Source organism: Vigna unguiculata, chromosome 1, assembly GCF_004118075.2.
Source record: "Vigna unguiculata cultivar IT97K-499-35 chromosome 1, ASM411807v1, whole genome shotgun sequence".
Lineage (NCBI taxonomy): Eukaryota > Viridiplantae > Streptophyta > Magnoliopsida > Fabales > Fabaceae > Vigna > Vigna unguiculata.
This window is the reverse complement of record NC_040279.1, coordinates 34614429-34728797: the sequence shown is the minus strand read 5'-3', so window position 1 is coordinate 34728797 and position 114369 is coordinate 34614429. Positions and strand designations below refer to the sequence as shown.

Here is a 114369-nt window from a genome sequence, read left to right as displayed (position 1 = left end):
TTTATTGTGGTTGCAGTGCATGGATACGGAAGATGCAAGAGTTTTGGCGTGAGAGAATCCTCTGTCGAAATGCAAACAAAGAAGTTGATAACAAAAATGTGTGTGGTGAGGAGCTCAGGGCTTCTTTCAACCTCTACTTATCTCTCCCCACCACCTCTTCAGCTGCAAAGATAAGCTTGCTTAATGTGCAGCCATAAAAAATAAATCCATGAAATAGATATTATATTACACAAAACATAAATTATTAAACAAATTTAATTTAATTATTTTTGTTCGATGTGCTTAATCTAAATTTAAATAAATTAATTGCACAAAATATGATACAAATTTAATTAAATTATTATTTTTATCTGTTTAATCCACGTTCTAAATTAAGCTAACCCGAATCCATAATCAACTGCCCGATTCTATAAATACTAATTCTATTTTTATTTTGTTATTAAGTTTTAAATAATAAATTAAATCACAAACAATTTTAATAACAAAATATTTTTTAGATAATACAAACTAAAATTATTAAACATTTATGTAATTTAAAAAGTATATGAAATTATATTAATAAAAATAATAATAATAATATATTATTACTAGGAGAAATAAGATATAAATAATTGCATATGATTAAAATAAAAATATGTTTAAAAAGTGAATAGAAGTATTCAACTAGGACTGATTAATATTATTTTATACTATTAACTATTAGTATAAATTAAAAGATATTACAATTCTCAATATTTTTATCAAAATTAAAATATCACTATATAATATTATGCTATAATAGTATACTCTTAGTAAATAATATATAACTTAGTCTTGAACAAACCTTTATGTATTTGGCCTTTCAAAGATTGAAAGAGATTAGAAAGATTACATTTTTTTTTTCTGCGTTGATATCAAATACTAACATTTTAACTCTAATAATGCGTGTTTTTAGCATAGGAAGTTTAGTGTATAACATATTTTATTGTTATTTTCGTAAGAATAATTGAGGTCTAATATATTAACTGTTTAATATATTAATTTGTCTTCTTGAGCGTCTTAATTTCGTTTCATTGTTTTTAAAACTTTTAGATCATTAAAAAGAAAATGCAGTATTGCATTATTTTTTCATAAAATTTTTCCGAGCATAATTAACTGACAACCGAAATGAGCCATTTAGTATCATATACAAGAAGGATGACACATTACACATAAATAATTTATATTAAGAAAATGAAAAATATTTTTTGAGACCCACTCTTTTAATTAAGAACCAGTTGACAATCCTTTTAATAATAAAATATAATATAACAAAAATAAATATAAATAAAAATTTGAAATAAAATAATAATATATACGATTATTGGGTAGTTATACATATTATAAAAATATTCAAACTATTATCATAAAAAAATAGGAATTATAAATTAATAATGCGTCATAAATAATAGTCCTATAATATGTCTAGGAGAAAAAAATATAGCCTTATAAGTAAGGATGAAAAATAATATTCATCCTACTAATATTTTTGGATGAGATTAGTAATGAATAGTTGGTATTTGTGGATAGTAGATATTTTAATATATGTATCTGTTTATAAATGAGTTGAGTGTTGATATCATATTATTTATAAGGAGTATTTATATATGCAAAATATTACAATTAAAATTTAATTTATATTTATTAAGTTAAATTTAATTAAAATAAGAATATATTTTATATTTTATTAAATTAAATTAAATTTACATCTTTTTATAATTTTATTTTAAATTTTAGTTTAAAAATTTATATAATATTTCTTTTAAAACAGATACAGAATGAGTAGTGACTAAATATTTTTTGTTGTGGATAGGGTAGTGCCGTGTTATCATCTACTTAAAAGGAACATTTTAAACTTCATTTTAATAATACTACAAAGGCGTTATCGCGTATGTGTTTATGCATTTCTTAAATTTGCATGATATTATATTAATATGTGATGATAATGTAATATTATTAAACTAATATATAAATAAAATTATATTTATTAAAAGTAAAGTGAAATATATCAGAAAAGATGAGAGAATAATTGTTGATAAATAGAAGAAAATAAAAAGAGAAGAAGCAAAGATAGACGGTATTATAAAAAGTTTATAAAAGTAACTGTCAATTTTCAAAAATTTAATAAATCGTTATATTTTAAAAGGTAAAATTGATATTTTGAAATGTAAATTCAAAGAAAAAATTTCTTTATATGTTATTATAAATAAGAGTATATATTAATATTTTACATTAAAAATAAAAGAAAACAGTGGATATAGTATTACTAGAGGCTGAGAGTTCCTATCTAATGTTGGGCATATTAAACCGAACAAATCAAGAAGAAGACGTAAGTTGTGAATCCTCCAGGCTAAGGCTAGTTGATTGCTGCATAATTTCCTTGATTAGTGAAGTGATGGCAACGTGAGAAGAACCTCCGTTTTCCATCGCTCTCTTTCCCATCTCACACAATTTTTTTACCCTTTCTCTTCTCTCTTTGGCTTCTTCTCCATCTTCATCCATCACCATGAATATTGCCCTCTTAATATCATCCTTCTTCACCATCACACCCATCTTCTCCTCCTCTCCCCACATCACTGGAGCCTCTGCACCCACGCTCACCCCAATCTTCAATACATCTCTAACAAGCTTTTCGTTCAAAAATTGATCGCCAAATAAAGGCCAGGTAACAAGTGGCACTCCACCACTTATCCCTTCAAGTGTTGAATTCCAACCACAGTGTGTTAAGAATCCTCCAATGGAATAGTGTGATAATATCATTACTTGTGGAGCCCAACCTCGAATTATTAGGCCTCTCCCTTTGGTTCTTTCCTCAAACCCTTCTTCAGAGATCCACTCTTCCAGTTCTTGGAAATGACTTCCCTCCCTAATAACCCATACAAATGGCCTTTTTGTATCCTCCAAGGCCAAGGCCAACTCCACAAGTTGTGAAGGAATTAAGTTGCATAAGCTTCCAAAACAAACATACACCACACACTTGTGTTGCTGCAAATCTAGCCACTTCAAGCATTGGTGCCCATTCATTGAGGCCTGCTTGCCTCTTTCAGCCTTATCCAAACCATCTCTGTTACATAATGAAACAGGACCAATGCACCACACCTTATCATTTCTCACCTTCTTGTAATCCCTCACATACGTCTTCTCCAACTCTTCAAAACTATTTATGATAACCCCATATGACTTCTTATCAGCAGCACGCACCTGCTCTCCAAACTCCTTCGAATCATAGGAGAGTGCTCCTGGTAACTGCTCTTTGGTAACTTGAATTTTGTCAGGTATGCCAGGAATAGTGAAATACTCTGTTTTTGAAGTGATGCTTTCACGAACCCCTGAAGTGTGTACCTGGTGGAGACAATGGAGGCAGAAGCAAGAAAATCCGTGGAACGAAATCCTTGGAATACGATACTTTTCAGCTAGCTGAGCAGTCCAGGGAATGCAAAAGTCAGAGATTATGCAACTTGGTTTTGGTGTTAGTGCTTCAAACAATTCCTCGGCTGACTTCTGAAGCATGTTGACGGTGCGGAACATTTTGTTTATCATATCCATTGAGGTTACCATGTCGAAGTTCTCACACCCTTCGGGTAATCCTGCCTCTTTGGCTGGAAAAGGGAGTTGTAGAAGTCGGATTTGGAGGCCAGATGAAACAGCACGAGAAAGGACTGAATTGAAACGTAATGCATTTTTTGGAGTGGTGAATATGGTGACAACCACACCACGTTGTGCCAATAGTCTTGCAATATCCATCATGGGGATCATGTGGCCCTGAGCCATTAGGGGGAACAAGACGAAGTGAAGATCGGTTATTTGAGAAACCATGACTACTATAAAAGAGGCAAATGAATTGTGCAGTAGTAGTATGTGGCTGAGTTTCTTTCTTTGCAATGGTTTCTACTGTAGCTTATGCAGAGAGACATATTTGAGGAGATGACGTAAGTGCATATGCTATTATTTTGCACACTTTACATTTCATGCGTTATTTTTCACTCCTCCATTATAAAAAAAAAAAATCATGTCAAAAAATGAGTATAGGTTGTCTCAACCTCCCATTTCCTATCTTGATTTCTTTTTTAGAGTAATGATAAACAAACACGTTCACATGTCTCGCTTATTTTACACCTCCAGCTTTAACCTTTTTTCTTTTAGTATTAAGAAAATTATATTTGAAATTTGTTTCATATTACCATCAATTAATAGTTGAAGACCATTAATAACTTATGAAAAAGCCTAATTTCTAGTGGCGGCAGTCGTCATATTTATCCTTCCTACACAAGACAATTTTTTAATGGCAAGCCAAGAACTTACTAGATAACACATTATAGATAATATTTACTAAAGCAACACAATTAACTGTAATATGATAAAGTTTTATTACTGAGAAATCAAATTCTCGATATGATTTTATTTACCAAGTGCTGACCAAATTTTTCCTCTAAAAAAACGAATTTAATACTTATATTATTTAAAATTATTAAATAAAAAAAATTAATATGCAAGAAATTAATACAAGATTAAGCTAATTTTCTAAATTATTTATATAATTTATGGAATAATATATTCATGTTCTCTTCTATAAATAATCAATTATAAAATTAACTTCTATTTATAATCATAGTTTTGAATAATAAAATTATATCATGAATAGAAATTTATACATACAGTTCATAATAAAATAAAATAATATTTTAAATGAATAAAAATTATTTAATTTATTTTAATAAAGTCAACTCCATTAATAAACTGATTAAACAAAAATGAAGAGAAACTCTCTCGATCTCCAATCTTCAAATAAATAGATACAAGATGAAAAACTCTAAAAAGAAAGGAAATTTTAGACAATTCACGTATCCAAATCTTTCGTCTACTTATAACCTTAAATAGTTCAAATTATACATTTATAACACTATTAAAATTATAAATACAATCATCTTTATCTTTTATCTTTAATTTTTGATAAAAGTATCTCATAGATCAGAGAACATAAATCTAAATCACATATTAAAGGTCATGAAGTAGGGATGATAACGGAGCGAGACGGAGACGAGTTTTGCTATTCCATATCTATTCTCGTAAAAAAAATTCATCCCCATCTTCACACAATAATAATAGTCGTACATATGCATATGTCTCAATACCAGCCACTACTTATTATTATTAGTTGTATTACATTAGTATTATTATTATTATTAACATTATTATTAAAAATTATTATATTATTATTAATATAATTAAAAATAATAATAATAGTCGTGCATATGTCTCAATACCAGCCACTACTTATTATTATTAGTTGTTTTACATTAGTATTATTATTAACATTATTATTAAAAATTATTATTATTATTATTATTATTCTGAAATAAATATTATTTATTATTAAGAATACTTGTGATGGGTTATTTAATTATTTTCATACTATTATTTTTTTTACGGGATCCGTAATATTATTATTATTATTATTATTTTTTGAATTATTATTATTTGTATTAGTAGTATTAGTGTAAATATTAGTATTAATAAACATTCAGTATTATTATTACTTTTATTAGTAATATTAATGTTATTAATAATAGTATAATTATTTTATATTAGTATTATAATAATTATCATTATCATTGTGATTATTATTTTGTTTGGATTCCTAAAATATCTTATGTCTACATTTTATATGGAAAAGTGTAAACTCCACCTCAACCTTTTATATGGTTTAATTACACATCATTAATCAATTTTATAATTTAAAGCAAATATATTTACATCTAAATATTATCAAATTATTTATTTAGATATTATATATAATTATACATAATTATAACACTTAATATAAATTTTCTATTTAAATATAATAATAATAATTATACAAATATTGAACTAACAGTCGTCTTCCAATCCAATGCATTTTTATATTATATACAAACAAACTCACGGTAAAAAATTTTGAAAATAAACTTATTTGTCCAGATGAAATCAGGTTAACGAATCTTGAAAATCTTTAGTGCACAATCTTCTTGATACAGTCATGAAGTTGTTTTTTCCTTTACCACCCATGTTAAACTTTTTCTTTGAATGCAGACAAATCCACCAATTTTTTTCCCTCTTAAAACATCATTTTTCCATATATTACTTTCAATGTTTGTAATTTTATATTTCAAAATATTAAAAGAAAAACAATTCCTCACTTTTGCAACTATATTTAAACTTTTAATTAATATACCCTCCAAAGATTATAGTAACCATTAACCATGTGACATTTTAATACATAAATATCACAATAATCATAACCATAATATTATTTATAATCAATGTATTTATTAGTAAGCAATTTAAAACATAATATTTTGTTATTCCATCTAACAAAATATCTATGATTATTTGTAAGCAATTTTAAAATAATCTATTAAAAAATATAATATATTTTTATTCCAAGTAACAAAATATCTAAAGTTATTTGTAACCAATTTTAGATTACTCCATTAAAAACCATGACAACAAAGATTAAAGTTACATTGATCCATCATAATTCTAATAATATCTAACTCTAATATTTATTATTATTAATGGTATGAACAATAATATTGTATAATGATATATATGAAAAGATGATTAATTACAAAAGATAATTAATATTCTTTTTATTTTACAAATACAAAATTAAAAGAAAAAAAAAACACACCACCTGTGCGTACGCACGGATATAGATTAGAGAACATAAATCTAAATCACTTATTAAAGGCCTAGGTAGGGATGGCAACGGGGCAGCGCAGGAACGAGTTTCCTATCCCATATCTATTCCCATCCTCATACAAAAACTCAACGGGTATCAAACTTTTGTCTCATCCTCGTCCCTACCGACTAACGGGTATAATCTCGTATCCATACTCATACCCGTTTTCTAACTACTTCAATATTAATCTTTATAAAAGAAAAAAAAATACAGTAAAGAAAACATAATATTTCAAATATTCAATATTAGGAGGATGATTGTTTCTTTCATATCAAATATTTTGAAATTAATTATAATTGTTTACATTTTACATTAGAATACCAAATAAAATTTCATGAGAATCAAAACATTTATTAAATTTGCAAACTACAAACATTAATGAAACTTAGTTGATAAAATTAAAAATATTTTAAAAAAATATAAAAGGAAAACAAATATTCAAATTAAAATATATTTTAAATGTTTGTTTACTTTAATTTTTTAAATTCTAATGAATTTCTTCTTTATACACTACTAAAAGTTATAATACATCACTTGATCAAAACAACACAAAGAACAAATAATAAACATAATAATAAAATTTTGACATAGATTTTGTATCTTTTGAACTCCAATATACGTGGGATAATGACAACAAAATATTCATGGCAATTACATTAAATTTTTATATTGTAGTAAATAAAAGTTATTTATACAATTAAAGTGAAAAAGTTACAATATGAGTTAGAAAATAAAAAATAATTAGATAGAATATATCGAAATATTATTCTACATGATGAAAATAAACAATAAATAAAAATATTAAAAAGTTAACAAATGTGTGTCCTAGAAATAATTTGAGAAACTATTGAATGAGATTGCACAAAAGAAATCAAATGTATAATTAAGGGTATAATAAGATGAAAAATATCTGAGAGATATAAGAGAATTTTTTAAATATCAACATATGTACCCAATGGTTGAAAAAAAACAAAAATTATTTTAACGAAACAAAAGAATTCTTTAAATTAAACAAAAATTAATAATAATAATTAAATAATTTTTTTTATATCCTTAAATTGAGAGTATTAAACATTCTCATATTAAAGGAAAATATATAATAAATAAAAATAGTAAAAAATAATAGAAATATTCAAATGTAAAACATAAAATTTTTTTAATTGACATACATAATTTTAACATAATTACATAAAGTTTATGATAAGATGAAAAATATATTGGAGATACGAATGAGTTTCATGACAAACCAAATAATTAGAAAAAATAAAAAATAGAATATATATATATATATGATTACTTAATTAATTGTGAATATTTTAAAAATTTAAACGGGGATGGAGATATGGCGGAGACGAGTATTATGGCGGGGATATGTACATCCCCATACCCATCCTCATACCCAATTGAAAAAGTCAGAGATTCTCCATACTCATACCCAATCAATATGAAAATTCCCCGTCAAAACAGGAACGGGTTGGAACAATACCCACGAATTTATTTGGCATGTGCTTAGGCCATTCAACTTCCAAACTCAAATTTACTTCACGAGTTATTTCTCAATTTCTTGAATCAGATGGATCCAAAGTCTCACACCTGTATTGACCTTAGAACGGTAAAGCAATACAATTTTCCAACTTTAGCCCGATTTCCAAACCTCAAGAAAATTTATACTTTTTTAATTTTTAATTTTTATTTTCTAATATAATTTAGTATAAATCACTGATTTTTTTAAAAAAAACAAAAAAAATAATACATTAATTAACGACCCATGTTAAATAAAAAATGAGAATAAAGAAAAAATAAAAATTATAATACCATTGTCCTAAATTTAACACATGTTTAAACTAATTTATTTTTATAAATTTTTTGAAATACTATATTATAAAATATATTATTTTAATAGAAAGTTTTAAAAGGAATAAAACATATATTTCACAATTCAAATAAAATAATCCCAAAATATAAAGCAAAGACATAATAGCAAAAAAGAAAACAGCCAAGGATATGACTAAAGTTAAAAAACTACAGTCAAATTTTTATCCTGATTGTTGCATGATGTCTTGGATAAGAGAAGTGACATCAAGATGAGAAGAGCCTCCTTCTTCAACAGCTATGTTTCCCATTTCACTCAATTTGCTTACTCTTTCTCTTCTCTCTTTGCCTTCTTCTTCATCTTCATCCATCACCATGCATATCGCCCTCTTAATATTGTCCTTCTTCACCATCACACCCATCTTCTCTTCCTCTCCCCACTTCAATGGAACCTCTGCCCCAACGCTCACACCAATCTTCAACACATCAGTTACAAGCTTCTCGTTTAAAAATTGATCACCAAACATGGGCCAGGTAACAAGTGGAACTCCAGCACTTATCCCTTCAAGTGTTGAATTCCAACCACAGTGCGTTAAGAATCCTCCAATGGAAGAGTGTGATAATATCATTACCTGTGGAGCCCAACCTCGAATTATTAGGCCTCTCCCTTTCGTCCTTTCCTCAAACCCTTCTTCAGAGATCCATTTTTCCAGTTCATGGAAATGACTTCCCTCCCTAATAACCCATACAAATGGCCTTTTTGTATCCTCCAAGGCCAAGGCTAACTCAACAAGTTGTGAAGGAATCAAGTTGCATAAGCTTCCAAAACAGACATACACCACAGACTTGGGTTGATGCAAGTCTAGCCACTTCAAGCAATGGTGCTCGTTAATTGAGGCCTGGTTGCCTCTTTGAGCCTTGTCCAAACCATCTTTGTTGCATAATGAAACAGGACCAATGAACCACGCCTTATCATTTCTCACCTTCTTGTAATCCCTCACATACGACTTCTCCAATTCTTCAAAACTATTTATGATAACTCCATATGACTTCCTCTCAGCAGCAATCACCTGGTCTCCGAAGTCCTTCGAATCATATGATGAGAGTGATCCTGGTAACTGCTCTTTGGTAACTTTAATTTCGTCAGGTATGCCAGGAATAGTGAAATACTCAGATTTTGAAGGGATGCTTTCACGAATTTTTGAAGTCTGTAGCTGGTGCATACAGTGTAAGCAGAAGCTGGAAATTCCCTGGAACGAAATCCTTGGAATACGATACTTTTCAGCTATTTGAGCAGTCCAGGGAATGCAAAAGTCAGAGATTATGCAACTTGGTTTTGGTGTTAGTGCTTCAAATAATTCCTCTGCTGACTTCTGAAGCATGGTGATGGTGCAGAACATTTTGTTTATCATATCCATTGATGTCACCATGTCGAGATTCTCACACCCTTCAGGTAGTCCTGCCTCTTTGGCTGGAAAATGGAGTTGTAGAAGTCGGATTTGGAGACCAGATGAAACAGCACGAGAAAGAACTGAATCGAAACGTGATGCATTTTTTGGAGTGGTGAATATGGTGACAACCACACCGCGTTGTGCTAATAGTCTTGCAATATCCATCATGGGGATCATGTGGCCTTGAGCCATTAGGGGAAACAAGACGAAGTGAAGATCGGTTATTTGAGAAACCATGACTACTGTAGAAGTGGCAAATGAATTGTGCAGTAGTTTGTCACTGCGTTTCTTGCTTTGCAATGGGTTTTAGTGTAGCTCGTTTTATGGAGAGTGGCATATTTGAGGAGATGAGGAAGTGTATATAAGCTATCATATCTTGATAGAAAAATTTACTTTTCATACTTTACATTCACACTTATTTCTCACTCCTCCATTATTCTTTCTCACTCCTCCATTATTGTCTCAGTCTTCCATTGTCCTATCTTATCTTGATTTCCTTTTCAATAGAAACGATAAACAAACACGATCTCACGTCTCACATGTACAATTTTCTCTTATATTTTTAGCTGTGTGATTTTTCAATTTTTTCTTTTCTTATTTTTAATATTCAAAAGTCATTTAGAACATAATACCTCATGTTATATAAGAAAATTATCAAAATTTAATAATTAAATATAATTGTTCCTCACTTATTTTACACCTCGAGCTTTAACCTTTTTTTTTTCTTTCAAGTATTGAGAAAAATATATTTGACAGTTGTTTCATATGACCATCAATTAATAGTTGAAGATATTTATGAGAAAAGCTAGATTACACATTGCCAAGAATTTTCCAGACATTATAGAGAATATTCATTAAGGTAGCACAATTCACTATAATATGAGATAAAATTTTATTACTGAGAAGTCAAATTCTAGCTTTTGTTTTGTCAAAATTAAATTTCCAGAAAATTAGTGCTGACCTAATTTTTCCTTTAGAAAAAAACGAACTTGAAAAAACACTTACATTATTTAAAATGATTGAATAAAAAAAAGAAATATGCAAGAAATTAATACAAAATTAAGATAATTTACTAAATTATATATATATATATATATATATATATATATATATATATATATATATATATATATATATATATATATATATATATATATATGGAATAATATGTTCATGTTCTCTTCTATAAATCATCGATTACAAAATTAACTTCCATTTATAATAATAGTTTTGAATAATAAAATTATATCATGAAAAAAATGTACGCATACAGTATATAATAAAATAAAGTTAACATTAATATTTTAGATGAATAATAATTATTTAATATCAATCATCGGGATCATGTGGTCTTGAACCATTAGGGAAACAAGAGAAAGTGAAGATTGTTTGTTAAGAAAACCATGACTGCCAGAGGCAAATGAAATGAGACTTTGGAGTGTAGGTTTGGTTTTGCACATAATATTTGTATAAGGATAAAGATCTGTTTGTTTTTTAAGGGATGTACTTTTTGTTATGATGAATTTTAGAGTAACTTAAATGTTTGTTTCAAGAGTTCTGAGATGGATTTCAGAGTTTTAAGATTTTCATCCTCTTATTTTAAAGAGATTATAAAAAGAAAAAATATGTTATCACATATAAATTTTGATGTTTTTTCCCTAACCTTTATACAATTTTTTTTTGTTGTTAATTTTGAAGTTTTATGTTAATAAAAATTTGATTTAAATATGTGATGTTATTTCTTCAATTTTACTGTTTACTAATGTAAAACCCAGAAAATTTAGAATAAAGAGAAACGAAAAAAAAAATTAATATCTTAATTAAGATTTGTTATTTTATTTAATTGAATTATTTCATGTCACGTGCATTCACATTTGCTCCATAAGTATGAAATTTTGGTTACTTAATTTCTTTTAATTTATGTGATGATTTGACATATGTTTTTAGCAAGTTGGTGTGCAGCTTTTGGGTTGGATGAAAGAAAAATTGATGGTGGAAAAAAAAAATGCTTTTATGTTGTGGTGGCGGAGATATAGGACTTATCTCTAGCTATTTGCTTTATTAGCATTTAAGCAACCTTGGCTTGGATGAAAGAATGGGAATGTGGTTGTTCCTTTCAAAGTTTACACTAGGATTGCATGCTTTTGGGTTTCTTCATTGATTCACTTTACATTTGATGTGGTTAATCAAGGGGTCAATGGTGCATATAACTTAGTTGTTTGTCTTGGTTTTGTAAGATAATTATTTTCCTTAGTTTTAGTGTTATGTTTTTCTCCTTCTATCACATGTTTTTTTAAGGCAAAACTATACAAACCTATTTTTCCTAATGTGGACCCGTAACCTAGCCGTTTTGCATGGTTTCATACTTTGCATCATGTGACCACTCCTTGAAAGCCATGGATTGTAAGAAAAAAAAAAAGAAATTGTTTCACTTTTAGATTTGAGACGCAAGTTGGTTTACGTGAGTGTGCATGGATCCACGAATTTGTTTAACTTTCTCAATTTATGATTCTCGGGTGCAGACGTGGGATATTTTTGGATCATTCTTTCATTAGCATTTAAGATAATTTTACTTGGATGTGACATTCATGGATGGCCATGTTGACTTAGTAGTCTTCTTTATTTTGCTTATTTTAAATTTGCGGGGCCACGTATGGTTGAGTGGTCTATCTGTGACCGTGGTCTTGATATTTAAATCATTTGTAGTGAATTTAATTGCGGGTTTTATTTTGAACTCACTAATACCAGTTAAAGTGGCATTTTCAAAATTTAAAGATTTTGGTTATCATGTTAGGTTTTGGATTTATTTAATAATTAAGTTTGTGATATTGTTGAGTATATGTTCGGAGGAATTTTCTTTCTGGAATTTTATTTTTCATACATGATGTGTGATTGTAATTATAATGTTTAAGTATATTACTGGGATATCATGTTTAATATTATTCACAATATCTTCTTTGGCTAAATTTCAGTTATATATCATCGTTATAGTTAACTTATCCTTATTTATTTGTTTGTTGTGTGTGTGGTGATCGAATGACATGTATGTTATATGGGAGCAAATGATCATATAAATGTATCTGAGGAGGAGTAAATTGATGAGAAGATGAGTGAACTCGGAATTTTATTATTATAATTTTAGTTGTTTTAAATTAAACATTAAAGGCAATCTAATTTTTTTTTATTTGTTGTTGACATTTTAGAATTTTTTAAATAGTCACGTTTGAATTACGATTTTATTATGAATTTGAGAAATAATCGTTCCGCTACAAGTATACGTTTTTATAACTCACTGTGACATTCCATCAAATTGTGGTGTTTCAACTTACTTCTTTTAATAAATTAAGATACCTGTTATACAATCTAAATTATTGAAAAGTTGAATATATTTTTCTTTTATTGTTTTTTATGTATAACATATAATAAAATATTTACTTTGTTTTATTAAATTCAAACACCAATTATGAAATGTAAATTATTGAAGATATAATGTGTATTTTTTTTCTAATAATAAAAGATATATTAATTATTATGATAAAAAACCAAGTTAAAAAAATAATAAAAAATGTTATAATATGTGAAATACCAACTAACAAGTAATATTGAAATAAAAATATAATACAAACAAATACTTCAACTTAAACTAAAATTTTATAATTTATTAAATACACAAGAAAAAATAAATTAAATAAGTGTTTCGTTACCCACACCCTTAAAACAGAGAAATAATAAAATAATAATAATAATAAATTACTAATTTTAATTGTAAAATTAAAACTATTAATTTTTTTAATAATAATAATGATTATTAAATCTTGTGGATAATTAATAATAAAAATAACATTTATAATAGTAATAATAATAGAAAAACTAATAAAATTATAACAATATTATTAATACTACTAATAATAATTAACATAATAATAATATTTTATTTTATATTAATTTTAAATAAAGAAAATTATAATATAAAAATTAAAATATTTTTGTTATCCAGAATGCATTCCTTAAAACAAATAATTTCATTTTTCGTTCTCTATCCTCTTAAATTTATCCACTCATTCTTCCTTTTATTCATCTTTAAAAACAAAAATAACCTTAACTATCTCCGTTTGTAGAATGAGTGACTTAAATTTGTGAGGATGATGTAAGAGCATATGCATTGATTTTGAAGGATTTAATAATGGGTTACATTACTTTGACATTTTATAATTTTTTACACCCGCTTCATATTCACTTTTTTATCCTTTTATCTTTTCTTTACTAATACTAACTTTACTTTTTTCAATAAATACATTACCTTTAAAGTTGAATGTCACTGGGTGAAAAAAAAAACATTTCTCTTTAATAATTTTTGGCGGTTGCAGTGCATAAGCAAAGGAAGATGTAAGAGTAAATTGTCTGCCAAAAGAGATGCAAAGAAAGAAGTTGATAAGGTTGGTTTCTGTGGAGCCATAAAAATCCATGAAATAGATATTACATTACACAAAACAGAAATTATTAAACAAATTTAATCTAATAATTTAAGATGATACTCAAATACTCAAACAAAATTTCTTTAAACATAAATGATGAGATTCCAAAGAAAATTACCAAAAAATTGATAATATTTAACAAATATTTAAATAATTCGGAGCCACTTAAGTATAATTTATTTTTTAATTTGAATTAGTGTTTGCACATTATCTTCGGGCGGTAATATCTCTTTATTTTTTCTAGGCACACAATTCTTGCTCATTAAAACTTTGGCCACGTGATATAGCGAGAATTTATTCCCTCTGTCATCGTTAATACAAGCACAGGGAGGCAGGGAGAGAGAGACACTTGTACACCATTAATTCTTTAATATGGAAAAAAATAATGAAAATACTAAAACAAGTCCTCCATGGTGAAGTTCAAGTGTAATTAATATACAACAATTTACACGATCATGACACTAACATAAATGTACATTTAAAAGCATTTCAAACTTTACAACAAAATACAATACTTGAGGGGGAAAATGGATAGAATAGAATACAGAAGAGGCGATTGCTAAAACAAAACCCTGTGCAAGAACGTCACCAACAGCCAGGTTGCCTTCACATGACAAATATGCAAAGCAGCACGCTGATCCACTCAACCTTCCTAAAATAGCCCATGGCGTTGCTAGTTTTTCATGGACTCTGCATCATTGTTCCGTGATGTTGAGTCCACCCATGAACATAAATTGGAGGATTTCAGCAACAAGCCGAGAGCGGAAGAACACGTTGCTCTAACGACAGCATCAGGTGATCGACTCATTTTCCCAACCAGCATACCAAAGACCTAAAAGAAGACAGACAAATCGTGTGAAAACCAAGTTTTAGCCAAAATGCCTGAAAATTGCAACCGTGTCCTGCAAATACCTGTGAATGATAAACAGATAAAATATGCTGATTATCCGATAGAGAGAGCATGCTGCTGCAGAAGTATATAGCATTTGCCTGAATTATGGGCCATGGTGCGTCAAAAGCCTGCCTCATCAAAGAAAGCAAATAACTAAATTCTCAAGGCCTTAGATTTAAAAAGAAGGAAAAATAATTCACAACACACCACCAAGTGTTGGGTTGAGGTTTCTAATGCCTTCTTGTACAATTATTACAGCTTACTTACATTGGGGAAATTATAAAGTAGAAAGTCCATGAAAAGAAAATTCAGCTAAAATGCATGAATCAAATAATGTTCCAATACATATTGGCCCTTTATCCAATCTTACTATGCTCTACAGATTCGACTAAAGTTGACAGATCATGCTTGAACAATGCAAAGATGAGGAATATTTTGTACAACTTAATAACTGCATATACTTGAGAAGAGGATGTTTAGAGAGATTTATTTTTTAATTACTTGAATGGAAAAGCACCCAGCAAACACGGATATATATATGCACGCACACCCTGAAATAATTCCATTTTATGATTACAAGGAAAATGAATAAGAATGTTTTCTACTAGGTTTATGAATGGTGTTTTCTATGTACATGAACCTATATCCATAAACCTTAATATGAATCTGAATAAATTCCAACTTGTTATTCCAATACAGATAATTCTCAAAAAAGAAAAGATGAAACTTATACATACATATATAAAAGAGATACAGTATCTACATTAGATTCTTTCAACTAAAATGGAAAAAGAAAAGAGATTACAACTCATTCATCCCAAAAGAGAGATTGTTTAGGAATGGGGTAACAAAAGAAGTGCATGTTCAATTTTGATTAATTTCGAGAGAAAATTAATTAGAGTGCACAAACAGGGTAAATCTTGCTTGGTCAATGATTTCTAAATAGTATAAAAAAAATTATTCTGATAGTACATGAATATTAAACTCCAAGAGAAAAAAATATTTGTTTTAAAAAAATTCAAATGCTGCTCATACATTAAGAATAAAGCTTTGGCTATAAAATCATCATGAAACAAAAAAGTAAGTTGATCCAAGCACACATAATCTTAGTTTCAGTCAGTAAAAAAATATGACTAATTGTGTTATAACAAAAATTGTGAACAGGAACCTGCACTGATGAAGCCATATAACTATCAACTCTGATGGGAAGATGTTGAGTAAATTGCTTTGCAATGTCTCGGAGAAAGTCCTCATAGTCACTTCTATATACACAAAAGACGTCATTGTCATAATTATATGGCATAATTATACGTCATTGTAAATTATTCAAAATAATAACAAACTAAGCAATTTTACAATCTGTTAAAGCATACCGATGATCAGAAAGGAAACTGTGTGTGTTTAGTACAGCATGCAATCGTTCAATTTCCATCAATGGGCAAACTTGTTTCAGGGTATTCTGTCAAAAAGGAAGTATTTATCATGTCAGACATTTCTTTACAAATCTCCGATTCAAGAAATTCAAGATGATGGTCAATTACCCGACAGGCTGATCGGACACTAACATCTTCATCATGAAGATGCAAGACCAGGCGAGGAACAGCAGCATGTACCTTTTAAGAAAATCATTGACATAAAATGAGCTTGCTGAAATATTAAGAGAAGCTAATACATGACGATCACCAGTTCAGTTGGTCTACTATGCAATAAAAAGGTTCACCAAAATAATGGAAGACATATCACCTTGGAATACTTGGATGATAAACTTGTCAACTTGGTTGATAATATTTCAAAGAATATATGATTTTTTTGGATACTGGTTATATAACAAGATAGACGTATGATGTACCTACTAAGAGGCTATACATTATGGTCTAGATTAACCTTTTGTTTTCCTTTATTTTGATTCACGTGTTCACTGATAGTTAAAGAAGTGTTTTACTAGGTTTTGAAATTGCAAAGTTGAAAATTCCAAATTTGGTTATTGGGTAAAAAAAACTACCTTTAAATTGGAATATGTGAAGTCTAAGATTATCAGATAAACATATCAGTGCATAATTTTATAGTAGCACTAGATAAGAGTGAAATTTTGTATTTGGAGATTAGTTAAGGATGGAGGGAACTGGGCTGTACCCAGCTCAGGGCTTTGTCTTGTAGAGACTCAGGTATACAAAGACACGAAATGAGGCAATGAGAGAATGTTTTATTCAATAAGCAGTGGTTGCTTATATAAGCCTTTACAATAACTGTAAAACTGAAAGTGCCATACTGCAAGGCAGTAAAGTAGGCACGTAAATAAAACAACAACGTAACAACCTAATATCAGTTCAACCCTATAAAGCGGGAAACTCTATGAGCACGTGATTAACGAATCTTAGCAACTTAACATTCCCTCCCGTAAGCTAAATGGCTGCTTTTTTAGTTTATTTCAGTGACTGTTGTAACTCCAAGCATGTGTCGGATTTTTTCAAACTGATCAAGCTTTAATGCTTTAGTCATTATGTCAGTTACTTGCTCTTTGGAACAGCAGTTCGTCAATCGAGCTACTTGACCATTAACCAAGTCTTTTAGAAAATGAAATCTTACTGCTATATGCTTGCTCCTTCCATGAAAGACAGGGTATTTTGATAATGGAATGGTAGAGCTGTTGTCACATAAAATTTCAGTTGCTTCCTTTTCTATTGATTCAAGATGCTCTAAAATTTTTTGGATCCAAATACACCAGGTACAAGATGCTGCTACAATGTATTCAGCCTCGGTGGTAGATAAGCTTACCAAAGGCTGTTTTTTGATATCCATAAAACCGCTCCATTTCCAATCAAAAAAACTGCACCGGAGGTGCTTCTTCTATCATCTAAGTCACCTACATAGTTGCTGTCACTATAAGCTATGAGACTCGTCTTTGCTTCCTTTTGATAGAATAGACCATATTCGAGGGTTCCTTTGAGGTATCTTAGTAGTCGTTTTGCTGAAGCCCAATGGGACTCTTTATTGTAATTAGTATGATTGATTCCTAATTATTAGGTGTTTTTATTGTAATTGATTCTATTCAATAGTATAAATACATATTGTGTAGTCAATATTAGACACACAATACATTCAAAACATATACAATTCTATATGGTATCAGTAGTTTAAGGTTTCGATCTTGAATTATTATTATTTTTTTTAGATGAAAAGTACGCACGACAACTGTGTGCCCCTTTGCTTTATCACCGAGCTTCTTCCGATGACATCTACACTTCATTCATCGTTCCGATCAACCGCTGCATGCACGATCTCTTCTCGACGCATACGTCTCACGCACGGTCTCCGCTTGCGTTTTGCTCGTTGGCATGACCAACCTGCTGGTGCACTCTATGTCTCCTTCCTCACACACAGGCTTTTTAGTCAATTTCAGGTACTTTTCCCATGACTTTTGAAAGCTCACACTCAAGTCGTGGTGGATATCGTGGTAAACGTCCTCGTTGCAATTTTTGTCGACGATATGGTCATACTGAGGCAGAATGTTGTACAAAGGCACGACAACAACATAAGACAACTAATATTGCTGAGGTCTATTATCCAAAACCATTAGATGAGGTTTCAACTTCAGTAGATGCCTATAATGAGTTTCTCCAATACAAGGCATGTAGCCTATAGAACCTGTCGTTGTCATTGCTCAGTCTAGTAACCCTGTAGGTTGTATTTCTAAGTCCTTCTCCCTTGGACCTTGGATTTTTGACTCTGATGCCTCTGATCATATGTCTGGTAACAAGTTCTTTTTCTCTCAAGTGACTTATTAGGATTCTTTACCTTCCGTTACCATGGGAAATGACTCACAAATAAAAACTAGTGGCATTGGTCAAACACACCATTTTTGCTAATCTTACCCTAGATTTTGTGCTTTATATTCCTGTTTGTCCTTTTAATTTAATCTCTATAAGTAAGCTCACTCGCACCCAAAATTACTCTGTTCGTTTTGCTAATAATTATGTTCTTGTCAGGATCGACATACCGGACAGACGATTGGAGTAGGACGAGTCTTGAGGATTATACTATCTATCACAATCAGTTGCTTGTATCTCCACTGCGTCTCAAGCTCTTGAACATCAATGCTTAGATCATCCTAGTCCTAACCAAAATGTGTCTCATCCTGTAGCAATCAGACGTATTCACCAAGTCCCTTAGAGACCCTCAGATTGAGTATATTTGTAACAAGCTTGGTGCATATGACATATATACTCCAACATGAGGGGGAGTATTAGAATATAATCGGCTATTACAGATTTCTAGGAAATCTACCGTTATATAATCTCGAGAACTAGTATGATTGAGTCCTAATTATTAGGTGTCTTTATTGTAATTGATTCTATTTAATAGTATAAATACATGTAGTGTAGTCTACATTAGACACACAATACATTGAGAACATATACAATTCTATAGATTATATCCATCATAAATTAGGGATTTTAGTTATTATGTGTTTGTATTTTATTTAAGAGCAATTGCTCCTCTATGAATATATTAGTGTTGTTGTATTTTGTTTATTTATCATAGTTTCATAATGTTAGATATTGTTTAAATATTGTTTGATATTATTAAGATATTGTTAGATATTATTAATCACAATATCAAACAATATCTTCTATTTACTTTATTTATTTTTAGTTACTCTTTTTAATTGTACCTCTCTCTATTATAAATAAATTACCCTATGTGTGGTTTATACACAAGGGAGATTAATCTCAAATCCTATTCTCTTTTTTCTCAACATGGTATCTAGAGCTTAAGGTATTTTTTTGGCATTTTTTTCATTGCCCATGTCGCTGTCACCACCATCACTGCCGACCCCTCTGGAGTGTCAGTTCTGACCAGCGACCATACGCTTTTGATCATCCCAGCCAGGCAACCTCAACACCGCCAGAATCGCCGCCATCAGAGCAGCAACGCTCTCTCTCGCGCTATTCAAAGCCGCGCCTCTTCCCATTCCTCCATGTCGTCTTCCGCTGCCTCTTCCAATTCTGAAATCTCTTATGGTGTGTCTGACCCGTCCATCTACACTAACTATGTTAATGTACACTTATCCATTGACAAGTTAACTGGCCCTAATTATGCCACATGCAGCAGACGTCCGATTATCCAAAGGTATCTTGATCATCTTGTCTCGAAAGCACCTTCTCTAACTCCTGCTGAGGACAACCGTTGGGAAACCATTGATGCTCAATTATGTGTGGTTCTCAAGGGTACTCTTGATCCTTCGTTAAAGCAACTTTTTCTTTCCTACGAAACATGTGCTCAAATCTAGGAGCATGCCAAGTTATTATACACCAATGATACTCAGCGTCTCTATGGTGCCTGTTCTAAATTGGCAGATCTTATTTCCTCCAAACATCAAGACTCTATGACTGATTATATGGGCAAAATTCATGCTCTTTTTCATGAGTTCAATGAGTTATTGCCTCCTTCCCCCAACTCTGCCACGAAGATCGAGCAACGCTAAAAGTTCTTCATGCTCAGAGCATTACACAAGCTTGCTGATAAATATTCACATATTCGTGATCAAATTTTGGGTTCCCCGATTGTCCCCACCTTAACTTCAACCTCCTCTACTCTTTTTCGTGTACTAGAACAACCCAACACTTATACACCTGCTTCTGTTGATGATTCTTCTACGTTGGCATCTCATCGTGATGATTGGACTCGACCTCGCAAACAGGGAAAAGGGAGTCCTAAGTGTGAACATTGTTGCAAGCTCGGTCACAAGATTTACAAGTTTTATGCATTACATGAGTGTGAACATTGTGGCAAGTCAGGTCACAAGATTGATAGGTGTTACGCATTGTATGATCGTCTTCCTCACTCTGCTGCAACTGTTCAGACCAACCTTTCACCACCTTCGTCTACTGGGGATCCTCCTTCTATTTCATCCGATACACCTGCTATATTCAAAATTTTCTCAAATGGTATAAGGATCAACAATCTTCCAGTTCCAATGCATCTGTTGCTCACACAGGTACATCTTTTGTTGGTCTAACTCGATCTTCTTCTCCTGGTCCTAGGGTTTTTGATTCAGAAGCCACTGATCATATTACTGGTAACAAATGTTTGTTTTCTTCTTTATCCTCTACTAATCCTTTACCTTCTGTTACACTGGCTGATGGTTCTAGAGTCTCATCTCATGGTGTTGGCACTGTTAAACTTTTCCCTTCTTTAACCATTGATAATGTTCTTTATGTTCCTGGGTCTCCTTTTAACCTGTTGTCCATCCGTCGTCTAACTTGTTCTCTTGATTGTGTTGTTTCTTTTACCAACAATTCTGTGTGTTTACAGGACCGGAGTTCGAAACAGGTGATTGACACAAAATGTGAGTCTCATGGTCTTTATCATCTCCGTCCCTCTACACACGTTAGTGCAGTTATGGAGTCTCCCTCTCTTCTTCATGCTTAGTTAGGTCATCCAAGCCTTGCCAAGTAACATCAGCTTGTCCCTGCCTTGTCCAAGTTATCTCGTGATGTCACACGCGATGCTTCGTCCCCTTTTGCCTTGGTTCACTCTAACATTTGCCGTGTTAAGTCTACCTTAGGTTTTCAATACTTTGTTATTTTCATTGATGATTATTCCATATGTACTTGTTTATTTTTAATGAAACATCGTTCGGAATTATTTCATATATTTCAATCTTTTTTTAATGAAATTAAAATTCAGTTCGGTGTTTCTATTAGAGTTGCACAATGATAATGACTGTGAATATCTTTCTCATTCTTTTAAACAACTTATGGCTTCTCACGGTATTCTGCATCAAACTTCTTGTGCTTATACCCCTCAACAAAATGGTGTAGCTGAACGTGAAAATAGACATCTTATTGAAACAACTCGCAATCTTTTAATTCATGGAGAGGTTCATGAACATTTTTGGGGTGATGTCATTCTTACTGCCTATTATCTCATTACTCGTATGCCTTCTTCGGTTTTAAAGAATAACATACCTCATTCCATTTTATTCTCTCATGAACCTCTTCATCCCTTACCTCTAAGAGTTTTCGGGTCTACATGTTTTGTTCATAATTTCAGTCCTGGTCTTGACAAGCTTTCTTCTAGATCACATAAGTGTATTTTCTTAGGGTCTCCAAGACCACAAAAAGGATACAAATGTTTTTCTCCTTTTCTTAACCGTTATTTTGTGTCTGCAAATGTCACCTTTGATGAGTTCTCCCATTATGTTAAGAGTCAATCTTCACCTCTCACTCCATCCAATCCTAACAACTTTCCTAGCACCTTTAATGTTCCTATTGTTTGTGACCCTCTTACTGTGTCTTCTTCACCCTTGGTCCGAGCTCCACAGTCAGCTTCTCCTCCACCACCTCTTCAGGTTTATAGTTGCCGAAACCGATCATAACAACCACCATGTGACTCCACTCAAGTGCCAACTACTCTGTCTCCTCCGCCTCTAACACCTAAGTCTGACCTTCCCATTACCCTCTGAAAAGGTATGCGTTCTACCCGTAATCCCTCTCCCCATTATATTGCTTTGAGTTATTATTGATTGTCATTACCTTTTTATACATGTCGTACCTCTCTAGGCAAGAGTTGTCCGAGACAAAAACAAGTGGTACTAACTACACGGATGCCACTCGAACTGATGACCCATATAGGGGGAGCACGTCGCATGGGAAGAATCGGCGTTTAATGCGGGCATTGCTGCAAGTAGGCATTCTAGTGGTAAATGGACATGACAAGTAGTAGAAAGTACAAAGTACTACTCCAAGCGAGACTCGTCTAAGGGTTCAAAACTTGTGATAGCGGATGCGGATGGTATTGAATGACGGGTGGGTTGGTGAACCAATAGGAAGGCCAGGGGGCATACGAATCTTTTTAACTGAAAGAGATGAGTTTGTTAACTCAAGTGATCCGTTAGCAAATATTTTTACTAAAGTCTTTACAGGGGCCTAGAATTGATTATATTTGTAACAAGCTTGGCACATACGATTTGTATGCTCCAGTTTGAGGGGGAGTGTTAGATATTGTTTGATATTATAAGATATTGTTAGATATTGTTAATCACAATATCAAACAATATCTTCTATTTACTCTATTTATTTTCAATTACTCTTTTTAATTGTATCTCTCTATTATAAATACCCTATGTGTGGTTTATACACAAGGGAGATTAATCTCAAATCCTATTCTCTTTTTTCTCAACACATACATTAGTTTGTCTTGTAATTTTTGTGTTTTAGTTTATTTTCTTTTCAGTGTATTAGTGTATTTTAATTACATGAAGTTACTGTAGTATGCAAACTGTCTTTAACTTTCTCAAAAGGAAGTTATTACGTGTATTTGCACCGCACATACAAAAATGTTGATGTTGTATTTTTTCAATAGAGTTTTTAATGTAATTCCAATTCACTGATTCAGTCACAACTCTCTGTTTCAACACTGTCACACGACGGTCTATGTTTATTTCCTTTTCTATTAGAATAATATCAGAAATAATTCTCCTAACACAGTTTCAGAGCTTTAAAATCATTGGGAGCCTGTGTGATCTCTTGCACAGCTTGCATTGCTGCAAAACCACATCTGTTTCTTTCTTCTCTGTATTCACTTGCGCAACTTACATTGCAGAAACATCACAAACCTTTCTTTATTCTATCATATTCCTTCTCAACGTACATTGCCACCGTTCACACCTAAAAAATGTCTGATACTTACAAAACTCGACTCACCACAAGAGATTCTAAAATTAACATGGTTGTTCGACACATTAACAAAAACAGTAGACTCAAGTAATTGCTCCTTAGCATTCACAGGTAATTACTCCTATGCACTCAATGTTGTAAGTTCCTCTAAACCTCTGGAGCCACAGACCACCTGACTCAATCAACTACTATAACTAAAAAATTTCACTTGCAGATGGATTTTTCATCACAGTTGCTGGAAAAGAAGGTAATATAGTAAATCATAATCTAATTCTGAAGGGTGTTCTGAATGTTCCAAAGTTATCTGCGAATTTGATTTCTCCTCACAAGTTTACAATAGATTTACATTGTTTGGTGTAAATCAGGATCGAGGAAAAGGGAAGGTTTTTTTTTTTTCTATCGACAAATGTTAGTTGTTAGTATTTTGTTTGTTGGAGGAGTTGAACCAACAAACTCTCTCACCCTTTCTTCCAAGCTCATCAAACCAACCTTATAACTCCCAAGTATTAGTAGGGGAAGTTGAACCCACAACCTCTCTCAACATGCTAAGGGAGACAATGGGGCTTTACCTCCTAGACGACGCCAACATGATGCATAGTACTAAGTCAAATTCCTTTGTATTTGATGTTAGAAACAACTCTTCAATATAAAATAAAAAAGATCTGGTTATACCACCTTCGCTTAGGTCATCCATCATTCAGTACCCTAGAAATTATATTTCCTAGTTTATTTCAAATTTGACAAAGAAATGTTTCACTATTATACTTGTGAATTTGCAAAACACAAGCGTGTTGATTTTCCATCTAGTAATAATAGAATAATTGTTCCGTCTGCATTAATACATAGTTTTGTGTGGGAAACCTCTAGTATTCCTAATTTCCTTGGGGTTCATTGGTTTATCATATTTATTGATAATTGCACTCGTGTTTCATGGAAATTACTCTTGAAACGAAAAAGTAAGCCAAGTTTTTAGAACCTTTATCCAAATGATTAAAAATCAATTTGAAACAACCATTAAAAGAATTTGTTAAGGTAATGCCAATGATTTTTTCAACCATTGTCCTCTTTCAGATGAACAAGGGGTAATTCATTAACCTTTTTGTGTGAACACAACACTACAAATGGAGACATAATGAAATATTAGGAATCTCATAATCTAACTCGAGCCTCTCTTCTCCATAAAAATGTATTAGGGAGAAGATGTCCTTACTGCTACCTATTTGGTCAATTGTCTAGGTTCCGAAACACTAAACAATAATAGTCTCATTCAACTATTCTCCAAATTTTTCCGAGACTTTTGGAACAAATCATCTTGAACTTCAAGTCTTTGGTTGTGTATCCTTTGTCCATGTTTATCCTAATAATAGGGAAAAACTTGATCCTTAAGCTATTAAGTGCATATTTAATGGTTACTCACCTAACCAAAAGGGATACAAATGTTACCACCCTCAAATGAAATGATTCCTTGTGTCATTTGATGAAAATACACAATATTTTCAACCTTGTCTTTTGGGTGGAAAGGTCCTGCATTTAAGATAGAAGATAAGGATAATTCATTTTGGACAAAAAAACCCCATCTTTCTAATAGTAAGTCCCATTAATTCTCCACCATTTGCTGAGTCAAATACCACACCATCTAATGAGCCTAGTCCTATTCCTTCTCCCATTCATTCTCCTTTTGTGCCAAGCCAAACGAAGAATGGAGGACAAACTAAGAGTAATATCCATCCATTGCAAGTACACTCACGAAGGAGAAGGTCTATTATTCAATCAACAAAACTCCATGAATCTAAACCTATACCTAAAATACCTGACATTAATGAAGAACAAATGATAGCATTGAAGTTCAAATGATCTTCCAATTGCAATAAGGAAAGGTGTTACATCATGTACTTAGAAACCAAGGTATCCATTGTCACACTTTGTGTCTTATGACAAATATCTAGTAACCACAAAGGCTTTTTGGTCATTTAAATGCTATCACTATTCCAAAAACTGTGGATAAGGTATTGAATAGTGAGGATAGGGAAAACGCTATGAAGGTTGAAATGGTTGCTCTAGAAAAGAACAAATCTTTGGAGTTGGTGGATCTGCCTAAAGGAAAAAATCTTGCCAATGTAGGTTGGTATGCGCTGTTAGATACAAGGTAGATGAGACGGTAGAAATGTATAAGGCAAGATTAGTAAATAAGGGATATACTTAAAAATTCAGGATTGATTATCTTGAAATTTTTTCACTTGTTGCAAAAGTTAATACTGTCAAAATTTAGGATGAATGAAGCTTGCAACAATTTGATGCTTCAAATGCGTTTCTGCATGACAATCTTAGGAAGAAATTTACATGGAGGTCCCACCTAGATTTAAAGTAGAGGGAAAGGTTTGTAAACTAAGGAAGGCACTCTATATATTGACACTGTCTCCTAGAAATTGGTTTGGTAGGTTTATTATTGGAATGAAGACCATGGGGTACAAGCAAATCCAAGGTGACCATACACGATTTATTAAGCATTCAGCTTCAAGGGGGTTACTGAACTAATTGTTTATGTTGATGATATAGTTGTAACAAGAAATGATAAAGCAGGAATGGAATTCTTAAAATATGATTGACAACAAAATTCGAAATTACAAAGTTAGGCATATTGAAATATATCTTGGACATTAAAGTGGCTCGTTCCCATAATGGTATTTTCATCTCTCAGTAGCTTTGGATAAGCAATCTTATCAAAGGTTGCTTAGGAAATGATCTTCACACTAGGCTAAACATTGCCTTTGTTGTAGAGGTTGTAAAAAAAATCATGCATAATCCAAAGGAGACTCATCTCCAAGTTATTTATCACATTCTACATTACTTGAAAGGAACTCCTATAAAAGGAATTCTATTTACAAAGGGGAGTGAAATGATCTTAGAAACCTGCACAGACAATGATTATGCAGTTTCTATAGATGACAAAAGATCTACCTTGGATATTGCACTTTTCTTGGAGGAAATTTAGTCCCTTGGAAGAGAAAAAAACAAAATGTTGTGGTGAGATCAAGTGTAGGGGCAGAGTTTAGAGCCATGGCCTTAGGGATTTGTGAAATGCCATGGTTAAAGATACTTTTAGAAGACAGCCATGGCCTTAGGGATTTGTGAAATGCCATGGTTAATAATACTTTTAGAAGACCTGAAGATTGATTGAAAGAAGCCTATGAGATTGTATTGTGGTAACAGGTCAACAATAAATATTGCACATAAACCTGTGCAACATGATAGAACTAAGCATGTTGAAGACACAAATACTTCATAAAGGAGAAATTGGATAATGGGACAATATGTAATACACCTTTTGTATCTTCTGGAAATCAACTTGCAAATGTATTGACAAAAGGGCTACATTCAGTCTATTGTTGGCAAGTCAGGAATAGGTGACATCCACTCACCACCTTGAGGGAGGGTGTCAAAATCCCTTGATTTATGCTGTGGTTAATATTTCCTGTACAGTTTTAATCACATAATTAGGAGATTTAATTACATTTCATGATTAGAAGGATTAATAGGCTGACAGTATATTTTATGTCTATGTATTCTATTTGAAAGCAATTGTTCCTCTGTAAATAATACCAGAAACAATTTTTCTGACATCACCTAATATCAATCAAACAAAAATGGATACTAACAAAAATAATTGCAAATAGTAACGCCCCAGAAGCAATTTTCCTTATTAAAAAATAAATGCCCTTTGCTATTCCCATCTACATATATACTGACAACCACCAACATAATAGAATTAGAGTCCAGAATTTAACAAAAAAAAAAGTGAGAGAAAGAGGGAAGAATAAAAGGTACTACTACAATCAGAATTAGCTATAAAACCTGCTCAACAAATGCCTCACTTAGTGCCCCAGTTCCATATTTGCTGAGGGCCCCAAATACTGCAAAAGAAGTGGCTCGCATCTTTGCATTCATGCTTGCCTGTTTCATAACAGTGGTAAGAATTTCCGAAGAGTAGTTAATGGAAAGTTCTTTATTCTTTCTTTAACAGAAACAGAGTATATTAGAAATATGAAGGGAGAATAAAATATCCAAAGAAAATTATAAAACAAGAAAATACCTACTAATATACAAATACATATATAATTGCAAATACAAAAAATACAGAAATATCAAATTACTAGAAATTAGGGATTTAATTGATTTTTTGTACCCTTTACTGTTAGCGTACTTCAGCATAAATAGAGAAGTGTACGGTATTACACACACATTCAGTCAATAATTGCACACAAACCACTGTGCCTCTGCCTGATTATGTCCATGTGACTACACAACTAGCAAGAGCTCCCTCTAGTGACCCCCTCTGGCCCATCCTTGCCACATGTGGCTTCACGTGTTCCTGGGTGAGTGTAGTTCTTGAGCCTACCATTTTGTGTTGAATTGCAAGTCGCAACCTACTAGCTTGCACCCCTATCCCTTCCTATGACATGATGGCTAGTCAACAACAGTTTCATTTCTACATTCCAGATGCTTTTATAGAGGAACCTGCTTGAGAGGTTTTTAAACCATCCTTAGAAGCAAACTTCTTTGTTCCTCCAATTCTCGAATAGGTTTGGAGTGGTCGTGAATCTTTATCCTCTTGCTCACTGCTAGATTCCTCAAATTCTCCCGCCAAACCCTCCAAATTGGTAAAAAGATTTTTCTCAACCAAAAAGTTCCTATCCGTTTCAGCCTCAGGAAGTGTGTTGTCATGAGATTCGTATTGAAGTGAATCAGGAACCATCTCAACACTGTTTTCGTCTTTATCATTTGTGTCCTCATGAAGATCCTGAAAGTTGTTAGAAAGACCAATTTCAGGGTGGACCCCAAAATTATCCTCATTAACCTGACCATCTAAAGATGCCCCCAAAGAAGGCATGCCAGTAAAGTGTTTTGAACCAGAAGTTGGAATCTCAGAACTTTTAGCATGCAACTCTGGAATTTCCAAATCATGTCCCATACGTTCGGCTTACACCTCAGGGGGCTGAGTTAGAGCATCTTTTCCCGCCACATGAGCCTTATTTAAAGAAACAGCCTTGCTGCATCCTGCTCCCGACTCAAAGTTTTCCTTAGACATGAGAGCTTGCCTATTTTAAGACCCCACATACTGTGATTTTCCCACCTCCCTTTTCTCTTTGGTTTCGAAGACGTTTTTCTTCGACAATTAAAAATGGAGTGCCTTATCAACTTACAAACTGAACAAAAAGACGAGAGCTTTTCACATTGAATGTACGCAACAAAAGAAAACCTAGGTCTTTCCACCAAAATTTGGTTCGGTAAATCAAAAGCCATATCAACATCCACCAAGACTCTAGCATAAAACCCTTTTGTTTTATTTGTCGTGCAATCATCTAGAGATCAAGGAGATCTGACGACCCTAGCAATAGAGAAAATGGCTTTCGGCTGCATATACTCAAAAGGTAGCCCATGAATCCGAATCCAACATTGAGGTTTTGTTAATTTCATCGAAGCCAAAGCGAAGTCATTAGTCCATGCAAACACCCTTAGAATTCCTGGTGAAAGATTCCAAGAATCAACTGCCAAAGTCCACCTGATGTCCTCAAACGATGAGAATGTGAATTCATAGAAACCCTTACCCAGAGGCATAACTTTCCAATCCCCTAGATTTTTCCAAGCTATATCAAGCTTCTTACAAAGATGAAGGTGATTCATAGACTTATCTCCTTTGAATAACAACATCTTACCATGAAGGCGATTCTTACACTCCTCTAAACCAGCCAGGTACACCTCTGCAATTTGCACCGAAACAAGACCACTCTTAATGCAAGGAGAAAGGAAGATGTGAAAGCGGAATATCAGAAGCATTATGCAAAACTTGAGCAAAAGTTCTCTTTTAAGTCCAAACATTGTTTGAGGGTTTTATAGGAGTTGTTGCTCAAAGATTCTAAAGACACCCCCAAGGGAATAGAGAACCCCAAGGATGCCCCCATTCCGAACCCCACCCAAGACAGCACACACAAGTTCTGTAACAGAGAAGCACACAAGGAGCACCAGCTCATCCCCCACCTTCATACAAAGGCAAAAGCGAAGCCCAAAACAGAACACAATTATCTCCAAAACCTCTACAACAAGCTACACTCGCGAACAGCCAAGATACCCCACTAACACAAAAGAAACCCTAAGCCACCACAAACAGAGATCTCAGAGGCGTGTTGATCTGGTGAGCCAAAACCCAAAGTCGCACTCGACACCACAACGAAACTTGGAATCGTGATCCACTAGAGACGAACTCGCAAAGCAAAAGAAGATTTACAATGACGTATTCACCAAGTCCCTTAGAAGCTCTCAAATTGAGTACATTTGTAACAAGTTTGGTGCATATGACATATATGCTCCAGCTTTGGGGGAGTGTTAGAATATAATCAGTAGTCTTCCATGAAAGAACCAAACACATTGAAATTGATAGTCACTTTGTTAGAGAAAAGGTGTTCCCTAGAGAAATCACTATTGGTTTTGTCAACTCTAGCAATCAGTTGGCTGATGTATTCACCAAGTCCCTTAGAGGCTCTCAGATTAAGTACATTTGTAACAAGTTTGGTGCATATGACATATATGCTCCAGCTTGGGGGGGGGGGGTGTTAGAATATAATCAGCGGTTACAGATCTCTAGGAAATCAACCGTTACATAATCTCGTAAATTAGGGTCATTGATTCTATTCAATAGTATAAATACATATTGTGTGGGCTGCATTATACACACAATACATTCAGAACATATACAATTCTATAGTTTTCTACAAGGTAACTTCACTTAATGTTACTTAGTTTTAAGATGAAATCTTATATGGTATCATAGCCTACAGCTCATCTTGGTATACACTCTATTTTGATAAGATCAACTGGTTGGTTTACAAAGCATCTATGGAAAAGGATGTAGGGGATTTCATATCGACTAAAGATATGATCAAATTATAATATATAAGTGAGAACAAATATCACTTTATAGGATGGTTTTGTGAGACTGAATTAGGCCTAAAGTTTTCTTTCTAAGATGGTATTAGATCTCATCCTAGCAAGGTCTTTTGGGTTATTGTGCCACATGTTATTCAGTTGTTATTGGACCACCTAAAAATATTTATTTCACACTCGAGATGTCTAGTCTTCAACACGAGATGTATTGGAATGCCACATCATCTAGAGACGTGGTTAAATTATAATATATAAGTGGGTGCAAACCTCACCTTATAAGCTGGTCTTTTGAGATGGAGTTTCACCTATCTAAATTTTGATTGCCTTGATGTCAATTGGTTTTAAGATGAAATATGACACTTGGAACATACTAGCTTTAATAAACATTTAGAACCAAAATAAATAAATCAGCAAAATAAAAATGATCCATAAAAAAAGTAAATTTACGTACTTGAAGATTTCGAAGCCTTATTGAAAGACTAAGCAAAATGGGCTCAACTGCATCATCAGGTGAAGAATCAAGAATCTACAAGCAACTCAAAAGAAAAATAAATAATTGAACTTCAAATGGGTGAAATAAGTAAGCACAATCAAAAATAGGAAACATAGAACCTCACCATCAGTAAGCATGATACAGCAGTTAATTGCACAGATTCATCAGAATCATCTAGTAGAGCTAATATAACCCCCAAGACTTGAGTTGTATACTTCAAAATATGAATCAGTGGGATCTGCAATTTCAAATTTGGTAATGTTGATATATAATAGATCTACTCCTTGGAATTGAAAATCTAACTCATAACATATGCCACAATTCAATGATCATATTGGATCAATGTTAATATATTAAAAAACCTTAAAGCTGAAAAATAAACTAAAAACAACACAATTAAAATTCATAACATTCACTAAAGTCTCAATCTCATGATTGTCATTACAAATAAACAAACACATTTCTCATATAGGAAAACTAATTATTTGAAAAAAAGAGAAGATAATTGGCAAGAAATCAAGCATATAAATTGGCTAAGTTCTTGTTAAAATAAATACAATTGAAAACAAAGAAACCACGGTGGCATAAATCATGACAAAGTACCTGCACTAATCCTCGCAAACATAATCGTCGAACAGTTGAAGACTCATCTGATACATGCCGACATAAAACCTCAACCATTTGCTCCAAAAGCGAACCAAGTCCACCACTATAGAAATGAAGATGAAATCAAAATGAACTTCAATTGAAGAGTCAGAAAATATGTCAACAAATGCATAGAGGAAAGCCGGTGATTAAGTAATATGGTGCCAAGACAATAAACTGCAATATTCCAAATATTGAAAGTTTAAAAGATAAACATTGTCAATGAATGATTTCATTCATAAAAATATTATAAAAGTTCTACTGAATCAAGAAAATATACATTGCATACAAACAATTATACTGACTAGAGTTTATTCTCATATAGTTAATGCTAACTACAGTTCGCAATTTCAAAATATTCTTATTTATCTACAAAATTATTTTAGAAATTAAATCAATTTTATAACATGTCTACTCAACTTTAAAGAAATGATTATTTGTTTCATTGACTTTTACGATTTTTGGTTGTTGATAAAAAATCCCTATAATTGTGATCACCAGTGACCCAACTTAGTTGCAACCTCTTTTGGGAATTAGATATTGACTAATAAGACCAATATCTACAACCTTTAAAAACAATTTTTTACTATCGAAATTTTAAAATATTTTATATAACCAATATAAGCATGTTAGGATCCAACAAGTTATATGACTAGAGTCTCATGTTTGAAGCATAGGATTCCTTTTCTAGGAGATCCTTTCAAGTTCTGTAGAATGTGATAAACAATTCCGAGATGAGTCTCCCTTAGATTATGCATGAACTGACTTATAACCCCTACAACATATGCAATCTTAGGCCTAGGGTGAGATAAGTAGATCAATTTCCCAACCAGTCTTCGATAAGAACGCCTATAAACAACCACATCATCAAGTGATTCACCAAGCTTGTGATTATGCTGAATAGGTGTCACTACTTATCTGCATCCTAATTTACTAGTTTCAGCCAATAAATCCAACACACTTTTGTTGAGAAATGAAAATAGCACTATGGGAATGGGTAACTCAATAACGAAAAATATAGGAGACCCCAAAAACCCTTTATAAAATTATAACGAAAATCATAACGGGTTATAACAGAAACATTAGGTTAGAAGAAATACAATATATACATTATAAAAAATACAGAAATATAATTGTTAAGCAAAAGTGATAAATTATGTCCAGAAACTCAAATATGGAAGTGAAGAAAAAAAAATGACTAACGTAAGTGACACTTGTCAAAAAAGAAAAAAGACATGCAACTGGCTAACAACGACAACCACTAGCGACGGTGCACGGTGGTGAACAGTGCAAGGGGCAGTGGTTGAAGGAGAAGAAGTTTAAGCATTATTTGAATATTAGGTTAAATATAAAGATTTTATTGGGCCATAAACGGCCCAATTTCTAAGCTGTTATTTGGGCTTGAAACCCAATAGAAGACACTAAACTAAACAAAACAAATCTCTCATGCCTAAACTAGGGTTTCTTTAACCAGCGTTGCTACCCTAGCTGAAGAGTCTTCTTCTGCAAGCCATTGCTGCTTCAATAGGGTTTCCTTCTCCAACTTTTCCGCCATAGCTGTTCCGCATCCGCTACCCGTTATCAAAAAATCTTGAAAACAGAAGGGAATAATTGCTTTATTCCTTATTGATGATTATTAGGTCAATTGACCTATTTAAACATATACATATGTAACAGACCATATACTTAGAAAGAATAAATCCCTATAACTACGGGATTTTATTCTTATTACAATCTTCCTAATATTAAAACAAAATCTCAACTAATTAAAACGCAATAAATAAAAAATTTACAATTAATGTAGGCTATCGTAACAGCTTGCTCTTGACACTCCCCCTCAAGCTGGTGAATAAATATTTTCCATTCCCAACTTGGATACAATATCTTCAAACATAATATTGTGTAGACCTTTAGTAAGGATATCTGCAAGTTGATCTTGTGTAGATACAAAAGGAGTACAAATCAACCCACTTTCCAATTTTTCCTTAATAAAGTGCCTATCCACTTCAACATGTTTAGTCCTATCATGTTGTACTGGATTATGAGCTATACTAATCGCAGATTTATTGTCACAGTATAATTTCATAGGTTTCTCCCATCTTATCTTCAGATCATCTAGGATGATCTTTAGCCATAGAAGTTCACATATTCCTTGAGCCATGGCTCTAAATTCTGCTTCGGCACTTGATCTTGCCACGACATTCTGCTTCTTACTTCTCCAAGTCACCAAATTTCCACCAAGAAATGTGCAATATCCAGTGGTTGATCTCCGGTCCACAATTGACCCAGCATAGTCTGCATCAGTGTATGATTCAATACTTAGGCTTTGGTTTTTTCTGAACAAAATCCCTCTGCCTGGAGTGCCTTTTAGATACTGAATAATTCTGAATACAGCATGCAAATGTGCCTCTTTTGGTTGGTGCATAAATTGACTTACTAGGCTGACAGCAAAAGCAATGTCTGGCCTGGTATGGGATAAGTAGATGAGCCTGCCTACAAGTCTTTGATACATTCCTTTATCCACAGCCACATCCTCTTCCATACTTCCTAATTTCATATTCGGATCGATCGGAGTGTTTGCTGGTTTACACGCCGTTCTGCCGGTTTCCTTAAGCAAATCCGTAACATATTTTTGTTGAGAAATGAAGATTCCTTTCTTAGAGTAGGCTACTTCAATTCCCAAAAAATACTTGAGTTTTCCTAGTATCTTTATTTCAAATTCTGCTGCAAGACATTCACTCAACTTCTGCTGCTCTCTCTTGTCATCTCCGGTTACAATAATATCATCTACATAAACCAGCAAGATAGTTACTTCCCCTGAAACTGAGTGTTTGAAAAAAAGAGTATGGTCTCCCTGACTCTGTTTATAACCCAAACTTGTCATCACATTAGAAAATCTACCGAACCATGCTCTAGGAGATTGCTTTAATCCATATAAGGCCTTTTCTAGCTTGCATACAGTTCCTGAGACTGCCATTTCATCATAACCTGGGGGTAACTCCATATAAATTTCCTCTTCAAGATCTCCGTGTAGGAATGCATTCTTTACATCAAATTGTTGTAAGTCCCAACCATTATTCACTGCTAATGATAATATGACTCTGACCGTATTCATTTTTGCAACCGGAGCAAAAGTTTCCAAGTAATCCACTCCATACGTCTGTGTGAATCCTTTAGCCACTAACCTCGCCTTGTATCGTTCAACTGTTCCATCTGCTTTATACTTCACAGTAAATACCCATTTGCACCCTATTGCCTTTTTCCCTCTAGGTAAGATAACAAGCTTCCAGGTCTTATTTTTGTTCAGCGCTTCCATTTCAACATCCATGGCTTGTTTCCATTTTCTATTAGATAATGCTTCAGATACAGAAGATGGTGTGGATATGTTATTCAGATTTGTAAGGAAAGTTTTATGGGTAGGAGAGAACTGTGTGAAGGATAGAAAATTTGATAAAGGATAAACAGGTTTTTTAGTGCATGTTCTGGTTTCCTTTCTAAGAGCAATAGGTAGGTCAAGCTCATTGGGTAGGCTAAGGTTTTCTTGCTGTACTTTTGAGGTTTCCAAAATTCCAGCATCACATTCATTAAACAAATTTACAGGACTAGTAGATGTTACCTCATATAGTGGTACCGGATTGGATTCTTGAACATGACTAGAAGCTGGAATGGACCTCGTTTTTCTCCTTGAATACACCAAATTTTTCCCAATTTTTCTACCATTAGTAATCTCAGTTTCAGATTGGCTTTCAATTTGTTGAGGTTCAATCTCAGGTTGAGTTTTGGTGATAGTAGTTTCGGTCTCTGGTTGTATTTCAATTTCAGGTTGAGTTGGACTATTTTCAGGTCTGTCCATGTTCACCACACCAGGATTAATTTCAGGTCTTGAGAATATTAGAAGCTCATCTTCCCTTAATGGTTCATCTTCCTTTGTTATACTCTCCCCTGAAGATGAGATTCCTCAAAATAACTTTTATGTTCATGAAAGGTAACATCTCTAGACACATAAAATTTTCTAGATATAGGGTGGTAACATCTATAACCCTTTTGTGTGTTTGAGTAACCTACAAAAACACACTTGACAGCTCTAGGATCAAGTTTTCCCCTTTCATTATTGTGAACATGGACAAAAGCTATACACCCAAATATTCTAGGTTGAAGTTTGTTTGAGGACTCTATGTGGGGATAGAATGAGGACAGGACCTGCATAGGACTTTGTAAATTTAGAAGTTTTGAGGGTAAACGATTGATTAGGTATGTGGCAGTGAGAATAGCTTCCCCCAAAAATTTTTCGGGACATGATTTTGAAAAAGAAGGGCTCTGGTATGATTTAGAAGATGCCCATTTTTCCTCTCAGCCACCCCATTTTGTTGAGGTGTGTGAACGCACGAAGACTCATGAATAATACCTTCTTTTTGACAAAAAGAATTTAAAGTTATGTTAAAATAGTCCTTGGCGTTATCAGATCTGATTTTCTTAATGGTGACACCAAATTGAGTTTTGATCATTGAGACAAAATTTATACACATGGAACTGACTTCAGATTTGTGTTTTAATAAAAAAATCCAAGTAACTCTAGTACAATCATCAATAAAAGTTAAAAACCATTTAGCACCTGAAAAAGTTGGAATATTCGCAGGACCCCAGACATCAGTATGAACAAGAGAAAAAGGTTGATCACTCAATTTATTATTAATAGGAAAAGGGAGACGTCTATGTTTGGCTAACTCGCAAACTTCACAACACATACTCCCTATATCTATGTTTTTAAATAAAGAGGGAAAGATAGTTTTTACAATTTGAAATGAAGGATGCCCCATCCGACAATGGTGAAGATGAATTTTTTCTTTATCGGTCATGGCAGATTCTGTAACAAGAGAGTGACTTTTGGTAGACAAATTGGGATTTTCTATGTAATAGAGACCATTCCATTCTTTAGCACGTCCAATCGTCCTCCCCGAGTTCCTGTCCTGTAAAATACACATATTGCTGTCAAATATAGCAGTACAACAGAGATCCTTTGTAAGTTTTTGAATAGAAATGAGGTTAGTGGATAATTTAGGAACATGAAGGACATTTTTTAACGTGAGGGATGGGTTTATGTGGATCTCTCCCTGTCCAGCTGCAGTTATAAGCGTTCCATCAGCTGTAGAAATTTTTTTATTGCTAGGACAGGGTGAGTAGGTGGAAAAATATATAGGTAGAGGTGTCATATGGTCTGTGGCTCCTGAATCTAATATCCACGAGTGTGAAAAGTTTGTATCTGAAACATTAAAGCCAAGAGAATATGGAATCTTACCAGAATGTATCAAGGTACACATACCTGTAGACTTGTCCATCTTACTTAGAAAGGATCTTACTCTTTCTATTTCTTCGTGATTCAGTTGCCCCATCTCTTCATTCTGTCCGATTACAGAATTTACTTGTCCTTGGCCTCCCCTCTTTTGGGTATGAAATCTTTGGCTGCCCCATTCTCGGTTTGGTGGTTTCCCATGTAGTTTCCAACACTTCTCCTTTGTGTGACGTGGTTTCTTGCAATAAGAACACCACACTTCTTCTTGTTTCTTTTCCCCTGCTGGAAAAATATTCTTCTTTTGGTTAACCACCATTGCCGCTCCATCTTCTACCTTCATTGCGGTACTCTCAGCAGTAGGAATTTCCAACATCAGATTTCTTCTACTTTCCTCACTTCGGATAATGGCTATGACTTCATTCAGACTTGGAACTCTTTCTTTGCCTAGAATTTGAATCCGAACCTGATCATATTCAGGATTTAGGCCCACCAGGAAATCATATACACGGTCTTGCTCAATATACTCATTGAGTAGAACTGAATCCTCTGAACACTTTGCTTTTATCACACGATAATGATCCAATTCCATCCACAAGGACTTGAGCTGATTAGCATATTCTGTGACAGATTTATTGCCTTGTTTAGCTCCCACAGTTTTTACCTTCACTTCATATATTTGGGCAGCATCCTTAGCCTTTGAGTAGGTTTGTTCGACTGCCTCCCAAATCTCTTTGGCTGAGTTTAGAAACATACACGTGTCACTAATCTCAGGTATCATAGAATTCCAAAGCCACGCCATAATCATTGAATCTTCTTCTTCCCATGATCTGAATCTAGTTTCTGTTTCACTAGGAGGATTTTCTGTAAGATGACTGCCCTTGCCTTTGCCTTTTAATATGGTTCGTGTAAGTTGGGACCACTTAAGATAGTTCTTTCCGTTGAATCTGTATGCAGAGTGAATATTCTGCAATTCTCCATTATTAGGGACGAATTTGTCACCTGAATCAGGGATAGAATTCATTGCCTCAGCCATAGCAGCAAGAATAAAGGAATGGGAAAAATAAAGTGCAGCAATGAAGGCTGCAGGAAGACAATCGCAGAGTGATGAAGACTGCTTGAAGATGCAGCAATGGGCTGCAGTAATAAATAAAAACAGCGTTGAAGGCTGCAGTGGGAAAAAAAAGAAAAAACAGAGGCAGCGGTGAAACAGAATGGGTAAAGACTGCGCAACAGTGACAACTGCGATTCACTGTTTTGGGATACGGTCAGAGACTCCTAGGATCAGGAGCTCTGATACCATCTTGAAAACAGAAGGGAATAATTGCTTTATTCCTTATTGATGATTATTAGGTCAATTGACCTATTTAAACATATACATATGTAACAGACCATATACTTAGAAAGAATAAATCCCTATAACTACGGGATTTTATTCTTATTACAATCTTCCTAATATTAAAACAAAATCTCAACTAATTAAAACGCAATAAATAAAAAATTTACAATTAATGTAGGCTATCGTAACAGCTTGCTCTTGACAAAAAAGAACCAAAAAACATGCATCACCACTGTCATGTTGTGGCGGGAAGTACCAAAACCACTACTGATTTCTGCCATGGCGGCGTTATCGCTAATTTCAGTAACACTCATGCAAAGGCTGAATTTCAAAGATAGATCAATACTATTAAACAGAAATTGGATAATGGCATTATCCCTACTTCTTATGTCCCATCTGGACTTGAGTTAGTAGATCTATTTACCAAAGGTCTTCCTACATGATTTCACGATCTCACATACAAACCAAGAATGGTAGATATTTATTCACTAGCTTGAGGAAAATGTTATTAGTAAGATATTAAGTGTACTAGAAACTGTTAGAAGATTTTAGAGATCTCTGGAAACTTTATTACTATAGGGTTACGGTTCTCTGTATATAGATAGAGGTTGATTTTAAACTAATCAATTGACTAAGAGTCTTCTTTCTTTCAAATTAATCTTTTCAAGTGGCAATTATTCAAAGTGTCATTATATACCAACTCACCTATACCGAACAAATTCTGATAGTGCAGCTGCTGCAGCTTCCCTCTGGTATTTCTGGGGTCGATACAATGAGTTTTTCAAAAATAGACAAATATTTTGTACCTATATATCAAACAAGGAAAGAAAGTTGGTCAATCAGGTTCACACTTCACAGGGCATACAATGTTTTACTAAATAGCTCTGAAGGAAAGAAAATGATCCCCAACAATACAACTTTTCTTTCGTATTATTTGTAGAAAATGAAGAGCAGAAGGTCAAATGCAAGACATAAAGCGGAAAAAAAAATGCAGTCACTTCTGCAGGTTAGTCAGGTTCTTTCATAGATGTAGTCTATTCCATAGTCCAAATATCAGTCAAATCAGTATTCGTGTAGGAAAAAGAGTAGGAAGGTGACTGGGTGGAGCTAGAATAAGTAACCTATAAATAAAGAAAAGATGAGACACCTCCTATTGAAAAGAGAAGGGAAACCGAAATTAACACCAAATCACATACCACTATGACAATAGTGTTTTAAACAAAACAAACAGCTAAAGTAATCTTTGTATTCCAGTGATACAATCATAACCTATCCAACCCAATGTATGCAAACACTGGATTTTGAAAATTATTGATTTCATTTCGTTACGATAATGCTCCATTAAACTGCAAATTTTCCAAATACAAAGACCTGGTCCATTCTTCATGACTAGTGGGCAGGCTAGTACTCAACAGCATCAAATAGCCCATTACACACATTCCGTATTAAATTATTGAGACTTGTCCAATAAAAAAAAATAACAATCAATTGATATAATTGTCATAACCACTAATACAGAGAGAATTGAACTCCAAACAGTTTATCAAAGAGATTACCATTTAAGATACCATGTCAACAACTTAATTGTCAAAAATTGAAAAGCCTTGACCTATAAAAGAATTTCCAGAATTGGGTTTACTTGAAAAGGTGACTCAAGGTTGGATTTACATCTCCAACACCAACAACTAAAATTTCATCAATATATACTGAGGCTACACCAAATATCCTATAAGCATTTTCCTTTTGGACATATAATCATTAACTGATCGGGAATTCTGGATATGTAAGGTAATGCTTATAACTAGTTAAGTATATTTGAAATCACATTACCTCTTTTGGGCGCTTTATAGATATGCAGCATGCAATGTCTCCAATGAGACTAATCCACCTTTCATTTCCTGATAGTTCACCATCTCTAGCTAAAATCTAGATAAATCAACACTTTCTGTATTAATTTGAAGACCATATCTTATACCCTAACAAGAAGCAATTTTAAGTTTGTCTACCTTGCCCATCTCAAGGTCACCAACACATTCACAGAACGCCTGAAATGCAGTAAGAAGATTCCTGCACAAGAATACAAGTGGAATTAAACATAGAATTCAAAAGTGCAATTGTGCCCATAACTGATTTCTCAGAGTAATTTTTCACAAATTTTATTTTACTTGTATGTTCGGTTCCCTTAAAAGCTGCCAACAAAACCATATGATGTAATATCATTTTCATTGTTAGAATATAATCAACTCTTACAAATCTTTAGGAGATCAACCGTTACATAATCTCAGAAATTAATATGATTGATTCTTAATTATTAGGTGTTTTTATTGTAATTGATTATATTTAATAGTATAAATACATATTGTGTAGTCTGCATTAAACACACAATACATTCAGAACATATACAATTCTATATTCAGAAAGAAAAAAAAAAATGGTAGGTCAGACGTTAAAACTCACTTTGGGGTTTACCTACAGAATTTAAATATCTCCCTAATTCCCATTGAAAACCATCCCCCAATAATATGAAATGTAGATTTCAAAAACATACCCTTTTAAAATTATCCCTAACATTTAAATTTGAAAGTGTTATTTATATGTAAAACAATAAAATACAGACATACTTGATAGGCAACGCAAATGTGGATGCTATCATGCAAGTGAAATTCCAGTGTAAACTCAGTAAGAACAGAAATAGGCAAAAGAGAAGCACAGTTTCAAAGTGGTTACCTCAATGGTTCATGCTGACCAGAATATGTCAAACCGTGACAGCTTCCAAGTTGCAGTGTAAGCTCAGAAAGAACAGAAGCATAGTTTTGTTCAACGGCTCTTTTTCCAACTTTTCCCCCACCTCTGCATCAAATAATGGTTTGTAAAATTGTTGGATCATTTATGTATCTTAAAGGTAAAAGACATTGCTGATAATGCAGACCTGAAGAAAGCAGTAAGAGCAAAAATTGCAGCTTGTAGTTTGCCATCTTCTGTATGACTGTCAACGGGGCTATCCTCAACTCTGTCCACGTCAGCTTTTAAAATCGGAATCTGGCTAAGGACAGATATCACATGTTCTAGAAACAAAACTGACAGTTCCATGTGCTGAGAAAATGCCTGGAAAAAGTTGTAATCGAAAAATCAATTAATTTATCAAAAAAAAATTTCAAATGGGAGTAAAGATGACAACATGAAACTCGTCTTCTAATAATATTTGAACATAAATATTGCTCGATCTATGCAAAATTAAAATCAATAGTGTCATCACCTAATAGCTTAAGCTTTTTAGGATAGTTTGTTCATAACATAGTTTTAATTAAAGCATATACGACCAATTGATGTTGCAACCATTGCTCTAATAGAAGGTTAAATTTAAATGAAGTGCACCCAAAGCTTCTCTTGAGATATCACTAATATCTTATTTTCTGTTTCTATTGTTATTAGTTTTTATATGTATTTTGGGCTTAGCCCATATTTTTTTTTATTATAAATACAGCCCCTATGTGTATTTTCTACATAAGGGAGATTAATCTAAAAAAATCATATTTTCTTTATTCTCAACATGGTATCAGAGCTTAAGGTATTTTTTGGCATTTTTTTCGTCGGCCCTGCCACCGTAATCGCTGCCACCGCCTCCACTGCCGGAGTGTCAATTCCGACTGGTGACCCTACGGTTCTGATCGCCCTGGCCAGGCGACCTCAACGTCGCCAGAATTGCCACCATTGTAGCAATGACGCTCTCTCACGTGTCGTTCGAAGCCGCGCCTTCTCCCCTTTCGCTGCCACATTTTGGCTTCATGTTTCCATTGGAGCACTTTCAATTTTTAGGGTTTCTCTCTCTCCTCCATGGCGTCTTTCGCTACAACTTCGTCCACTTTCGCTTTCGTCGCCTCCATGTTTGATTCGTCCGTTTTTCCTCCAAATGTCAATGTGCACTTGCCCATAGATAAGTTAGATGGCAAGAATTAACAATCATATGCAACACCTTAATCCATAAAATAAACGAGAGAAAAAAAAGTGGAGGACTAGACCATAACCCACTAAGAATTTACAAAAGTTATACTATCCTATCATGTAAACAAGGGTAAAGTATACAAAAATTGGTTAACTTATCCGGAAGCCCCTGCATTACTTCCGAGAAGCTAGACGGACAAAATTACCTCTCTTGGTTCGCTGTCGTCGAGATGTGGTTCCTTGGTTAGGGACATCATGACCATCTTGAGAAAGACGGAAGCCATGTGCTTGAAGAAAAAGCAGAACAGTGGAAGCAAGCAGATTTTCAGTTGTGTGCTCTGTTGTGGCAATCCGTGGAGCCAAGACTTTTAATGTCTCTTAGGGCCTTCAAGACATGTCATTGGTTTTGGAAGAGGACTCAGAATATATATGCCAACGATATCCAACGCCTATATGATTCGGCAGACAAGTTAGCATCTCTGCAAAATGACCAACCATGACATGATCTCGTTCATGAATGAAGCACAATCAGTCGTGGAAGACCTGCGGATATTTCTGGAAATCGACGCTTCAGATGAATTGAAGAAGCTGGACAAATACTATATGGTGATGATTCTTCGTGCCATTCATCCAAACTTCAATCACATCAAAGATCAAATTCTGACCTCTCATGAGGTCCCTTCCATGGACACCCTGATTCAACGCATGATTCGTGTCCCAAAAGTCCCAACACATGAAACTCTAGAATCTCCTGCTCGAGTAGCACCATCTGTTATGGCCGCAACTCGAGGAAGAGGAGGACGTGGACCTAGAGGAGGTGGACGTGGAGGCCGCGGGCGTCCTCAATGCACGTATTGCAAAAGGATGGGTCATACTCAGGAAAACTGTTACTCCAAACATGGTTTTCCTTCCAAAACTGTCAATGTCTCTCAAGCTAAAACTACTGAGTCCAAGTTCACTGAGGACGAGTATCAAGAGTACTTACGCCTCAAGTCCAACAACTTGACACAGTCATCTCAAGTTCCAAGTACATCAATAGTTTGCATCTTTGAATCCATTGAAAGTCACAATTCATGGGTAATTGATTCTGGTGCTTCTGACCACATCTCTGGTAATACCTCCTTGTTCTAAACCATTTCATTTCAAGACAAACCTCATTTAATAACCCTTGCAAATGGCTTTAAAACTTCCTCAAAGGGAGTTGGTCGAGTCATCCTGTGTCCCTCCTTAAATCTAAAATCTGTCTTTTTTGTCCCTAATTTAATTTCCTTAAGCCAGTTAACCAAAATGTTAAATTGTTTTGTAACCTTCGATAACAAATATTTTGTTATACAGGAGTGTGGTTCGGGGAGACAGATTGGAGAAGGATATGAAGTAGGAGGATTATATCATTTTGGATCTCGTCCACGAGTGTCATGTGTTGCAGCCCCTAGTCCTAAAATGTTACATGATCAACTTGGTCACCATCACCTGTCCAAGTTAAAAAAAATGTGTCCTGTACTTAGTGGTCTTTAGACCTTAGAATGTGAGTCTTGTCAACTAGGTAAACATGTTAGATCTGCCTTTCCTAAAAGGTCTCAATCACAATGTAAATCTAGTTTTTCTATCATCCATTCCGATATTTGGAGACCTAGTCGTGTTTTGTCTTTTAGTTTTAGGTATTTTGTTACTTTCACTAATGAATTTTCAAGATATACTTGGGTTTATCTTATGAAAGATCGTTCTGAATTGTTATCCATCTTCACATCCTTTTTACACGAAATCAAGAATCAATTCGGTCAAAGTACTTCTCATTTGCTTATGAAGTGACAATGCCAAATAGTACTTCTCATTTGCTTTGTCTGTTGTTTTAAGTTCACATGGTATCTTGCATCAGTCCAATTGTCCACATATGCCACTGCAAAACGGTATAGCAGAAAGAAAAAATTGACACTTGGTTGAAATTGCTCGTACACTTTTGCTTGGTGCCCACATTCTTGTCCATCATTGGGGAGATGCCATCTTAACTGCATGTTTTCTTATTAACCGGATGCCATCCTCCTCTGTCAATCATAAAGTCCCTTTCTCCATCTCCTTTCATGATAACCTCTCTTTCACATTTCTCCTCGGGTTTTTGGTTGTGTATGTTTTGTTCACGACATGTCTCCAAGTCTAGATAAGCTTTTTGCTCGTGCTCTCAAATGTGTCTTCTTGGGCTATTCCCGACTCCAAAAAGGGTATCGGTGTTACTCTCCTGAAACCAAGAAATACTATATGTCTGCCAATGTTACATTCTTTGAACAAACCCCTAATTTCTCTTCCTCTATTCAAGACGCTCATGTCATACAGAAGATCCTCCCTATTCCAGTGGTTGAGTCCCCTATCTCGGATGTCTCTGTCAACCTGAGTCCTCATCAAAGTCCTCTCCCAAGCCCCATCCCACTTACTGATACCCTCTCAAGTCCCGACCACCACCACAGGACTAACAAATAGTCCAATTATCCATGAATTTGGTGAATCCCCGACTTCAAATCCTTCTCCCTCGTCTCTTGCTCCCATGCCTCCTGATGTAGGTGATTCCGGTTGGCCCATTGCTCTCAGAAAAGGTATTCGTTCCACTCGGAACCCCCATCCCATTTATAATTTTCTTAGTTATCACAGATTGTCGCCTTCCTATTATTCTCTTTAACCTTCAGTGTCTTTTGTTACTATTCCCAAAAATGTGAAGGAAGCACTTGATCATCCTGGATGGTGACAAGCCATGATTGCAGAAATGCAAGCTCTTGAACACAACAATACTTGGGAAGCTATGACAGTCAGGTTGATGGTTGTTGGTTGTCGATGGGTATATGCAATTAAGGTTGGCTCTGACAATCAGGTTGATAGGCTCAAAGCCCAATTAGTTGCCAAAGGGTACACTCAGATTTATGGCCTTGATTATTGTGACACTTTCTCTCTCGTGACGAAAATGACTACTATTCGCATCTTCTTTGCAACGGTCGCCATTCATCATTGGCCACTTCTTCAATTGGAAATCAAGAATGCTTTCCTTCATGGTGATCTTGAGGAGGAAGTTACATGGAGCAACCTCTTGGGTTTGTTGCTCAGGGGGAGTCTGGTATGGTGTGCAAATTGCATCGCTCTTTATACGGTCTCAAACAATCACCACGTGCCTAGTTTGGAATATTCAGCTCCATTGTTCAAAGTTTTGGGTTAAGACACAGTGAGGCAAATCACTTGGTCTTTTACTCAAGTACTTCTCCTGAAAAATGTATCTACCTAATAGTATATGTTGATGATATAGTCATTATAGAAAATGATATTGTTGGCATATCTCAATTAAAGGAGCACCTGTGTAGGCATTTTCAAACCAAGGATTTGGGAAGCCTCAAATACTTCTTGGGCATTGAAGTGGCTCAGTCTAAACATGGTGTTGTAATCTCTCAAAGGAAGTACGCTCTTGATATACTACAACAAACTGGTATGATTGATTGTAAACCAGTAGACTCCTATGGACCCAAATCAAAAGTTAACAACTGAAGGTGAATTATTTTCAGACCCTGAAAGATACAGGAGGCAGGTCGGAAAACTAACTTATCTCACTATTACAAGCCAGATCTATCCTTTGCAGTTAGAGTGGTTAGTCAGTTTATGCAGCCTCCATGTGTTGGCCATTGAAATTCTATCATCCGCATTCTAAGGTACCTAAAAAAGGCTCTCGGGCAAGGGTCTCCCATGGACAGACGATTTACTACTGGATACTTGTATTCCTTGGAGGTAATATTTTTTCATGGAAAAGTAAGAAGCAGAGTGTAGTGGCTAGATCGACAGCTGAAGCTGAATATAGAGCCATGGCATCACTAACATGTGAACTTATATGGGAGAAACAATTTCTTCAAGAACTTAATTTTTGTGACATCTAGACTATGAAGATGTATTGCGATGATCAAGCTGCTCTCCACATTGCATCAAATCCAATGTTTCACGAGAGAACAAAACATATAGAAATAGACTGCCATTTTGTTCGTGAAAATTTGTTGGCAAAGGAAATATGTACTGAGTTTGTGGTATCGAATGACCAACTCGCAGATATGTTGACCAAGGCATTAAGGGGACCTCGGATTGAGTTTATTTGTTCCAAGCTTGGTACATACAATTTGTATGCTCCAGCTTGAGGGGGAGTGTAGAAATAGTTAGTATATCTAGGCAATCATTATGTGTAAGTTAGGAGGTTGAGTGTGGATAACCTCTGCACCTAGCACCTAGTTGTAGCCTTTCATGTTTTAACTTCCCTTGTATCTCCTTTATCATCTATATAAATATTAGGAACAGTAGAGGGGTCTGATTAAGCCCTCAAAATATTTTTCATTGTTTAATCTCAAGTATATTAGTGACATGAATCCTCATGTTTTATACTTTTCCAAGCAATTAAGCCATCTATTATGCAATCTGCAAGGAACAGTGCTAGAATTGTTAAAAGCTCAGAAAAAAAACTAAGAATAACATTCCAACCAAAGCTTGATTCTTGTTTGTTGCTTTGTTAGTAGGGAAATTCGTAAAAGGTTAAGAAACTCTTAATTCTTGTATCTAACTTTAATAATTTATTATACAAAATGACATCCCAGTATCCACTGGGGGTTGTAAAGCTTAAGAGATAGCTACCAAAGTGCAATGAAAATAAAATGGAAAACTGAAATAACAATTTATCTGTTATTGAAGGGAGAATAAACCAGGATTCAGGAGACTAATTGTTCACAAGGGTTTCCATACTCAATAAAGTTTGCAGACTCAGTTTGGCTGCGAAACTTATTTTTCAATCCCTCTCTCTAAAACTTACTCCAATTTAACCACCTAACTGACTACCTAGTAGAACCCTAACAATCCTGCCTACCATAACCTCTGACTATATTTATTTCTATAAGCATAGATCTTCTAAGTCCTCTCTTTATATACCTGATACCTAACCCCATATCTGCGTAGCACAACAGCAACAACTTCTAGAGCCCTGTTTTCTTCATATCCAATCATTGCTATGTGTAAATCAATTCTTGGATAAAAATGACCAGTGGACAATCTGTACAACAGTGGATAAGAAGTTCATACTGAAAAAAATGAGACTTACATAGAATGCGTCCTGCATCGGCCATCCTCCACGTAACCTAGATATATCCTTTGTGATCGTATCCCTTCCAGCAGTAGCCAGGACTTCATCAAAAACAGTTTTTGGGCTAGTGTTTTCAGCCAAAGAAGAAATCTTTTCAGCAAGTAAAGGATAAATTTGCCGGTAGAAAATGACAGACACCAGAAACATTGAAGTAAAATCAGAAACAGGTATGCATTATCAGTGAAACCCTAGCCTGTATAAGGATGATACCAAGACTACCTATGAGAAATACATGAGTGATGCAGAAGAACGAAAATTTGATAATATGGGCAAATTGAAGAGTGACCAATTTTCTCCTAGATCAAAGCAAATTCCTTCCCATCTGACCTCTCAACCTCTCCCAATTTATACCCCACTCTCCTAATTTTGATCAGGTGCGTTGCACATTTTCCTACTCCTTACACACTGTCATTCTGTTATAGGGGATTTATTAGTAAACATCTTGAAAACAACATATATGGGAGAGAAGAACAAACAACACCTTCCCAATAATATAAACAACTCCGTTGATTCCAAAAAATTAAAATTATGACAAGATATTCAACGAAATATGTCAACTTTAAAAATATTGAAAGGATACAGCTCCAAGAGTTTCCACACGCAAATGTTTGTCAGTTGCATGCACAACAGCAGAGATCAATGATTGGGTTGTCCTGTAGGCAAAAACATTATGTCATGTCACGGTAACCTATGCTGAAATTACAAGCTCAAAAGACAGTATGATATCAACAAAGTTGAAGTAACATTGTGTTGGTGTATACACTATGCTTAAACCTTGAGATATCAATTTCAGTCAATTCCCCCCCTCTCTTTGTAACAAATTCAACAACAGCTTGAATAGCCCCTTCAGCTGACTGTTTGATCTTATCACATATAGCAACTGAGCAACCATGCAGTGTAGCCACCATCTGTACACCAGTGCCAACACAGTTATTAAATGTAATTTAGACATGATCCACACACACACAAAATCAAAGACACTTACCTCCTCTTTTGTCAACAGAATGCAGAGGGAGGAAACAATCCTGTTGAAAACTTCCGATGGATCAATAGAAGTATCCTGCATACATATACAAATATACATGAAAACCAAGATCTGTGGTCTCATTTCTTCTGCAACTATAAAATACAAGAAAGATGGAAAAATCAGAACATGAAGCAAGGTAATAAAACAAAGTGGTCAGTGAACTTACATTCCTCAATATGGCTATGACATCCTCAAGAGAAGATAATGCACTGTATGACAATTCTATAACCTCAGCAGATATAGATGAACCCGCAGGTCTTGGAAGTGAAAGAGAGATGCTAAAGAGTAAATCAAGAATCTGCACAAAAAACAATTAATTAGACTATTTAAGAAAAAGTCCACAATATCCTCCCTAAAGAAGTTAACCACAGAGCATGCACACTTTAGAATATAGATCATACTATATTCCTGAAACTATACAAATACTGAAGAGAGATTGTGCCTTTTTCTGTAAAGGAGCACAACTTCTCATATACTACTTACCTGTGCCGATACTTTTCGGACTTCAGAATTTGGGTCTGCACAACGTGGAAGGTACATTATAACCCTATCTCCCAAGCACAGAGCTTCTCGACTTGGCAGTACAAATGCAGCTGGTCGTTTATAAGAAAAACTATACTTCAGAATATATGAAAGAAGAGAAATTCAATGGTATCTAATCGAACAACATATTTACATGGCAGCTTTGAAAAATTCCTAAACAGAGTCCGGTCGATTTGCTTGTTATGTGCACAACTCCCATGGCAGCCCAGTGCACAATACCCACTAACACAAATCATCCGAAACTTTAGAAGCATCTCATGTACAGCAAGGCAGCCTCGTTTCCTCTGATACTCAATGGGCGAACATACAAATTGATCAATTTGCCTCAAGATAAGCATTAGCAGCTCTGCTCGACTTCTTCCATCTTCTCCACTATATAATAAATTTTTACTTATTAGCACTAGTAAGAAAAAGAAACTCTATATGCACAGGGTGACCAAATAAAAATGACAAAAAACTTTAATGACAAAAGCTGACTGGCAGGTGTGTTTAGAAGGAGCACAAAGAGAGACGAAAAATGATGTTATTTTTTGTAGTGCACAAGATGTGGAACCAACCCAACAAAATAGAATTGAGCCCAGGATGGAATTAAAAACAGGTCTAACAAAAGAGAAACAATTTTTTTTATAAATCAAGTTTTTTGAAATGAACAATAAAAATACAATGATGCACAGTTGACACACAGTTCTAAAGAAAACAACAAAGTTGAACAATGTTCAAAAGAACAGGTAACATAACAAACTAGAAACTTAGCAGAATAAATAATAAGATTTTAACTTAAATTACCCGGAGAGAAGAATTGCACATAAAAGGGTAATCAAGTTGTCTATAAGGGGATTGACAACATCAACCGGATCATTTGGTATAGCAAAGAACCCCAATGTGGCCTGTCAAATTCATCAGGAAACTTGGATGATTAAAAGGTACAATTAAAAATAAATCAAATGCAACCCACATACCTTCATTACATGGTTCCTAGTTTCAACTGTTAGCTTTGGTTCCACAGAGACCAACGTGGTGCAGGCACTTATAGCAAGGGCCTAAATATAAAAAATCATATTAGTAAACTAAAATAGTTTCAGCTTTAAATGACTGTCTTCATCTTAGGCATAACTCAATTTTATATACCTGAGTACGCAATAGGTCATTGTAATCAGCAAAACCATCTTCATCATCCCGACCCATTAATGTTAAAATATAATCAAGCAGTTGGTCCCTTCTTTTCAGTGGAAATGGTGAGCCACTTTCAGCAGCATTAATAACAGCATTACCTGCAATAAATCAAGTTCACAATTAATCAAACAAAGTCTGTCGTAAAAATTATTCATTAAACATAAACAAATCATGAATAGCATGATTTCTACAACTATTGTATATGGGGCAAAATAACCACAACTTTCACAGATGTTCACTTTCTAAAGTAGGTTTTGTAGCGATCCCTTTTTTTGCATAAATTTCCAGTCAAGTGAGAAGAAAAAAATAGAAGATAAGTGTTGATGACAACAATATCAGCAGTTAAAAAATGAAAGCGATAATAATAAGAATGAAAAATAATAAAACTCTGAAAAGATAACTATAAACCTAGTAAATCAATTGCTGTGATGACCGCTTGCTTTGCTTTGGGATGACGCACATGAAGAAGTCGTGAGAGCACATTGGTGCCCTGCCCACAAATAAATGAAACAATCTAATCAACTTTCCCTGATTACAAACATATGCAAATAAGCAAAAGAACACACTTGAAGGAAAGGAGACACTCAACCTACACTTCTTTTACTATTTTTTTCTTTCATGCATAATTTGAACAGAAGAGTAAACCAGGACACAATCTTTTTTTCAAAAAAACTAGGTTCTGATACAGACTTATTAGTGTTATTGTATTTTATTTATTTCTCTAAGTTTAGTACACTAGTTTATCTTGTAATTCTGTGTTTTATTGTCTTTTCTTTTCAGTATTTTTTAATTTCAGGAAGTTACTGTGGTCTGGAACTGTCTCTAACTTCCTCAAACTGCTGTTATAGGAAGTTATTCTATGTATTTGCACAGCACAAATATAAATGCTGATGCTGTACTTTTTCTGTTGTTTTTTTATGTAATTTTGATTCACTGATTCAGTCACATAACTCTCTCCGTTTCAACAGTCACACCACGACAGTCCCCCTATATTTATTCAACAATTTTATGATCCTATGGCCACTCCTAATTCCAATTCCCTCCCTTCTCCAACTCTCTGTTTCAACACTGTCACACGACAGTCCCCTTATGTTTATTTCCTTTTCTATTGAGACTGGCTCAATAACTTTCAATGGTTTTCGAAAGGAAAATTGATGAAACTGTTTAGAAAAATGTTTTCATTATGTAAATATTAAAAATGGTTGCATTTATTTGTTAAAACAATAGAAAACACAGCTTTTATATGTTTGGCTCCAGTTTCTGTGCCCTCTGAAAATTAAAAAATTAAAAGCAACGAAAACAACTGAAGAATTTCTTTTATAATATATTGCAAAACTGTAGCAGATGATTCTGAGAAAAAAATTATCATCTCAGATCCATCTCTACATGGTGTCCCTCTGTTGGAATGGAAAGGTATCTTAAGTCACCCAAACCCACATTAATTGCCACCCATCCAAAATTGATTGCTAATGCCTCAAAAAGGGCAACCAACAGAGATGTGGCAATAAAAGCTTAGTGAAGCATCTAGTGTGCAGTTCTTATAAAGCTTTGGTAGCCATATAGATTTGTCGTTTGTTTTGAAAGAATGAAACCAATTTGATGACAAGATACAAATGCTAAATGCAAAAGAACAGATCGAAGATTGATCTACAATCATTACAACCATTCAGAATCTGGATGAAAGCTCTCTACAAACGAGTTCCATAAGCTAAATCTGAAAAGAATACTCCATATCCAGTTCAAAAGATGAATTCAGATAGAAGGAAACATTTACACTGAGATGAAACTGTTACAATTATAGAAATAAGGAACTTGTCATATATAATAGGGGAGATGCCAACTTTTTCACACAAACGCTTAATTGACTTTCCAAATTGTGTTTTTATGATACCGAAGAATCTAACATTCAGATTTTTCTTTCATGAGGGAAATCTATGTTACTCAGGTACAATCACCAATAAAAGTGACAAACCATTTAGCACCAGATATACTAGAGTATGACACAGACCCACAAATATCAGAATGAACCAAATCAAAAGGATGAACACTCTTTATTACTAGAAGGATATGTGGCCTGATGACGCTTTACAATTTGACATACATCACAATTAAATGACTCAACAGACTCTTTGATAAACAAGGAAAGGAACATAGACATTAAAATAAAAAAGGATGGATGCCCTAGACTAAAGGTTGAGCTTAATGGAGGCAAGGCCACCCTAAAGGTCCATAAATTTGTATACATCCATATAAAGATTTTGGCACCCTAAAAATGTTTGTTGAGGATCTGCTACTACCCTAGACAACAGTGGAAAAGCCAAATTTGAGAGGACTCAAAAGTAGTTCAAGACTAAAGACAAAAGGTAGTTGTTTGCCTACCGATACTATTCTTAGTGTAAAAGTTGTCTCATTGTTCCTTAACAACCCCAATTGTCCCCGAGGTAAGATCCTGAAAAGCACAATGAGTGGGAAAGGTTACAGAACAGTTTAGGTCATGAGTTTGCTTTTGAACGGAAATAACGTTATTAAATAGTTTTGGAACATAAACGACATCTTTAAGACTAAGGGATGACAAAAGAGAAACATTTCCAGGTCCATTTATTGGGATACTGGTCCCATCAGCAACAATAATGTGGTTATCAAACAGAGAAACACATGATGTTGAAAGAGATGAATGAAGGGTCATATGGTCTGTTGCACCAAAGTCTAGAACCTAAGAGTTCTCACAAAAAGTATTAGAGACATTAGACGTTCAATCTCAACATGTAGCGCAAGCCTTCCTTTCTAAGTTGAAGAGGAAGAAGGTGTCTAGCCAGGCAAAATCTGAAGATGCCTGATAAGTTTTCCTTGAGGTTTGTCCTTTTAGTTTTGCTAAACAATTGAGAGCTTACTTCTTTCCATGTAACTTGAAGCAAGTGTCCTTGGTGTGACCAAATTTCTTATAATGAGAGCACCAATGCTCTTCCTTACCTTTGAATCTAAGTTTAATATTTGCAAGATTTGAAATCCCAAGTTTGGAAGTCTTTCAAGAGAACATGGCAACTCCTTTAATGGAGAGTGGAGGGCTCATTCATCATGACCATTCGACGAACCTCCTTACCTTAGACAATGAAGAAGACTTGAGAAAGAGAAGGAAATATTTCCCTCCCAAGAATTTGTCCCTAATAGGATCATATTCAGGATTCAATCCTGATAAGAACTTAAATATCTGAGATCATTTGGGTAGTGAAATTTTTTCTGCTTGAATCATATTAACAGTGAATTTCTTTTTAACCGACATTCACTATGCTGATAACTCTAATGATTGGCAGCTTTCAAACGTACACCTTTGAGATGGATGAACTTTGCCTTGCTTGCCATGAATCTTCGCTCAAACTAATGGTCATTTTAGCTATTGGGCTAAGCTATAATTCTAGCTATTCTATCTAGATTCACCAATATCTCTGGATTGCTTTTCCAACTACTTAAAGCTACCACACTTCAACTTGAGGGTGCTAGAAATAAGAGTTATTTATAATGGTACCATTTTAACATATTTGGGAATATCCTACATTCTCTCAGGATTTATTCTTTTATATTTGTGATGTGTTTCCTTATTTAATTAGGGTATTTGTAATTGTAGGGATATCGACCAAATTTCATTAGAATCTCATCAATAGGCTTATCATATCATGTATATAGGAAAAAAATCTATATAGTTATTTGTATTTATTGTAATCAACTTATATAAAATGGACTTGGTCGAATACTTTAGGCACACAGTTCCACATCTCTAACATCATTTTTCTCTTTCAACAATACCTAATTAAAACTGCATTTAAACAGAACTCATAATGGTTCCAATTGAAACATTGATTATTCCTTAAGTATCTCATCAGAAATCGAGCAAGACAACAAAGATATATGCAGAGAAAAAAGATGACCTACAACAAGGGCATTTATTCTGGCTTCAATAACTGTTGATGGAGCATACTTTGCAGCATATCCATACATTAGTGCCAAAGCAGCATGAATGTCATCAGACTCTTCCGTTCTGAAACTATCTGAAAATAATGACAGGATCCTGCAACAAATAAAAGCTACAAATACATAAGACAAAGTCTGAAATTAAATGAATATTGAGAACAGAATAAGGAAAAAAAGAGTATTCAGAGGGTAAGTTAAGGAACACTTGCAAGGATGAAAATGTTAATGTTCAATGACAGGAGATAAAGATCTATCTCTCTCCAAACTGATATCATGTTCTTATGCAAAACTTACTGTTCAATAAACAAAGTATAAATAATGTTTAATACTCTATGCAAAAGCAAGGTTTCATGATCAATCAATCCACAAAAAAAAAAATCCTACAAATCTGGCATGAACCTCTGAAATATGCCTTGCCCAACATTGTCTAAAATGTCCTTCAGCTTGTCCAACACTGTATCCAAGTGTGATGCAGCAACCTTAATAAATAGAAAGTATGTTTAAGAAGCAATAGAAAAGGAAAATGAATCCAACAAGATCAAAATAAATAACAAGATTATATTACCAATCCCATTGCTTTTGCCAATCCAAGTCTGTTTGTTGGAATTGCAATGTTTGCCTGCTTGTACATCCAATCTATTTTATGACGGACATAAGCTCTTTCGTTAACCTTTTGAAGCAGAATACCTAGGCACCTGTGTTCAAGTACAAGATCTTTTTCACAGCTTTCCAATCTTAAATAATGGTAACTTGAATTTTCAGAAGGCACGTGCAAATAGAGAACCAAATTGGAGAATCCATGGTTATGCCAAAAGTTGGAAATAAATACTGTTGGGTGTTCTCAGATTGGGAACAATAAAAAGATAAGAAAAAAAAACATGAAACATTATAGATCTTTTGCTCATCTGTTTCAATCACGTCTCACCACATGCTTTAGAATTCTTACGAAAGCAGATTTAGGCCTAGGCCCAACTCATGACTAACTTGGGGTTTTCCCAATACACCCACTCAGATCCAGCACTATTAGGCTCCGCACATGGATAATACAACAAGTGACTCTTTTAATTGATCCAGAATAGATTCTCATAGCATCTCACAAACTAGATTTAGGATTAACTCAATCAGCTTAATAGGTGAGGATTTCCCCCACGTAATCGATGTGGGACTTGGTTTTTTTCCCAACAAGAACATTTCTGAAATCAACATGAGAATATTTTTTTATTATTAGAAGGGAACTACTAATGTAATATATGACAGTGCAAAATCGAATTGATTCCACATTTGTTCTCATCTTGTTCTCCAATTGTTTCTTTAATTAGACATTTGGTCATTTAGGGTAAGTATTGAGTTTTCCTTAAGGCATGCGGACTAGTTTCTGTTAACTGGATTTATTGGTTTTGACAGAAAGAAAGAAACCAATGTGCACAGCAATGTGTAATATTTATGCTACTCTTTTGTGCATCAAGTTTGATAACAATTCTTACATTTTTATGAAAAATTCTTTTGTTGAACATTTCATTTAGAGAAAATAATTAGCCATCTTTTGGCTTGTACCAGTAAAGTTCAGGGTCATTGTTTATATGAATATGTCTTATTGCCCTTTAGGAATAGTTCCCCTATTTTTCATTATCTTTAAGGATTTTTATCACATTTGCTTATTTCACAATTTGTTTTCCTAATTAGGTGGGGTTATGATAGGAATGGGAATAATGAGAAGGCATGTAAAGATTATTATACAAGGAAAACTAAAGGGTGCACTGGAATAATAAATGAAGAGGTGGAAGTGGTGCAGTGGAACAATAAAGAAATGAAGAGATGGAAGTGGTGCAGTGGAACAATAAATGCAGAGGTGGAAGCGGTGCACAATAAAGGAGGCAAATGAATCTGTGTTTTCGAAGTGAGAGTTGGTCTATATAATTAGACCAATCAAACTTTTGAGGGACACGTTTTTCTTAAGAACTTGGAGTTGTAAACGAGTGTTAGCTTGTGTGAAAGGAGAGAGCTCCTTTGTATGTGTTTTCTGTTTTTTCTAAGCAATAAGATAGCACGAACACCAGTTTTAATTATTGGTGCTTTGAGTTTCCTTTTTCCACGTCTCTTTCTTTTATCTTTTATAAAGTTGTAGAAATAGTTAGTATATCTAGGCAATCATTATTTAGTTAGTATATCTAAACCCTAAACCCTAATCCCTAAACATTTAACACCTAGTTGTATCCTTTAATGTTTTAACTTCCCTTGTATCTCCTTTATCATCTATATAAGTATCAAGAACAGTAGAGGGGTTTGATTAAGCACACAAAATATTTTCACTGTTTAATCTCAAGTTGTTATCAGAGCGGATCGATCCCGCTCCGGTTTCTATCTCATCTGATCCGCCATCATCCGTCACCGTTGTCTGCGGCTGACCACCATTAGTCATCAAGGCTGTCCAAGCTCAGTTCATCTCCTTTTATATCTACCCATTGTCCTTTTGAACTACCCAACACTGTCAAACAACATTCCCATTGTCCTCCACCGCCGTCGCACTTCGGTCCGAAAACCACCGAATCTGGACCGCCTCTCCGAGCGACAACCAACCCTACCAGTGCCGAAGGCAGACTCGTCGCCACACGCCTCCATGCGCGTCATTTCCATCAGCTGTAGCCAAGCACGTGTCGTCCACGCGCCGCCGTCCAGTCACCAGTTCGTCATCGCTCAACCTCCTAACTTACACATAATGATTACCTAGATATACTAACTATTTCTACAAAAGTATCCTAACAAATTGATCCGACCTGCCACATCCGAAGACAAGGGAAACTATTTAAAGTAGAGTGAGTTCTTTGGAAAGATTGGCCAGTGACCAAGGAAGAGTAAGCAAGAGTTATGGCAGAGATGAAGACAGAATTGTCTATTACAAAAGATATCCTATGCGACATAAAGGAGATTAAAGAGCTTCTTCAAGACATCAAAGAAAGGAAAGAAAAAGGTAAAGACGGGTTTGGATATTGTGAAAGATAGCTTGCCCGATATCAAAGAACTTAAAGAATTGCTTAAAGTTATTAGGCAGAACAAAAAGGGGTCTGAAGGGGAGAATTTGATGAATGTAGAAGAGAAAAGGTAAGAGCGGTCTTTGTAGGATAAAAACTATGAGAAGAACAAAAAGGGGTCCAAACATGGGGTGAATTCGGTGGATGTAGAAGAGAAGAGGGAAGAACAGTCAGTCCCAAAGAACAACTCTAATAAGGAGGACAAGGACAATAATGTTTTTAATGAAGAGGAGGAAGAACCAATTCACCCTTGGGTTTACAGGGTGGAATTGTCAATGTTTGTGGGTATTGGTCCTTTAGGACGGATAACTCGAGCTAAAATATTCTTTAAGGTGCAAAACATCTCTCAAACAAAAGATTTTCTCTTAGCCCATAACAACATGGAGGGAAACGCTAGTCATTGGTTCAAGTTCTGGAGCCAAACGACCAAGAATCCATCTTGGGAGGAGTTGTCAATGGTTCTGAGTAGAAGATTTGTAGGCAAGAGGCAGTTTGAGCATTTTAAAGCGAAGAAACTTAGGTCCTAATATGGACTCTTTAACTTAAGTTGTGACTATGGCTCAACATCAGATGCAGTATCTGAATCACTTGCCCGTTCAATCGAGCAAAACGGGAGAAGTCAACTTCTCCAATGGGAAAAACCTGGTGGTTGTTGATTACAATCCTCTTATTTGAGATAGAGATGCAGCTTACAAGTCAAAGAATGGGAGTGAAATAATGAAGGGAAACTTAATGAATATAAATCTTGCACCAACAAAGGATTTTATGGAATTGGTCAGGCTTTTGGAGCACATATTATTAGACTTGATGGTTTACCATCTCCCAACAATTCCAACAGGAAGTCTCCTCTTAAAGTTTTTCGAGCACCAATTGTGAATGAAGTGAATCAACAAATCGATTCACCGATATACCAAACTTTTAGACTATACCAGGGTAAAGAAGATGTTGAAGTTTAGTTTATTGTTGGATCTATATTCATTGATGATGGAGTTTGCAAGGAAATTGCAACAGAGATTAGAGCAAATTTTGCAAGCAACACAGCCTTCTATATTGTTTCCAATGAACATAATTTCATTGACCGTGTTCAAGACTATAGAAAAGATTGGCACGAGGGAAAACACTTCCGCCATTAAAGGATCAATTTTCAGAATTCAACCTTGAGGACAAGGTTGTTCTGGCAGCGGTGGGTATTTTTAGGAAGGGAAATATTGAGAGAGAGGAATGTGTATTATAGAAGGGAATTTAGAAATAAAAGGGGTTATTGTGGTTAGTTGTTTTGGAGGAGAGACTTTCTAAGAAAATCTATAAATAGTTTCCCTTTGGGAGGTGTTAGGGGGCTATCTTTTTGGTATTGAAAGTCTTTGACTTTGGTGACAGGGAATAACCTGTGTGAAAGGAAGCTTTTTCCTTTCTTTACAATGTTCTAAGCTTTTTCCTTTGAATACATTTTTCTTTTACAGCTAATAAGATAATAATTCAGTTTGGGAATTTATCTCTGGTTTTTCTTTGTTTTGTTTCTCTGGTCTTTGTTTCTAAGGTGCAAACAATTTAACAGACAAACCATGACGAATCATATGCTACTAATTTCATATTCTGCAGTGAACCTGAATATTACCAGTTCAAATACAATTTCATTTGCCTTATTTTGTATATATAAGATAAACTATAAAGCAAGCAACTGCTCAAGTAACACAAAGCAATATTAAACAAGTATTTATATTCCGTTTACAAAAGAGAACACTTAATGTTAGAGCATTGATACCGGTGCAGAAGTGCAGTGTGTTGATCATCAGAAGCATAAAGTTCATAATGTTTGGCAAAAACATTTCCAAGAGACATAACCCAATCTGCATCTTGAATCACATCCAAAGATTCCGCAAGAAACTGCAGCCCAAAAATAGAGATCATACATTAGCTTTGAATAACCACAATTGTATACTGATCCATCATTCTGCTTTTTCTTATCAACATAAAAATTTGAAACATGTTTGATCACTTCAGTAGAACTATCACAATGCAGTTCATAATTAACCTATTTGAAAAAATATTTCAGTTGCAAACAAACTAAATACTCCACCTACTTGAACAAAAATAGCTCATGCATTGATCAGAAAGTTTGACTTCATGACAAGTAGTTCTTACAAATTATAGAACTATTATTCAGTTGAACAAGGTGAGGGTAGGATGTTAAGATTCACACTCACATTGATTATCATGTCGTCCCAAGTGTCTTGATATGACGGATCCTGTTTTAAGTCCTCTGTATCACTAACATATGCCTTCATCTTCGGAATCTAGAGCTTACCCAAATACAGAAATTAATTACACTTTGGTCTATAATAATCATCCTGAAATTGTAAGTTGTAATGTAACTGATTCAAAATAGCATATTACAATAAACTATATTTTAAAATGAGCATAAGTGTGTGAGCTTTTTGGTTATTTATCAATAACAAACAGAATTATGCAGACACATTAGATACAAAATTATAAAACTGCTAAAGCGTTTTCTTCATCTAAAATTTTACAATATCAGAAAGCCTAGCAAAGCATAATTTTATGATTCAATATTCACAGAATATTTGAATGACTTCACTGAAGGAGGCTTTATAGGCTTATTACAATAATTACTCATAAATAGAGAGGTTTGGTTTTCTCTAAATCCGATATGGCCGGCTTATAAATACAATATACTCACCTATAAACTATACCATTATAAATAGAACTGAAGATTTAAATCGGATAACACATAATTTTTAGCAAAAAATGTTACCTCATCTTGCCAAAACAAATTAATATTTTTTGGGAATAGAGGTGCCAAAAGACATAGAACCTGCAGAAAATATGTTCACTGATATGTCATCCAATGGATTGTGTGCAACAAAATTTGAAAAAAAAAAAAAGAAGCTTAGTGAATGACACCATCACCTAACAAAAAGAATACATCAAATACATATTAAAATAACATTCCAGATAGTTTGTCGGACATTTTGTGGAGAAATATCCACATGATGATAGTGTTGCGCTTCTTGATTTGGAAAAGTTCACTCTTAAGGAACCAAACTTCGGAGCTATGTGTTTTCTAAATGATGGTAACAGAGAACAGAAGAATGATACAATTAGCATTAGACAGTAACTTAGCAAACCATCTAATGTCTGTAGGCTATTATAGAGCCAATACTTGTTTTAAGTTATACCAAAGACGTTTTTATTGATACAATATCTGATATATTTTCATATATGTTTTGGTTATATATGAGTTATGGTTATAGTCATTGAGAGATTGTGGTTCCATATGATTATATGACATTAGTCTTACACATATAAGACCTTAGACACCACTTTAACCCCAAAACCTTAAGGCAATGTTGTTATGGGTCTTTATTCTTATATAATGTTTAACTTTGTCTTTTCTATCCAATGTGGGACTTTTTGACTCACACTTGGACTATTCCCAACAAGAAGAAATATGCAGTTCCTAATAGCATTAACGAAACTCTTCAACAAACATGTTAACTTCTTCAGGTTTTAGCCCAAAGCTAACAAAAAAAATTTTGGTCGATGGATTGGCAAATGTTAGTATATACAGAATTGCAAAATTACCAAAAATCATGCTGAATAGAGGTGTCAATTTGGTCCCTAGCCCATGGGCCAGCACTAGCCCACTCTTCATAAAGCCCCTAAAAAGGCCCCCAAATGAGGGGGCCAAAAAAAAGCCCCAGCCCCAAAGCCCCTCTCTAGTGGGTTAGGGCTAGGGCTAAGGTAGGTTAGCCCCCCAAATAATACTACATTAAGCTAGAGTCAAAGACCAAGTCGAGTGACCCGGACGGGCCCGATGACCCGGACAGGCTCGACAACGCAGACGCGCCCGATGACCCAGACGGGCTCAACAACCCGGACGGGCCCGATGACCAGGACGAACCCGATGACAAGGACGAGCCCGACGACCAGGACAGGCCTGACGACCCGGACGGGCCAACCAACCCGAACGGGCCCGACGAACCGGATGGGACCACCGACCCAGACAAACCCGACAACCCGGACGGGCCCAACAACCCGGATGGGCCCAACGATCTGAAAAGGCTCAACGACCCATATGGGCTCGACGACCCGAACAAGCCCAACGACCCAAACGGACCCAATGACCCAAACATGCCCGAAAACCTGGATGGGCCCGACGACCTGGACGGGAGCGATGACCAGGATGAGCCCGATCACAAGGACGGGCCCGACGACCCGGACGGGCCCGATGATCCAAAACGACACAACAACCCGAACGAGCCCGACGACCCAGACAAGCCGAACGAGACGGACGGGACCGATGACTCAAACGGGCCCAACAACCCAAACAAGCCCAACGATCGAGACGAGCCCGATGATCCAGACTGACCCAACATCCCGAACGGACCCGACGACCCGGACAGGCCCGACGACCCGTACGGGCCTGATGACCCAAACGAGCCCATTACCCAAATAGGCCCAACAACCCAGATGGGCCCGATGATCTAGACAGGCCCAACGACCCAAACGAGCCCGACGACCCAGATGGTCCCAGCGACCCGGCCCGCCCGACGACACGGAAGGGCCTATTCGGGTGGTTGGGCCTGTCTGGATCATCGGTCCCGTCCGGCTCGTCGGGCCCCTCCGGATCGTCAGGCATGTTCAGGTCGTTGGGCCTGTCTGGATCATCGGGCTCAACCGGGTCGTTGGGCCTGTCGGATCGTTGGGCATCTCCAGGTCATCAGGCCCGTTCGAATCGTTGGGCCTGTCCCGGTCGTTGCGCTCATCTAGGTAGTAGGGCTCGTCCGGGTCGTCGGGCCCGTTCGTGTCGTCAGGGTTGTCTGGGTCGTCGAGCTCGTCTTGTGTCGTAGGGCCCGTCCAAGTCATCGAGTCCATATGGGTCCTTTGGCCTGTCTGGATCATCGGGCTCGTCTGGGTCGTGGGGCCCATTTTGGTCGTCGGGCCCGTCCGAGTCGTCTGGGCCGTTTGAATCGTTGGGCCCGTCCGGGTCGTTAGGCCCGTCTAGGTCGTCGGGCCCTTCTAGGTTGTTGGGCCCGTCCAAGTTGTCAGACCCGTCCGGGTTGTCGAACCCGTTAGTGTCGTCGGGCCCGTCTTTGTCGTCAGGTCCGTCTGAGTCATCAGGCCTGTCCGGGTTGTCGTGTCCATACGTTTCGTCGAACTTGTTTGGGTCGTAGGGCCTGTCCCGGTCGTCGGACCCGTTTGGGTCGTTGGGCCAATCCGAGTCGTCGGGCATGTCTGGGTCATCGAGCCCTTATGGGTCGTCGTGCTCGTCCATGTCGTCAGGCCCGTCCGTGTTGTCTGGTTTATCCTGGTTGTCAAGCTCATCTGGGTCGTCCGAGTCGTTGGGCCCGTTCGGGTTGTTAGGCCTATTTGGATCATCGTGAGTCGTCGTTCTTGTCAAGGTCGTCGGGCAGGTCCATCTCGTTCACCTATTCGGGTCGTCTTGCTTGTCCGATTCGTTGAGCCTGTCCCACAGATAATAATATATTTAAAAAAATAATATATTTTTCATGTGAAAGATGAAAGTCCATGGGTTGGCCTTGGCCCACAGGGCTTTTGTAGGGTTTTTGTCCCTGTGGACTACTTTGTTGGGGGCTTTTTTTTTAATGTGGACTCTTTTTGCCCTAGCCCACATGGACCAAGGCCAAGCATTGTGAGCTGGGCCAAATTGACACCTCTAATGCTGAAAGCCTCTCTATGTGACAATATACATCAAAGAAGAATTTATCGAGAAATATTATGAAGATATAAATGAATGTCATGAGCTCACTGTCAAAATTTGGGTGGCCAATTGTTCCCTTGCCAGAGGATTATGCAAAAGCACCACCAAGCGAGCAAGAAGTTCCTACATCAAGCATAAATTATTCAACCAGGCAATATGGGCTGATACAGGAAACAATGGTTCTTTTTTAACAACAATTGAAAGTGCTAGTAATTATAAATATAAAAAAAAAAAATTAAAACTATTAGTGATGTCATACCTCTGCAGTTGGTATATCAGCACGGGTTTTACACTCACTCAACATATCGTTGCTATATGACCTATGCCGCCACAATTCTGAGATACACCTGCACACCTGTAAAGTAGTAATGATATCATTTCATTTGCCAAAGAAAACTGCAATAATAAAAATTCAATTTCGCAGTGCATTTATATTTCCATAAAATTTGCAAATCATACAATGAATGGATAAAATTAATCATGCATCTGAAAATATAACTGAAATTCCCTACAGAACTTTTACCGTGGCCACAGCACCAGTGTAGGTTCGTGGAATAATCATCCTCAACAGAAAAGGCCAAAGAATATGCTGTACAATCCAAAATCAATTTAAAGAATGTGTGGGTAAAATAAGAAAATAGAGAATTAAAAAAATAATAATAACGAGCCCACGAAAACAAGGGAAAAAAATTTATCAATAAGGAAAAGAAATAAAATTTACCTCCATTTCAGGAATCGTAATAGTTACCAAAAGCAGACCTTTTTCACAAACTGCTCTTAACTCACTAGGAGTAACTGCTCCAATTTTCATCTAAGAAGGATCATTAAAACTTAGGTGTCCATGATAAATAAAATAAATGTATCATAGAAGAGAAGAGTTAAAATAACTCAACAACGAAATTCAATTGAAAGGTGAACTAGAGACTGGAAAGCTCAAAACGACAGAGTCTTCCAATCATATTACCATATCAAAGTTTTCCTAAAGCACTGAAAACACTGGAGTAAAGAGGACTACTATATCCAAGAAAATAAGAAGTACACACACAGTTTGGTACTAAGCTCCAAGATATAACCATATTTTACTAAAAATTCACAAGAATTCTTGGCAATTCAAAGATATGCACTTTGCTTGTTTTTTTTTTTTTTGCTTTGAGGGAAGGGGGAGAGAAAGTACCTCTATTCTCTTGTTCGGTATGTTTTCAAGATCACTCCTATTGTGATCAGTTATAGCACAATGGCGTACAAGATATTCAATGAACAACTCTCCAGACGAACCAACCAAGTAACAGTGAGAAGCCATAACCACAATTAACTATAAACAAAGGAGGAAAGACTGAGAAGCCAAAATATATTGACCTATTAGTGTAAGATGGTATTGCCTCATTTAAATATTAAAAAACCAACACAGAACTTACCTCAGATAGTGCCTTACGGACAGCTAAATTCTGCTCCTCAAGCAAGGACTTTACAGCTTCGACTAGTAGAGATATTTTACTATGCCAAGCTTCTGACAGCCTTCAAATAAGAATTGTAGGTTACATTATAATTAATAATTATGAATAATTGCCATCAGGAATAGAGGAGGCAGAAACCTTGGCAAAAGATGCTTCAAAATGCAAAGAGCACCAAAAGTCAATGGTTCTTCCCTCAATCTGCATTTCTGGAAGCAGGTAGAATAGAGACAGATGCACAATTTGTAAATATTACAAGAAACACAAAAAAAGTATTGTTCAACTTGGAAGAAAAGGAAAATAGATAGAGAAAACAAGGAATAAAAAATACTGACAATAAAATGCCCTCATTGACTGAACATGCTAACAGCATTTAAAGTTTAAAGGGTAAAATATTCTTTGTCACCCTATTTCAAAATGTTGGATTTTAGTCCCTGTAAGAATCTTCTGAGGTTTTAATCCCCATATTTTGATAGAAAAATGTTTTTAATCCCTATTCCCTAATGACGAACTAAAACCACATTATTTTTTTATAAACGTGTGGATTAGAATATTTTACCAAAAGTGATGTGGTTTTACTCGTTAGGGAGTAAAAAATGTTTCAGATAAAAACTAGGTACTATTATGAAAAAAAAAATTATGGAAAAAAATACAAACTAAATACACCCTAAACTGAGGTTTGTAATTTGTTGGCCTTAACTTTAATTGATAAGTTTTTATAGTTATAAATTGCCACCTAGTTTTAATCCAATTCCTTGTTTCAAAAACTTCAATAAATTTTGAACAATATAGGCTGTTTGTACTTACTAAAGAAAACATACCAGCCAAAAAGGAAAAAATAAAGACAAAAGAAACAGCATCCCCAGTTTCTATCGAAGCTTCTTCAAGAAATTTAATTAATTTAACCTGATGTTTATTTGTTGACTTTATCTATCTTCTAGTATTATATTATTCCTCTTTTAGTCTTCCTAAATTTTCTTTTTTAATCAACAAGTGAGGGGCCCAAAGAAAAATTACTTTGTCAAGAATTAACAGCATACAGAATTACAAGCATACTACCAACTTTTAAGTACTTACATTTACAAGGAACAAAAACAAATCATCTGGATATACCAAGCCAACCGTCAGAAAGCAATGCTGAACCTCATTATACATCTGTTATACACAATTGAATAAATTAAATGTTTAACTCTTTTACTCTTGATAATGAAAAATGAAAAAGCTATTCTAAATTGATATTCTCAACTCAATGAGTAAATAAAGATGCATTCAACCTCAAATTTTAGTAGGTTAAGTTAAGATTATGATACACTTCAAATTGAAGGTGTATACATCTTAATCATTATTGACTTTAGAGATAACTTAATATTAGAGGACACCCGTATCTATAAGAAAATCAATAAAACTCTCATAATTTAGGGTAGAGTTGTTCAATATATTATTCTGAGAATACAATTCCTATATACAAGGCTAGAATCCTATTTTAGGAAGTATAATAATAGGACCTAGACAATCAAATCCCTATGATTCATGGATACCATCATACACTGCAATTATAATCTGTTAATAAGGAAATAATAAAATACAAATCCTGACAGAATTAATAAAAATAATAAAACAGATTCTAACAAAAACGGAAAGTACTAGCACAAAGCCAAATGAAGCCTCCAATGAAATCCATAAAAGCACGAACAGAATGGAGAATTATCATCTCAAAAAGACTCTCTAGGGTCCAAACCCTTTCCATGCATTATAGAGAACCCATTAAAAATCCACAGTATCTAATCCCGATGAGGCTCCACTAAAATGAGCAAGAGTGTACCCACCCACTCTTGGTTTTAATCTAAAACACATTGTGCTCTTAATCCACTAAAAATTGTATGCGTAGATACACCATTCCTTACCCAAAAGAGCTTTAATTCTAACCCATCCATAAGGAAGTGAAAGAATACAACTATCTTAAAATCAAAGACAAGTTATTGAGGCTAAAAATGCTAACAACAAATTCGACAAAAATATACCATCCCTCAGAAAAAGAACATCTTTACAAAACCATAATGATAAATTGCACTGACCTACACAACCACTATAAGCCCACATTGCAAAAGGAACCAAGAAAATGTAAACTAATTATTATGCCTGCAGTTGGAACCAAAGTCCAAGAAACAAAAGGAACATAACAAATATATGCTAAAAAGAATTGCACTACTAAATTCAAAGCATAAAAGTTGAGTTGGTAAAAAAAGGAATAAAGCTAGACCATTGTAGCAACAGGTGCGACAGTCGTTATCATATTCAAACAACTTAAGTTTCCAACTAATGAAATTGATAGTATTACCTTTAGTCCCACAGAGAAATCTGATTGGTCTTTGCCGTCATTATTCGTAGATATCACAGGCAGAAGTGTTGATAAAACAATAGTCAAATCCTGCAACCAATGATTTTACTTAATTTCACAAGTGATAAAAGTGCAGCAAGATACAGCACAACTTTGGAATGTGTCCATGATTCAGAGAGAATTGAGATAGTGTTGCACTTGCATACATGCATCATTGAAATCGTGATTCGTAAAGCATCAAGAAGATAAAATCAGAAATGTGTCAGATGTTTTAAGGGACTATAAATCTTGACCACCAGTCTCTAAAAGCAGTTGCACTGTCAACCAGACAGCATGCCTATTAGGGCTCAATAGTGAAGCCTCAGAAATCTGCAGCCCAAAAACAAAAATCCATGTCCTCCGCTGTGGCTTAAGTCTCATGTTTCCAAAAATTTTCTGACACTGGTTGAATCCAGAAGCTCTTCTCCCTTCATTCACTGTTGGCTCTCTTTTGTTTATATTAGAACAAAAAGAATCATAAACTCTCCCTTCCCCCACCTGGGCAGATAATGTTTGTCTAATTTGTGAATGCAGCATCCTTCTCTTATAGTCTATAACAAAGTCTGCATAGAAGTTCTTTCTTTTCTTTCACAAAACACACGCTAGGCATATGGCACCTTAGATCCCAACTAGGTTAGCACCCTAAAGCTCAACAATCATATGCCATTACATGAGAACCCATAATAAAAACAAAGAAAAAGGAATACAAAAAATATGGGGGTACCACACCAAAACCCATGCCAAAAGAAAACACACCCAAAGACAAAACCAAGCTACCTCAACAAGAACTAACCCATAAAAACAAGGTAACACATAACACCAAACACTTAGCCAAACCTAAATTCAGGAAGGCCATAATTTATTTATATATTTATTCCACTTTATTTTATAGTTTCTTTTCCATGCAGTTATTTGTTCCTCTTTTATCTTTATTTTGACTTCTGAATACCACTAAATTAAATTTTTGCATTCTAATATATTTATCATTTCCAGTTCATGCACTAATTCAATGGGTTATGAACCACTGTTTCTCAATTATCTGGTTGAAACAATTTTTAAAGCATTTGTTTGAACTTCTTTATGCCCATTGCATTTGACACCACACTGTAGTATGATCATTGGATAATTTTGGCAATCCTATTACGAACTTACAATCCAATATGAACATCAGGAGATTATATTTTTTTTTCTGAAAGAACAAATTTAAACTAAACAACCACAGTCATCCTTCAAACCATATTCATTCAATATTCAAAGCCTCGTTCATTTACCATTTACTATGAGCATTAGACTAGTCACATATACCAAGGCATTAATTTATTATTTACATAAGCAGATATTCCAGTATGCTTACGAAGCTGTCCCCTCATTCCCACTAGAAAAAGGTAGAAATTGCTTTTGAGATGACCACATTACCAGCAGAACAACAACAAACATTCAACAAACCAGTTAGCCCTCTTTTCCCATGACCATAAGGAAATGCAGGTATATAGGAGATGGCAGAAACACAAGTGCTTAACCCACACAACAAGAGAAAAGTAAAGGTAAAGATTTTCAAACAATGTATAGATGTTCATACTACATCCTAAAGTAACACGATGACTCTCCCATCACTTAAATGATATGGAAACAAATCAAATACAAATTTTTAAGGTTTGATTGAAAATTACTACATAACCAGAAGTATGATAAAAATAATTCAACATACCATGAAACGTTTTAAACAAGAACATTATAGTATTCATACCTCAAAATCAAGCATAGGAGGACCACTTTCGGACAACAAAGAGGCATTTAGCAGATTGTGGAGACTACATGTAGCCAGAAAAGCTATATCTTGATCTTTTTTATACCTAACATAAGAAGATATGAATATGAATCCATCTGATAATACTAGTCGATATTTTAAGTATCTTCCATATTATGATTTAGAGAGAAATCACACATTAAATAGAAAAAAAAATTAATTAAAAATGAACAATAGATAACTAAAATATAAAATGCTTTGAAGACCAATCTTACAAGTCCAATATTGTAGGGATAAGCCTTGGTAGGGCAGTCTTTAACTGTGCTCGTGTTATGAGACCTACCATCTGCCCCAGTGCTTCTACAGATGCCACACGAACCTAAAACCAAATAAGTTTAAATATGACAAAGATCAACAACAATCAAGTAAAAAAGTCATAAATTATACACTAAAATACTCATCTATGTTAACCAACCACACAAACAACACATGTTCAGAAACACAACTTTTATAGATGCATCAGCAAAAAAAGGATCTAGAAAATTATAGAGACTCATAAGGAGTAGAATGCAAGAACAAAAGTAAAGAAAAATAGTAGTGACCTTAAGGTCTCTCGAAGCTGCCCAAACTCTCAACAAGAGCTCAAAAGCAGAATTTAGAAATGACCTGCACTACATAGAGAATTAGAGATAATTCTCACCTTCAGATAAGAAATAAAGGGAACAATATGTGTTGAATCAGAAAATAAACTAGAAGACTGTATATTGATCTCACATGACATCACCATCTTGAGGAAAATGTGAAGGAAAGTCTATACTATATTGCCAAGACGCTTGACACCAACACTTAAATGCTGCAAAAAATGATAAATTATGAGTTAACTGGATCAGATTATCAGTAACAATAACATCTTTGAGCAATGTTAGACAAAAATCATCCTCCCCCATTCGCCTACCATAAAAAAATGAGAGCTTAAGTTGAAGGTACAGATAATAACAAAAGGATCATAAATTTTCAAAATTTATATTTTAAAACAATTTAAAATTTCATTGATTTATCAGCCATAATATAACACATTACCAACTAAACCTAGAGTGAACTTTAAAAAAACGTACAAAGAAAATAAAATCACCATAATTTGCATGCTCCAAAACCAGGTACCAAGATTTTTCACGTCCATGCTAATAGAAATCTCCAACCCAACTTTACCATCCATTCAAAATGTTAGCCTACTAATAACACCAATTTATCTTAAAATGTTTTTCATGGCCAAGGTCTCTTTAAAATTCCAGAAACCACAAGATGCGCATGTCCTTTAAAAACTCTAAAGTTGTTCATCACAACTATATTCAATACATTATGGTTTTCCAATTTTACATTGATCAGTATTACTCTATGCCTTAATATGTCATGGAATTTACAAAAAGGTGAATTCATATGCAATTCACTTAGGCTGGACCTGTCAGATATAAACTGTCCTTGTCACCAACCTCAACCAATTCAAGAAAGTCAGCTATGATGCATACCAAGCACGTACATGATATGTATTCAAGATGGTGATATGATTATTTTTTGTTCACAGATGGACAGTGCTTCCATGGTTCCATATTATATGTTTATATAACAACCAATGTAGTTGTATTGGATTTTCACACAAAAATTATAGGCTTTGATACTTGACCAATAGGTATGAAGTATCCAAGAGTATCAAAATTGGTTACATATACGTGAAGCCAATCAAAGTACTATCTATCCGGTGCTTCATAAAAGACATCAAAGACAGAAGAAACATATCCATCAACAAAGTAACAGAAAAATCACTATACCATTTGAAAAAATGGGGCGATGCATTTCTCGTACATTTCCAAGAATTGGCAAAATTCGGGAAAGTACACCTTTCCAACGTGGAATGAACTGCATGGCTGTATCAGATTTATATGGAATGGAAGAAAAACTCATCAGTGTTTCAATTGAATGTGTGATCCCACAGAAAAATTTTACAGCGAATGCACATAGTTAAAATTGATTACTAACGATCAGTAGAAGCAAATTCTGCAAGGATTTGAACCATAGCCTGTACTGCTGAATTTGTCCCAGATAAATGAAGAAAAATTTCTTCCATCATCTGCAACACCAATCCAGGGGAAAGGGAGACCAGAGACATGAGATAAAAAATCCAAGGAAAACTAGGGTATTTGCAAAAAAGAGTTTATATAAAATATATATGGAAGACAGTGGTACATCCCATGAAAGTAAAATGAATGGGAGTTATTACTTTAGCTTGATAGAAATATACTTTATAATTCCAAGTACAAGGATAAAGTAAAACTATGGAGTATGGACAACAGTTCTTAACTTATGATTTAACTGTTGATAAAAGAAACTGTACTACAGTAGGGTTGCATGCAACTGATCTTTCTTTCTCTTGGTCATACTTGTTTCAATGGCTCTGTAAACCTATCTTTCCATTCTTTATTGAACTAAATTTTTAATACAAACAAAAACCAATTTCAATAGTTAAAAAGAAAAAAGAAGATATCTTACGAGATCAGGTAAATGTGAGCCTATTGCAACAAGTAGGCTTGTTGCTGCTCGTTGCCAGTCAGAATTTAGTTCCTGCAGAAAACAACCACGGTGAATTAAATAAAATTAACTGAAACATAGCAAATCTGGTAAAGCCATCAGCTAGAATATTCTAAGATGACCATGATATCAAGAAAATAACACACAAGGGAGGATCCAATAAGAGTACAATAGACATAGGATATGTTTAGATAAACTTCTCCATAAACATTTTTCTGTCCTATAAGTGTCTACAGTGAAGCTTATCCATACGAGCCCTATCATCATTTCAAATAAAGGAAAGAACAGAAATATGAGGAGTACTCATCTAATAAAGGTCTCAGATACTATGAGAAAAAGAAAATCTATGTCGCATAATCATGTGGTACTAATGGTGACTTTGGTTGTGAAGAAATGAAGAGAGTGAAATTAATGTAAGCTGTTTAGTAGGAGAGAAAGATGGAGAAATAATTTTAAAAACAGTGAAATCCACTATATTATTTCTCACTTATCTCTACCCATCTCTCTTGCTACAACGCATAAATGTTGACATTAGTGGTTTATTTATAAACCCAACACAACAAAACACCGGAATAAGACAATATTGTTCTGTATTGGAATAAGAAAGTCCAATATAAGATAAAAACTCTAATAAATAATACCAAATATAAAACCCTAATTTCAAAAATAATACCCATTTTACATTACACGGTCATAAAATTTGTATTTCTAAGAAAATGTTTGCCTATGATCAATCAAATTTTATTTCATTGTTTAGAGTATTTCTTGGAAAAAAATTATTTCCATCATGGGCACTCTCCCTTTAGGAAAAAAGAAATCAGAATTGCACAACGTCAACCTCAAACGGTTACGAACAGAAAGTCAAGCTGCACAATACAGCATATTAGTTTGCATACCCATATAAACCAAATGGTCTAAAAGTACAAAATTTCCAACAAACCTTGCCAGATTAATCAAAATCCCATACTCAAACCATCATACAACTTACAACTTCTCTTTAGCTCCTTCCTCATTAACTTCTGAATTCTGGCAGTAATCATTTGATTTCTCACTTGAGTCAAATAACAAGTTCGGACACCATAGGCCTAGCCATAACCATTTTCTTTGATAAACATGTTCTTTAATACCTTGTGTACCAACCAACAATGTAAGAATGCTATAAACATAGACCAAGAATAAATGACCTCTCCTTAGTCCTCAACTTTGTTAGTTCCAACTATATATGCAGTAACACTTTTGAAGTTCATAATGACCAAACTCCAGCTTATGCACTGACTATACTTTAATCATCTGACCACGGCTAGCATGCATATGTCTAAAATGTCAACAGGTCCAGCATGTAACCTGCCTTTCTTTTTCCTTGTCCTCTAGTAAAGTGAATTTAAACTTTAACAACCTTCATCCAAATCTTCTCTCTGGCAAATTTGCATCCATTCAATTTCCAGCAAATTATTTGTCCATGTGGAAAGTAAAAGGGGGAGGGACAGCTATATTTCAAACCTTGAATCACTATTTGTTCAACCATCTATTACATAAGCTGGCATCATAAAGATACCAAGAAGGCAGCTTTGTTCCATGAACTTGACACAGATTAATGATCCTTGAAGATGAAGACCCAAGAATGGTGCTTATCTCTCAAAAAAATCATGCCAACCAGCTTAACATCCAATCCTCCAAGAATCAAACAAGCTATTTTTTTTAGGAAATCATCTTTCAAATTCAAATCAACATTGTCATGGTCACCGTCAGTTTCTTTCCTCTCCTACTGCAGAGGACAAAGAAACAAATCAATCGTATGTCAAGGTAAGACCAATTACCAAACCTTCTAACCCTCAACTCTCTTGTCTGGATCTTAAATTGACCATGGTCGATGCAGCATCACAGACAACATCCATATTACGTGCCAGTTACATAAATTAATTTCTAGCAAAAGTAGGCAGATATAGATGTTTGCCACAATCTTCAAGGATCATTAATTTGTGTCAAGTTCATGGAACAAAGCTGCCTTCTTGGTATCTTTATGATGCCAGCTTATGTATAGACTGCTACGCCTTTGCTATTGCAGCTGGATATGTAACCAGTGCTTTGTTGATGTAATTTTCCTTGTTTTTCTTTTATTTTTATTTCTCATTTATTCAATGCTGCAAGCTATTTCTTCTCCCACTTTCTTAACTTCTAAGTTGTAAAAAACTTCTATCAAAATGTGGAAAAGCATTGTTAAAACTTAAAAGGTAGTCCTCGTATGTTGATAAAAAGGAAACAAAAAATTAAACGTATCCTCCATCAATTCAAAACGGCAAAAGTCCCATGCGGTCAATTCAAGCCCGATGACATCTCCATATAAGCGCTCCCTCTATTCTTAATTAGTTTGAGTAGATGCGAAGTAAGAGCGAGTCTCCAAAAAACCACACGCAAGTTAACTTACTCCTACTAAGCCAACAACGTAAAATATAAGTGACTGTCACTGAATTGTATCCATTACTATCACTACTGCAGCACGCTACTCACTCCCGCAAGAAAACAGAAAACAAAGCACCTTAGAGGATATCAGCTCAGCGGTAGCAATCTTAGCGAGCTTCGCCATGAAAGCAGAATCGACGTCTTTTGCGTCAAGAGACCGAACGCCGAACGCCATCACTTGGAAAACTCCCGCCATGTTCCCGAACCGCTGAAACACCACAGGAGAGAAATAAAATAAATAAAAGAAAAGAATAGTCAAGTAAAACCTAAGCATCGAATGAAAAACGATATAGAGAGAGAAAACGCACCCGACGTCCACCACGCGACACGACGGCACAGCAATCAAGAACAAGAAGAGGATTCCTGAGAAAGACGCGATGAATTGTGAGGATGAAGAAGGAAGCGAAATTAAAGAAACGCAACGAAAAAAGAGAAGTAATTACAGTGCGGCAATGTTCTTGAGAGAGGACATGGAGGCCTCTCTGACGGAGGAAGAGTCATCGGCGAGCAAAGAGAGGAGAACCTGCACGGCCTCTGCAAGAAAGAGATTGATTGATTGATTGATTGAGATTAAAGAAGAGTGAATTTAACGAATTTTCGGAGAAGGAGAACGTACCGGATGCGGGAATCGAGGTTGAGGAAGCCATGGAATTGGAAGGTGCGAGAATCGCGAAGGCGAGAGTAACATAAATAGAGGAGAGGAGTGGTATGGTGTGGCGAGGTGCCTCTACACGCCGTGACACACAGACACTGCTGCGCTGGCTATGTCATGCTTTCCGGAAATTAAATATAGTACTTCTCTTTCTTCCTTTTTCCATTTAGTATTATCGGTCCCGTCCCATCAAATATCAACACAAGAACATTTCTTGGTTCTTTTGTTCGAATTTAAGATGCACTCCCCCTCTTGCCCGAAAAACAAAATTTTCTAACACCTAAATTGATTGGAAATCAGTAAATTTATTATTTGTGAAAATTTATAGTTACATTACATGTCAAAAATCAAATGTTAGTTATGATATTTTTATTTGAAATCACCTCTAAAATAATTATGACAATAATATCTACTCAACCAATCAAAAATTATTGTTGATATCATTTTCAAATCATTATTACAAATCTACAACTTATTATAGATGATAATTTGTAATTAAGTAATAATGAATTTTGAATTTTCAACACTTATTGGCATAAAAATTCTCTTTATAACTAACTTTCTTTAAAATAAACCACCAAACTCAAGAATCAAGATACATGTTTTTCGTCCCAACCGTGTAAAATCAGTAAATTTATTATTTGTGAAAATCCATAGTTACATTACATGTCAAAAATCAAATGTTAGTTATAACATTTTTATTTGAAATCACCTCTAAAATAATTATGACAAAAATATCTACACATCCAATAAAAATTATTGTTGATATCATTTTCAAATCATTGTTACAAATCTACAACTTATTATAGATGATGATTTGTAGTTAAATAATAATGAATTTTTAATTTTCAACACTCATTGGCACAAATATTCTCTTTTAACTAACTTTCTTTAAAATAAACCACCAAACTCAAGATACGTGTTTTTTGTCCCAACCGTCTAATATCGGTAAATTTATTATTTGTGAAAATATTTAGTTACATTACATGTAAAAAATCAAATGTTAGTTATAACATTTTTTATTTGAAATCACCTCTAAAATACTTATGACAAAAATGTCTACACTCAAAACCAATCAATAATTACTGTTGATATCATTTTCAATAATAATTATAAACCTAAAACTTATTATGGATAATAGATTGTAATTAAATAATAACGAATTTTGAATTTTCAACACTTGTTTACTAAAAAATTCTCTTTATAACTATTTTTTTTTAAATAAACCGCCAAATTCAAGATACATGTTTTTTCGTCCCAACCGTGTAAAATCAGTAAATTTTATTATTTGTGAAAATTTAGAGTCACGTGTCAAAAATCAAATGTTAGTATATATTATTTTATTTTAATGTTTAGTTTTTAAGTTTTGAAAGTTTTTATTCATACGTTGATTTTAAATAAAATAAAGAAAGTTAACGTGACCTTATTAAAATATAAAGAAGGTTATTGTTCATAAAAACATAAAGAAAGAGGTTTTTTTACAAATTAAAAATAATGTTAATATTATTTTATTATAAATATATGAGAGAAATATATTTGTATTTTAAAATTAATGGAAACATTACAACACCCGGAGATGTACTTTTCTTTATTTTAAATTGTTTATGAAAATAGGAAACAATTTATATAAAAAATGCTTTTACAATTCAAACATGTTTTAAGTTCTGCAGATCCCTTACTTTTTATTGTTTTGTTTATTTAAGAGTTTAACTTGATCTACACCCAATGATGAAGTTATTTTCTAATCAAATATAGAGATTAGGTTTAAAAGGTAAAATTGGTCTATTATTTTCATGATAAGTGGAGCGCTTATGGTTGAGATTATCTTTTTACGAATCTACAGATATGATTTGCATTAAATTATAACGTTTATATAATAAATGCATAGTCTTTTAACGGTAAGTTAAAATCGTGCAACGAAAAAATAAATGGAAATGTAGAGAATATCTACGTGACCACCATTACCATTATGAAAGACTGGTTTAAAATTGTTAGATATATATCATTTTTAAAAGGTAGTTGAGATTTTTCGTTTTATGTTTTTTATTATCTTTTCCTCGTTTAGCTTTCCCTTTTTTGGTCAACTACTATCTTTTTAGTTTCACAACGGATTGAGGTGAATTTCGATTTTTTATATTTATTTTTAAAGATAAAATTCATCTCCACGTACAAATTCAAAGAGTGTCAAATTTTGTGAAATTTTGTTTCATTCTCACTATCATTATGTAACTGTTGTTGTATTCGTGCACATATTTACTTATTAATTTAATATTAATTAATTAATTTTTATAATATCATAAAAAATTACAACAATATAATATTATTAAATATTCAATACCAAAATAGCATATATTGTTGTTTATTTAATATCAAATATTTACCACATTAAATTTCATGAAAATCAAACACATTTGTTGAATTTGTAAAAATTAATCAAACAAATATGATAAAATTTAAAAATATTTTAAAAGATTACAGAAAGAAAACATATATTCAAATTTAAAAATATTTTAAATGTCTTTTTACTCTCATTATTTAAATTCTAATGAAATTTTTGGTATACATTAACAAAAATTATAATACTAATGAAATCTTACAAAGAACAAAAATTAAACTAATAATAATTTAAATTTAACATAACTCTTTCATTTATTGAACTTCGATATACCTTGGATGATGGTGAAGAATATTCATAACAATGACATTAGATTATTATTATTATTATTACTAGCATGTGTGTATGCATTTTTTAAATATGCGTGATATTATATTAGTAGATGATAATATTGTAATGTTATTAAACTAATATATAAACTAAAATTATATTTATTAAAAATAAAGTGAAATATATCAGAATAGATGAGATAATAACCATTGATAGATAAAGAAGAAGAAAAGAAAAATAGATAGCCGATTTTATAAAAAATTTGTAAAAGTGATGGTCAATTTTTAAAAATTTAATAAATTGGTATTTTAAAATATGGACACAAAAAAAGAAATCCCCTTTATTATTGTTATAGATTATTATTATTATTATTATAGTAAACAGTTTTTTTATACAATTTTAATGATAGAATTACACTTATGATAATGTGTTAAAAAAATAATTATATAATCAAAACAACATTATACATAATAAAAATAAACAACAAACAAAAATATTTAAAAGAAGTAAAAATAATTGAATGTGTATTAGAAACAATTTGATACATTATTGAATCAAATATCAAAAAAAAAAATACTTTAGAGAGCTAAGAAAAATTTTTAAATATGAAATTAGTCAAATAATTCAAAAAATAATAAAAATAACGTTAGCAGAAAAAGAAGAGCTTTTCAAATGAAAAAAAATTAAATATAAAAGAATAAAGGAGATAAATTTTGTATATTACCTATTAAATAAAGAGTATGCGTTATTGAACACTTAAAATTGACATTTAAACATTCTTAGAAAAAAAAAACAATAAATAAAAATATTTAAAAGGAGTGAAAATATTCAAATATGATATATTAAAAAAAATTAATATACATACATATCTTGAAAATGTGAATTGATTTCATGGTAGATCCAATTAGAAAAAATGGTGTACTAGAGCGGGTATGGAGAGCCGAAGGGACGAAAATGTAGATACTCCTCCACATTCTTATATTCAATTGAAAACATAAATATTATTTATATCCAAGCAATATTCATGCAGGATTCTCCATCAAATTAGACAATATTCACGAAAACCACGATGTACCAGTGATGATATCAGTCACACTAGTTCGTTTTTTTTTTCTTCCTTCTCTCTCCTTCTCGGGTGCTTGCTTAAACCGCAACGTCACTAACCTTTGTATTAACACCAATGTAGATAGAAAGTAAAGACGTGTCGAAAGAGCAGTAATGTGTTATCTCTTTAGGTTACTGAGACATAAGACCACAATACAAAATGTACGAGACCATACAACTAATATAGTTTAATTTTGGTACATACACAAAAGTTTATTATACTGTGACCTGATTCAGTAAGTTTAACACTGCAAATAACAAAATAATTAAATAACGCGTTTAGCAAATCATTGTATAATAATAAACATTTGAATTTGCATCTTCTATCTAAAGTGATGCAAATGGCCTTTTATCTTTTGTGGAATAAATGTGAAGATTTTCTTCTCAAACAGTATTTCATGTTCCCTTTCGTCTTCTACTTATTCATTCCATTCTTTTGGCTAGTTCATTTCCTGCTCATCATTTGGTTTTTTCATCGTGTTGGTATTATAGACTTTATTGTAAATTTCGGCCGAATTGAATAAGACGCACATACGAGCCTGAATATTTGGCAAATAATTTGCTTCACCCACTGCTGTGAATCGCCAATAATACAGATTTAAGTGGTTGGGTAGTCACTTTGGTTTCATCATCGATGGATAATGTTTCCCTGACAAGTTCACTTTTTTCTCTCATCTACAAATTTATAGCAAAGATAGATAAACTGCATTTGGAAGTTCAAGCATGGTACAATAATGAACCTCACAAAACGGATGCTTCCAAATCAGAATATTTCAATTATACTATATAATATCTTTTCATTTTTGACCAAATATTTCAAATTGGTGGTTTAATAATTAACGTATATTGATAAAATAATCATTAACGATTGACAAATATTGCCTCATAATAGATCAACAAACTATACTTAACAACTGTAATTATGAGTTTATCCTTCCCTTTCATTTTGTTGGGTTCTTTTGCCTTATTTTGACAAAAAAAGTGAATAGGCGACCAAAATATTTTCGTAAATTGTACGAAATATGACCATTAAGATAAACCCAAACTAAACAAATGGAAAATGGAGATTTTATTGGAGAACTAATCTGATATTCCATTAAATTCTGATATGGTTTTTACAGATAATAATGTAATATGAGACTACATAGTCCTACAAAATTTACAGAGCTAATGACAAGTAAAAACAGATTTTTGAATATGCAGATTTGATGATAATTTATAGTTAAAGAAAGGAAATTAGGCTGCAAACATTTGAAATATGCATTACTCGCGGTCAAAATTCAAAAGGGAGAACCAATTGGAGCTGCAAGGCCGAGGTACCGCATTATCTTTAACCGACGAAGCTTTCTTTCTGATTTCACTGGATATGTAACCTCCTGGAAAAGAATTTATACATTAAGCCCGTCAAAAACAAGTTCCAATAGTGATCATGCCACAGGTTCTATATTACAAACTTACATCAAAGTGAACTTTGGGTTTACGTTCCCTTTTCCCTCTTCGTCTCTCTTGAAAATCATCAATTGTTTTGCTTGTGGTTCTAGAAGGGCAGTTATCTGTTCAAACCATAACTCCATATTAAAAAGGAAAAAGAACAACCAAAACGAATAAACCATTGCCAACCGGTAGATAGCTGTCGAATCTGACAAACACACTAGACATACAAGAACATTAAATGATGCATGGATAAAAACAATGCACATGGGACTCTATGAAGATAAGTGCCCCAGAACCTTTTGTTTGCTAAATAGAAACGTGTCTGATCTTAAATTAAGTGTTTGCCAAGTTATTTTTTTTATCAAATTTGTTTGTCAAGTTATATATGTTGATATTTTAATTTTTAACTACTGTCTTAATAATAATATTTGGAATATTAGGTAAATACTTTGATTTCACAATTAAAAAAAAATAAATCGAGTCAATCCACACTTTCATTATACTACAATAAATATATAAAATAAATTACAAAAGTAAAACATTCGTAGGTAAGTCAATTACTAATTCACCGACCCGTAATAGATCGAATCGAGTTACAAAATCTTTTGATCACCAAAAAGTGAGTTTGGTTGAACTATCATTTTTTTAGCTCAACTAGTAGTGAACAAACCCCTGTGAGCTGGGTTTTGCTCATTTTACACCCCTAATCTTATATCACTACCCAAAATGAAGTCACTATCTGTTATTAAAAAATAAGATATTTTCAATGGACTCATCACCTTTGTTGTGCTAATTGATGCAAAAGGCAACGATTCTGTTGAGGACCGAAATATTCTTTGAGTTTGGGTAAACATCATTTTACTCCATTGGTTGAATTTTGCACAACAATTTGAAGATGGACCATATGTAGTTGTTAGGTGGAGAAAGTGTGGATTGACTTTTAGTTGACTAAAGGCCTGAAACTTTTTTTTTTGGCGAGAAAGTGGCATTTCAATACTGTCAGATCCACTTCAACTCCCTTTTAGTTGACTACAAACCCAACTTGTCAGACTTCATGCCAAAAGGGCATTCAGTTGGTTTAGCCTCTTAGAACTTCTTCAAACACTTTTAACACTTTTTGCAAATAAATTAAATGACTTTGTGATCATGTGTCTAGGGAACGGTAAAGGGAGAGAGAAACACAACAGCATCAGGAACTCCAAAGATGCAATGGTCAACTACGCAAGGTAACTCAAATAGTGGGGATGAGGTTGAAAAGCTAACAACAATAGAGCAACAGTAAAGGAAGTGACAGAAAATAGATGGAAAAATATGCACACCAAAGAAGGGATGCTGGAAACTGGAAAGAGACAATATTCGAAAATAAAAACTGACACCGATGAAAACTGGATCCATTGGAAGGGCACAGATTCGAATTAGGTTATACATACCATGTAGAGATAAAAGATATAGAGTCATATGATGGAACCCTTGTGTGTCTAAAGCACAACAATATATCTGGTCCTATGTCCATATAGTAAAAAGTAAGAAAAATACATTTATCAATACTGAACGATATCGACCTTGTTCACAACATTTCTGTGGAAAAAGGAGAAGATATCATTGTTAGGATCACTACCAATAATTACCTATGGGATGTCAGTGGATGGAGCTGGGCATAAATAGACCCAACCCACATACACAACAAACCATATCTTGACAAGTGTTTCTAGTTGACAATACTTTCTCATTGAAAGTGATCTCAAAAGACACTTGAAAGAGTATCATCTAATGAATTATACATTAAGTCAAGCCCTATGGTAGGCATAACTTTTGATGGGTCTCGCAAAGAAGTGATTGCAAAGAAATATTTGTCAATCCAATTTTTCGTTCTATATTTGAGGTAACAATTCATATGATAGAATGAAACTAAGCTCCCCATGTCATACTATATTTGCTAGTTAGACGTGCACTAAATCTTCAAACTATAATGCAAAATCAACCATATGGAATGGAATGCAACGGGATGATGATTGCCAATAAGCCAATGTGAAATTGCAAATTGTCTAGTTGAATCACCATTTGTCACAATGAGGGTAATGATAGAGGTTGAAAATAGTTTATTTTCTATTTTGTGGCATCCCCCATTGTGGTCCTTGTTGTGACATCTCACTTCACTATACACAAAACAATTTAGAGTATAAATCAAGACGGTACCAAATGGACGTTCTTGCATATCAGATTGAGGAGAACTATCAGCCGTCAACTTTTGGCAAGAACTAAGTTGTGCCTTCCTCTGCAATGCCTAGTATCAAAAAATAAAAAATGATAAATAAATAAATCTTACCGAGAATGGGGGAGAGGTTATAAAATAGATAATATACAGACTATGTTGGCTGAAATTGTAAAATTTATTGGAGCAAACCATACAAAAGATTTGCTTTACATTAAACATACTTGCTTTAAAGCCTGTTGAAAATTTTCTGAAGGGTTATTGCTCCTTGCTTCAAACGACTGCAATAAAAATCATGTCCAGAAATGATTAAGCAAACAATCATAGAGCTACCTTCTTCACAATTGTTGAAAATTATGTCCTGCTTAACAGAAAACTGTGTAAAATAACATCCTAATTCCATAACAACCGACCTCTCAACAGAAAAGAAAAGGGAATTCATAAAATTGAAAATAAAATATAGAATAGAAGGATTGACAACAGCAGAGACAATATGCTTAATCCAAATCATTATTTTAATAGTTCAGTACAAAAATTGTGCGACATGCTGCAGGGAAACATATTAGAAAATTGAGAAATAAGCATTTATTCACCCTCTGCTTTCTCATTTAGAAGATGAGGATTAGGCATTCTATATGCCTCTCTTCTAGCATGGCTTTAACTTAGATGTTAAATATCAACAAGATGCAAGATAGTGGCTTGATTTCTAAAGTTATAAGCACCATCAACTTGTCATATGTACAAAAGCATATTGCATGAAAAGGGTTAACTCACCTCTTCAAAAGTTGAAATATCTGTCATTGGATCAATCCAGGCACTGATAAGCAACAAAGAAACATTCAGTACAATAAGTAGACAAGTCAGACAACCCAAGAAACTTCCATCAGGAAAATATATGAGACAATACCTGGGAAGATTTCCATAAAAATGCACTAAAACATGCCCATCACTACCAGGTTTGGATAACGCAGATGTTTCTTCCATGATCTGAAAAGTTTATTTTTTTAATTAATATAGATAAATTGGTCATGAAATTTGAAAGCAAATAGTGACACAGAAATAAACTCCATGCCAAAGTCATGAGCTGATCTCTTTTATTAACTATTATGTTTAGAAGGTTGGATTCAAAAACGTCAAAAGTATGACAGATTTGCACCAATAGTTTTTGATCTTGTAAACTACAAAAACGTTCAAATATTTGGTTTTCCTCATATTTTTTGCAGATAGATTGACAAAAGTTTTGACAAATCAAGCACCGTAGATAAGAATAGGAAAAAATTGTTCAATATTCAATAATTTAAAGTGAACATGAATTGATCTAAAACATTGATCTTAACTTCTATAGCTCCCATGAGTCAACATTGTCTCAAAGATTTTCCGAAGGAATAGAAAGGAACAGGGTGGAATGAGTAAATAGAAAAATAAAAATGAAGTCTATCACAGTTTGCCGAGATAATAAAGATAATACATTATAGTACATCAATTATTAAAAAGGGAAAAAGGCAAAGACCGTGATGCTTAAACTGATTATAAACTATTCTAATTATTATATGGAAAGTCATTTTAAAATTTGAAAGTAAGTTCTCCAATTTTAAAGAAGACAAGGGCATGTTACAATACCCTGATGTCAGTGAATTTTCCTGAAGAACTTAGGTGGTAAGTGAGCAGTGCATGTAAAATCAAGAGATTCTTCAAGAATACCAAAAAGAGATGACGGACTTTGTATCAGTGGATTCCTTTTGTCTATCATATGCCATATTGACTCATGAACCAGAAGACAGATATAAAAGTAAATACCTCAGCAGGCCACCACAATTGACACTCTGTCCTCGCCCATACAACGTTTCCGGGAGTTGCAGCGAGAGAACTGCTATCACTGACAGATGATTCAAGAAGTGTAGATTCTGACATCTTGGAAATATCATTTCTTTCATTGCAATAATCCCTGTATAAAAACAAGAAACTTTTTTTAAGTTTCAGTCCACTAAGAAACATAAAAGCCGAAAGGTCTTAAACTCTACTTATTTGTACTAGCACGCTTGCACAATAACAAACCTATTGCTACCAAGGTCAAGACTTTCATCTCGAACAGCTGAATCAACTTCAACAACTCCAGCATCAAAAAACTCAGATGAACATACTGGTCTACCCTCTTGATAAATGCTGCATCGAACCATTGTATTTTCAGAAACTTGTTTTGTTGTCATTCCCTTTCCCTGCAAACTTCTTGCAGTGACATTGCTCAACCTCACTTCACCAGAAGACGAACCTGCATGAAAATTGGTCAGATCAAAGATCAGTATACTTTAAAAAAATTCAACCAAAGTTTGGCAATGAAAGACAGACACTGGGTTTAAATCCTAACAGAATGGTTAATTTAATTTGAATCACATGTTACACAGCAAGATGTTAGAAGGAAGAGAACAAACTACTGGCAAAACCTCCATGCTTGGCAACATCAACAACAAAGTTTTAGAGTACTAAATGTATAAAACTAGCCTGAATAAAGTCATATGGATCTAAGAAACAAAATTAATTCCTTCAAAATTTTGACAAAGCTTATCAAACACATATTATCTCAATGTATGCATGTGACTTCTGATACGGACTGTAAAGGTCCATGCAAAAACACCATATTCTGCACTTTTCCTCCAACACAAATACACATGACTGGAAGATTGAAATCAAAAAGTTATGAATAATTTTCAGTACACATAAACCATTTAGCACGGTAACAAAAGAATGATTTCATTCCATTGTCAAACAAATGCAAAATTGGAAAAGCAACAAGCACGTAGACACGTTTATTTCATAGCTCAACCACATTGCTAACAAGCTACCACCCTATAATTTTTGCAAACATCGTCATCTATGAAGACGTGACACAATAAACAACAAATCGAACTGCTTCCGACCAAAGAAGGAGGAAGGGATTTCATAATCCCATTACCAATTCCTTCTTACTATACGAAATCAACAATTCAATGCTTTTCAAACGCACCGAACAGAAAAGCAGAAAATGAACTAAATGCGGGGAATTGCACGAATGGCACTAGCTTTGCAGTCAACAGTTGACGATTAATTCAAAGAAAAACGAAACGACGATTCCCACATAATAATCACCAAAACCAATTAGCAACAATAAGCCCACACAGTGAAAAACAATCAAATTCCATACCGAAACCAAATTCAGGAAGCAGTAGAGTAAACGTGAAAGAAGAAAATTCAAAAGCCCTTGTTGATAAGAAGCAGAAAAGGTACCAGAAGCAGGGTTAGAGAAGGAGGAGGGAGTGCGTGTGAACACGGAGAAATCAGTGCGACGCTTGGGAGGTGAACTTCTTGGCTGTTGAGAATGTTTTGGCATGTGAATTATCAATTGGGTCTTCCTCTTCTCATCGTTCTTGTGAGGTGTGGTTCTCTTCTTGGCCATTGGTGTGAAGAACGAAACAGAGGAACCCTAAAGGGAGTTGGCAACAAAATCTTGCAGCATTGACGACGTTGAAACTACGGAAGCATTAGTATTTGCAAGTTAAGATGCGGGCCACCAATTCCACAAGTCGTTATTATTCCTTAATCCTAGTAAGTCCCAACCCAACCCAACAGAAATCGGAATTCTAGGACGAAAACAATTTCCTTAAACTTGACACTTGCCAGTTGCCACCACCACTACCAACTAAAATACTCCTCCAACATGGCAAACTCATAGCTGGTTACTAACTCCACTTCTTATGTTGCGTAATCCATAACATCATCATTTCCAAAACCATAGATGTCCAAATTTGTATTTATAGTTTTTCTGACAAAAACAAATAAACAGAAGAAAATTAAATATCACATCACTCCCATCAAAATATATATAATTAATTAATATAAAATTTTTATTTTTGGTTTGGAATATGGTTTTTGACATATTCTTGATCTTAATACATAAACTTTAAATTAATTGAACTAAATATAAAACTCAGATGTATGAATGGAATTGATTGAATTTACAGAAAATTAATATTGCTCATTATACTTTAGTTTTCTTTTTTTAGGTACTCAAAATTTTGAAAATAGGCATGAAACTGTCTCTCACACAATCAACAGTTTCACCATGGTGGCTAGCACGTGTAACGTGATTCAGTTACGTGACAACATGGATAAACCTCACTTATTTTAAAAAAATCGAGGACTAAAACCTCAATTTCATAAAACAATAAATAAAAGGTAAGGATGATGTTAAGTTTATCCGATTCTTGCTTCAAGAATCTAAGACACATTTTACCTTATTTAATTATTATTATTATAACTTAAGTATTTAAGTATTTAAATAATTAATATTAATAATAGAAATAACATTAAAAATGGTAGACCTCTTTAAATAGTAAAAATAAAACATGCATTTAATTAGAAAATGACTATTATATATTCATTCATCACTAACATGTTTTTCGTAAAAAAGTTGAAGTTGTTCAACAATCATAAACTACTCCGATAGTTATTTTCTTCTACCTTTTTTAATGAAGTTTTTTTAAGAGAAAGAAAGGTGAGACAACACACATATATAACTAAAATAGTGCAAAAATTTTATTATCCAACTAAGGTTTCAACAAAAATATTGCTATTTTGTTCTTTTCAACAAGCTAGAATGAATAGTACTTAAATCATACACACATTAACATATTAATGTCTTCACCTAGCAAGCTAAAATGTGATAATAGATTACTAAAATCCTCACCCTACACATTAGCCAAGAGTTATTTGACAAAAAAATATCCATTTATATTAGTCATGGTTGTTGTTTAAAAGCATATTTGCTCAAGTTTAAGTGATTTGTAAAAGAATATTTGTTTGAGTCAAAAGTGACTGGAAGAAAAAATATTTGAATGGAATAACAAAGAATAATTCGAAGCCAAAACATTATTTATGTTGAACCCAGAGTAACTTAAGAAATAACGTGATTGAGTTATGAGTGACTTAAAAAATAATACTTGATTGAATAAAAAATTATTTGATATAATACTTAATAGATTAGTTTATAGTAACTATGAGCTCTAAGAATACACTATGTATTTGTTACCAATGATTAGGAGTTCAAACATGATTAAAGAACTAGTCAAAGATAAATATGAGTAAAAAAAATAATACTTGTATTATATTTTATATAATTAGTCTCTGTAGTAACACTCAATAAAAAATAATAAAAATATAAGTGATTAACGAAGTTTTATTTAAATTTTGTAAAAAAATAATATTTTTATTATTTATTAATAATAAAAACGCTTATGTGTGCTTATATTTGTATGATAATAAAAATAATAAAATTATTATTTGTTTTATTATAAAATTAAATATAAATAAATTTAATAATTTAATTATGAATAATTTTTATTTATTTTATACATAACTTTATAATAAAAAATAATTAAATTTTAAAAAACGGTCAAATAAAAAATAGCTACATTTAAAAAAAAATTCTTTAAAAAGTAAAATTAAAAAATAATTATTTTAATGTCAAAGAAATTATTTAAAAAGTAAAATTAGAAAACAAATTTGAACACGAAAATGTATAGATTCACAATTATTAGATATTTAATAATTATTATATACGCCACTTAACTTTATTAAATAATAATTTGTAATTGAGAAATAACTTGATAATAATTAAAAATTGCATTATAATTTTATCTTAATCATAATTAAACTAGAACTTAATCACTTGTTTAACTTCTAAAATCGATTCAAATATTTACTCTTTTAGAAAAAATCAAATTTATTTATTTAAAATGGTTTAAATTTCCGATAACAGTGCTAACGAACACTACAAGAAAACATTCAGCATAAATAATATTTTTAATATGTTTTATTTTAAAGTTTATAATCATATTTCTTATTCAAAAGTTAATGTTGAGGAAATGTTTTTCTTCTATATGTTCTATGCAATTATATTCCAAAATCAACCTTATTTTGTATACATATAAAGTAACTTGCCAGTTATTAAGACAGAAAAAACTTAAAATGTAGTGTAGTAATAACTATTATACTATATTCTTTCAACGAATTAAAACTTAATATAAACTTTCCTTATTCGAAAATAAAACATATGATAGAATAGAGAATGAGATTTTATTTTTTAGAAGAAAAAAAAATCAAAAACACATTGCTAATAATAAGATATTCCATAAAAAGTGCATCCATAATATAATTGTCATCCTAAATTATATAAAAATTGCATCCACACATTTTTTTATATTGTCATCCTAACCTAATCACGTATGTTTTTGAAATCGTAAAAGTTGACAAAGTAAAAGAACTATTTTAAGAACAGATGAAAGAAAGAACCGCAGTTAGAATAGTAATAAGTTTTAAATTTATGATTCTTCTTTCCATTTTTTAAGGATGGCCGGTAATGCAATATTCCACAAAAATGACAACCTATTAAAATAGCCACACAAGCTAAAAGCATTTCCCTATATATACATTATTCAGACACAAGTGAGAAGTAAAATATAAAAAAATATAAAAAAAAACATCAAATAAACATCTCTTATAGTAGAAAACCGAACCATATCTGAAGCGCTGTCATGGCTTTCCCCTGGGGAGCCCTCCTAACCACAACATTGTTGTTTCTTGTTGCATTCTCACTTCCTAATGCCCATGCTGCTGAAAACGACACCAACAAATATAACAAGAAAGGTGAACTCAAAAAGCAGCGACCAGCTTTTGCGCCCACTGGATGGAAGAAAGCCAAAGCTACTTTCTACGATGGAGACTCTAAATCATTCGGTATAATCTCTTACTTTCATTACTTATATCCAAATTTCTTAAATCAGAAATTCTTATTTTCATTGTGTTAAGATTTTGGGACTTCTTTCCAAAGCCATCAAATCTACTTTATATCTCTCAAATGTTGAATCTGATTACGCCGGTTACACTGCATGCAGGTGGAGCTTGTGGGTACGAAGATGTGGTTAAGGAAGGCTATGGCGAAGACACTGCAGCAGTGAGTATAGCTATGTTTAAGGAAGGTCAGACATGTGGCGCATGTTACGAGGTAAAATGCGCAGATACTGGAGGGGCATGTAAGAAAGGGAAATCCTCTATATCGGTGACGGCAACGAACCTTTGCCCTGATGGAGGATGGTGCAGCCCACCAAAGGAACACTTTGATTTGGCCAAAACTGCATTTCTGAAAATTGCAGAGGAGAAGGCTGGCGTAATCCCAGTTAATTATCGCAGGATACCGTGCAAGAAGAAGGGAGGGATTCGATTCACAATCACTGGGAATCCTCATTTTAATCTCATATCAGTGTCCAACGTTGGAGGAGCTGGGGACGTTATAGAAGTGGAGGTGAGGGGTGACAAGAAAACCAAGAATTGGACAACTATGAAGCGAAATTGGGGACAAAAATGGCAGACTGATGTCATGTTAGTGGGAGAGACATTGTCTTTCAGGGTCAGAACTAGTGATCGCAGGCACTGTATCGCTCACAAGGTTGTTCCCAATACTTGGCAATTTGGTCAAACGTTTGAAGGCAAGAACTTTTAGGTCTTAGTCTGCAACTTCCACCTTCTATCTAGGAAGTGACTAGGTTACTTGTCTACATAGAAGTTAGTTCAGCTCAGATAAACATTATCCCTAATATATCGCTTTTTATTATTACCAGACATGTCTGATATATTTTTCAAAAAAAGAAAAATAAAGACATGAAATATATATATATATATATATATGAATATTATTATTTTTATTTTTTGTACACCGATTCTTCTCCTCTTCTATTTTTAGAAATCTTCAAAATTACAATGAAAGACGCCAACGTTAAAAGGTAACAAGGAAAAATAAAAAAACACAAAAATGATCACATTGTATTAGTAAGTTCTTAAAAAGTCGAATTCATCAAACTGTTTTAGTTCGATAAATATTATATCTTATTTTCAAATAGTAAACAAAATCACATATAATAAATATATATATATATATATATATATATATATATATAATTGTGGACTTACTATAGTTTAATATAACTTGCCCTAAGCTTTTCTCCTTCCTAAATTTTTTATCTCACGTTTCAAATGAAAAATAAGGGTACGACCGAAGATAAGGTATGGGTATTAGTTATTTTGTAATTTAATCGTGGGATATATATATTCGTCATGTATTGTTTTCATATTTAGGTGGATATATGTTATATAGGTATTCACATATTTTGTTTAATATTCACACGTATTTGTGGGTATTTAAAAAAACTAAATATTTAACAATATATTTTAATTATAAACTTAAATAAAATATTATTCATAAATTTTAAATAAAGTATAAATAACTCATTTAACTGTGTTGAACCATTTACAGGAAAATAAAGATTTTTTAAAACCAATTAATAAAATATAATTTATTCAAAATCAATGTATTAATATTTTAATCATGTTCTTTTTTTTAGATTAAAGTAGAGTATTATAAGTACGAGTATCTACAGTTAGTGATACTATGATATCTATATACTCATCTTGTTAATATGCTATACATGTATAAAAAAATATCCTTAACCATTACCTACTTATATCCAATTATAATATCTATTTTTTAGCTGTTACGAACTTTATCCATAAATACTCGCAATTATAACTTTGACATCCCTTATATGTCTTCTCACTGCTCATTCCATAGACCCCTGTTTGCAGATTAGAAAATTATGTGTAATACCATTTCCTTTTTTTGGGTTAAATTTGTACAACTAGTAGCTTTTAGTATTACTTGAAATAAAATCTTGATTATACAAAATAATGAGATTAAAATTAGTTTGTCATTTCAATTCAAAAAGTTACATGTATTTTCTAAATATTCAAAAAGTACAACTGTAGCCTTTTCATGATTAGGCTACAGTTATTAAAGGTTACTAAAGGAAATGTAAATTATAAGTTATGACTTTTTTCTGAATTATACTCTTATGTATTATAGTTATAGATGAAAATCGTAATCTTAAATTCTTCTTTTATTATCATTTGGATATATTATGGTTTGTGGTCCATTCACTGTATTTCAATATAAAAAATAACTGTAATCATATCCTTTCGTTATATTAGTGTCTTTTTTTAATTTGTTCATCAAATATGATACAATTATTCATACTAACAACTACATTTTTCCTATAATAATATACCACAAAATTATATCATTTAACATGTTAAAATTATTGACAAATTTAAGAAAAAAAATATTATCCATACATTTTACATAGAAATATGTCATTCAAATATGTTAAAATTATTGACAAGATTAAGAAAAAAATATTATCGACAGATTTTATTATAACAAGATCTAAACTTAAAGTAAAGAATGTAGCCCCCATTTTACATAAAAAAAATTAATAAAGAAATATCCGTATAATAAACATATTTTCATCAATATTAAAATTTATAATTTAGTAATATTACTGATGAATTTATTATTAAAAAATATTCTCATTTTGATAATTGAAAATTTAAAATATAACAATAAATATCTATAGATAAATTACAATTTAAGTTTTATCCACAAAATTTTGTCAATAATCTTCCATTTTTGTAGTGAACTTTAGATTTATAAACATAACATGTTAACTATTTATATAAGTACATTCACAGTTATTGGTTTAATGTTTATAATGCTTATATACAGATTTGGAAAGACAGTCTGTATAAATAGATGATTTTTTAAAGTTGTTTATGTTTCGAAATAATTTCTTTTACATCCATCAAAATATTTAGTATAAAAATTAATTAGTTTATCGAGTAAAGTAAGTGGGTTGTTATTTACCAAATAACTTCAATTAGTAATCAATATTCTTCTAGATAAAGATGGGGTGAAATTAAAATATTATTTTTAATTAAAAATGAAAAAAATTATTGAAACTTTGAAAATATTATTAGAGAAAAAATTCAACTCTATGATTTTTCCAAAGTGTGGCAAAACAGTAAAAGATATAACAACATGATCATGTTTTGTTACATACGTAAATTTACGTTTATTATTATAATATAACATACATAAATTTACATCTCCAACAATTATGTCTGAAACAGGCGTAAAAAATATGTAAAATAATATTCAAAGGATTAGACAAGTGACTACTAACCAAACAATACCTAAAGAATTAGTAAGAAATACAATTACAAACAATACTAAGGTTATTGAAAGTGGTCACAAAGCCAAAAAATATTAATATCTTTAATAGAACTCAATCGGTTAATATTAAAAACCGAATATATTATGTATAATAAGATCGACCGATATAAAAATATTGTGTAAATAAAGGAAAAATGTTACATAACTTAAAATGAAAATTTTCTAAAACAAATAAATCAATCATTTAATTAAAGCTATGTTTGATAAGTTTCATATGAAAACTCTTAAACTTTTAAACTGGTTTCTTAACAAATACAAAATGATCGTCATCTGAGTTTTATTGAGCAAATGATAACAACAAAAAGTCTATAATATTTTAAAGCACAATTCAATTCTCTTTTATCGTCTCTGTTTTTTCTATTTTCGCATATCACATGAAATTTCAACTTAATGCTCTAATGACTCTATAATAGTGGCTTTTTCTTTACAACTTAGTTCAAACATTATCATAATAGAAAATAAAATGATTATTTACAATACGCAGAAATACTTATTGAAAAAATAACGCACAAACGAAGTACTATATATTAAACTAGAACTTAATTAAGGTCGAATTTTTATTTAATAAAGACGTGGCATTAAAACATACATTAAATTTTAATTAACTCTCAAAGTATAAGAGCTCTAATCTAACTCAACAACCAGGGACAATCTTCCATGCAGTGTGTGAATAAAAATTATATGTAGTTTAAAATTTAATTAAAGCGTATGTTTGTAATACCATTTTTGTTCAAATAATTATTAACAAGTTTTTTATTTGTCTTAATTAACTTTTAACTTCACCATAAATTTATGAACCTTTAACTTAGTTCTTATTATAGTTTATTAAAAATTAAAATTTATATTTTTCAAATGAATTCTTATAATTTATTTATTTTTAACTGTTGTAGTGTTGTCTTGTCCGTTTATGCTATATGTAATTTTATAATTTTGTTCTCTTACGGTCTTGTAGTTCATATAATCTTATGATTATGGTTGTATACTTTTATCATTTATAATTTTATAAATTTAAATATATATAATTTTAATAAGATTTAAATCTACCATTCTTCTTTCTATTTTTTAAGATTGCCCGAGAGAACAGGTCATCATACTGTAATATTCCTGAAAAGTGGCAGCCTATTAAAATTGTCACACGTGCCAAAAACATTTTGCTATATATACACAGAGATACAGGTGAGAAAATATAGGAAAACATCAAAGAATCATCTCATCGGAGAGAACTGAAACCAAATCTCAAGCTTTGTCATGGCTTTCCTCTGGGGAGCACTCCTAACCTCAACATTGTTGTTTCTTGTTGCATTCTCACTTCCTAATGTCCATGCTGCTGCCCACAACACCAACAAATATAACAACAAAGCTCAACTCAGACACCATCGTCCCATTTTTAGGCCTACTGGATGGAAAGAAGCTCTTGCTACCTTCTATGAAGGAGACTCCCAAACATTTGGTACAATTTCTTACCTCATTTCGTTACTTATATCCAAAGCTCTTCGCTCTAAAATTCTTTAACCATATCCAAAATAAGATACAATGTGTCGATATAAAAACTCATTTACATTAGAGCTGTCAAGATGTGTTGGAACTCGCAAGCCAACCTGACTCACCATGGGTTCGGGTCCAGTTTAGTTGAAATTTTTTTAGAAATTTCAATACGGGTTGATTTTTTACCCGGCTCACTCAAATTAAACTCGTGATAAGCCGGATTGGTGTAAATAAAGGATCACACAAGTGTTTTCCATTAAGTTGGTCTTTGCATTTGGGTCATCCTAAGTTGTTTTTTTTAACCAAAACACAGATAATTTATATTTTTGTCATTTTGTTTTGTATTTGAATTGTATTAAAGTTTATTTAGATTCTAATTAGAATTATAATTTAGTTTAGTTTTGACTGAAAGAAATTAAGAAATTGTATTTTTTTAAGTGAGCTGGTGAATTAACCCGTTTAACTCACCAACCCGTGGTAGGACGGGCTGAGTTCAAATTTTTTTGGCTTGTTAATAAGTGAGCCGGGTTGGATTGGTTCACTAAACGATCATCCCGTGGTGGGTCGAGTCGGATCGGACCAAGTTACCCATTTTAACAACTCTAATTCATATAATGCATGTACCAATAAGTCAAGATGCTCGATAAGTGTACGAAAATTCTTAAAAAATATAATAAATATATTATTTTTATTACTTTTATTACATAAATTATTTTCATCATAAAATTATTACGAATATATATATTAGATACTTAATTAATAAATATAGATAAAGTATCATAAATTATAAAACAATACACGATTCAATTTAAAGTATGATGTTGTTGGAAATCAAATGTTAATCTAAATTGTATTAAGATTTTAGATTGAGAATACTATCTATATTTTATATGTGTGGGTTTGACTTATGTCTTATTGGTATTATATATTTGGGTGAATCTCTCTCCAAATACTCCACAGGTGCATCATTAGAAAGTTGTTTAGTATCTTGTTAATTAATGAAAGTTGATTACATTGCATGCAGGTGGAGCTTGTGGGTACGATGATGTGGTCAGGGATGGGTATGGCCTAGACACGACAGCACTGAGTTCAGTTCTGTTCAAGGATGGACAGACATGCGGTGCATGTTACGAGATCAAATGCATAAATTATGGTGCGGGATGTAAGGCAGGGGAATCCTCGATATTTGTGACGGGAACCAACCTTTGCCCTCCTAACTATGATAAGCCAGGTGATAATGGAGGATGGTGCAACCCACCACGCGAACACTTTGATTTGGCCAAACCCGCATATCTCAAAATTGCAGAGTATAAGGCTGGCATAGTCCCAATCAGTTATCGCAGGTTACGTAGAAATGCTTTTCATATATTTGCATAAGGTGGTAGTTAGAATGGTACAAAAACCTTTCCAGTGATATTTATTTAAGCGTAGGAGTGTTACATTTTTGCAGGGTACCGTGCAAGAAGAATGGAGGGATTCGTTTCACAATCACCGGGAATCCTTATTTTAATCTGGTATCAGTGTGGAATGTTGGAGGAGCTGGAGACGTCACAGAAGTGCAGGTGAAGGGTGACAAGAAAATCAGGAATTGGACAAAATTGAAGCGAAATTGGGGTCAAAAATGGGAAACTGATGTCATGTTATTGGGAGAGGCATTGTGTTTCAGAGTGAGAACTAGTGATCGCAGGTACTCTACCTCTCGCTGGATTGCTCCCAGTAATTGGAAATTTGGTCAAACTTTTGTTGGCAAGAACTTCGTTTAGATCTTTCTCTGCAACTTCCTCCTTCTGTCTATGAAGTCACTAGATTACTTCTCTGCGTAGAGATTTAGTTCAGCTCAGATAAACATTATCCCTACATTACTTTCTGTTTCCAGACATGTCTGATTTATTTTTCAGAAAAGAAAAATAAAAATGAAGACATGAAATATCAATAATAGTTTTTTTTATGTATTATTATTTTTGTGTACACCAATTCTTCTCCGATTCTATTTTTAATAATTTTTCAAAATTACAATACAAAATTTACGAAGGGAACACACCAATGTGGAAAAGTTAAAAAAACAAAAACACACAACCTAAATTAAAAAAAAAAATGCTAACATTGTATACACAATTAATTTGTAAGTACTTTAATTCATCATACTGTTTTAGTGCAATAAATATTATATTTAATTATCTTATTTTCAAATAATAAAGAAAATCACATAAAATAAAAAATAACATATATGCACTGACACACATTCTATCATATTTGTGTTTTTGTTAATATATATATATATATATATATATATAGCTATGGACTTTAATTAATTAATATATATTTAAATTAGCCTGTTTTAGTTTTTATTGTTTTATTCTCTGCGCTAGTTGTCAAATGATGTAAAATCTATTTAGTTAACTTTTTACTTTGCTGAAATAATTTAGTTTGTTGTTCACAAATTCTATAATAGAATTTACACTAAGCTTTTCTCCTTCCTAAATATTTTCTCTAGAGCTTCAATTGAAAAATAAGGGCATGTCCTCGCATTTCTCATTCCACAGACTCCGTGTTTGCGGTTTAGAAAATTAGGTGTAATACCATTTTCCTTTTATGGTTAAATTTGGATAACTAGTAGCTTTTAGTACTATGTGATATAAAATATTTGATTATACAATCATGCATTAATAGTGAGATTAAAATTAGTTAGTCACATTATCAATTCAAAATGTAACATTTTTTTTTAAAATTTGCTCATCAAATACGATACAATAACTCATTCACAATTCACCTTTTTCCTGTAATAAAACAAGTCTCAGAATTATAATATTCTAGTATGTCGAAATTAAAATATAAAATTTATATAGGGAAAACAATCTAGGAGAGAATTTGGGGAATAGATAACATGTATTTTTGTTGAGAGTAATGCATCACATAAAATATTACATTCAACAAAAGTTAAGCTCTTTATTTTCCAAGTCACAATATATAGACACAAGTGCCTATTTATCGACTTAACAGGCGATGCACTTAAGTTAACGGGGAAAAGTTTACTCCCTAACATGGTACATAAAGGGTATCAGAAAAAGGTGTATAATGAATTAAATTAAATTCAGGCAAAATTTATAATGTTCACACATATTACATGGAAATGTCGACCTTTTCTGAGGTACCCAAATCAGTAAAAGTATGCTGTGAAAAACTAACTCTTTAAAATGATGATGACATCTTGACATCAAGATATAAGCCGCTGATTAAAACTGAACCGTGTTGACAAGGTCATACGCTTTTCTGGTGATCGAACCTGTACTCAACATCTTCTTTTCTTCAACATGTATGCTATATTACAAAAAATAAGCTCTGAATCTGCAATGTTTCATCAATTTTTCCACCGTGATTGAAATACTCATGTCATTAACATATTCCAGCACATAACCATGTCCAACATACACGATACTTTATGTCTTTTTCTTCTTTCGCTTCACTTCTCCAGTGTGTGACCTTTCTTCTAAACGTTTAGATTGTCGAGCACGTATCTCTACCAGTTTTGATCTTGCATCATGAAAAAGAGCATCTGATCTAGATGCCATCAATTGCTGAAACATCATTTCAAAATTGAATCAGCGTCTTTATCAGTGGCGAAAAACTATTCGGCAGAATTTTTATACAAACCTGAATATGATCCATGGCTGCGAGGTTAAAACCAAAGATATCCTTCCATCCCTAGCAAAATGTGAAGACACCAAGTTGTCAACGATACAATCAAGTTCACCAGTTAACCATACAGAAATAACGAAATAAGAAAAATATTTAATTTCGAAAATATAAATCCTAATTGCCTTTATTGGCAGAAAATATTTTATATTACTAAAATAAGAGCTGGATAATGATAAATTAAATTTTAAAATTATCCGGCTACCTACATATTCATTCTGATCACAAACAAATAATACTATTTAGATTAAGGATTATCACCCATAACCATGAGATATCTTATTCTTATGAAACATCGTACGTCTGTAAAAGACCTATGTTAGATATGATAGTATGCTATCTGAGGACTCGCTGTGTCATGCATAAGATGTCTACAATCCCTATTATGTCATGCCTCTCAAACATTAGAATAGAAGATAATTAAGAATCATCAGAAGAGTAATTTTTGTAAAGTTTAGCCAGTGTTTCATCATCCTTCACAAAGGTCTATTATCTTTTGCTCGAATTTTATCTCTTCAGGAAATTTTCAAGAGTTTGAATATTGGGCATACCACAACCCATCTACTTTTTAAACCAAACTTTCACAACAAAAATGTATCACGGAAATACATCTAAATTCGAAAATTTATGTCCAAACAACGAACATACATTCCAAAAGTATCATAATTTCCATAATGAATTAATCAATTCAAATCTAAATATGCTTTCTGGCAGTAAATTTTTAATGTACCAAATATGACAAAGCTTCAATTATTTAAAAAAATAAAATAAAAACCTAGCATATTTACCTTGACCCTTTCATAAAATATGTCACTGAAAACAGTCAAGATAGGTCGGGCAGCTGGTGTGGCAAGAAGCTGGTTGTAATGTGTCTGCAGCAGCAGCGTACCTACTCTGCAAACAAGCTCAACCTGCAATTATCAAAAAAACATGAATAAGAGTATCTTGTAAAAATATCTAAAATTCTATACATCTATTATTGTTAACTTAATCATCATCATGTCTGATAACGTAATTTTTCATATATCAAGGGTAACCTTATCAGAATATGAAGTCCAGTCTTTCAAGTACGAGAGAAGCTTCAAAGCATCTGAAAATGGTAAAGCCTGCATAATGTAATGATATATGTTAGACTAGATTTGTACATTTGTAAATTACACCGATTTCTCTATGCTCTCAACCAATCTTAACATGTCTAGTTTGGAAAATTTAGCTAAATTGTACAAATTTAGGCTAAAACATAAAGAAACAGACAATTTAATCTTTTATTGTAAAGCCTTTCCTAAGAAATGTGTGCTCTCAATTCAGTCATCACAAGGAATGATGCCACTAAGATATCTCAACCGGAGAAACACTTATGCAATTGCTTTCAAGTCCAACTCAACCTAACCCACTTATATATTATAATTTAGTTATATCTCTAATCGATGTGAGATATCTCATGGTGTTGAATAGTACCTTGGTATCGAAGTAGCTCAATCAAAAGACACTATCTAAACAGCAATGCCTTAAATATCTTGAAAAAGAAACAAGTATGATTGACTATAGATCCATGCATAGTCTTATAGATCCAAATAATAAAATTAATGACCAAGTAAAGTGAACCTTTCTCAGATCCAGAAAGATATAAAATATTATTGAGAAACTTATCTATTTGTTACTAGACCTAACTTGTCTTTTGTAGTTCAAGTAGTTAGTCGGTTTATGTAGAATGCTTGTGTTGCTCACTAGAATGTTGTTGTTTGCATCCCCATATACCTCAGAAAAGGCTCTAGGACATTGATAATTATATATGAAGAGGGAAATACTCAAATGTCTAGGTATTGTGATGCTTATTGGGCAAGATGTTCCTCTAGATATTGTTTTTTCATTGGATGTAATATTATTTCTTGGAAAAGCTAGAAATATAATGTGGTTGTTCGATCTAGTGTTGAAGTTGAGGATAGGACAATGATGTCACTCACTTGTGAGCTTGTGTAGACAAAACAATTCCTCGAAGAGCTGAAACTTTGTAGAATTCTACAAATAAGAATGTATTGTGATAAACTAGCACTAATACACATTGCTTCCAATCTTGTATTTCATAACCAAACATATAAAAGTTAATTGTCATTTTGTTTGAGGTGTCCTCCAAGGAATGTGCATTAAATTTGTCAGCAAAAATAATCATCTTGCAAATATTTTGAATAAATCCTTAAGAGGACCTTAAATTCAATTTGTGTGTTAAAATTTTGGTACATACAATTTGCATTTTCGTCTTGGGAGTATTAGAATAGCTTAGAACTAATCTTTTGACCAACTCCGGGAAAGATGTAAAGATATGTTTTGTTGTACCTATTTGTCACCTACTGTAATTCGTGTTGTCTTTTTATATCTTCCCTTTTGTATCTTTGATGTGTGTGCGCGGGCATACAGGCATGAACGGCTGAGAGACAATTATCACCACGCATCCTTTCTCATATTTTCATTCTCAAGTTTAAGTACTTAATAAGTCCTTAGCCATGTTGTGTACCCAAATGAGCCCTTTAACCATTTTGCCTTTCAACAAATTATAAACTAAATATGATTTGCAGAAATATTATTATGATTGAGGATGAAATATTCAAAACCAAATAGAGTTGGTGAGGAAATTTAACCAAGTCGGATACCATATAGAAAGGTCAAGATTCAATAACTTTCTCCATAAATGGTTGAATATATACATAAAAAACTAAGAAAAAAGAACTAGTAGAGATCATAAATGTGACGTGCAGAAATAGTAATGAATCAAGAAGTTCAACCAACTCAATAGGCTAGTGCATACCAAAGCAATGGTTTAAAAATGAGATTAAGATATTGACAACAAAAAATGGAATGTGCCTAAATGCAGTACCCTGAAATGCCTTGTATTCGTGCATGAGATCATGCAACAAAAATGTAATTCCCAAACATACCAGTAATGTTTGCTCCAAATCATTGGTGTGAACCTTTGAAAATGCACTTAAAACATAATCAGAAGGTGAAAGCCCGTTCATAAGCGGATTTGATTGGAAAACAGCAACATTATTATTATTATTTTTCTCCACCTGAAATACAAATTCAAATAATTGCAACAATGAAATTAGGCATTAATTAACAATATATGCAAGATAATCTTCCATTGCACTTTCTGTTACATGTCACACAAGATGAACTGAAGATATACTCTGCAATCATCCCGGCTAAATGATTGAATTGAAATTTTAGTTTTTGATAGAACCCAAATGTAAAATTTATTTTTTATTTTTCTCCTGAAATCTAAAATGAAATAATTGTAACAATGACATTAGGCACTAAAAACAAAAATATATAAGACAATCCTCCTTATCACTTTCTGTTACATGTCTCACAAGATAAATATAATATATTTTCTGCAATCATCCATACTAAATGTATTTATTGAAATTTAAGTTTTCAATAGAACCCAAAAGTGTAATTTGATGTAACTAACCCTACCTACTGGAAAAAAACGCTTTATTGAACTTCCGGTATACATATTTTCAAGCCCAAAGTTGTTTACTTGTGCTGCATGTACAATTTGATAATTTCTTGCAGAAATCAAGTGAGGAGTCATTAGTTCTCTATTATACAGGTGCCACAACAGAGGAATTGTACACTGAATAGCTACCATACTTGTTTAGAAAGACATTGTCTGTGCAAGCATGTTTTCCAGATTCACTTTTGAGATAAAAGAACCATTTAGACCATGGCAGTCATCACGTGTGCACTGTAGAGGCTGGCATACTTGTTTAAAAACACATTTGTTTATGCATGGGTATCCATCTATTGCAAAAATGCAACTAACTATGCAAGCAAGTTTTCAGGTTTAACTTTTCAGAAAATGCATGTTAGATTCAGGTCATCTACAAGGGAACAAATGTAAACCTGATGTTCTGCAATGCGCTTTTTTTCAGCTTCTGCGATGTCTAATCTTTCAATAACCAAGTCAGTTGCGGTAAGGGTTTCCTGGGTTTGTTTCCCAGCTAAAGCCACAGCTCCCTCCTCCGGTATTTCTTCCTTTGATGCATACTTGTTTTCAAATGCATTGTCGAGATCAGCCTCAAACATTTCCTCCAACCTTTTCTCCTTTTCTTCCTGCAGTTCAAATGTTCTACCTTAATCCAGTGACATAAATTAAATGAAGAAAATTCAATTAAAAGTATTCCTGTAAAAAATTAGAGGCATGGGCCCTTTGTCCTGCTTTTAACAAGTGTAGGCCATCTCATACAAGTTGTGAATACCTCAATGAAAAACTGCTCTTCAGTGCGATCCCAGCGTCGGATAGAACGATCATGAGACCCAGTGACAATGAAATCCCCACGATTACTGACTGCAAGACACCAAATATCAGCATGATGTCCTTCTAGAGTCAAGAGCAGCTCAAATTTATCAGCATCCCAATATTTTACTAGGCGATCTTTTCCAACACTGAACACATAATGTGTCTTGGGAACAAATTGCACTGCCATGACACTGCCACATAAATAGCATAATATAATTCAAATATAGATTCATCCAGGCTCCCCAGTTAAGAAAAGAAATAAAGAACAGCAAATAATTATAAGTACTAATATATTATGTAGCACCTGTCAGCATGTGCAAAAATGGATTTATGACAGTCACCAAAGTCTAAACCCCAGATCTTTAAATTTTTATCTGCAGAGCCAGTCACAATTAAATCTCCATCTGATGAGATATCCATACACAGAACAGGAAGCTTGTGGCCATATAATGAAAGGAAAAATTTGAACGTGTCTGCAAAGTGAACCTGAATGATGAATGAAATTATTTAAAACACACTCGAAACCGTAAAATAGGACTAATGCATAAATACAAGAGCCACCAAGAGCTCATAGTGTAAAAGTACCCAACATTCAATAAGGCTCACATAGTTGTCCAACACACCAAGAATTTTGCATCTGCTACGAAAAGCAGCATGAGTAGAAGTACAATTAACTAACATATCCCTTTCACCTGTATCACTCACTATATTCCCAAAATAGCATTCAAACTACAGATGCATTTGAATAAAAAGCATTATTAAGTTCTTATTCAATAAGCTCTTATGCAACTATTTTGGGTAAGCTTCTTGGAAAAACACAAACACCGTATTTTGGGTAAGCTACACTGAGAAACTTATTGAAATAAGTTTAAGAAAAAAAACTTATTTTATGGGAGTTGAAATCTATTTTCTTAAGTTAAAATGAACCTTCATAATCTTCCAAATGCCTCCAAAGCCAATAGAAATATGTATATCAAATTATCAAATCCTATGAACGACAAACATCTCCTGACTGAATTGTCACAATGTAAGAAGATGTTTTTGATACCAATACCTACTCTCAACTCTTCTCATCAAAATACTAATTAAGTTCCCCACTAAAGAAATCCAACTCAAACATTAGAACTGCCACCTCAATAAGGTTGATTACCAGAGCCAACACCGACGTACAGATGAGCACAGGGTAACTTTATTGGAAAAAGGATTTTTATTTTAGAAAAGCCAACCTATATATAATATTAAATATTGAAAGGAGGCATATCATTTTATCAAATAAAATTGTCTCGTACTATTCTTTTGCAATACCAAATATCCAGTAAAATAATGGCTTTTCAATGTAATTATCAATTGTTCTGTTGTTCCTATTTCATTTCCTTAGATTCTCCTTTTGCAAGTGTGCGTGCAGTGTCCTCAATTTCTATGCCACTACATAGAAATGATGCTAAGGTTCCCAAGTCGCCAAGAAATGGTAAACGGTGAAACAAAAAAAAAAACGTCAATAAACAAAGTAACACCTGCAAGTTAGTTTTGAGTTTTTGGAAACCACAGATTATAAACAGAACAGGAATGATTAAGGCATCTAACCTTCACAGTACTATCCAATAGAGCAACAGCAATATATTTAGCATCAGGACTAATTGCAACAACAAGAGCGTCATCATTCATTTTCATGGTACTGACATTTGACACTACGAGTTGCTTAGTAGCCTGAAACAAAATAAAAGAAGTTGCTAAATAAACAAATTGGATAACCATTTGTACTAAGATGATTTGGCATGTATTAACTTGGAACTAATTAGAGGACACATAAAAGTATAAGAAAATTGGAAAAGAGAGGGTGGTAGAGCACATTCACATGAATTAGAAAAAAAAATAATGGGAGAAAACAAAAACAAATCCAGTATAAACAACATAAGAACATCTTCTGTCACCTTTTTGGAGTAGTACCACCAGAGAAAAAGTTATTAAAGAGAACATAGGTTAAGTGCATCTATATAGAAGGTGTGAGATGATTTTTTATTTGATTTTTATAATGTAAGTTTAAGTTAGTTATTGATAAATTTAGTATGAGAGTGGAAATATGGAATATTATTAGTTTAAATTTCTTGTACCGGTAGTGATTTAATGGGTTCACCGTCATCATTATGAGTATTCAGTAGTTTCTATGTACATATCTACATGGAAACAGTTTTGTGTTTACAGTTTAAGTATTTGATTCTATCAATTAAATATAAAACATAAAGACAAATACAAATGAACTTCTCAATGAAATATTGAATTATTATAAACAAAAAGAACTTTTAGATTTTTACCTATGCTCTATAGGCAGTATAAGATAAAACCAAACAAAAGGTTAAATTTCTGGGTATTTTTGAAAACAGAACAATTTTTTTTTCTTAAAAAGAAAAGGAAAAGGGAATTATATGAAGGTGATGGACATACTTGACCAGGCTTTTGCTTCAATTGGTACTCCCAAAATTTTACATCATGATCGGCACTTCCAGTGACAAAACCATTTTTATGAGGTAGGGCAGCAATTGAGCGAACAGAACCACCATGAGCTTCCATTACTTCAACACAAGTGCCACTTCCAATGTCAATAATTTCTATGGTTCCATCTTTAGTTCCAACAAGCCCATACTTGTTAGTGGGAAGAATTAAACTGCACAGTCCATACCCAGAATCAATGGTTCTTAGGCAAGAACCAGTAATTGGGTTCCAAATCTTTACTGCATTGTGACTGGTTGACAACAGAAAAGTGTTGTCTGAACTAAGCGTGACACTTCTAACATCAGAACGATGCCCCTGAAGATCAATAGCAAGCGTTTTTCTGGTTTCACCAAGTTCAATGGTGTAAAACTCAAGAAGATTATTGTTCAGAGACAATGCCAAACTAGCCATCGAACTTTTTGGAGTGATTGGACAGAAAGAAATGGAGCATATCTTTTTGTTAGCTCTAATAGTATGCAACAGCTTGAAAACATCAGGCACAGTAACTGCAGGGTTAGTTGTTTCTGTGGGCACATGAGTGACAGAAGAATTATCTCCTTTGTTAGCATTATTCTCATCTCCATTTTCTACTCCGCCCAAAGTCTCTTTACTATGTTTCTTCTCTTTCTTGCGGTGAACCCTTCGTTTTGCCTTGCGCTTTGCTTCAGCATCATCCAATACACGATATATTTCTACAGTCTTTCCAGCAACTTGGCATGCTAGCAGATTTCCTGACTTGTTGAACTGCACAGTTGCAACCCTATCCTTACTTTGTCGCTGAATTTCACCAAAATGCCTCAACACTTCCCATTTGTTTTGAATGGAGGATTCTTCATCACCATTTACAGAGTTCCCATCCACAGACTCGTGTCTGATTTCATAAAAATGAAGTTCACTATCTGCAGAACCAGTGACCAGATACCTTTCATCCAGATCAACATCCAGGGACCATATTTCACTATGATGTCCACCCACAATTTGCATACAGTGCTGGGTATCAAGATCCCACACTCTCAAGAACTTGTCTTTGGAGGAACTCACAAGTTTTTTCCCAGAATTCAAGAAAACGACATCAGTCACCTGCCCAAAATGAACGAAAACCACATAAACGAAACTGCCAAGGTAAGTTTGAGACAGAAGGTTTTGGAGGGAAAGGAAGAGCAACAGTCTCCTTTCAGGTAAATATTAGAATGAAATCAAAAAGATGACTGTGTCAAAAATCGTTCCATTATGCCTTATTCCCTTATTATCCAAAACCTATACAACTCTTTATATTAAGGCCCTGTTCAAATAAACCTCCAAATAAGTATTCACAAGAGAAGAAAACAAGAAGGTAAAATGAATTAAAATTTTCCCATTAGTTAAAATGAACTTACCTACTTCAACTTTTATATAAGATCTTTCTCGTAACTTCTCTAAAAGCTGATGTACATAAGTTCATTCACTTACATAAGTTTGATTCATTTTGTTTCTTTTTCCTTCTTCTATTAAGTGCTTGCTGAAAAGTCTTTCCAAACAGGACCTAATCCAAAGGTAAGAAAACCAAACCTGGTCACGATGACCACGAAGGCGAAAGAGCCCAGTCTCACCAACCACGTCCCATAAAATAACATCATTATCCTTGCTACCAGAGGCGAGCAAGGAACCAGCCTTGTTGTAACGAAGAGCGGTGACAGCTCCCTTGTGTCCATTTAGCGTAGTCTCACACGTTCCTTTATCAGAGTCCCAAATCCGTATGCTACCATCCCCGTAACCACCAGCAATCTGCAACACAACCATAAAACAGTTTAAGAGAGTCACAAATTCACGCGGCACAATCGAGATTCGAAGTTCATTACCAATGAGGAAGGGGAGGAGGCAATGGAGGTGACGGCGAGGGAAGGGCCGCGCGACGCAGTAGAAGGTGTTAGGGTTTTGGTGCAGAGGCCCTGCCGCACATTCCAGACGCCGATCTTCTCGAGTGCCGGAGAGAGGAGGTGCTTGCCGGAGCTATCGTATGATATGTTGGAATCCACCGAGGCTATCACTCCAAACGACGCCGCCGGCTCGAATCGGAGGTAGGCCTTCACCATGGTTTTGCCGCGATGACTCTTTCAGAGTCGAGGGGTTTAAGGGCAAGGTTTATGGTTACGGACTCTTGGTATTTTTCTTTTTTTTTATTTCGGCTTTTACTTCCTGCACCTTCGCGCACCCCTCAAATTTTTGAAAATGATTGTTTTATCCTCCAAAAGAAAAGTGACTTTTACTTTTCAAAACAAGAGTTTTTGGAACGAAATTCCAAACCTAGAATATGTAGTACGAAGTTTTCCGAATAGAATTTTTTAAATCAAATTTTGGGGTCTGGTTCACCACGGGTTCGAATCGGGTTGGATTAAAATTTCTTATAAATTTTAATACGGTTTGATTTTTGATCCGGCTCATCCGGGTTGACTCACCAACCCGCAGATAAAAAAATCACACAAGTGTTTTTATTTATTTTTTATTAAGTTGAACTATTTGGGTCATGTTAGGTTATTTTTTTATCTAACACATAAATAATTTGTAATTTTTTTTATTTTGGTTTGTATTTGGATTCTATTAAAGTTTATTTAGATTTTAATTAGAATTACAATTTAGTTTTGACCGGAAAAAAAATAAAAAATAATATTTTTTTTTAATTAAGTGAACCCGTGAACCAACCTGTTTAACCGCCAACCCGTGGTAAGTTGGGCCAGGTTCAAATTTTTTTGGCTCGCTAAAAAGTGGGTCGGGTTGGATTGGCTCACTAAATCATCAACCCATGGTGGGTCGAGTCGGGTCAGATTATCCATTTTGACAGCTCTAATTTTCAAAATGGATAAAATAAAATATATTTCAAAATTTCTGAAATGGGATTTTCAAAATAAACTTTCTACAATCTATATAATGTTTTTTTTTAATAAATTTTTTGAAACACCCTTGCATAAAATATATTATGAAAAGAATTTTTCAGAACACATGAAATACGTCTTTTTTTTCTTGAATGGGTGTCACGGCATTTTTTCTTGAAAGACGATGATATTTTGATTATTATTTTTATCCATCGTTCCAATTAATCTTAAATTATCACATTATATAATTAAAAAAAATAAAAAAATATTTAATTACTTATTTAGTCCTTATTTTTTCCAAAAATTTTAAATTAGTCTTCTATTTTGTTAAGTTTCAATTTGATTCAATTTTTAAAATTTTGATGTAATTTAGTCATATTTTATTAAATTTTTTTGAAATAAATCAATGATTTTTCATCAAAAATGACACTATGATTATGTTAATTACATCAATAAATCATATAATTTTTATTGACAACTTCAATTTTGATGAAAAATCTTGATTTGTTTTAATAAATTTAACAAAAATAATCAAATTGCATCATTTTTTATAAATCAGGACCAAATTAAAATTTTAAAAAAAATTAGAGAACCAATTTAATATTTTTGAACAAAACAGAAATCAAAAGAGTAATTAATCAAATAAAAAATAATTTAAAGATAAAAGTGATGAATTAAAATGGATAAAAAAAATAGTCAAAATATGATTCTTCCACATGAAATGCATCCCAGAAATATCTCATGTCCTACTCTTCATCTTCCTCTTCCTCTGCAATAATGGTGATGATGGACTACAGTAGCGATCAGTGTAATGGTGGTGTGGCGTGCATTGAAGAATGTTTGAATTTTCTTTTCTTATATTGTATATTGTGAGAGTGCAGTTAGTAATTATAAATTGTTGGAAGCAATAGCCTTTTGTTTTCATTTTTTTTATCGTTGAGTCTGACATAATTTGAGTCTAACTTTAGAAGAGAGGCTATTAGGGCAGTTTCTTTTTTCACCTCCATAGATTTCGTCTTGTACTCGCAAAAATTCTTGTATTTTGAATTGTGAATTTAGAATGTAAATTTTATATTTTAAAATATATAATCTAAAATGGATTTTTTATTTGGCACTTTGAAATGTAAGATCTGAAAAATAACTTCATGTATTTTATAATGCACAATTCAAAATACGTATTTTTAATTATACAGTTCAAAATGCTTTCTTTTATTTTGTATTCAAAATATATTATCCAAAATATAAATTTTTATATTCCAAATTTTACGTTCTAAATTAAAATAAATTATACGAGTACAATTTGAAATTATGGAGGTTGAAGAAGAAATGACCGACTATTAGTAGGAGACAATTTATCCCTTTTCTTTTTTCAACTTGGCTGATATGGAAAAAGTTTAAATTATTCATAACTTGGAAATATTTTGAATAATATAATTCAAAATTTATTCTATATTACGTGATAAAAAACTTATATTAAATCATATAATTCAAAGGATATTTCTAAATTGTGTAATATAAAAATGTATTATAGATTGTATAAGTACATCTTTGAATTGCATAATTTTAAAATATATTTCAATTAATTTGTAATATATTTTCACTTTCACATTACGCAATTTCTGTAAATGCATTCCATATTATATAATTTAAAATTTTTGAAATATATTTCTAAATTATATAATTATAATATATTTTTAAATCTAAAAATGGGACAATGCTTTCTGCACCGTCATGCTTTTTCTCTACATCCATGAACATGATAAAATAACCATTTTACCCTAAAAAAAATTAATAAAAACCTAAATTATATTCTTTCTTCCACTTCCATCTTCTTCTCTCTTATACCGCACAACCTTCGATTTTCGTGTTGATTCACAATTCGTCTCCACCCACTTGCTCTTTTTCTCGTCTACCCCCGGAAATTGGTGGTTTTTTCAAGTTAGGAAATTTAAGATTTTGTATATCTAATTAATTGTTATGAATATGAAAAAAATAAAGGGAAAGTGAAAAAAAGTCAGGAAACTGAGAGGGAGTTCATGAGAACTATAACCAGCAGAGGAAGATGACGGAGAAAGAGTGGGGAGACAAATTTAGGGGTGGTATCATGGGTTTGGTCCAGCGGGTCTCTCCGTAGGTTTCCCAAAAAAATTGTGGAGTCTACATTCCGGTCCACCTAACCTATTGCTTGCGTGTGTCAGATGCAGGGATCTAGCCCGCGCCATAAAGAAAAAAAATTTGCACTTTTGTATATTGGTTAATTTTTTTATGAACTTTTGTACAGACGTTTCAAATTTTTGTATGAATGGAAAAAATGTTATATATTTTAAAATGTGCTAAAATTTATAGAATTCATCGGCGCATGTAAAAAATATATAAATATGATGAAAATGATGAATTATCAATTTATCATTCAATTCCTTAAAATCTTAGCTTAATTTTGTGAACTTGTTAAAGTTTCACAAGTTATTGAACATAAAAGGTTTTATCATAAAAAATGAAAAAAAAAATGGACCAGCCCACAGGCCATACATAACCTATGCAAGGCGAGTCAGACTTTTGAGTCTGTATTTTGCAAGTCAAATATGGGTCGAACCAATCCTCGTTGTCACCTCTATACTAATTTGAAGCGTGAATTTGTCAGGATCAGAATTTTTTTAAATGTGTTTTTGGATGAAGCAATTTAATGACAATTCATCCAAAACATGTTTAAATGAAAAAATAAGAAAAAAATTAAAATTAAAAAATTTTAAGAAGTTATTTCACCAAAAGAAAAAAAAATATCGGTAAAACACTAATCTTAATCATTAGAGACTTATGGCACAACTTTGAAAGACCTTTCAAAATACATCCAAAATAGACGTCTAATGTATTTGATAACATGTTCTATTTTGTTGGTATATAGAACCATTAGCTAGCATATTAATTTTAACTATGCGAGTACTATTTGATAATAAAATATAACTTTATATATATATATATATATATATATATATATATATATATATATATATATATATATATATTCTACAAGTAAGATCGCACCTTTTACATTGCCATCAATATTCAGAATTTTCTTTTCAATGATCGGCACTATTCACGTCCCACGTTTCAAGTTTATTACGTGCATAAGTTTATCTTCAAAATTATTTTACTCTCAAAAACGAAAAAAAAAATCTTTCATTTTTAAGTATTATAAAGGACAAGGGGAAAGAGAGCCCTTTGTGAATCATGTTTTTCCAAAATATTAAATTAAAAAAATAGAAGCAAATTATGAGAAATGATAACGATTAAATAAAAAAGAACATGTATTGTATATAGTAGTGAAACGGCTAGAGTATAGTTAAAATCATATTATCTAATATAATGCATATAAAATACAAGTATTGTGTTTTTCTTTGAAATTAGTTGTTAAATAAAAGAAACGGTCATTATTTTGATTGAGACGATTTTGTCGAATGTAGATGTATATGCCTATCTTATTCTTTAACGTCTATATATTTTTTTTTCAATGCATGCTTTTGACTAATTATGTGGTTCAAATTTGAGACCAAATCCACCACCAAACACATTACATTCACTTGTGTTTCCACATCACACATGAACTAAATTATTAGTGTATTAACTAAATTTAGTTTGTTGATTACTTCTTTTGATTTAGATCTATTTATTAAGTTAAGTAGATAAAATTTAAAGTTAATTATTTGAGTAAACTAAATTAAATTAAAAAAAATTAACATTTATGTATTAATGTAAAATGAAAAATAGCACAGTTTACGTTTTGTATTCTGTTAGTTAATATTGAATTGTTTTTATATAACCATTTATTTCCTTTTTAATATATAAATAAATTTTCGAGAAAAGGGTTTTTTGTATATTTTGAATAAACCAATTTAAACTTTAATTAAGTTTGATTGATGAATGAATTAAAATTAAATTAATAATTTTTGTATGAATTAGGTCTATTATGGTGAATATAAAATTAATGTGGAAAGGAAACCAATGAGGAGTAGCTTGGATTATTTAAAGTTGTTATTATATGAAAAAACCAAATGAAAGAGTTAAATGGGTGGAGAGAGTCGGTGGCCGCCACAGAAATTAAAATGCAATTGGACATAGAATTGTGGAAAGAAACAAATGTTATTACAAGTTAGTCAACCAAATTGAAGGAAAATTAAGAAAGAAAAAAAAAATGGAAGAAATTGGTGCAAGTGAGTAATAATAATTACCGACTCTTATTGTCTGATATAATAATTGGTAATGATGAGATATCATAAAGTTGTGGTCACAATAAGTCTCATTATTAATATACCAATTTAAGACTCATTTGCAAAGCTTAATTTGGCCACTACCATATGTCTTACTCAGCCATTGTTACCTAATAGGAATGCCACACGTGTACTAAACTTTTTTGTTGGAATATACAAAATCTCTTTCTTAATTTTTCCAAACACTATTCTATACACACACATTCTTTATAGATTTTTTTTTTCTAAATATTATTATTGGTGGTAAAAAGAGGAGTTATGGTTGATGGGGTTTATAAGTACTACAAAAATTTTACTTTCAGAAGTAAAAGAAATGATTATATTATTTTTATATTTTGTATTATATTATAATAACTTTGATTGTAGAAACAATTTGAAATATAATAATAATGTATTGGGAAACGTAAGAACAAAGAAAAAACACTATGAAAATGAAAGAGAGGGAGAATAATAATGGACAACTAAACATTACGAAAATGAAAGCAAGGCGGAATAATAATGGACAACTAAGCCTATTTAATTCTGTGCTATTAATTGACTAGGAATACATTTTTGTTTAGAAAATAGGTCCCATTTAGTTTTCCTTGTACAAATAACAGTCTTTTTTTTTTGTTCATTTTATTATGTAATCAGTCAAGAGTCAACATAACTGAATCAAATAATTTTGAATAAAAAATAAAACAAATTAATTTAATTACGTTTATTTATTGTTGTGAAAACTCGTCTGTTTATTTTTTTTTATTTAAGCGGAGCCATATTAAACAAAAAACTATTTCTATATTTTATTATGTATTAATTTACTTATTTCTACTTGATATTTACTTTAGTTTTACGAAATGATTTATTGTTTAATTAACGTTTTTGTGCAAATTCACAGTAGACCGAGTTATGACAAGTCATCGAAATTAATATTTTAACAAAAATTAAAAGACTAACAATAATTAATTTATAGATGTGGTCTTCAATTAGAAACCACCCAAATCTGAATATGTATAAAAAAAATGGTATGTGTAGTGAATTATTTTTAAAATAACTAAATAAAATATAATTTCAATACCTCTACAGTCATAGGTCTTAGTCTTAAAAAAAAATCCATATCCGCATCTGTAAAATATATACAATCTATAATGTTTCATTTTTATTCACTGATCATTTAAGGTTTACCAATAATAACATTAAATGAACATTCAAACAAGTTAACAATAGAAAGAGAACTTTCAAGTCCAATCAAGAGGCATATAGAAAAATAAAATAATCATTAAATGATTTGCTACATTTATATCAGTACCTATCATACATAGATGCATAGATACGTAGATAGGATACAACACGTATATGATATATATATTTATTTTTAAAATAATAGAATATTATACGTGATATATAAATATTGAAAGTTTTACAATAATTTTTACAAACATAATAAATATATGATTGTTAATGTGTGAATCCAAATTTTCTAATAAGAAACCAATTATTATGGTAGTCAAAACTTGGTAACTAATGTTAATGACAAATTTAAAAACCAATTCATAATTGAAATTATTTTAATTATCGATTTATAGACCAATTATAATTTTTCGGAACTATTTTAGTGATCAAATTGGTCACTATATAATGACTAATTATTTGTTGTCATTATTCAAAGATTTTATTGCAGTGTACTATGACTTTATAAACTAGATACTTCATTGATAATTATCGTTAAAGTTAGGGATGGAAATATGGGCATGGCCTGTTGGGTCAACCCACAGGCCCGCGAAAAAAACGCGGGACGGGTCAGGGTAGTGAGCCCGCAGGCCTGTAGTGGCCAGGCCCACATAAGCTCGTAGCCCGTATAAAAAAACTTGCACTTGTGTATATTAATTATTTTTTTGATGAACTCTTATATTAACATTTCAAATTTTTGTATAATTGGAAAAAATAAGTATTATGTATTTTTTAATGTGCTAAAATTTAAAATTTAAAGAATACATTGTGTATGTCATAGTATGAATATGAATATGATGAAAATGTTGAATTATCAATTTATCATCCAACTTTCCAAAGTCTTTACTTAATTTTGTGAACTTCTTAAAGTTTCATAATTTTTAAACATAGAAAGATTTATCATAAAATTTTTTAAAAAAAGCGGGTTAGCCCGCGGGCCCACAGGCCAAGTGCGGGGCGGGGCAAACCAGTAATTGCAGTCCGCATAAATTGTGTGGGGCAGAGTGGGCCAGCTCGTGATGTGCGGACTTTATGCAGACCGTCATCCCTAGTTAAAGTATCCTAAAATATCAGACAAGATACATGTCAGATACATATACGTGACCTAAATTTAAAGTACCGGTGTATCATAGGTGCATACACAGAGTACCAAGTTTACTTTTAAAAAACTATATTATTCTTTGAGAAAATTAAAACAAATAATTACATGAACTACATTTATTATATATACAACTAAGAAAAACATCTAATATACTACATTTAAGATTCTTTAATGTTCTTAAAACGTTTTGTTGTTGTTTTGTATATAAGATGATGGTGAGTAAAAAAAAGAAGCCCAATGACACATAGTAAAAATAATAACAGAATAATTTACAGGATATGACAACATAGTTAAAATATGACAATCATGGAATTAAAAATATATATTTTTCATTGAAACTATTATCAATATATTCTCACACTATTTCTAATTTATATCTAAAGCAATATGTGATAAAAAAATACAATTATTTCTTTAAGCTGCGATTAAATAAACTTATTAGAGAACATGTAATTTTTGTTGTTGCATAATTAGGACACAAACATGTTCCAGCCTGTGCAGGCCATGAACAAGGACACCAATTCACCAACCGTCTTTGAAATGTCGGACAAGTAGGCCATCCATAACATCTAATTGCTGTCTTATCAACGCAGTTTCGATTTTTTTAACACCGATTTAGCTATTATATTTATAAACTAAAAAGTTATGTATGTATATTGATATTGGAAAATATTTTAATTTAATTCACTAATTTCTAAAAGCAATGTATTTTTAATAGATAATTCGTGCACACATTTAATGTTACAGTCTACAAATATTAAAATTTAAATAATTAGTTCTTGATTTTTTTAAATTATCATTTACTTTGCTACAAGCCAC

At 33.1% G+C, this 114369-nt stretch overlaps 8 protein-coding genes across 14 annotated transcripts; 2 read left to right on the top strand and 6 right to left on the bottom strand.

Annotated features, from left to right (window-relative positions):
• Positions 1 to 2266: 2266 nt before the first annotated feature.
• Positions 2267 to 3924, bottom strand: LOC114178903 (UDP-glycosyltransferase 73C2-like). The gene has a single exon (XM_028065054.1). The coding sequence runs from the start codon at positions 3832 to 3834 to the stop codon at positions 2335 to 2337; it is 1500 nt and encodes a 499-aa protein (XP_027920855.1). The 5' UTR covers positions 3835 to 3924; the 3' UTR covers positions 2267 to 2334.
• A 4722-nt stretch (positions 3925 to 8646) lies between these two features.
• Positions 8647 to 10388, bottom strand: LOC114187772 (UDP-glycosyltransferase 73C5-like). The gene has a single exon (XM_028076170.1). It carries the CDS (start codon positions 10237 to 10239, stop codon positions 8776 to 8778), a length of 1464 nt encoding a protein of 487 aa, XP_027931971.1. The 5' UTR covers positions 10240 to 10388; the 3' UTR covers positions 8647 to 8775.
• A 4448-nt stretch (positions 10389 to 14836) lies between these two features.
• On the bottom strand, positions 14837 to 74748 carry LOC114163799 (protein SHOOT GRAVITROPISM 6). 6 transcript variants are annotated; one of them, XM_028048140.1, is made up of 51 exons: positions 74554 to 74746; positions 74381 to 74471; positions 74246 to 74300; positions 74014 to 74145; positions 71439 to 71510; positions 70929 to 71019; positions 70721 to 70816; positions 69669 to 69747; positions 69497 to 69560; positions 69170 to 69273; positions 68895 to 69000; positions 67109 to 67198; positions 65848 to 65925; positions 64912 to 64979; positions 64735 to 64834; positions 64494 to 64631; positions 64041 to 64130; positions 63843 to 63908; positions 63579 to 63674; positions 63368 to 63442; positions 60350 to 60409; positions 59781 to 59870; positions 59339 to 59460; positions 55113 to 55242; positions 54932 to 55026; positions 54509 to 54644; positions 50990 to 51071; positions 50537 to 50679; positions 50368 to 50448; positions 50195 to 50295; positions 49542 to 49780; positions 49349 to 49458; positions 49032 to 49163; positions 48824 to 48898; positions 48613 to 48746; positions 48419 to 48491; positions 47797 to 47928; positions 41683 to 41858; positions 41481 to 41603; positions 40760 to 40820; positions 40584 to 40679; positions 39459 to 39559; positions 32086 to 32191; positions 31607 to 31720; positions 31441 to 31515; positions 27903 to 28001; positions 16911 to 16982; positions 16743 to 16828; positions 16538 to 16628; positions 15390 to 15497; positions 14837 to 15309 (listed from the first exon to the last, which is right to left on the bottom strand). In XM_028048140.1, the coding sequence occupies exons 1-51, from the start codon at positions 74582 to 74584 to the stop codon at positions 15151 to 15153; spliced, it is 5124 nt and encodes a 1707-aa protein (XP_027903941.1). In that variant the 5' UTR covers positions 74585 to 74746; the 3' UTR covers positions 14837 to 15150. The 6 variants fall into 6 exon arrangements, 5 of the variants coding, with proteins under 5 accessions (XP_027903941.1, XP_027903930.1, XP_027903949.1 ...); XM_028048129.1 differs by having other exon boundaries at positions 16538 to 16631; positions 74554 to 74745; XM_028048148.1 differs by having other exon boundaries at positions 16538 to 16631; positions 54947 to 55026; positions 74554 to 74745.
• Positions 36411 to 38960, bottom strand: LOC114163826. 2 transcript variants are annotated; one of them, XM_028048182.1, is made up of 2 exons: positions 37424 to 38960; positions 36411 to 37094 (listed from the first exon to the last, which is right to left on the bottom strand). In XM_028048182.1, exons 1-2 carry the CDS (start codon positions 38448 to 38450, stop codon positions 37060 to 37062), a joined length of 1062 nt encoding a protein of 353 aa, XP_027903983.1. In that variant the 5' UTR covers positions 38451 to 38960; the 3' UTR covers positions 36411 to 37059. The 2 variants fall into 2 exon arrangements, with proteins under 2 accessions (XP_027903983.1, XP_027903991.1); XM_028048190.1 differs by having other exon boundaries at positions 37448 to 38960.
• A 4682-nt stretch (positions 74749 to 79430) lies between the features above and the next one.
• On the bottom strand, positions 79431 to 85708 carry LOC114166315. The gene is made up of 9 exons (XM_028051066.1): positions 85266 to 85708; positions 84060 to 84273; positions 83802 to 83949; positions 82912 to 82991; positions 82779 to 82821; positions 82229 to 82285; positions 81989 to 82076; positions 79817 to 79911; positions 79431 to 79734 (listed from the first exon to the last, which is right to left on the bottom strand). The coding sequence occupies exons 1-9, from the start codon at positions 85432 to 85434 to the stop codon at positions 79639 to 79641; spliced, it is 990 nt and encodes a 329-aa protein (XP_027906867.1). The 5' UTR covers positions 85435 to 85708; the 3' UTR covers positions 79431 to 79638.
• Positions 85709 to 88504: 2796 nt separating this feature from the next.
• On the top strand, positions 88505 to 89681 carry LOC114182085 (expansin-A4-like). The gene is made up of 2 exons (XM_028068843.1): positions 88505 to 88772; positions 88931 to 89681. Exons 1-2 carry the CDS (start codon positions 88571 to 88573, stop codon positions 89533 to 89535), a joined length of 807 nt encoding a protein of 268 aa, XP_027924644.1. The 5' UTR covers positions 88505 to 88570; the 3' UTR covers positions 89536 to 89681.
• A 3724-nt stretch (positions 89682 to 93405) lies between these two features.
• LOC114162431 (expansin-A16-like) lies at positions 93406 to 95470 on the top strand. The gene is made up of 3 exons (XM_028046323.1): positions 93406 to 93607; positions 94667 to 94985; positions 95093 to 95470. The coding sequence occupies exons 1-3, from the start codon at positions 93406 to 93408 to the stop codon at positions 95403 to 95405; spliced, it is 834 nt and encodes a 277-aa protein (XP_027902124.1). The 3' UTR covers positions 95406 to 95470.
• A 1081-nt stretch (positions 95471 to 96551) lies between these two features.
• Positions 96552 to 106271, bottom strand: LOC114184891 (WD repeat-containing protein 3). Its single transcript, XM_028072279.1, has 12 exons — positions 105964 to 106271; positions 105674 to 105889; positions 104078 to 105205; positions 103220 to 103342; positions 101940 to 102121; positions 101595 to 101826; positions 101239 to 101448; positions 100269 to 100400; positions 98373 to 98441; positions 98124 to 98246; positions 97294 to 97344; positions 96552 to 97217 (listed from the first exon to the last, which is right to left on the bottom strand). The coding sequence occupies exons 1-12, from the start codon at positions 106195 to 106197 to the stop codon at positions 97080 to 97082; spliced, it is 2838 nt and encodes a 945-aa protein (XP_027928080.1). The 5' UTR covers positions 106198 to 106271; the 3' UTR covers positions 96552 to 97079.
• Between the last annotated feature and the right edge of the window lie 8098 nt (positions 106272 to 114369).

What these genes read in the sequence shown, in the direction of transcription:
- LOC114166315 (XM_028051066.1), bottom strand. Translation starts at nt 85,434, where the DNA reads ATGGCCAAGAAGAGAACCACACCTCACAAGAACGATGAGAAGAGGAAG. An exon ending in AATTGTGGTGGCCTGCTGAG is followed by an intron (nt 82,992 to 83,801) that starts GTATTTACTTTT and finishes TAAACTTTTCAG; the next exon opens with ATCATGGAAGAAACATCTGC. An exon ending in ATATTTCAACTTTTGAAGAG is followed by an intron (nt 82,286 to 82,778) that starts GTGAGTTAACCC and finishes TTTTTATTGCAG; the next exon opens with TCGTTTGAAGCAAGGAGCAA.
- LOC114163799 (XM_028048129.1), bottom strand. Translation starts at nt 74,584, where the DNA reads ATGGCTTCCTCAACCTCGATTCCCGCATCCG. An exon ending in TGGCAAAAGCAATGGGATTG is followed by an intron (nt 55,027 to 55,112) that starts GTAATATAATCT and finishes CTATTTATTAAG; the next exon opens with GTTGCTGCATCACACTTGGA. An exon ending in CCAGAATAAATGCCCTTGTT is followed by an intron (nt 51,072 to 54,508) that starts GTAGGTCATCTT and finishes ATTTGTGGGCAG; the next exon opens with GGCACCAATGTGCTCTCACG.
- LOC114187772 (XM_028076170.1), bottom strand. Translation starts at nt 10,239, where the DNA reads ATGGTTTCTCAAATAACCGATCTTCACTTCGTCTTGTTTCCCCTAATG.
- LOC114182085 (XM_028068843.1), top strand. Translation starts at nt 88,571, where the DNA reads ATGGCTTTCCCCTGGGGAGCCCTCCTAACCACAACATTGTTGTTTCTT. An exon ending in TGGAGACTCTAAATCATTCG is followed by an intron (nt 88,773 to 88,930) that starts GTATAATCTCTT and finishes CACTGCATGCAG; the next exon opens with GTGGAGCTTGTGGGTACGAA.
- LOC114178903 (XM_028065054.1), bottom strand. Translation starts at nt 3,834, where the DNA reads ATGGTTTCTCAAATAACCGATCTTCACTTCGTCTTGTTCCCCCTAATG.
- LOC114162431 (XM_028046323.1), top strand. Translation starts at nt 93,406, where the DNA reads ATGGCTTTCCTCTGGGGAGCACTCCTAACCTCAACATTGTTGTTTCTT. An exon ending in AGGAGACTCCCAAACATTTG is followed by an intron (nt 93,608 to 94,666) that starts GTACAATTTCTT and finishes CATTGCATGCAG; the next exon opens with GTGGAGCTTGTGGGTACGAT. An exon ending in GTCCCAATCAGTTATCGCAG is followed by an intron (nt 94,986 to 95,092) that starts GTTACGTAGAAA and finishes ACATTTTTGCAG; the next exon opens with GGTACCGTGCAAGAAGAATG.
- LOC114184891 (XM_028072279.1), bottom strand. Translation starts at nt 106,197, where the DNA reads ATGGTGAAGGCCTACCTCCGATTCGAGCCGGCGGCGTCGTTTGGAGTG. An exon ending in AGCGCATTGCAGAACATCAG is followed by an intron (nt 100,401 to 101,238) that starts GTTTACATTTGT and finishes TTTGTATTTCAG; the next exon opens with GTGGAGAAAAATAATAATAA. An exon ending in GGACTTCATATTCTGATAAG is followed by an intron (nt 98,247 to 98,372) that starts GTTACCCTTGAT and finishes TGATAATTGCAG; the next exon opens with GTTGAGCTTGTTTGCAGAGT.
- LOC114163826 (XM_028048182.1), bottom strand. Translation starts at nt 38,450, where the DNA reads ATGGCTGAGGCAATGAATTCTATCCCTGATTCAGGTGACAAATTCGTC. An exon ending in GTGTACCTTGATACATTCTG is followed by an intron (nt 37,095 to 37,423) that starts GTAAGATTCCAT and finishes TGTATTTTACAG; the next exon opens with GACAGGAACTCGGGGAGGAC.